The following is a 123,967-nucleotide window of genomic DNA, read 5'->3' on the forward strand; positions in this document are numbered from 1 at the left end:
ACGATCGGAAAATCGGGTTTCCGCCGAATGTTAGAGTAAGTTAGATCTAACGTTACTGCTAATACGTTGTCGGTAATCCTGGGTTTTAGGGGCGTAAAATATCTGTATATATTACCGGCCTCTAACTTCAGCCAAATCATCCCAGCTTAATATGGTCGGCTGAAAGGGCAATATTCAATTATGATTGAGCCGTTTTCATCATTGATGTCTCGCATTATAGCTGAGCGTTGTATTGGGATCTTTTCTTGAAACTTTTGCGTAAATTTAGGGCAATCAAGTTTCACTGAATGAGTTGAAGGTCACATGATCAAGTAATTTCAGATTTTAGAGCAGAGGGGATCAAATTGGCAAAAATATATTACTACTGGGTTTGAGGGGTATAAACTATTTTTTGGCTTGAGGGGGTAAAACCCCCTACATTTTGGAGGGTTGAAGGGGAGGGGGGTCAAAGCGCCTTACATTTTAAAGGAGAAATTATCATTTTGCCCATATAATATATCCTCTCACTGTACCTACTGGGCTTGAGGGGTATAAACTATTTTGGGGGCTTGAGGGGGCGGTACTTTACTACTTCCACGCCTCTTGCATTTTAGAGGAGAAATTATAAACTTTGCCCAAATAATATACATGTATCCCCTTATTGTACCTACATGTATTTAGGGCAATCAAGTTTCACTGAACGAGTTGAAGGTCACATGATCAAGTAATTTTAGATTTTAGAGCAGAGGGGATCAAATTGGCAAAAATATATTACTACTGGGTTTGAGTGGTATAAACTATTTTTTAGGCTTGTGGGGGGGCATTCAAAGCCCCTTATATTTTAGAAATGAAATGATCAACTTTGCCCTTATAATATATCCCCTTATTGTACCTACTGGGTTTGAGGGTATAAACTATTTTTGGGGGCTTGATGGGGGGGGGGGGGTCAAAGCCCCGTACATTCTAGAGAAGAAATTATCAATTTTGCCCATATAATATATCCTTTTATTTGTACCTACTGGGTTTAAGGGGTATAAACTATTTTGGGGGCTTGAGGGGGGCGGTACTTCCAAGCCTCTTGCATTTTAGAGGAAAATTATAAACTTTGCCCATATAATATATCTCCTTATTGTACCTACTGGGTTTGAGGGGAATAAACTATTTTGGGGGCTTGAGGGGGGGGGGGGGTTCAAACCCCTTACATTTTAGAGGAGAAATGATCAACTTTGCCCATATACATGTAATATATCCCCTTATATTATTAAAGTTCCATTTAATCCTCTTGAATGAGATTCATTACACAGGCATGCGATGTTTTGAAATCGGCCGTGAATAAATGTGAGGAAAAAGATACTGGCCCAAAATCACAAATTTTGAGGATAACCAGGGGATGGACACGGAGTGAAATACGGGTGTAGAGTAAGATATTAAGTCATTCATATCCCTCGTTATATTTTTTTTCTTTAATTTTTACGATAACCATGATTGCCATCCCACCTTTGTGACTCGGAATATCCGATCGAGTTCACTGTCCCGATGTTCGGGTAGGTGGAGCATAGTGTAGCGGTAGTGAAGTGGAGTGGAGCCTGCACGAACATCGAACATCACCTGAGGTACTATAATGCGAGACAACAATGATGAAAACGGCGTAATCATATTTGAATGTTGCCCTTTCAGCCGTCCATACTAGCTGGGATGATTTGGCTGAAATTAGAGGCCGGTAATATATACAGATATTTTACACCCCTAAAACCCACTCGTCATCCCCGACCATTTGCCATACAGCAAAAGGTAGGGGATGGGACTAGAGGTATGTGAGGCGTACTCATAGACAAAATTTGTTATAAAAAATGTAAAAGTAAGAGAGTTTGACTTACCAGTCTTTCCCCCCGAACCAAACGTTGATCTTCCTTCCATTGTTGCTGGAATTTATTTTGGACTCAACGATATATTGTCATTTATTCGAGGACCTTTCGGGAAATCGTCGGAATGTATGATGAAATTTGTCATGATCCTCAGCAGGGCATAGACTTCTATGTAGAGGATGTAACACGCCCTCTTGTGCTCAATTAAAGAAAGCTAACGGAAGCGACCACACCAATGTCCTCTACAGAGCTGTATAAAAATGCTTCTCACCACAGATACCTGTTTCCGGTGATGCTTCTATTTCGGATCTCCGAGATCCAGCGATAGTAGTCTCTTTCTCCCCTGACACACAATATTTTTTTTAAATTATTTTATACACAAGAATAATTGTTGTAGCGCCATCAGCTTAGTTTATTCTATAATGAACTGTATCTTGTCGTATGGTGAAAGGAAATATGATGCCTTTTTTTTTTTGGGGGGGGGGTTATTGCTTCTTCTCTCGATCCCCCGATCCCTCTCTTTTATTGAGTACTATCATTGTAAGGGTTAATTATTAATATTATTATTTTGGTTTCCTATTATTTTTCATATTGTTATGGAATATTCATTTTCATCATCATATCACTTTTGTAAGCCCACATTTTGTACCGTCCTGAAATTAATATGGGTAAAGGGTGAAATGTGAAAAGAATGGAAGGGGCAAGAAACTCAAGACAAAGGGATAAAACAGAACATAATTACGTTCCAATTTTTTAAAATGAGTTTCTTTTATTTATCCAGGATGGGGAGCACATCAGGCTCGTGCCCACCCCCTCGAAAGCCATAGAACACATTTATTTTGCATCCATTTTGTTTGATAATTTGTATAAATTGTTAATTTCATTTTATTGTAATCCTTTATGTTTGGATTTGAAATCAATTAAATTTACTTGAAACTTTCCCGCCCTCCCCCTTGAAAATTTTGATCTGCCCCTAAATAGGCCTTTGTGGTAAGAGATTTTTTATTTTATTATTTTTTTAATGAAAATCCTTTAGGTTTGGATTTTAAATCAATGAAAACAAACTTGAAACTTCATACTGTATAGCGAGGAGCTGTTATCATAATTGTGAAATTATTCGTTACATAAATCTCCTTCACGGGGGGGGGGGGGGGGGGGGGGGAGCTTGTTATTTTTTTCTGTAAAAGAAACCACCCCCTCCCCCTTTGGAAAATCCTGGATTCTCCCCTGATTAGAACCACAGTAAAGTTCGTTATTCCGATCTGTTACATTAATAATTCGGAAATTAATGCCTAACTTTGTTAAAAGTATTTCTATCGTCAGGTTCATTTATCAGAAAAGAATAAGGGGCTTCTTCATCAAGAGTCCCATATTAAACAGAAAATTAACAAAATCGAAACAACTGAATTTCTCCTTTATTTTTTTATTTCATACAAAAATGTCTTATTTCATTTCAGTTTCACAACTACTAGTATCACTTTTGACTTTGTATCAATATGAAACAAAATTGCAAATTTGTCTTGATTGAGGCTATCAAGACTTCCTTACCAGAATGCATTACGAGCAAAGTTTCGTCGAAACCTCAACGGTCAGTGGTCCAAACGGGTTGATGAGCCTCTATGGTTTCGTGAGATCTTTTTTCTTTTTTGATTTGTCACTGTCAAACACCATAGACGTAATGGAGGCAGTTGGATGAGGTTCACGTTGAGAAATCGGTGAGTTTTTATTCATTTTTTATATCATATTTATTAATTTAAAGTCATATCCGTCAAAATAACATTTTACATCAATGGATCAGTTCAAGTATGAACTGATTCGCGATGCTTTGGGCAACGGATGGGGGCAAAATGAGCAATGTATATTTTAACAATAGAGAGGTATACAGCCGAGAACGAGGTTATATTATAACCTCGTTCGTAGGATGAGTGCTAAAACCCAGGATTACCACTTTGTCTGTACGTATGGGCCTCCAAGCTCTTCAGTCTATGTATTGGTGAGTGAGCCAACGCAGTTCAGCGGAACAACCAAAATACAGAGACTGAAGCTTTTGGTCTAATCATAACCTTGTTCATAGAATGAGTGGGACAACGGAGTGCAGTGACTTTTTGAAATCCTGACCTGAAGGAATCCCACCAAATAATACTAATAATAATGATGGATATTTAGAGGCGCTAAAACAAAAAGTACCATAGGGGGTAAGCGCGTACGATGACAATGTACTACTAGTACTAGGGTGTCTGAACTTCTGAAGCCACACTGAAAAGTGTCAGCATAAAACAGGCTGATTTAGGGGAAAATATGGCACATTTTTTTGGGAAGTTCAGGCTGCTAGAAAAATGTGATCTGAATTGATTATTAACTTGTGTTTGGCATGTATGGAAAGAGAAAATTCAGGGGCTTCTTTTGACAGTAAGGACAAGATATGATCATTTTAAATAAGGATTTAGTCTCATTTAGAGATAAATTGTTAACCCTTATTTGTGTGTGTGTTGAGATTGCCATTTCCCCATGCGTTTTCTATGGGAAAATGAAATGTCTGTTTTGCACAATTTTTTTCACTTTGTCGCAATTTTTCATTGTGATCTGGTTTAATAAGATCTGGTTTGATAAAAATCATACCATCAGAAAGAGTATAAAAAATCCTATTGGACTCTTTATGGATAAGTTTTTGGCATTAATGATAAATTTATAACAGCTCTTGGAAGCTAAAAAATTTTGAATTGTGTGTGTCCGTTTCTCAACTACACAGTCTATGGCAGAGAAATGCTGAAAAACGACCTAATTTCATTTCCATTCTTCTTTTTTGCAGCCCAATAATTGGATTTTTTTTCAAAAATGTTACATTTCTGTCAGTCTGAAGGTCATTTCTTTCAAATTCACAAAGAAAATGTGATATTTTCTTGAAATAAGAAAAATATTTTTTTTCTCCAGACACCCTAGTACTACAGTGTATGAATAATAATTTAACATTTGCAATTACCACTAACGTTAATTACCACAATATTTTATTAAAGTAGGCACTTCACTCGGGTGAGCGATCGTGCGGACAGAGCACTAGACTTGGATTTTTGCATTGCAGTGAATGGCGAGCGCATGTACATGTCTAACACACACAATACGCTCCGCTCGGCACTCCGGCCGAGTGCTGGAGTTGCATTCAGAATTGCTCAAAAAAACAGAGTCAGTTTCTTCCTTTATTCCACTGATTTTGATTGGTCAAAAATTCCCGCGGTTGCTTCGTACATCTTTGGTAAACATCGGAAATATACAACACAGAGTTTCACCATCATCATCACGGGTACACAGCAACAGAACGAAAGTTCCATGACGCTGTGGTCGGGTGCAGATGCGACATTGATTAGTTTAGACTTAGATCTGTTTTCTCACCGATACCGCACAGGTAAGCAAATTTTATTACTACTTGCTTTTCCGTCAAATTCTTACGAAGTAGCGTCGATATTACATCATGTTCGTGTGTATGTAGAATCTATCGCTACGTGAACAAAGTCAATTGATTTCCGGGTTTAAGAGCATACGAAGCACCAGCCAATCACGTTCTTATTACCATTTTCAGTTTATCATAAACCGAAAATGGTAACACGATTGTGATTGGCTGGCGCATTCGACGCTCAAAACAGGCTCCACTTCACTGCCACTACACTACACTCCACTTACCCGAACATCAAGGTCCAAAATTCGCTCTGATACTCCTAGTGGCAGAGGTGGGATAAAATGCATATTTATTGTGAAAATTATACGTCGAATGGGAATCAAAAAAGAAAAGCTTTATTTCGTACTTTACACCCTAATTTCACTCCAATGACTCCATATCCATCCTCCGGTTAGCCTCAGAATTGGAAATTTAGAACCAACATCGAGTTCCTCACAAATAATTCGCTGCCGATTTCAAAACATTGCATGTGCATGCGCTAAGGTCCGAGCTCGGACATGGGTGACATGTAGCTGTAATAAGCCGTTTTAACATTTTTTTTACCAGCTACATATAGGTGGTTTGAATAAAATGAATAAAACGGCTGTTTTCGACTGGCCGTATGGCCGCCGTAGAGCAAATGTGACCAAGGTATTAGAGGTGAAATTATGTTTTAGCCCATTTACATATTATTAGGGCTAGAAATCTTTAAGAGAAGATCTATTTTTAATTGTGGGAAAAATGATGAGTGGGGCTTACATGTAGTTGTAGATGTAGTATACTGCAGATAAATGCAAGAAAAATGAAATAACAAATATTGAAATTATATGATGCTCATCTAAACTCAAGAGATAATGATTTAGTGAAGTAGAGGATTATACACATTAACAGAAAATATTCTGTATTTTCATGTCAGAGAACCTTTAAGGAGCATTGTAAGGATCTCTGATTATTGACATGATTGACAAAAAAACAGCTGAAAATCATGACAATTCAATAAATCAATGTGTTTCTCTTATTTGTTTAGATATTATGGAAAAGAAGTTGCAAGCATGGCGAGCAAAGAAGGGATTGCCTATCCGAAGTAAAGTACAAGAGGAGAAAGAAAAGAGACGGTTATTATCCGAGCACACAACTCCAAATCATCAGTCAAAGAGGTAATTTAATTCTAAATAAACCTGAAGAAAGTACACATCATGTGCCTGTTTGAAAGAACAAACAACATGTCAGCAGATAATATCAGACCATAAATAGATCAAATGAAAAATTAAGTGTATGGTACCAAAAAATTGTAAAATAGCAAGGAGTTTCAGTCTCTTGTGCTTGCTCGAGGCAGCATACAGTATATCCAGCTAACAGACCCGATTCTGTGCTGCCATAAGGAGTTTGTAAGAACCCTTGCGTTATTCTAGTCGCTTCGCTTCAATTTACTGCTGGTACTAAGCCTAATTGTTTACCTTGGCAGCCAATTAAAGCTCATCGTTTAGCATCCATTGTCTCTTTCGATTCTATTATATGTTGTTTCGCTCTAGCGTTCTAGTCATTCATGCAATTTTACTCCAAAGAACCATCCCAAAAAGCTTCAGTATGTCCTTTTTAAGGCCATTTTTACGAAAAGCAAAGAACTTGTCAGTCTTTTCCTCGTTGTATCCTGTTAGTGTTACGCAATGCTAAATAGTGCCAGAAATTATACCAAATCTCCAAAAGCAAAATATTTACATGGGACCAGTCATACATTGTAGATCAAGTTTAACCCATCTCAAACTCGGACAAACAAGGGTCACTAATCATTTGGTATAAATTTCTAAATTTCAAGTCGTATGATCATAGTTGAAGGTTATTTGAGGTCAATTAACATTATTTGAAACCAACAGTGAAGATTTCAAGCTAATTTTGAAATTCTATGATACTGAGATCAGATACGAATATCAGATATCAGCAAAATAGATGTAGAGGCGCAGATGTTTTTTGACATTCTGCAAGGTTGTTTCAAAGAGACAAAATATTGAAACTGATTTTAACCCTTTGCGTGCGGACCCGCGAATCCCGATACCTCTCCCTGCGGCGGAGCCGTTTTGGTACATTGCTGGTATTTGGATCTGTGGCGGTGTTTTCCCAATCAATTGCTAATTGCGCCAAATTGATGTATTTTCAGGATTTTTAGTAAATGCAAAGATGAAAGATCAGACATTTTTCTTTCTAGAAATACAGGTTTCGTTTCTCAAATCAACAGAATAGTTAAGAAATTTATGAGGAAAAAGTCGTGTTATTTTGTAAAAGCTTCGCTTTTCCCCCAAGTCAATAGGCACTGTGTACAAAAATGCGTAAGGGCAATCAGCACGCGCGGACAGGTCGGGTTCGATCGATACCGCTTTGTTGTCTGCTCTAGTGCTTTTTTTCATTGCCTATTGTCCCACTACTCATGAATTGTCTCTTTACCTCCTTGTAGAGAGATCATTTGCAAAGTGTATAATTACAACGATAATCCGTTTTGGGTGAAATCACAGCATACCATATACCTTTATTTTCCAGAATGAACAAAAAAGCGCGAATTTTCCCTTGCAAGTGCGATGATGATGCCGCGCAACGAAAGTCCGAAACTATTTTGTGATTTTTTGGGGGCTTCAAGACGGTGGCCTCAACGTTTCACTAAATATCGTCTTTGGTATCTTTTCATAAATTAGGGTTTGTATTAAAAAAAAAAATTTTGTTCCTGAAGATTACATACCAGTATTCGATATGTTTTCCGTTGCAATTTCAAAGAGTGAAGGGTGTAAATAAGTTTCAAATTATATAGAGGATCTGAAATCATACCTCCCAACGCTCTCCTCGTCTCGTTCTACGTTTCATTTTTCTTATCTTCTTTTTCCCTCCAAAATAACCATGCTACCGACTACTGTTCGTCACAATGAGAGAAAGTAAATTATTTTCATCTAATGAAATTGTAACATCTAAATTAAAAGTGTTTTATTATGTTCCTCCATTTTATTCATTTTTTAACCGCTCTGGTTTTTTTCACAATCGAAAACAAAATTAATAAATAAATCATGAAAAATTTGTATCATTTTTTGTCTCTTTCTTTTTAATCGTTCAATTAAATTAGTACAGGGGTGTTGGAGTTGGTAGGAGGCGGGAGTCCACCCCCCCCCCCTCCCCTTCAGGAAACGTATACAAAAAGGGGAAGTATTTCTTTTTTTATAAAGTGCTGTCATGCTCAAGAAGAAAACGTTCTTGCCATTTCTTAAGCGCCTGCATGGTTTGTCAATAAACAAGTAGACATTTACATTGTTTAAATGTTACTGTCGTAATATGAAAAGCAGTATTCCTATTAAGAGCTTTTTGTACTGCTAAATACGAAAAGCAGTAGGTCATCCTGACGAAATCACTAATCTTCATTTTATTCAGGGCGTTGGCTATTTGTTCCCTGCTCTTTTTATAAGGGATTTGTTTTAGCGTCCGCCATGACTTTCTTTTGTTTGGGGAGTGCCGAGATCAAGAACTACAAGGACGTTTTCATTTTCGAAAGAGTAGAGGATAAACGGTGTTCTAAATTGCTTTATTCTCTATTTTTTTCCTTTGAAATATAAAGAAGACAAAAATAATAGCAATAAGATGAGAGAATGAAAGAACGCAGGGGGGGGGGGGGGGATGGGATTCAAAGTGCACCAGGGGCACTGGAAAGCTACTGAAATCATTATATGTGACTGGCAGATGATATATAATGTAGTAGTATGTAATATAAAGTGTAGTAGTCTACATGTATTTAAATACATGTATTTTAAAACGGTACCAAGGGATTGTTTTTTCGTTTTCCCTTTCCCTGGTTTCTAACCTGTAACTGAATGTATTATCTACCGCTTTCATTCCCTTTCCTATATCTAATGTATTTATATATCCCCTCCCCTCTTAGTTCTTCTCATTTAAATGATATATGTATCGTCTTCCTTCTCCCCGATTTGGATTACGAGGTATATACCCGCCCCATCCCCCTCTATCCATTCTCTCTGATTTATTTCTTCTCAGTACCTGTCATTTTACATTACTTCTAACTCCCCCCCTCTCTCTCTCTTTCTCTCTCTTCATCGGAAATCGTTCCGAGAGTATGCCTCGATTTTGTATTGATCAGAGATTGTTGCATTTGTGAGCCTCTCATCCTATTGCATCGTGGCCATCATGTCGAAAATTTAGGGGGGTTTTCTCCCAGGTTCTCAAAAAAAGTCCCGAAAAATCTTTTAAAACTACTACAGTATTGTAACTGTCATTTCACAATAAATTTTATATCATCTTCCATTTCCAATAACGTGGGTAGATATCTATCGCAAAAGAAAATGCACGACTAATCTATTTTTTGTGAACTTGGGGCTTAAGGATATGGCAAGACAGAGGCCTCCATCTTTCACTAAAAGTCATTTTTTTAAAGATTTTTTTTCGTAAATTATATGTCTCAATTAATTCAATTTGCCACGCAGCTATTGTAATAGTAAAATAATTTTCTTCCTGAAGTTTGCGCACCAGTATTCGATTTGTAATATCCTGAAATTATTTCAAAGTTACACGAGTACGAGTGACTAAAATTGTAAGTCTGAAATCATACCTCCCGACTCTCTCCTTGTCACTTTCTACGTTTCTTTCTTTATTTTACTTTTCCCTCAAAAAGAGCCATGCTAGCAACTACTAAAAGTAAGAGAAATGATTTTTTCTTGAATAAATTATAACATCTGCAATTAAAAGTGTTTTTTATTTGTTCTTTCGTTTTGTTCTATTTTTTATGTGTCTCCTTGATTTCACAACCAAAAACACATGAAATAATCATGGTAATAAATAAATCATTAAAACAAATCATAATAGTAATAGTATGCAGCGCTTAGAAACATTTGTATTATAATTGCTATATAAATGTTGCATATTATTATTATTATTATTATAATATAATTCACTTTTGCCTCTATCGTTTTAATCGTTCAATCTAATAGTACAGAAGCGGCGGAGTTGGTAGGAAGTTTCAGTCCTCTCCCCTTCAGCAAACATGTACAAAAAATCCGAAGTCTATATAAATTTGTAATTTTTCTTTTAGCCGGTGCACTCCCTCCAACTATCGGCTCAACCCCTCCATTATCAAAAACGCTCAGCGGCCCCTGTTTTTTTATGTAAGAAATAAGATATTTCGGTTTTGATGCTAACCAGGGTAAGCGACCCAAATGTTTGTTTGCAGTAACGGGAACAAAAACGGGTGGGTCGGATTTTTTCTAAATGAATCTTTTCTACCACGCTTTTCGCCGGTTAAAAAAAAAATAAGAAATTGGCGAAAAAAAACCCAGAAAATCGGAGAGAGGAGACAAACAAGCAATATTAGAGTGCAGGTCAGAACATTTCTATCTGGAGGGGGAAGGGGTATGTCAAACAAGAATAATAAAAAAAAAAGTCATCAGTTTGACAAGGGTCTGAAGACCGAGTTGCGACAAACAAACGTTGTGGGATTTTTTTTAGTAATCTATAACCAAAAATAAAGTCATGTTGTTATTCGTTTAAGTGGATATTCATGGATTTTAGCAAAGCGCACTTGTCTATTAACCCTTTTATTCTCTGTCTCTCATTCTCTCTCGTTCTCCGTGACATCTGAACATTTTTTTCTACAATTTCCCTAAATGGTTCTTCTTTCATCCTTATATGCATCATCACCAAGGGGAAGCGCTTTGAATCACTGACGGATGTCATAAGCACCTACGAGTTGTTGGTAAATGAGACAAAGTTTGTTGTTTTTAGTTCCGGTATGTTGGTCGAAATAAAAAAAAGTATTCATAAAAGCTTTTTGTATTGCTAAGTACGAAAAGCATTCAATAAGTCATCCTCTCGATAAACACTAATCTTCCTTTTGTTCGGGGCGTTGACCATCTGTATCCTGCTCTTTTCGGAAGGATTTTGTTTGAGTGGCCGCCCTGACCTTCTTTTGTTCGGGTAGTGCGGATATCATGAAAAACATGGACGTTTTCCTTTTGAAAACAGCATAAGATGAATGGTGCGCTAAACTGCTTTATTTTCTTTTTTTTTTTACAGAATAGTAGACAAAAATAATGAGAAGAAGAGAGATGATTATATTATGGGGAGTGAAAAAGTTCAAAAGTGTACCGAGATCAGCTCAAAGTACTAAGACATTACTCTCGTACAAGCTTTTCTGTTTTTCTGAAAATACAATCGATCGATGAAACCGAGGAGATATCATTCTAGAGTGAAATCTCCTTGATGAAACAAATAATAAGACGGAAATGGTGAATAAACGCGTAGCTTATTACGTGACGATCTTGCAGAAAAGATGTTGGTGTACGATATGGATCAAATCACGTGATCCGAACATGTCACGTGATCAGGCCTTTTGCGCGCGCGTACGTGCTCGTCACCAAATTTATTCGTCCCCGTCTGAATCCAACGAAAAAATCGGGTAAAGTTGAAATGATTTCCTATTTTCGGGATTTTTCCCCACGTAGCTGTATATTTTTTTCATTCTCTTATCGAAATAGGTTTATAAAGGAAATAATGGCAGAGGTTTTAGTACATAACAATTTCGAAAAAGCTGAAAAACTTCATCGAATTAGACCAAAAAAATTTCGGCTTCTGTAGAAGCCCGTCGTAGTGAACAACTCGCTGGGCTTCTGTGGAAGCCCGTCGCACGCAAAGGGTTAATGTGTATGCTAGATGGAAACCGTCCAATATTTTCCATATGGGATGAAATGAATATTTTGCCCCGCCCGCAAGATTATCATTGGGTAATAAATGATTATGCGCATGAAGCTATTGTTACGTCACAATGGAATTGTATTGCGTATTAGTTGGCAGCAGGTGTGGCAAAGGAGCGAGATTGCGTCAATTTATTGAATTCAAATTCAACAAGTATTGTTACTCACTGAAGAATAATATTTTTACTTATCCCACTCAAGGCCATCCAATATTCCCTAAATATTTGAGTATAATTCTAGGTTACTTAGTCCAGGTTATAGGTCATTGAAAAATTATTCATCTGACCTATTTTCATTTTCAATGAAGCTTATGAGTATCAAGTATCAGTTTTATGAGCAAAATCTGTAGGTTGTTGAATGAAGGTCTAAATGCATATTTCATCCGTCAAATGTATTACTCTTGTCAAAATGTCTCGCCCGTATGGCTAGTGACCATTATATTCATACATGTACATCCTTTCAGTGAAATTGACAATTTTCTTATTATTCCTCTATCCAAATATTTCCATCTGACCAAACACGAGGGCAAGACTGTGTATGTGTCACAATTGCTCAGCCAGGATAATCTGAATCTAAAGTGCTGACATTCAAAGATATGCCATAGTAATGATTAAAATATTGACTGACTTTGAGAGGATTATTACAATTTATGCCCTTTTACCATATTGCCATTGTCCAATGACTCAGAATGATATACGATTCTGTTGTGGGCAATATATCATATGCCCCTCAAGGCCAGTCAGTATTTACATGTATTTAGTTTAATTAGTATTCTGCCATTTATAGGTAAGATTGCATCCCACACCTTTCATCTTTGTTTTCTGTCAAGTTTTTATAAAAGTTACTTATCCTTTTAGGAACCCCATTCAGGTGTTTAAATCAGAGAAAAGGTTTGAAAAAAGTGAGGAAAGGAAGAAACAACCCAAGTTTTATACGCCAGGCCCTTCAACCAGTAATAATGCAGCTGTCAATAGCAGACATACATGCAATGGTTCTAAGATCAATAAGCAGCCTGGCAGGCGAAGTCTAGCACCTTCAACCAGGGTGAACACTTTGCAACAAGAGGATGTGAGCAGAAATGATCACAGAAAGCTACCAGCAGACAAGAAAATGTGAGTACTGGTATGAAAAAAAAAATGTAGATTTTATATTAAACAGTGTGTTAAATCAATATCTCTACCTATTTTAAGACAAGTCTAACCAAATTGTAGAGCATTACTGGGTAATGTAAACCTGATATACACGATTACATTGTTAAATGTTACACACACATACATGTGTTTCAGTGACCAATGACCACCCTTCAAATGACATATTGAAGTGTTAACCGAAAACACTTACATGTACATGTACAAAGAAAATCCTTTGTGCATCTACATGTAAACCACGAAAATCATCAAAAACATGCATGACTGTAAGGTACACTCTCCTAACTTGATACTATATTCAGTTTTTATTATTTTTTTTTCATTTTCAATGAACCATTTCATTCAACTGATCTATATACAGGCCATCTCATCCAAACAAAAGTGATAGAACCACAATATTCTTGCCTCAGAAACATCTCATCAGGTCACATGATCTGTCACATCTTCACAAGAATCGGAGATCTGTTCGGTTTACTTCACCAAACTTGTTAGGATCAGGAGAACCACTTGATGAGAACGTTCCTGCAACTGCTGCAACCCTTGTCACACCTGTACAGACTAAGACCAAGCTGGACATGAAGTGAGTCCATTCATTTACTTCCGTATTTCATAAGGATTTACTTACTCTAGAAATATGATTTGTGATCTGTATGGTCAAATGCCAAAATCACGAAAAAATACTGTTAAAAATGATGGTACATGTTTTGTACATGAGGTTCAAATCACAGTCAAATATATTATTTGGCAGATTTTTTGTTGTTTTTTCTGTATAATCTCTGTATTTTCATTTAAAGGACGAGTCCACCTCAACAAAAAGTTGATTTAAATAAAAAGATAAAAATCCAAAAAGCAAAACACAGAAACCTTCATCAAAATCGGATGTAAAATAAGAAAGTTATAACATTTTAAAGTTTTGCTCAATTTAAAAAAACAGTTATACGCACATCCTGGTCAGTATGCAAATGAGGAGACTGATGACGTCATCCACTCACTATTTCTTTTGTATTCTATTACATGAAATATATATTCTAATTTTCTCCCCATTGTCAAGTGAAACAACGCTTGATTCCTCCCTGTGCATGTGGAACTGGCATTGCTTAAAACTATATGATTCAGTCAAGTTGGTCCCTATTGTCAAATCTGTAAAAAATGAAATATTGTATAATTCAAACAATAAAAAACAAAAGAAATAGTGAGTGACGGACATCATTGACCGACTCATTTGCATGTCAATGAGTTGTGCATATCACTGTTTTGTGAAAAATAAGTGAAACTTTAATATGTCATAACTTTCTTATTTTACATCTGATTTTGATGAAATTTTCAGCATTTTGCTAGTTTGATTTTTCTCTATTTATTCAAATCAACATTTTTCTGGGGTGGACTTGACCTTAAAGTAATCAGTATTATCCATTTCTGATCCTCATCCCAATACTCTTCTTTTCCACTTTGAATATTTCAGTATATCCATTTGCTACATTCTAAATTCAAACCTACAACTCTTCCTCCCCCAATTCCTTCCCAATTTCATCCACCATCCTCAGTCCATAAATTCTGCTCTCCTCCAATTTTCCCATTTCTGTACATCCTCCACCTTTGTCAATGCACACTCCATACTCTCCTCCACTTATTTCATTCTCATTTTCCCATCTCAGTACATCCTGCTTAGAACTACATTCTCAACTCAAACCTTCTACTCTTCCTCTCAGCATTCCTCATTGCATCTTCTTCCATCTTCAATTATTGCACATCTGTTCATTAAATGCATGATGATGCTAATTGTTTATTGAATTAACAGAGAAAGGCTGGATCAGTGGCTGATAGCAAAGGGCAAAACACCTTCCAGGTTTCATAACTTCCTGGGCTATGAGTCATCTATGCAACACACCCCTTTAGGCAACTACCAGAGGAGAAGATCCTGTACACCCCATCATGGCAAGGACAGGAGGGACACACCAGGGAAAGGTACACAGAGGACTGATGGAGCTCCAGGACATGATACCATGAAAGAGTGTCTGGAAATGCTAGAGGAGGTGAGAGGGCATACTGATTGCATGTTATTCGGGGGGGGGGGGGGAGACTCACAGAGAGTTAAGTGTGACATAAAATTGATCTAAAAACAATTATAAACCAACCAGATAAAAAAGAAAATAGCGCAAATTAAAACAACTATACTATAAAGTATAGTTGCATGGACAAACTCATGACACCTTATTGTGTCATTATGGCATTATATCAAATGAGTCATGGCATGGTGCTAGAATCATTGTGATATCTGAAAAATGTTGCTGAGTTTGTCTCATAATCCGAATAGTGGGACGTCCTCCCTCAGAGCCTATGTATAGAATGTTTGTCTAGATTCATAGGCCCGAATTCGTAAAGGTGGTTTTGAAAACCCACGGTTGAGTCCATGGTTTATGCAGATTTCCTATATAAATTACGCTTAAGTTACCGTATCGGGCGCTTGTATAAAAAATGTCCAATGCTGATGCGCGCTTTTGTAACAGCGTGCCAAATTGACGCCTGTTACCATGGTTAGATTCGCTATTTTATTAATGAGTCCACTGTTTGAAGAGTAGACTCATTATTCAAAACAGTAGACTCATGAATAAAATAGCATGGATAACCACGGCAACAGGCGTCAATTGGCGCACTCTGACAAAAGCGCCCATCAGCATTGGACATTTTTTAATATATGCGGTAAAATAAGCGTAATTTATACAGGCAATCTGCATAAACCATGGACTCAACTGTGGGTTTTAAAAACCACCTTTGTGAATTCGGGCCATATAGTTTCAACCATTTGGAAATGTGAAATGAATTTTGGTATAAAACGGGTCTTAGAATCTATTTTTATGCAACTAAAAAACAAGTGATATGAGTCAGTGGCGATAAGAATAGAGGCTGTCTAGCCATTTTGACGAGAGGATATAGATTGTGATATTCTGTTTGAAGTTCCATTTGTATTTACTTCAAAAGTAAGTTGGAATGCTCCCCAGGGAGTGGAGAAGGTGCATACATTGTATGCGGGCTTGCAAGGATCCGATGACCGGGGTAATAATATGTCTGTAAAGCGCTTAGAGACGTCGTTCCGATGTATTAAGCGCTATATAAATGCGGAATATTATTATTATTATTAAAAGAAATAGGGCCCTGTTATGTAAATATATCAATGGTATTATTGCTTTTACTTGAAACTGGTTCATAACTAGTTTCAAGATCTAAATTTTGATAGTCACAGAGATGTCAACTCAACCTTTTGGAATATTCAGGTAGTCTCAAGTTATTTTTTTAAAGACTGTTTTGAGAGTGTTTTCAGTCTCTGTGATGTCTCCATCATTTGCGAAGATTATTTCATTTTTGAAACGTCCTTGCGACTACAAGAGATGCATCCATCCATGACTTCCAAGCAAATTGATTCACATCAGTTCTGGAGATGTCTCTGATTTGCCTCCAGGTAGTTTGCGAAAAGCTCTACTTTGTGAACATTGTTTGTTGTAGCGTAGACGTCTCAGGAAACTATTTCCAACAAAATGTGGCGTGACATGTTCTTAGGCTACTCAAATGATTATATTTCATTGGCCAGTAGCAAATTTTGTGTATAGATTACTGCTATTGACGGCTAGTGTTTGATTTGATAATATATTTTTTTCCCTGTGCTTTATATCCTTGTTTAGGGATGTCCATTGGAAGTCATGTCCATTTGGCTTGATGGAGTAGTGACCAAGGCTCCGCTTATCCAACAGAGTGCTGGCTATTGGTTGTGCAGGGCAAAGATTGCTGAGAAAAAAAGTGGAGACCAAGCTGCCACTGAGTGCTTGTTTGAAGCTGCGGAATTCAATCCTGAGGTAAGTAAATAACTAGAGATATCCTGTATTTGAGTCTTATTTACTTTTAAATAGCATAATTATTTTCACGTTCCCATACTAATTCAAGATCTGTCTCTGTCTCCGTATTAAGTAAATGTCGTGAACTCTCTTACATTTTCAACCGCTTCGCAAGACAACTGATCAATCAGCTCTATATTGAATTCTACGCGATATCAAACATCTTCAGAATTGAATGATTACTGTTTGTCAAACTGATGGAAGAAAATACTATATCCAATTGTTATTTCTTTCTCTATCTATTTCTCTCTTATTTTTTTCTCTGTTCTTTGTCTATCTTATTTCTTCCTCTTTCTTTCATTCTTAATATCACATCAGCCCTTAAAAGATATCCTGGACACCCTAGTGACCTACAAACTCAAGCTGAAGATGAGCCTTGAGGAAAAATCTGAAGAGACCAGTTCAACAAACTCCCCTCTCAGACACTCACCATGTCTTGATATCCAGACACCAGTAGCACATCTGGAGTTCGAAGATGAGGATTTGAACCAGTCTTCCAATGGAGAAGGTGGTGAGAGACCAGGAGACTCCCATTTGAGCATCAAGTATAGCCTCAAGGAATCTACACCTTATTTTGCAAGGTACACAAGATATTTGTTATTTAGATGATAAAATAATAATGTGCAGTTCTTGTATAGCGCATATCACATTATGATATAATTTCACTATGCGCTTCCAAAGGACTTGCATAATATCACCCTTGCTCTAGTCCCGCAGCCTTTACAGCACGGTGGCATTTCAAGGAATAAATTCTTGCCAGGAACCCATTTACCTCATCTGGGTTGAGTGCAGCACAATGTATATATATTTTCTTGGTGAAGGAAATCATGCCATGGCTGGGTTTCAAACCCCACGACCCTCTGTTTCAAAGTCAGCCGACTAATCCACTGGGCCACAATGCTCCAAACTACTCTTGTATTTGAGGATCCAGAATAAATGCATCTTATTCTTGGATAACAGTGCCCTTTCAGTTCTTGAATATATCTCAATTTCTGATGTGCTTTGCCCACCCAGTGATTATGTCAATTGAGGTCACTTAACTGAAGACAGTAGTTTGTACTGTTAGTAATGTTCACCAAAACAGCGTAGTAATACTATGGTCAGTGTGTTATATGAAGAGAGTGAGTGACATAAGTATCATTTTGATTGGTCAGATAATTAATGGATAATTGAATTGCTCTCTTCCCTGGGATACGGATGGACTGGTGGGGGGGGGGCTTAAAGGTGGAGTGAACGTACCAATACTGTGGTCACTCAAACCATGTATATAAACAGCCAGTTTGAAAATATACCCTTTAAGATAAGTCTCAGTGTGTGGTTCCCTATACCATGTACATTCAATGCAGTGCTACATGCTTTTTACAGCACCTATATGTTGGCTCAACTACATTGGGGTAGGCCTAATGATAAATTATCATGCAAAGTAGAATATATGCATACATTAGCTGTTCTATATAAATAGACTTATCATTATTATTGTTCCTTATCACTTAATGAGAAACAAAAAAAATAGAGAGAATCAGAACAATGCTGCTATTAAAAAAAAAAAGGCTTGTCTAATTTCTTAGCCAATGGCGCTTATTGTAATTTCTTGTTATGTAACGAGTCATTACCTCCGCAAATTACTACAAGATAAGTCAAACCAATAAAAATAAAATAGAAGAGAATCTGTGATTAATTTCTAAATTTGTGTTTAAAATCTGTTTATTTTTGGCAGGATTCATCAGACCACTGGTGATTTCCCACCGGCATCTTGCCTGCTGGTCACTCCGGTCAGACGGTCAGCCCGTTTGGACAACAAACGACGTTCTGTGGCATGTCTGGGTACCCAGCTCACCCGCACTCCGGCTGTCGAGGACTGCATGGACTCCATGAGTCAGGTAGCGGCTAACTTTCCTTCAGCGCAGCTTATTCTTCGCCCAAACAGAGCTCTTAACGAAGAATTCTCTCAGACTCATTTACAAGACTAATGGAGTGTTGCAAGATACTTGCAATTGATTACAAGTTAATTGCAGGTCCCAAAATCAATTATTATTTTTGAATTGTAAATTTGCATTTGATCGCTTGTCTTCTTCTTGCGCGTTGTGGTCTAGTGGTTCTGACTTTCGCCTTTCAAACAGAGGGTTGTGGGTTCGAATCCTGGCCGTGGCATGTTTTCCTTCAGCAAGAAATTTATCTACACTGTGTTGCACTCAACCCAGGTGAGGTAAATGGGTACCGGCAGGATGTGAATATAACTATTTTGTGAAATTAAGCGAAACTTCCAATTTGGATGAAATTTTCAGTGTTATGCTAGGTGGATTTTTCTCTTTTTATTCAAATCAACTTTTTGTTGAGGTGGCCTTGTCCTTTAATGATATTATTATTATTTATCAACAAAAATAATTGTTTTGTTTTAGTTACAATTGATCTATCACTTTTAAATTTACAACTGAATTTCCAATGAATAGCATATATTTCTTGCAACATCCCCAGGAGAATTAATTCCGCTTTATTGCGTTGTTAATTAACTGCCATGTATACAATGAGGAGTCTGATTGGTATTTTACAATACTTTGACCAAAGTAACAATATAAATCTTTCAAAAGCAAATAGCTATTTATTTTGGAAAACTGTAGATGAACAGTTCTCATTATTTCGTAGAAATCTGTACTGACAAGAAATGCTTGCAGTATGAGAAACAAGTGTATGCAAAGTAATCAACAACTGATTGCATTTATGTGTGTTGAGTACTTGAATTGATTTTGGCAAAAAAAAAATCATTTGTACAAGTATGTAATTGGATCTGGGAGTTGCTGGCTACTAAACGTGGATGATGTATACAGGCTTCTTATCTGTCTCCAATCTTGCATGGTTGTGGGGCTGTGGGCCTACCACAAATTGTGACAGTTTTTAAAGAATGACCCTGCATTATGAAATACCACCCTTTTTCTGCCTACATTTCCACTATTCTCAGAATTTCAGCTCTCAAGTTCTTGCTGAAATGCTTCCCAGGGAGTTGAAAAAGTGCTTAGGTTACACGTTGACAAGCAAGAAGTCATTATTTAATGTTTGGTTTACATAAGTCGCATCAGAACTTGATTGATATAGATCTAAAGTGAAAATTAACTTTGATTTTAAAAGATTTTTTACACAACCTTGCACTCACTGTAGCTACTTGAGTTTTGCTTGCAATGACAAAAGATCTGTTTGATCTAGGCCCGTATTACAAAGAGTTATGATTGATTCAATCAATCATAACTATGGACGGCCAGCAATGTCAACATCTAAAATGCAAATTTATTCAAAATATTTTCTAGATATGATGTATATTCAGGGCTCCACACTAACCCTTTTTTTCTACTGGTCCAACCTGTTCATGTCGGACCAGTAGATACCGAGTTTTTCCATTTTTTACTGGTCTGAACCTGAAATTTACTGTTCCCCCAAAATGAAGGGGGAAAAAATACTTGAGTTTATTTTGCTATCTTGTATTGCTTTTATTGCCCCCCCCCCCAAAAAAAAAAAAACATACATACAGTACACACACACACAACATAATTCATGAGACACATTTCTCAATATTGGAGAGCCATTTATTATGCTTTGTTTTTACTGCTCATGTCGGACCAGTAAATCTGGCTATTTCTTAAAAGTTACTGGCCCAACAGCAATTTCTACTGGTCTGAGACCGTCGGACCAGTACCAGTGTCGCGCGCTGGTACATTCATCCTTCTCTTGAAGATTCAGTGTGACTCTCTTTGCTTACTAAGGAGATTGTGCAAATTTCCTGTAGAAAAAAAAAATTGGATGGATGGATTTCCATACAGTTGAGATTGATTAAATCAATCGTAACTCTTTGTAAGACGGGGCCCTGATGGTCATCCTGTGAATTGATGTTTACATGTGTTCTGGGGCCCGTCTTACAAAGAGTTGAGATTGATCCGATCAATCGCAACTATGGACGGCCAGCAACGTCAACCTCTAAAATGCAAATTTGTTCAAATTTTTTTATAGATATGTATATTCATACATTCGTCATTCTCTTGAAGATTCAGTTGATTCTCTTTTGTTTATTAAGGACACTGTGCATATTTCCTGAAGAAAAATTATGACATTGATGGATTTCCATATACTTGAGATTGATCGGATCAATCGTAACTCTTTGTAAGACGGGGCCCTGATATTAGTCTGGTGAGGGTCAGAAAAGTAACCTTATGGTCTATATGACCACTAAAACTGGATTCATAGAGTGTAAACTATTATGCTTCTCATATATGTACAGTATTTACATATTCATTATTGCAAACATTATAGGCTCAAAATCTCATTTTTCATGGGTTGTGGAAAGAACAAAACGATGACAGGTATCAAAGTCATTCCTGTAAATGTTAGCTTCCATGTAGGTAGATTTCTTATGCTACTTGAATTTAAGAAAAGATATGTTGTAGCACCGACATGTACAGTGTATTTACATGTATGCTTTAACCCTATCCAGGCCGGGAGGGGGGGCCTCGGAGGCCCCTCCCCTCAAATGATTCGCGCAATATGCCGCATGAATTTTTTTGACCGCGCCGCTCGCTGACTTTTTACTTTCAAGTCTTGCGCAACTTTTGAGACCAGTTTTGCGTCACCCGGGTACGCGGTTTCGAAATTACGCAACATTATGTAAGTGCATGTCAGACCAAAAATTGCTCCAAAATGTGATTTCGTGTACAAAGTCAATGCAAATTGTGTTTTCAACCAAAAATCATGAATGTATGATTATTTTTAGTTTTGCAGGTCTAAATGTATGTATTTTATGCCATTTATGATCTCAGAAGAAACCCCAACAAATAACATTGAAAAAACAATGAAAAACAAAAGGTCCAAGAAATTGCAAAAAACAATAAAATATATAAAAAATGATCTAATATCGCAATTCATTTAATGTACACTTGCTAGGAACACCAAAAAGAATTTTTATACCAAAAATTGGAACATTTGGGGCTTTATTTAGGGAGTTATAGGGAAAAGTATGATTTCGCATATGGCCATTTGGCCATATGAACTCCCAAACTACCCCGGCCTAGATAGCCATAGGGTTAAGTTTGTGTTAATGAAATGCTGTCATTTTATTTGTTTACATTGTAAAATTCGAGCAGTTTACTGTTTACCATTCAAAATACATAATGTACACCCCCCCCCCCCCCCCCCCCGTTGTATAGTATGAGTATGTGTATATCCAAACTACTGTTACATAAACACCTGTGAATTCCAAACCATTTAAGGGGTACTCCAAGCTGAAAATAATTGTCTAAATATTAAAATAGAGTACATTTTACCAAGCAGAATGCTGAAAATTTCATCAAATTCTGAAAAAAACAAGGAAGCTATTGAATTTTAAAGTTAAACAATATTTTTTGTGGAAACAGTTATATGCACATCATCATGAATATTCATTACATGGGCTGATGATGTCATATCCCCACTTTCCTTTTTGTTATGTTATTACATAAAATCGTGATTTTTTTTTCATGTGTGTAAGTGATATGTTTTCTTTATTTATACCGGTAATAAAATAAGTTGCACCAACAAATATTGAATGCATTATTCAGCTTGCAATCTATTTGTTTAATTCTTAGAGGACAAAATTTGAATAAACATAATTTCATATAAAATACATCATCAATTTGCTCATTGAATATTGATGAAGACATGCCTATAACTGTTTCACTGAAATAATGCAAATCTTTTAAATGCCACAAAGTTATGGCATAACTTTGTTATCTCTTGCCAGATTTTAATCAAATTTTCTGTGTTTTGTTTGTCTGATTTTTCTTTATCTGTTCAAATCACATTATTTCAACCTGGATTACCCCTTTAAAGTGAGTTCAGTCAAATTTTCACTGGAAGCGTGAAATTAGATTTACTTCTGAAATGGGTGAATTCAAACTGTAATTTCTTCATTATCTGTAATACCCCTTTCATAAACCCAATAAAACATATCCTCCAATTAGCCGCCTAAGAATAATGCGGATAATTCAATAAAAATTGCGTTCACAAACTCCGAAAATCATCCGCATTATTTTTACGAGCGCCCGTCCTGAAAAAGGCGGATAATCGTCATGACAACTGGACACGCCCCCTCCGATGCGGTTGTGTTGGAAAAGGGTGACCTTGTGACCGCACCATGGCAATTATCCGCATTATTTGGAAATACGTTCATAAACTCAAAATCTTGTCCCGATGCCGCTATTATGCGGATAATAGCAGCATCAGAATAATGCGGATAACTCTTGTCCTCCTCTGATTTTACGACCAAATTATGCTGCTATTAGCCGCATAATTGGGTTTTATTGGGTTTATGAAAGGGGTATAAGAGAGGCATTTACTTTGGGACACAATGTAACAGAATTGCAACTTGATGTTTATTTTAAGCTTATTTAATGTAAGTAATAATGAAATACATTTATATATTTATATTTTGATTGAATTGAATTGTAGCTTTATTGAAAAAAGCAGTAATGTAGAATCTTGTTACCCTTTGGAATAATAAAGGGTTGTCAACAACTTGTCTTGAATTGTAACCAAGTTTATTTATTTTCTATGAAAATTTAATTGATTGGTTATTGAATTATGGATGGATAGATAGATGGATTCATGACTGTTGTTTATTGTTGATCTTGATTGGTGGAATCGTGGATGAATGGATTGATAGATAGATTGTTTTGTTTGTTGGTCAACTTGATCAATGGATAATTAATTAATGAAGTTGAATGATTTAGCAGGAGATTAATAGATTGGTGTGTTAAATGATTGAAATAATGATGGTGCTGCATGCACCCCCACAAATCCCCTTCTCCAATAGGTGTGGGTTGATTGACTATTTGAATGATAGCAATGGATCAATGGTTGAGTAATGATTGGATGGATTGATAGTAGGACTGATTGATGGATTGATGAAGGGATGGATTGATTGACTGACTACTTGAATGATAGCGATGGATCAATGGTTGAGTAATGATTGGATAGATTGATAGTAGGACTGATTGATGGATTGATGAAGGGATGGATTGATTGACTGATGGACTAGTTGAATGATAGCAATGGATGGATGGTTGAGTAATGACTAGATGGATTGATAGTAGGACTGATTGATGGATTGATGAAGGGATGGATTGATTGACTGATGGACTAGTTGAATGATAGCGATGGATGGATGGTTGAGTAATGACTAGATGAATTGATAGTAGGACTGATTGATGGATTGATGAAGGGATGGATTGATTGACTGATTGACTAGTTGAATGATAGCAATGGATGGATGGTTGAGTAATGACTGGATGGATAGATAGTAGGACTGATTGATGGATTGATGAAGGGATGGATTGATTGACTGATAGACTAGTTGAATGATAGCAATGGATGGATGGTTGAGTAATGACTAGATGGATTGATAGTAGGACTGATTGATGGATTGATGAAGGGATGGATTGATTGACTGATAGACTAGTTGAATGATAGCAATGGATGGATGGTTGAGTAATGACTGGATGGATAGATAGTAGGACTGATTGATGAAGGGATGGATTGATTGACTGATAGACTAGTTGAATGATAGCAATGGATCGATGGTTGAGTAATGATTGGATAGATTGATAGTAGGACTGATTGATGAAGGGATGGATTGATTGACTGATTGACTAGTTGAATGATAGCAATGGATCGATGGTTGAGTAATGACTGGATGGATTGATAGTAGGACTGATTGATGAAGGGATGGATTGATTGACTAGTTGAATGATAGCAATGGATCGATGGTTGAGTAATGACTAGATGGATTGATAGTAGGACTGATTGATGGATTGATGAAGGGATGGATTGATTGACTGATGGACTAGTTGAATGATAGCAATGGATCGATGGTTGAGTAATGATTGGATAGATTGATAGTAGGACTGATTGATGGATTGATGAAGGGATGGATTGATTGACTGATTGACTAGTTGAATGATAGCAATGGATCGATGGTTGAGTAATGACTGGATGGATTGATAGTAGGACTGATTGATGGACTGATTGATGAAGGGATGGATTGATTGACTAGTTGAATGATAGCAATGGATTGATGGTTGAGTAATGATTGGATAGATTGATAGTAGGACTGATTGATGGATTGATGAAGGGATGAATTGATTGACTGATGGACTAGTTGAATGATAGCGATGGATGGATGGTTGAGTAATGGCTAGATGGATTGATAGTAGGACTGATTGATGAAGGGATGGATTGATTGACTGATAGACTAGTTGAATGATAGCAATGGATGGATGGTTGAGTAATGACTGGATGGATAGATAGTAGGACTGATTGATGGACTAATTGATGAAGGGATGGATTGATTGACTGATTGACTAGTGAATGATAGCAATGGATCGATGGTTGAGTAATGATTGGATAGATTGATAGTAGGACTTATTGATGGATTGATGAAGGGATGGATTGATTGACTGATTGACTAGTTGAATGATAGCAATGGATCGATGGTTGAGTAATGACTGGATGGATTGATAGTAGGACTGATTGATGGACTGATGAAGGGATGGATTGATTGACTGATGGACTAGTTGAATGATAGCGATGGATGGATGGTTGAGTAATGACTAGATGGATTGATAGTAGGACTGATTGATGGATTGATGAAGGGATGGATTGATTGACTGATAGACTAGTTGAATGATAGCAATGGATGGATGGTTGAGTAATGACTGGATGGATAGATAGTAGGACTGATTGATGGACTGATTGATGAAGGGATGGATTGATTGACTGATTGACTAGTTGAATGATAGCAATGGATCGATGGTTGAGTAATGATTGGATAGATTGATAGTAGGACTGATTGATGGATTGATGAAGGGATGGATTGATTGACTGATTGACTAGTTGAATGATAGCAATGGATCGATGGTTGAGTAATGACTGGATGGATTGATAGTAGGACTGATTGATGGACTGATTGATGAAGGGATGGATTGATTGACTAGTTGAATGATAGCAATGGATCGATGGTTGAGTAATGATTGGATAGATTGATAGTAGGACTGATTGATGGATTGATGAAGGGATGGATTGATTGACTGATTGACTAGTTGAATGATAGCAATGGATCGATGGTTGAGTAATGACTGGATGGATTGATAGTAGGACTGATTGATGGACTGATTGATGAAGGGATGGATTGATTGACTAGTTGAATGATAGCAATGGATCGATGGTTGAGTAATGATTGGATAGATTGATAGTAGGACTGATTGATGGATTGATGAAGGGATGGATTGATTGACTGATTGACTAGTTGAATGATAGCAATGGATCGATGGTTGAGTAATGACTGGATGGATTGATAGTAGGACTGATTGATGGATTGATGAAGGGATGGATTGATTGACAAGTTGAATGATAGCAATGGATGGATGGTTGAGTAATGATTGGATGGATTGATAGTAGGACTGATTGATGGATTGATGAAGGGATTGATTGATTGACTGATAGATTAGTTGAATGATAGCAATGGATCGATGGTTGAGTAATGATTGGATGGATTGATAGTAGGACTGATTGATGAAGGGATGGATTGATTGACTGATTGACTAGTTGAATGATAGCAATGGATCGATGGTTGAGTAATGACTGGATGGATTGATAGTAGGACTGATTGATGAAGGGATGGATTGATTGACTAGTTGAATGATAGCAATGGATCGATGGTTGAGTAATGACTAGATGGATTGATAGTAGGACTGATTGATGGATTGATGAAGGGATGGATTGATTGACTGATGGACTATAGTTGAATGATAGCAATGGATCGATGGTTGAGTAATGATTGGATAGATTGATAGTAGGACTGATTGATGGATTGATGAAGGGATGGATTGATTGACTGATTGACTAGTTGAATGATAGCAATGGATCGATGGTTGAGTAATGACTGGATGGATTGATAGTAGGACTGATTGATGAAGGGATGGATTGATTGACTAGTTGAATGATAGCAATGGATTGATGGTTGAGTAATGATTGGATAGATTGATAGTAGGACTGATTGATGGATTGATGAAGGGATGAATTGATTGACTGATGGACTAGTTGAATGATAGCGATGGATGGATGGTTGAGTAATGGCTAGATGGATTGATAGTAGGACTGATTGATGAAGGGATGGATTGATTGACTGATAGACTAGTTGAATGATAGCAATGGATGGATGGTTGAGTAATGACTGGATGGATAGATAGTAGGACTGATTGATGGACTAATTGATGAAGGGATGGATTGATTGACTGATTGACTAGTGAATGATAGCAATGGATCGATGGTTGAGTAATGATTGGATAGATTGATAGTAGGACTTATTGATGGATTGATGAAGGGATGGATTGATTGACTGATTGACTAGTTGAATAATAGCAATGGATCGATGGTTGAGTAATGACTGGATGGATTGATAGTAGGACTGATTGATGGACTGATGAAGGGATGGATTGATTGACTGATGGACTAGTTGAATGATAGCGATGGATGGATGGTTGAGTAATGACTAGATGGATTGATAGTAGGACTGATTGATGGATTGATGAAGGGATGGATTGATTGACTGATAGACTAGTTGAATGATAGCAATGGATGGATGGTTGAGTAATGACTGGATGGATAGATAGTAGGACTGATTGATGGACTGATTGATGAAGGGATGGATTGATTGACTGATTGACTAGTTGAATGATAGCAATGGATCGATGGTTGAGTAATGATTGGATAGATTGATAGTAGGACTGATTGATGGATTGATGAAGGGATGGATTGATTGACTGATTGACTAGTTGAATGATAGCAATGGATCGATGGTTGAGTAATGACTGGATGGATTGATAGTAGGACTGATTGATGGACTGATTGATGAAGGGATGGATTGATTGACTAGTTGAATGATAGCAATGGATCGATGGTTGAGTAATGATTGGATAGATTGATAGTAGGACTGATTGATGGATTGATGAAGGGATGGATTGATTGACTGATTGACTAGTTGAATGATAGCAATGGATCGATGGTTGAGTAATGACTGGATGGATTGATAGTAGGACTGATTGATGGACTGATTGATGAAGGGATGGATTGATTGACTAGTTGAATGATAGCAATGGATCGATGGTTGAGTAATGATTGGATAGATTGATAGTAGGACTGATTGATGGATTGATGAAGGGATGGATTGATTGACTGATTGACTAGTTGAATGATAGCAATGGATCGATGGTTGAGTAATGACTGGATGGATTGATAGTAGGACTGATTGATGGATTGATGAAGGGATGGATTGATTGACAAGTTGAATGATAGCAATGGATGGATGGTTGAGTAATGATTGGATGGATTGATAGTAGGACTGATTGATGGATTGATGAAGGGATGGATTGATTGACTGATAGATTAGTTGAATGATAGCAATGGATCGATGGTTGAGTAATGATTGGATGGATAGATAGTAGGATTGATTGATGGATGGATTGATAACTGATTAATTGATAAGAGTGATGAAGGGATGGTTTGATTGACTCGTTGAATGATAGCAATGGATGGATGGTTGAGTAATGACTGGATAGATTGATATAGTAGGATTGATTGATTACTGATTAATTGATAAGAGTGATGAAGGGATGGTTTGATTGACTAATTGAATGATAGCAATGGATGGATGGTTGAGTAATGATTGGATGGATAGTTGGACTGATTGATAGTAGGATTGATTGATTACTGATTAATTGATAAGAGTGATGAAGGGATGGTTTGATTGACTAGTTGAATGATAGCATTGGATGGATGGTTTGTTAAGAGTAATGATTGAATGGAGTAGCAGTATGACCAATTGATAGATGCATACTGATTATTTTATTGATAGATTGATATAGGAAAGGTTTCATTGGTTGATGGAGCTGACGGGTTGAATGATAGTAGAAGATGGATGGTTTGGTATTTGAATGAATAATAATTGGTAGGACTGAATGATCGATGGATTGATTAATGATTTATTTGATAAGGGATGGTGGATGGTAGACTGCTTGATAGCTAAATGTGCTGTGGAATGATTTGCGAATGAATGAGTAATGGATGTATATATTTGCCTGATTGAGTTCATGATCGCAAGATGATTTGATGTGTAGATAGATTGGTGGGGGGTCACTACCCGCATTGAACAGCATCGGCTAGAATCACCCTGAAAAAACCCACCCTAAATGAAGATTCAAGGGCAGCTCACTAGGACAAAATATACACAGTGAATAATAATAAAAATATATTATTACTGATTTATTAATAATATTATTAATTAATTAAAGGACAAGTCCACCCCAACAATAAGTTGATTTGAATAAATAAAGAAAAATTCAACAAGCATAACACTGAAAATTTCATTAAAATTGGATGTAAAATAAGAAAGTTATGTCATTTTAAAGTTTTGCTTAATTTCACAAAACAATTATATGCACATCCTGGTGGGTATGCAAATGAGGAGACTGATGATGTCATCCACTCACTATTTCTTTTGTACTTTATTATATGAAATAGGGAATATTATATTTTTCTCCTCATTGTCGAGTGAAACAACGATTAATTCCTCCCCGAACATGTGGAATGAGCATTGGTTAATACTATATAATTCAGTCAAGTTGGTCCTTATTTTCAAATCTATAAAAAATGAAATATTGTATAATTCAAACAATAAACAACAAAAGAAATAGTGAGTGAGGGACATCATCGACTGTCTCATTTGAGTTGTACATATCACTGTCTTGTGAAAAATAAGCGAAACTTAAAAGTGTAATAACTTTTTTATTTTACATCCGATTTTGATGAAATTTTCAGCGTTTTGCTAGTTTGATTTTTCTTTATTTATTCAAATCAACATTTCTCTTGGGTGGACTTGACCTTTAATAATGATTTACCATTTATCATTGTTATTTTCATCAATATTCTTATCATTATGAAAAAAGTAAACACCCTAAAAAACGAGGATTCAAGGACAGACCACTAAGACATCTTGTACACAGTATATTACTAATTCATTTATAATAATATATCATTGATATTTATTTTCATTGTTGTGGAAGAACCAGATCCAATGTATTGATAAATGCATGAGGCGGAAAATTTCATGTTCTAATGCTTTTGTACAAATGTTTCATACAACCACACATATTTTATGGAATTGAAGTTTGGGGAAGTAGCTACAGGAGCCACCTAAATATTATATTTGGCGCAGATAATGGCTATGAGAGCAATTACATTTTCGACTTAGAACAAGCTCTAGGCCACTATTCGTCAGTCTGGGGGTATTAGATGTTTATGATTTGCATAAACTTGCAGTATCAACATTTGTTTATGAATTACACAAGGAACATTTACCACATTCTTTACAGCAATAATTTGAGTTGTTAAATCATAGTTACAGAACTATAGGGGTAAAGAACACAGGCGCGTAGCCAGGGGGGGGCGGTGGGGGCGGTCGCCCCCCCCAAAACGTCCCCAAAAAGAAAAAAAAAGAAGAGAAAAAAGAGAGGAGAAAAGGAAAAACGAAGGGAAGAAAGGTAGCTTTGTGGGTTTTTCTTTTTTTTATTCTTTATTTTTTTCTCAAAAGAGAAACTCCTTCACTCTTGCTCTAAATTTATATATATGAATTTTGCTTCCGCGCTGCGCGCGGTTAAATGACAATATTGTAGTTCTCCTTTGTTTCCCTATCCCTTTCTCTAACCCTGTTTTTCGACCTCAGCTATCTGATTCTTGCCAGTTAAAGTTAAATGTATACATTAGGGCATGGAATAAGAGTAAGGTTAGCCCGAAGTATATGAAGTTATCTTTTTTTTTTCAAATTGATCGCGCAACTTCTGGTCGGGTCGACTTCGGGCGGGTAAAATCTTCATATATCAATTTCTGCCGTCACCTCCATATAGGCCACTTCTCCCGCTTTTCAGCACGTTACTAAACAACCATAATTTGGGGGCAAACAGGTTCCTAATTTCAAAAGAGGAAGGTCTAAAATTCGTGTCATATTAAATAGAAAAAAAGTACAATATTTTTTAAATCAAATTCTATTAAAATTTCCCTGCACATTCATCTCCTGTCCTGTTTTGCGCCCTCAGTTTGAAATTTTGAATGACACTTAAGTTTCTTTATCATTCAAAATTAAGCGCTTCAGGATAAATCAAAGAAATTATACATCATCCTTTTTTATAAAATTTCAATAAATCACAGAAGTTTCAACTTTTTGCGCACTATTTTCCTTGTAATGAAGTTCAATAATCTTAGAAAATCAATTGAATTGGAGCCGATGGGGTATAGATATATGCATTTGATGAAATGTCCGCACTTTGAAATTTCAGAGTTTATTGCTCTGCACGGGGAGAAATATCTTCCTCCCGGCATATACCCTTCTTGTTTTGCGAGTTAAATATATGCACTGCCGCTAAATTGTTTGGAATCAAATGTAATCTTTCCAAGGGAAGCATTCAGTATAACTTAGGGAATACCCTTATCTCGGGACCCTTTTCTTTAGAAAAAACTTGATAAAACGCTTTAGCTTTCGCGCTTCGCGCGGGGTAAATATTATTTTAATTTCCTCAATTTTATCCCTTTTTGTGCGTTCACAATCACTTTAAAAAACAAGGTTCAAAATCAAAATATAGTCAACTGAATTGGAGCTGATATAGGTACTAGAGACAGGAGAGACGGCTCCTTTTTATTTTAATTTAAGAAACACCGAAAGCTTCGCGCTTCGCGAGGGAGGGGGAAACTCCCCCTCCCTGCACCCACCCCCTAGGGAGCGCGCTTCGCACGCTCTGTAAGTGTTGGCACGCTTCGCGTGCATTTACCGCCCCCTCCAAAATGAAATCCTGGCTACGCGGATGAAAGAACATCCCATCCATGCTAAGACTCCCTAAATGTAACACGACACATGGCACTTTTTTCTATCTTTTGTTGGAGCGAAGTTGTGGAATAGTTTGCCCCAGAGTATTCGAGAGAAAAGAACCCTGTTTTCATTTCGTAAAAATTTGAAAAATCACTTGATTAATGAAGTTTGATGATTAATATGAGTTTGGAATTTAAAAAATCAAAGAAAGTTGTTTTAGTAGAGTAGATTGCACTTTGATCCTTTTGGGGAACCACTTTCTCGACTAGCACTTGTGCTAACTTTTGGTTCTCCCTTTAATAGCATTTCTTTTGGTACAAAAATCACCCATACCATTTATAATTTATGTTCATGAATACGATCAATTTTTTATGGTGAGATTGCTTCTTGTCAGGTGAAACTGCATCAAGACAAACCACATCGGATGATGCTCTTTCGTATTATATGCTGATATCACATGCGGTATCATTATATGCTTTTATATAGACTATGCTTATGTTATGTTATAAATTGCATTTATATGATTCATGTTATACAAACACATTCTTGTAAATATGTATTATACATTATATTCATTCATGTAAATATGTTAATATTGTTAATAAACTCAACTCATTAATATCCTTATCAATATTATTCTTAGTATCATTATTATTAGTAGTAGTATTATTATCATCGTCATCATCATTATTTATTATTCATAACAGGCCCGACACGTCTGTATAACCCAAACCTCACATCAGGGTCCCGTAACACAAAGCTTAGCAATGATCGTAGAACAAATTTAAACGATTGATTGCTTGACTAGAATGTACAATCAATCGTAAAAATCAAGCGTATGATTGATCGTTATAGCTTAGTGTTAAGGAGCCCAGGTCTGATTTTGCAAACCTAATTAAATTTTTTTTTTTAAACAAGTACACAGTCACCTTGTTACCAATGCATATAGCATTTCCATTTATTTCCAAGCAGGATAAAAGGGCATAGCTGCATGCCGCGGCCGAGGATCGAACCCGGACTTTTTATTATATAGCCAGGCGCCCAACTCGGCCACGGCACCTCCTAAATGTTTTCCCTATGGCTTTCATAAATAGCGCCCCTCTACTTCGCCAATTCGGATGCTTTTGTTCTGCTACGTACGCTGGTTGCGGTCGCTGCTCATTCAGGTTGTTTGCTCGTTGAAATATCTGACATTTTTGGTGAATGATGTCACCAAGGCTACGTACGCTCGAGATGCGGCGCGGCAGGAGCGAGCAGGTGCTCTTTCGCTCTTGCCAAATTTTGCTTGCCGCTAAAATAAAAGAGCGAGCGGCACTCGCGGCCGCAGTTTAGTATACGTATATACGAACTTGCACGCGCGCGCGTGCATATACACACCGCGAGAGCGCGCGCGTTTACAGATAATTTTCTGGTGTAAACAACATGGCGGTGGAATCAGTTTGTGGAGCCAGTAAGAGGAGATAAATCACACCATTTTGTAGATTGTTAGCTCGTAGATACGGAAAGAGGATGCCTAGAACACGTGAAGGAGAGTTACCTCTTCCAGCAGGATGGGAAGAAGCTGATGCTGATGGAAAAGTTTATTTTATCGACCATAGTACGAGAAAGACATCTTGGGTTGATCCTCGCGACAGGTAGGCAGATCGGGATCGCAAGGTGGCCGTGGTGTTAGTCGGTACGGTCTCTGTGCCTGCGGTGCGGCTGTCACATCCACAGGCTGGCATGGCCATGGGCATGGCGAGCGGGGTGTGCGGGGTGCCGTTCTACTCTAACTTCTAGCGCTAGCTTAGCTAGCCAGGAGGTTCCTAGAGAGTAAAAATCATTTACTAACGTATGCTTACTCTCCTTGGAGCCAGGGATTCCATCCCAATCCCATTCATCTGCATGTACCGCCAAAAAACCTGAAACTTTCGCCCCCGGGATTTCTCCTTAATAAAAGTAAAACTAAGTAAAAGTAAAAGTTTAAAAAACTGATGTAGCCCTAAAAATAAAATAAAAAATCATGTACTAGTATGATGTACTAAATGGGATAATTCATTTTCGACATTTCTACGGCTACACTATCGATTTCATTTTTAAACAAGAATTCATCAAACAAATGAGAAAAATTATGAAAAGACGGGGGAGACTTGCCTGATGTTTATGCCGCCATCTTGTTTCTCATTGTTCTTCACCAACGTTACGGACGACGCGTGCATCCGTAACGTAAAACATTAAATTGTTTATTTATTTGGCAAATTGATAACAATTTCACATTTTAAACTAATTTGATTGCTGAGATAATGCTCATTTGAAATGATGGAAAATGTTTCCAATTTCTCTCCATCTTTATATTCCAGAATCTTCTTCTTTTTTTCTTTTTTTTTTTTATATGACTCTGTGTTCCTGACTGACTGAGTGTGATCATTTCATTTTTATTTCTAGTGTGCCAACTTTTAGAATTTTCTTCTCATTCATAGCCAGAATCACCAGGAGAAATTATGTTAATGTGCAAGAAGATATTTGCAAATAAAAACGCAAAAGTTTGCCTTGACAGCTGGCAGCCTTCTGTTTCGAGGAGTTTTTTAAACATTTTTTTCTTCTTTTTTTTTCTCGTACACGGACGGCTCGCTATCGTGCAACCACCATTAGGGGGTTAACAATGCAAAATCCCCCTGACGGGGCTCATCGATTTTTGTCTTTATTTCATAAAAATATATAAAAAGAACTGTACCAAAATAAAGGTTATTATTCCGTTTTGGCCTGAAATGCACCAAAACGGGGAAAAAACAGTGACTTACTTTGGCTGTCGCGCAATTTCACTTCCCTGTTTTATCCGAACTTAATACATAAACATATGGCCATTGAGTCCCTGTACAGCTCGAGCTAGAACTTCTGTCTCTGAATTTGGTGAGTGGAGCCAACGGAGTTCAGCGGAACAGCCAACATAACAGAGACTGAAGCTTTTGGTCTAAAGTTTGCCTAGCCCTATTAAAGCTGATAATGTTAGGCCTAATGTTAGTATAAAGATTTGATAATACATGTACACATGTATATATGCAAAATTACAGTTGGAGATGGAAATTAAGCACATGTGGGATTGTAGCATTTTTTTGTACGGCAATTTGTTTGGAGAAAAAAAAAACAACGTTGCCATCAGTCACTTTCAGCAGTTTGCCTGGTTGGCTAATTTGCATAATTTCTTTTGTGCAATATGCTAGCTGCAGGCACAAAGACCTAATCAGCCTTGTACTGTACATAACAAGGACATTAGGGAACAAAGGGAGACTTCTCAAGATGTGAAAGAAAGAAATAAATTCCACTCTGTAAAAGTAGTTTTCTATCCCTATCAGGCTATTTCCTGTATTTAAAAGATCCTATGCTTGAGCATAAAAATACTGTAGTTTGAAAAAGAGAAATGAAAGTTATCTTTTAGTCAAATTCTTCAATGATCAATTTATAGTGAAGGTCTACTCTACGAGTTTACAAAAAACTTTTTCACTTGATGTGCTTGGCCAAATTATTTATAACTCGCCCCATACAAAGGTGTTTTATGCTTTTTCACCTTCATTTGGGCTCATGAAATAATGACTGGTCAAGGGGTTACAGTGTAATAGCCACCCTACTTTTTCATTTTCAACTGGGTGAGATGTGTTTTGTTCTACATGAATTTTGCTGTTATATTTCTTTGCTGGATGCTAAATGAGCACCATATTGATCTGCAATATAGCCTAGGCCTAGATACAGTTCATATTCAGTACATTTAGTTTGTTTTACATAAATTCTCCTTTGTTATATTATTTAATACTGTAAGTCTACATGTAGTTTGTTGTATATTTCTATTGTAGTCAGTCCAAAAGATGTATTTTTACCAAAATATTACAATGATGTATGCATTAGAGCTATACATGCTTGTTGACAGAGTATGTCATAAAATTTACTGCACCTTTATGGCCTGTTAAATGTTTGAGTATTAAAAAAAATTAATCTTTTTCTGTTTGATTGGAACAACCAAGGAATATATAATGGGGGTTTATCATGATAAAAGGAGGGAAGATTGTCAATATTATTCAAGCTTATTGAAAATCAGCCTCCTCTATCAGGGAAGATAATCAGGGCAAGAATGTCAAATATCTTTCAAATTGGGACCTTATGATCTGGACTTTGTTCCTTAGCTCTGATGCCACTACAATACCCTGTTTAGATGTAAAGTAACTCCCTGATTATACCAGACCATTGATAAACAAGGAGTGACATTCCAACAAGTAGCAGGGCATTTTTTTGTACACTGTAGTACGTCACCTCCTGGCTCCTGCTTAAGTTACATTGTACTAATTCCGGAGGTTGAGTGTACATGTAATAAGGCAAGCCACCACATATATTCACAATTTTTTCAATAGCTTCTGGAATAAAAAAGTGTTATTTTGTATGTTTGTTTGAGGTTAAAAACAATTTCATGTCACATCCATTGGACAAAATTCATGATTTAGCCTGCAGTATTTGTTGGTCCTACATTTAGAGGTACATGTAGGCCTACATGTACATGCATCTTGAATTATGAACTACATATATTGTCGTAGAGGGATGTGCTGAACACTGGTTTGAATAGCTTTTTTCAAAACTTCAATCCTGGTGTAAGATATATATTGGATTTTATGGCGATAAAAACTATCAAAATACAATCACAAGCAGTCAAAGACTGAAATGTGTGACTGTTTAACAAAATATAAAGTAAACATTATGAATAAATATTTATATACAAAACAGATTCATACAGATGCAAAAGAAATGTATCATAAAGTAGATGCCAAAAGCCATAACATAATGTCACCAATGAAGAATAGGTGGAGTAAATGATTAGGAAGAAAGAGGAGAGAGGAGTGGAAAAGGATGAGAAAAGGGAAAGAAATAGGGATAAGTCAAAAGAAAAGGGAAAGAAAGAGGTGGAAACTGGAAAGAGAATAAGAGGCAACCTAAAGAATAAAAACTCATTATACGAGACATTTAACAATGGTTACTAAAATGTAAGTTAAGTATTAATTGAAGCGAGCACAAAAAAGGGAAAGTAGAGATGAGAATGCAGACTCCCTGTAAATCCCCTGAGATTTGTGCACAAAAATGGAGAAGAAGACCATGTATACATGTATGTACCACAAATAGAACATTGACAAATTCTTGAATAGATAGAAGTAACAGCAAACGCTTGTGTGATGCAATCATTCAATACATGTCTGCATTTAGGTTGTGAAAAAAGCCTGGTTGTAGGATTATAATACAATTTTTAACAAGCATACATTACAAAGCATTTAGCAAGAGTTGTACTGTCACAAGTACATGTAGGCCTAAAATACATGTACATGTAGTATGTGCCTCTTTATCATCCATTGTTTTATACATGCAGTCATGCAGACAAGAGTGATCTCAAAGAATTACAGGAGGTATCTGCAGAGGATACAACATAGATCTAGGTCTACCATGTAATAGGCCTACATGTAGGCCTACTGTACTTGTAAACGTTACTTTGTATGTCTATGGCATTCAGGCATTAGGGGGAGGGTCCATAGTTTTCAAAGGTAAATATTTATGTTTTTGTCACATTGATTGCCTGTTGAATAAGTTTTAAATTTGAATGAAATGTGCAAAGTTAGACTTTTAAATTGAAAAAAAAGGATATGAAAATCTTAACATTGATTTGATCTACATGTACATGTACATGTAGATGGTCTACATTATTAAAGCTAAGAAGAATTCACATTACTTTGCATTGACATATTTCTTATCACATTGCTTTTTATCCATAAAATCCATAGAAGTAGGTCTACATACACTGTAACAATTTTGCTTCATTTCAGTTTTTATTGTTGGCCTATGTGAAGTCCAATAGTGTCAACCTGATAGGCGACTTGGCATACTTTTCAAATTACAAGCCCATAGCCTAGGCATAGACCTCCACATAGCTCTACATGCATATTTTTACGTTTTGCCTGAAGCCTCTCTTTTTCCACTAAAAATTAAAATTAGAGTCTCTCCAATTTACATTTATGTAACAATGTAAATGTGAAAGGGGTTCGGTGATGCAGTGAATTTGCAAAACTCAAAATTCTGTAATTGTCAGGGCCCCATATAGAAAGGAATGCGGTGTTTTATTTGTCCGCAAACTATGCTGCCTTGAAATAGTTTTAGGTTTCACAGTAGAATGCGTTTGGGCTATGCTCACTATCTTTGTGGTGACCAGCAAAAGGTGCAGGGGACAGGCTTTATTCACACCTGTCCAATTAGGAAAAATACATGATAAACAAACAGTTGTTCAGGCCCCAAAATGCATGTACATGTACAAGGCAAGCCATTAAGTTTGTCAAAATTATTTTTAAACATTTTTAATCAAAACACACTGGTCTTTATAATTTAAAGCCACATTTTTTTTCAACAGGGGCTGAGTTATAAAATGGGCTAGAGGTACATGTAGGCCTATAATTTTTTAATTTCATCCCTAGACTTGTCTCAGACCCATCAATTACTGATCAAGTTTCCATGGGGGAATGACTAGTCTGCAGGCACAGACCCTGATTGATAAACAAGTGGGTCATCGTCATGTAGCTCAGATACAACTTGGTGGGTGATAGTGCCTTTTGTACACATTCATTGTAGGCTGTTTATTCAAACCACTTCCCTTGAATGTAGGGTTTGTACAGCAGACTTCATGTAGTCTGTGCCTTCAGACTCAAAATACAGTACATGTAGGCCCTACATTTACGTGTACGTTCTACATGTAGGGAAAGGCGGGGTAAGTTGAGCATAGGGGCAAGTTGAGCCACAACCCCAAGGCCAATAATGAATGAGTCAGACATTGTTGTGGTGTCGTGCATGGATGACCCATTACATAACCCTTAATCCCACCACATTGTTTTCAACTTTGAAACAAAAAATACTTTTTTAGAGGGAAAAATACGAATTTCAGCCAAAAAGGTAAAAAAGGGTGTGAAATACATGTACATTAGTGCTTTTTACTCCCACACGTCTTTGAATATAATAAAGAAATAAGAACAATATATTCAGTCCAGGTATGGATTCTCATTCTTGTCATTGTCTTTTACATGATGGATGCATAAGAAATGTGTGGATGTGAAAATACCGCATTAAAATTGGACTGGGGTAATTTGTGCCAGCCAACATGGGGCAAGTTGAGCCACATTGGTAATTGTTATGGTAATGTATAATAATAAAACAAAAAAACCTTAAAAAGCCATTGATATGCAGGCAGAAAGGATCAAATTCACATGACAGTTCTTTTACTTTTAGAGGATGTTAGTATATATAGAGAATTAGCAAGTGAAAAGACTTTAAATAAAAAATTGACATGCTGGTTCTTCCTTCATACATTTTATAGTTTTTGTGGCTCAACTTACCCCAGAAGGTGGCACAACTTACCCCATAGATGGGGCAAGTTGAGCCATTTGACATCTTTTTTTTTCAAAGGTCACAATGAATTTCAGTGTGGTGGTAGAAAGTTATAAATAGGTAATTATAAAAATATTTCCCAAGAATCAAATTTAAAGGCAAGGTACTGTACTTAATAATTAACTACAATATTATTAGTCATATCAATTCTAGCGTGCAAAATGCAAAAAGTGTCACAACTTACCCCGCCTTCCCCTACCTCGAAACTCATTAGCCCATGAACAAATTTCAATGTCTTGCAGACAGTGTATGAGAGATCAGAGAGAGCAAGAAAGGCTTTTTGCTATTCCTACATAAGCTACAGTGAAGGTCCACCTGTTCATTGTATTTGAAGCCTCAACTTAAACTCAAAAGTTTTTTTTCTTTTTCATGCTGCAAATAGTTTCCTGAAACCTTGCAAAAATTGTCCTATTACATGTATTTGAAAGTACAAAATTGACAATTGACAAAAGGCACAGTCTCTGCCAAAATTTTGAAGAATTGATAGAGCAGTTTCTTCCTAGATCTCTTGCATCCATTTTTATGTGATATTACGTATACTAGGCCAGAGACGTAATAATATACCTGTAAAACTAAATATACTCCTCTGCACATCTCTGAATGGTCTGTACGTTGCAGCAGAAATCATGCTGTTGGAAAAATAGGCCTATCCACTAGCGTACCTACATGTACGGGGGGGGGGGGGGCAGTCTGACGAGCCACAACCCATGCAAAGGACGTATCCCTGCCCCCCCTGACGAGCTTGAAGACCCTTTGGTAAATGCATGGACCTATTACGAATGGACATTCAACGAATCCCCTCCTTTGACCCAAAGACCGTCGCCGCTAATCCTTTTATAAACAGAGCGCTGGCAGCTGACACCCATCAAGCCGGTCGTAAAACACGCTCTCACTGATGGACAGCGGAAATCAATTGTACGCTGCTCCTACCCATTGCGATGTTGTTCGTTCACTTTATCAAAAGCAACGCACAGCAGCGAACGTTAGCGCTATGAAAATGATAGCAGAAACAAGAAAACAGGCGTGCATAAACGTATTTTTTACGTACATCGCTAACAACCGGAAATGAAATGCATTGACATCACCTTGCAGATCCGTATATCTGCGGCAAAAGAGCAGTTGAAATTTGACGAAAAAATCTGCGGAAAAACGTTAAAATTTCATCTTTTTCGGACAGTATTGATGTCGATAGTAGCGCTTACCTTCGGTCAGAAGTTGATTTTCATTTGGGCATAAAATTCCACAGGATTGATGAAATTTAACGGGATTTTTTTTTATGGACAGACGACAATCGCACATTATAGACAGCCTAAAATAATGTACTGAAAAACCGGATATGAATTGCGCATTGCATTCTAGGTAATGTAGGGACTTTCCCTATTGGCAATCGGGGCTACAACATGACCGTCTTTGGTCGAAAGAGGGCCAGTGATCGATCGGTGACGATCATCGGCCGAAAGGAGCTTGTGTAAACAATCGCCCCGGGCGGTCGTCGTAAAAACCGCGTAAAGAGAAAGTTAAGGGTTAGACAGCAATTTTGACAGCTGGAAACAGGTGGTGGTCATAAAATGCTCTCGTTGAATGTCCATTCGTAATAGGTCCATGGTAAAGGGTACATGTACATGTAGGCCCTATTACTCTAAACTAATCTCATCTGTAGCATACAGATATTTCAAAAGTTTAGTATAGCCATTTTTCTTTTTCAACCATTTTTTTTTTTTTTTTGGGGGGGGGTGAAGATTTGAATAGAGTATTTCCTGATATCCAGTATCCTCACATGGCAGTGTTTTTACAGTGTTTTTGCAGTGTTTTTACAGCCTAAGTACTGTGTTTTCTGAATTCATGTGGATATCAGAAAGCTACCGACTAATTTCTGTAATGATATGTAACAAAAATAGTTCCAAACGTATTTTCTTGTATCAAATTGATTTTAAAAACTGGGAACCTATAATTTTCATGTCAACTCAATAAAAAATAATAACTATTAATTATAGTTGACATGATACTGTACTAGTAATTGCCATGTAGGTTGAGATTACAAATTTTCCCACTCCCACTCATTATTTACTCAGTGTCATTTCAACTGGAAAAATTGTGGAATACTAGACAGGTTTTGTTGTATGATTTTTAGTATTGAATTACAGTACAATTGATGCTGAAGGAGATATTGTAAACTTTACTAGGGCCTATTAAAGCAGAACCATTGTCTCGTGTGAGAAATGTGAATATTCTGGAATTGCGATATCTGGAAATATTGTGGAAATTGTATTTTAATGCATCTAGCTACATGTAGGCCTGCTTTTCTACATGTAGGGCCTACATATTAAAGCCTACATGTACATTACTATGCAACTACAAGTCAGTGTCAATACACAACCGCCCCCCCCCCCCCCACCACAACAACACTTGAGGTCAAATGTGAAAGTGTCTGAGTGCAAAGTTAGTTTCCAATGAAGACCTTTGTCCAATCATGAAGCTATTTAGAGAAGGAGATCTGACTCTCTCAAACGCTTTGCCCCATGCGCGGCACCGCTAATCCCCTCTCAGCAGGGTCCCTCACGGCGCATTACACAGGCCGCTGGTAAATCAGATAAGGAAAGTTGATCGACGCGGTCGACAGCTCGGGTTTGCGCTTGCGCAGTAGCGTTTTCACCCATAATGCATTTCACATCGGCTTCACGAATTTTATGCAAACATGGCGGCTCACGATTTCGAAGACGAAAATCTGGTTTTGGAACCAGCTGAATACAGGGTGACCAGATTTCACAAATAGAAATACGGGACAATCGACAAAGTACGCTGCATGAGCGGATCGACCGAGCCAGGTCTTAAAAAAAAAAGATCAACAAAGGATGCTACACGGTGTTCGACTTGGGAAAAAATGTACAGAATTGGAAGGGGGGGGGGTGAACGAAAGAATGAAGGAGGGAATGAAAAAGCGAAAGAAAAGAGTTGACTTGAGAACGTAAAGAAAGAAAAAATGAAGGGAAAAAATAATGTTAGAATAAAATGATGAAAGATAGAATAAAAGAAAAAAAAACGTTTCCGTCATTCTTTGAAATTAATTAAGTAAAGAAAAAGAAAAGAAGGAAGGGAAGATGTGTGAAAGAAAACACAAGGGAGAGAAAAAAAAAAAAAAGAAGCAAGAAAAAAGGAGGAGGATAGAAAGAACGAATAAAAGAAAAATGTTTCCTTCATTCTTTGAAAGAAAGAAATAAAAAAAGAAGAAAAACAGGAAGGGAGGGAGGGAAAGAAAGAAAAAAGGATACAGTATAGAAGGGAATAATAAAATAAAGAATGAAAGAAAGAAAGGATGAAAGAGAGGGAGGAAAAAATAAAGGGAGGAAAGAATAAAAAAGAGAAAATAATGGAAGGAGAGAAAGAACGAAAAGAAAAGGGAGAAGGAAGCAAAGAAAAGTTTAAGGAAAGAAAAAAATGAAGGTAAAAAGGAAATTTAAAAATGGAAGGAGAGTAAGACAAAGAAGAAAGAAAAATGAAAAGAGAGAGAAGATCAGGAAAGAAAGATAGGGAATAAAGATAGATGGAATAAAAAAAGGGGGGCAAGAGGAAGGATAGAATGATGAAGAAAAAAGGATATGAAAGAAAAAAGTACAATCTTAAAACAAACAAAAAAATCCCATAATCTGACAAAAATCATAACGATATTTGATGTTTCTAAATATGTTTTTTTAGAATAGAAATAGAATGTTTTAGAAATGAGGGGGGGGGGGGGTCGGGTGTCCGGACACTTTATATTTTGGAAGCTTCCTTTTTTTTTTAGATTAAACTAAAAATATGAATTCAATAGTTGTAATAATCTTTTATTTTGTTCTCTATGATATTTTTAAAATAATAATTATTTTTTTGTACTAAAAATTGTAAAACTTTGCTTGTAAATTTTTCCAAATGACTTTGTAACTTAAAATGAATTGTCCTAACACAGAACTGGGTATACTTCTTTGTGGTCCCAAACATGTTATTTTTAAGTTCTTTATTATGTAGACTAATTTTTTTTTTGTAATTAGTTCTCCTTTTTACTGTTTGTAAATTAAATTTATTCGCTCCGCGGCCCCTGCTATTTTCCAAAAACGATCCAGAGACCCGAGCTGAGCTCGGAGCTCCCGTCATTCATTACACTCACTTTCAACTAACACAAATAGGAGTACGTTGGGCACCGGAGGGTACTTCACGATGCGACAATCGCCAGAGAAATGCCCCGCAGATTCGTCGTTATATTATCAAGGCCATCGTACCCTCACAAATGATTTTTGCATTAAAATTGAGCTCAAAGTCTACCCTTTCACCTTATTATAATTTCTAAAACAGGAACGGGTAGGTGAAGATTTAAATAAGGGAGAAAGTCAGCCAACTTCAGCCATCTCCAACTTCTTCCGTTTGTAATTTTGTCAAATAAAGTCAAATCAGATTGTGACGTATTTGGTATGTATGCAAAGGGGATCATCTCAGAAGTTCAACCATTCATAAAAGACGTACATCAGGAATCCGTACGAAGAGATATAGATGTCAGAAGAACTGCAAGTTGTGTTTCAATTTTGAACAAAAACTGAGCTCGGAGAGAAGTTATGTGGGAGAACGTCGTTTACGGCGGTGCCTCGCATGGTCCTTCAAAAAATCTCTGACCTCAGATTTTACGAGGGGGCTTATCGCGTTATGTAAGCGGGCTCTAACTTTCGCCTGGCGGCTCGCCGATTGATGTTAGATATCGTTCCTTCGCCCGAAGGAAGCGATAACAAAGGATTAGGAGAGAAATTGGAAGATGGTTCTCCTTCTCTTAATAGCTTCATGGTCCAATGTTGGAACTGATGAAACTGATGACCTACAGTATGGTGAAACAAGTCAAAGTTTCTTCTTGGACTCTGGACTGAAAATTTTGCCCATCATTATGATTATTAAGGGAGAAAAAAAGGTACATGTATGTAAAAAATAAATCAACTGTGTTGTGAAGATTAGGAAGAATAAAAGAATGATTACAAAAATGATAATGATGCAGGCATCTTCACAGATAGTGTACATGTAGCTGTAGGCCTACATGTACATCATGTACAATCACATCTTTTTATGCTCATAATGTATTGTAGGCCTACAGAATATTGTACATGGCATCTTTATTTTCTTTTGAAATGATGCAGTTTAAGAAACAATGGAAACAGCAGGAACGATAATAAAAATAAACTTTTATAATGATTATGATCCTAGAAAGTTTAATGTTAAAAGATAAAGTGCACTGTATATTAAAAATGATCAGAAGAACGGTGATGAAGATTTAAAAGAAAATAGTTATATTGAAATTCTAACTACATGTATATGTTTAATAAGAGTCTGTTTCTATAGACTGTGCTGAAACTCTGGGAAATACAAGAAATTTGTAGTATTAAAGGAATGGTATGTGACAATCCTCCATAACACCTTGCGTAAATCATTTCCTCTTTTCCCAAATGGGCTCTGGTTAAGACCACTTGCTGAGCACATAATGGGCTCCTAAAGTTGCTCTCTGTCAGATTTTTTTTTTTAGAGCTCTGTAGCTGGTCTATAGGTGGTTTCAAACCGCCTTGATCACAAGAATCCCCGTTAAATTACGAGAACTTTTTTAGGCTGAAAAATACCCATTAATTATTCCTGAATTCACACCGCCCTGAAACATATCCTTCGGGATAAGTTCCTGAAGTTACGAGCATGCGCAGTATGGTCTGATAAGCAGCAAGGCGCGAAATTCAAAATCACTAGCCCAGCAGCAACCCATGCACGGCGCCGCACCCAACGACACGCTGGGCTAAAAGTTCCCGTAATTTGCTTTCAGACCGCCAAAATACCCACGACCTTGGAAAAATCCCCGTGAAAGTTCTCGTAATTTCGCCAAGTACCTACTATTTATCGGGTATTTTCTTTCGGGGATATTACGCGTAGTTTGCTTTCACACCGCCAAAATACCTGGTATTTTCTGATCGGGGTAAATTTCCCGATCAGAGAATACCTGGAACTGGCGAACTTCGAGGCGGTCTGAAACCACCTTATGATGTCTGTAGTCAAAATGTACAGTTTTTGACAGTTTCTTGCTGGATCAGTCAATTTATGAATTCCATTTCCATATAATACATGTACTGTACTGAAGTACATGTACATTATCATGAGAGGCCTAAAACTAGTACTGGGTCTACAACTTTTTCTGAATTTGATACATGTAGAAGGCATACAGCAAGTGAGAATTAAAAACTTGGAAGAAATATTTCCCATAACAATCAGGCAAAATCCCAAGTCCAAGGAAGAATCCTGTAGAAATGCAACTGAGTTCCCACGAAAACCAGAAGGTGTTTGAAATGAGAAGTCACATTAAATTTATTGAAATAGATATGATGGACCTAGATTAATGCATGGTGTTTAACTCTGATTAACTTGGATTAATTTAGGTCCAGGCTTTATTGGTCCTGGCATGAGTAGGCCTACACATCAGACTTTACATACACGTAGTCCTATGTGTTGATGCCTATAGTATTGAGTAACACGTTAATCTCATGCATAGGCCTACATGTTGGCCTACACCTGTATTGTAGGCTTTTCTACATGTATAGGCCTATAAATTTGGGTGATGTTGGCCAAATAACTATGGGCTGCCTACATGTACATGTAGTTTATTAAACATTACTCTAGAGCTTCAAAATCATGAGATAGATAGGAAAGCCTTGAAGTACATGTAGCTATTGAAATCTCCATTTACATTTCATCTACATTTTATTTTACGAGCAGTCACATGACTATAAAGTATGATGTACTTTCATCTTTAAAAGGCCAAAGTAGCGTTGGCTTCCAAATAGTACTATTAAAAGGCCCAAAAGAAAGGTATTGATCTACATTCCTATCTTTGTGTCATCTATTGATTTGCCTCCATCCCTTTGTTAGCTCTGGTATTAGACACATACTATCAGCTATGTGCATATTTCCTTCTTGCGTTGAGCCTTGTGGGGTTGATGGAAAGCTTTTGTTTGCAGCATGCACTGCTGTGCACAGGCTTTTCGTTAGAAGCCTTTTGTACTGCTTCACAGCCCATTGCTACTTGAAGCGCATGCAAATGACTTAAGCAGAATAAAATCAAATTTTCTATGAAAAGTCTGAAGTGATACACAATATTCTGGTTTAAAAAAGCATATACATGAACTTTTCTATACATGTACACATGGAAGGATTCATATAAATGAGAATCTCCTAGAAATATGCCTACATGTACATGTAGTTGACACCTGTTTTGTATGCACTGTAGTATGATGAAAAAAAAAATTATATTTGCTTCATTCGAATGGTCACTTGGTCTGGTACACACGTTGCAAGAATGTGATGTACTAGGTCTAGGTGTATCAATTATTATATGTTTACTGCTTTAAGTATTTAAATTCTCAATAATCTAGATTACTTTGTACATGAACTTGTAAAGGTCTAGACCCACATTGGTATGCAACAATCTGAAGATAAACTACATGTATAAACCATTTTCTGTCTGCTACATGTGTGATTTTTGTGGAAAAAATGAAAGCACTAAAATTGTGTTGCTAATTTCGGGAGGGGGAGAGGGTAGGGGTTTGTTCATAAGTGATTTGTTCATAAGTGATTAAATCAACACATTGTTTTCTCTCTTTTCATTCCTAGATTGATCAAACCAGTGTCATTTGCAGATTGTGTAGGTGATGGTAAGTAAAGATTTTTATTTTTAGTCCACAAGATTATCTTCAAGACAACAAGACCTTTTTTTTTCTTAAAAGCAGCAATTGAGTAATAACAGCCACAAATGCATGCATATATAAATCTGCATCACATTCTGAAATATAATGGATTGTAAAAAGCTTTATTAATTATTAGTTTTAGTACTCCATATAAGGTTCTTGTATACTATATACATGTGCATGTAACTTTTGTATACTGGTAAGATTGGGAAATATTTGATGACAAATGTTAATAGCTCAAAACAGACCACATTACATGTAGGAAGAATGTTTTATCAAAATTTATAAGCGATACAAAAACTTAGGTGTGTCAGACTGTGACTTCCTTAATTTTCATCTTGCTTTGACTTGTTTCTTTTGTGAAATTTGTAACATTTTATTTCAACATTCAAATGATGCATTTTATAGGATTACAATACTACAAAAAGAAGAAGTGAAGTTTAGGAAATAAGTTAAACATATTCTATATACACTGTACATGTACATATTGTGCGTTGATTTTTTTTTTTTTTTTTTAAACTGAAGATATTGGTTCATAAAAGTTTCCTTTTTTTTCTTTTCATTTAGAGTTGCCATTTGGATGGGAGAAAGTTTTTGATCCGTCAATTGGAGCCTATTACATCAATCATTTAAATCGTAAGTTATTTCACAATGAATTGAGGATGAAATTTGTCTCTCGCATTACCTCTGATTCGATAACATTGTATTTTGAAAGAATACCAGTGATTATACAGTAATTTTTTTGTGAAAGATTTCACATTGTGGATCAGACATTAAAATTGTGATACTTGTGTATTGGCCTTCAAGAAAAAAAAAAACTTTTATTTTCTTTTTCCTTTTTTGTGGATATTTTGTAGGGTAAGTAGTGTCCTTTGCTGCAGTTGACTCTCATAAACTTTGGTTATTTCATTGTCAAGAGATTTTGTCAGTTTGGCCTATAGCAATTCAATGTTCTTTCTTGATATATAGTAGATTTTTTCCCATAAGTTAATACTGATTTTGTTTCTGTTAGAATACTCAGCTCTGCGTTGGAGGGGCATGAACACCCTCTCATCACAGATCAATGATATTAATCCAGACAGGTCCAAATACTGCTAAACTCGTTATCAAGATCGTAAACTGCTCCACCTCACTGTTATTTGGAATAAGTAGCACCCTGTATGAGACTCCGAAAACAAAAAAATCTGTTGAGCAACGTTTTGACTTAATGTTAATGTGCATTGGGCCTACACGTACCTGTTGTGGGAAACGCTCATTCTATATCGTTTTCATGTAACAATCGCAAACCTGTATGTCGGCTTTTTATTCAATTGGCCTATTCTCCATAATAATTTTTCAACATTAAATAAAGTTAATCCATGATTTACAAGAGGAGAGGGTGGATATTTACATTGTATTGACACCTGGGGAAGACGTTAGCATTCCTTGGCTTATGAGATGATGAGCTTAAATCAGGTTGATTTGATATTAGGATGGTACAAGGGTAACAGGTCAGGTCAATCAGGTTTTTTTTCCCACAGGGTCATATGAGGACAATCCACACATATTCATCATCCAATGCAATTCACATCCAGGTTTCATAGTACCTGTAAACTGTATGCGTGTTCACACCCATCCTGATCAGATAATGTCCATTAATACATGTGTACTTTCATACAGGCAAACTGCAAGGTTCTTTCCTGAATGGGGATGTGTGAAAGCACCTTGTGCACCTCAGATCTTTTGTATGTAGGCCTATGTAAATACATGTATGCAATGCTTCACATGCATAATTCAGGAAGGGCAGACCTGTTCATTTCCACATTGGCCTACAATGTATTCCTTCTTAATTTCGGTGGTTTCAGACTGCCTCAAAGTTCGTCAGTTCCAGGTACAGGTATTTTCTGATCGGTAAATTTACCCCGATCAGAAAATACCAGGTAATTTTTGGCAGTGTGGAAGCAAATTAAGCGTAATCTCCCTGAAAGACAATACTTGCTAAATAGTACTTGTCAAAATTGCGAGAACTTCATGTAGAATGCAAACTTGGAATGGGCTGAAAAGCACCATTGTTACATAATCGACTGTGTATTTAAAACTGCTGAAGCGAGACCTATGGAATTTTTTTTTAAAGTTAGGACTCGAGATGAGCTTTCTGTTACCAGATATTTCATTGAGAATAATTTTCAATTTTGGAATTAATTCAGCCGTATATCAGAGCATGGAGTAGGTCCATGATCAGAGGGACATTTTTGGGGGGACGCGCTGTACATGTACCTCCTGTCAAACCCTCAATAATGATCAAACCTCTTTATTTATTTTTTTCCTTCTGACTGTTCTCTGAGACTCTAAGTATTCCTTGCTACTCATTGAATTTCCCTCCAATCTTCTATTTTGGTTGCTCAAGGAGAACTTCCTCCCTTTTTCAAAGATAATTGTGGATTTATAAAAAGAGACAGGCAAGCTAAGTGTATTTTAGTTGACAGTATGAAGGCCATGAGGATGTCTGCAAGACATTCTATTGTTGTGTGGCACTCTAGTAGTTGGAGGAAAAAAAAGACCTTTCCATAATAGTCTGAGACTATTTCCGTTTATACTTAAGGAACAAGTCTGAACATAACAAGGCTGGTAAAGGCTGGCCATCATGCAATGAAAACGAAATGATGATCTTGGCATCACTTGACATCGCTTTCAAACAATGCTGTAAAAGGGTTAATACGATTTCAGAGGATGGAATATAAATGGGTTTACCAGTGGATGCTGATGCTAGCATTTTGAGAAAGTGTAACTCCCACTGCAAAACAATGACTCATCATGGCTAGAAACGATTATCATGTCGTGTTTATGGAAATAAGTTGTAAATAGGGGTACATACTGTATCTTCCATAAAATGAAAATCCCTTCCATAAAAGCCCAAATATTTAAAATATTGAATCGGTCAATTATCAAAGTCACTTTATTAAGAATCTATTTGAAAATCAAAATGAATAGTAAGAATCAGTATTGATATTAAACTTACTAATACTATGCCAGCCCCAGGCACGTTGCCTAGTAGAGGCTAGTCTGCAGGTACAGACCCTTGGTTTTCGCAATTCGCATAGTGCATAATGCAGAGTCTGAAGTAGTGAGAGTGTGAGACTATATTCACTATGACACAGATAGTCTTTGGAGTCTAGTCTTCACTCTAGACCTGTTATTGGTTGAAGTGTCAAATATAAGTCATAGAGGCCTACAAAACATGTACAACTACAAGGGACATCCAATTGCATTGTCAAACACCGAACAATGCTCTTTATGGAAGGAACATCAGATCGAAGCTATATATCAATTAGTCAAGGAGACCAATTAGTGGAGCCGAGCAATTATCAACCCTCAATTATTGTAAAACTAGTTATATTCACATAAAACCTGATGATAAGAAACTGAAACTGTAGATTGCCAGACTATTCAAGTTGAAGTGTCATACTTTGAAGAGCGACAGAGATTGAAATTTCATGATGCTTTGAGATTAAACATGCTTGAAAATGTTGTGAAGCCCTACATGTTATTTCAGTGATAATGTATACTCTTTTTATACTGTTTACTTTTGCACCAATTCCATGCACAACTTTAATGGTTCTATGATTGGCTCCAGCAAAACTCGCTGAACTATAATTCCACACACAAATCGAATACCAACTTCAACCTTGGATTTAACACTAGATGCACTACCCTACATGTACATGTAAATCTAAACATAAAACCCTATTGCAACCCTAATTATAATCTACGTACATCCTCCGAAATAAAACTCAGTCCCAAGCAATTGTTGTAGGACTAGGAGCAAATGTTGTGTCACCTGAAAAATAGACCTTCATCTTCTGTTCGTAAACTGTCGTACAAATTTCAAAGTGTAATGTAATTTCCCTTGTTACCAGTATTTTTAAAACATATTTTACATGTAGGTGAGCGAGGTGGTGAATTTCATTTCTTCTCTTCAAGGTCATGCATTCACAGTCATTTTGTGCGCCTCTGCTAGCTGCTTGCGATTCTATTTTTAGGAAAACGACTGTGAACCAGATCTTTTAAACATGTATTAGGTAAAAAAATAAAATAAAAATAAGTACATATTTGTTGTACCTACATAGTTGTGCTTGAAGAACAGGGAAAACTGTTCTTGCATGGGGAATAAAAAAAGTTTTTTAAATCTGGTACTTGCATAAGCAGCTCTACAAATGCCTGAATTTCTACCCAGTAATTCCCTCATCTGGATAAGTCTCACTCCCCAATCCTACTTATCTTTGGATTAACTCTTCTCATTGGCATTGTTGACATTTTTGTGGCAGTTTATACTTTATACATGTATGTTTGGCAAGAGAGATCAATGACAGAATATAAATGTAAGGTGGTTTCAAACCCTCTATCATAATAATCCCTGTTAAATTACGAGAATTTTTTAAGGCTAAAAAATACCCATTAATTATTCCTGCATTCACACCGCCCCGAAACATACACTTCGGGATAAGTTCCTGAAGTTACGAGCATGCGCAGTATGGTCTGATAAGCAGGCAAGGCGCGAGATTCAAAATCACTAGCTCAGCAGCCACCCACGGCGCCCGCGCCCAACTACACGCTGGGCTAAAAGTTCCTGTAAATTGCTTTCACATTGCCAAAATACCTGCGACCTTGGAAAAATCCCCGCGAAAGTTCTTGTAATTTTGACAAGTACTATTTAGTGGGTATTTTCTTTCGAGGAGATTACGCGTAATTTGCTTTCACATTGCCAATATTACCTGGTATTTTCTGATCGGGGTAAATTTCCCGTTCAGAAAATACCTGGAACTGATGAACTTTGAGGCGGTCTGAAACCACCTGTAGATTGGTCGTGCTATCGGCCTACTTGCTGCATGTATGTTCTCAAAAGACTTTTAAAGTTTAGAATATTTATTAATCCTTTTTCGTCTTTTGCTCAAACTAATTGAGTCAGAACATAAAGATAAATTAAAAAGAATGTAGACCTACCCCCTTGGTCAGAATTCATGTACATCCAGCCTACTAGCGTAATAATTTCTTTGGGGATAGAGTGTGTGCAGAGAAATCTATGTCCTCACAAACTCGGTCGACACTACATGACCGGTGTGTTGGCTCAGTTGGTAGAGCGTCCGTCTCACAACCGGGAGGTCGGGGGTTCAAACCCCGGCCGCGTCAGACCAAAAGACGTTAAAAGATGGGAGTTGCTGCTACCCTGTTTGGCGTTCAATAATTAAAGGGATAGAGCCTCGTCCATCTGGCGCTGCACAGCGGCTGCCGGGCCCACGATCAATTGGGCAAAACAAATTTTCGGAGTATTTCATTTCTGATATTTATTTCGAACAATAAAATATGGATTTTCATTTTTTTCATTTTTTTCATTTTCATTTATTTCCTATACAGCTCACTTAGGGTACTTGTACATGTATAGATCTTTGAATCCATTGATTTTATCATTCGATATATTCCCCTTAATTCTGAAATACCATTCACCCACATTTCAAAGGCAATAATTAAAGCATCAGCCTTGCATTAAATCCTCTTTTAAAACCCAACTGAAATCCAATGTAGCTTATTCTGGGATTGTATCTTGATGCATTGATTATATGTCATGATTGATTAGATGCAGACAGTTTGATGTCTTCTGAGAAAAGTACAGTGTAGCTCTGTAATGGTTGGTTTGCTTTATTGTTCGTCTGTCAGACATTTGAAGTGATAATGAAGCTCTCATACCCCTTTCATAAACCCATCCTCCAATTAGCCGCCTAAGAGTAATGCGGATAATTCAATAAAAATTGCGTTCACAAACTCCGAAAATAATCCGCACTATTTTTACGAGCGCCCGTCCTGAAAAAGGCGGATAATCGTCATGGCAACCGCACTCACCCCCTCCGATGCGGTTGTGTTGGAAAAGGGTGACCTTGTGACCGCACCATGGCAATTATCCGCATTACTTTGAAATGCGTTCATAAAGTCCAAATCTGGTCCCGATGCCGCTATTATGCGGATAATTGCAGCATCAAAATAATGCGGATAACTCTGGTCCTCCTCCGATTTTACGACCAAATTATGCTGCTATTAGCAGCATAATTGGGTTTATGAAAGGGGAATCATTTTAATAAAATTCAAAAGACACCATGGCTGTAAAAACTTACTTAAAGGAGAATGAAACTCTTGGAGCAAGTTAGCTTTTGTGAAAGGCAGAAAAATCAAAGAATAAGATCAACAAAAGTTTGAGTAAAATAGGACTAGCAATAGAAGAGTTATGAGCATTTGAATGTCGAGATCACTAATGCTATGGAGATCCTCCTATTGGCAATGCGACCAAGATCTATGATGTCACAGATGAACAACTCTCCCCTCTTGGACGCTGAAAATATACCCCAAAACATCTCTTTTTGCTCATTCTAATCATATGACAAATGATTCATCAATGATATGTTGTGAAACCTCTGTACTTGTCCTCTCATAAAGAGAACACCTCACCTTGTGATAGGCTCTATAAAAGTGAGAATATAAGTGAAATAAGTACTAAAGTAATGAAGGAGTTGTACGTGTGTGACATCACAGATCTTGGTCGCATTGCCAATGGGAGGATCTACATGGCATTAGTGATCTCAATATTCAAATGCTCATAACTTTCTTATTATTCATTCAATCTTCCTCAAACTTTCAACAATATGTTTCTTTGATTTTTCTCTTTGATATGGATTCAGCTGGTTTCAAGGGTTTCATTCTCCTTTAACTTTACAATTAAATGGTAGCAACATGTGCCACCATAGCAATAATGCTCAACAAAAATCAGAATTTCTACAAGTACTCTGGAGATATAAAGAAAAGGTATGCAATGGACATGCCTAGTGGGACACACAAAATGTTAGAATGTACATGGTAGTACAAGTCAACACTAATCTGTTTTAATACCCTCGCCTCATTCAGATTGGAAAGAAAGTAGGCCCTTTTTATGCAACTTTTGAGCCATATTTACCTTTGTATTTTCAATATCACAATATTCAATACTCAATTCAACTTTGCCTGTGCTGGGGGTGAAAACATTGTGGGGGGCTAGTAGGAGGCTGTCCAGAATTAGACTTCAATTTGCTCTCTATAGATTACGCACACCCTTTGAATGAACATCCCATATTACTGTATATTTGGGATTATGCTTGGTTTCTATGATAGTGATACAGTCATAGCCTCTGGTTTGGGTTTCAATATATTGATGGATACGTAGGATATTCTCTCTACATTACAGAAGATAACTGGCACTATATGTTTTCATAGACATGTACAGTACATGTAAATGTTCTTTTTAAATATGTCAATTTTTTGTGGCCAACATGTTCTCAAATTACGGGCAGGCCTTTATTTTGCAGTTCATTGCATAGACCCATGTAGGCCTATGCACCATAGGCCTAATTGTTATTCAATTGCCTGTATTCATAGAAGTTATGCCCTATTTATTTTTCATCAGTTTTGACATGTTAACAGCATTTTACAGGTTTGTTTTTAAAAGTAACATAAATTGGTACCACCAATGTCACTGCGGTTGAAATTCCAGTTTACCTTTTCGACAATTTCACATATGCATCTGTGCATTTGTGCATGTTGTTTTCCGAAGCTTTACATGCATGTCCTACATACATCTATAATAGTGATGACTGACACTCTAGCAATGTCATTCTTTCTGCCAAACTCAGCTTTACCACACTGGGCACCATTGCCTATGTGTTAAGCATACATGTAACAATTCGTGTGGTTAGTCTATGCCTATTGTTCCCACTTCCTAGCGAGCTATTGTTCCTCACATTCCTTTCTGCTGTGTACCCCAATCCCATCTGAGTGGGTTTTCTTGTTCTCAGAAGCAAGCTAGGAACTCGAAGGGGTATTCAGCTTGGTGAAATTCTGTGAATGGATAAACATCTTGTAGTTTGAAGGTACCAGACAGCCAGTGTCCTTTGTTTTCCTGATCTGTATCTATTATCTAAATAAATTCTGGATCTTATGATAACTGCAGATGTTTTGATGCCCTTTATCATTGCTTTCTATAGTGTCTAGTTATCTGATAATGAAAGCAATATATATTTAGAAGAAGTATCACTTTTAAAGTCATACAGAATGTAAGATCAACAAAAAATCAAGACGAAATGTTAATCTGCAGCACTTCTCAAACAGGGTCTTGACCCTACTTTCTTGTAGCAGCACTGTCCTGTCCACTTTGTAAACAAACTCAACACAAATATTTCATGAATGTTTTCTCAAATAATAGGCCTACCATGCTATAGTTGTATTGTAGGCCTTGGCTTATGTATACCTACAGTGTATGTCACAACTCACAATCATTATCATATGCAATCAATTTTAATTTGCCAATGAAATCAAATGTTAAGACTAGAAAAAAAGGAATATGTTGGTATAGGCCTACATATTTGCCTTGAGTTAACATTTTTATTATATGATTGCATTGCTAACAGTAAGTCGGCGTTTATGCAACATCAAACCAGAATCATGATTTGAATCATGATTCAAAACACAAACATGAATCACAATACCACAGAATCAGCATTTAGACGACCTTCATTCCAATGCTGTTTCTCCTTGGATTTGGGCCGATCCAGTGAGCATCACAGTGCGCAGTTTGACAGCGGAAGTACATGTATAGGTCAACTTTTATAGCACGCGCCTTGAGCTATGCAAGAGTCAAACCGAAAGTAGCCCGACAGAGTGACGTCATAGATTCATGATTCAAATTACGATTGGATTTATACCTGTTTCGTTCATGATTCCACAAAAACGTCTTTCCAAACGCCCCTTTTTCCGTGTTTCATGTTGGTGTTTTGAAAGCCCTTTTTTTCTTCAAATTTGACTAAACGCAATCGTGATCCAGCAGAATCATGATTTTAATCTTGATTCTAGGGTAAAAAAGTGGTGCATAAACGCACCTTACCTTAGTCACATGTGTGAGAGTGTGGTTTATGACAGGGAGGGAAAGGCATTCTAACCACACACACACACACACACAAAACAATCATTGGGAATTGAAGAATTCTCAATATCAGGGGGAAAACAATTTTGTTTTCAAAGTACCTGTATGCAAACTCGATTTTAGGTTTTATATGATTATCGGCTTAGGTATTTCCATTGTTGTAATTCTTACCATTATCTTATCATCACAATGCATAACCCCCCCCCCCCAAAAAAAAAAAAAAAAAAAAGAGAGATTTGTCCTGCTTGCAATATTGTAATATGTGGCTTTCATTATTTATGTCAGTTTTCACTGGTATTTTGCTTCTTTAAAGTTGTTGGGGTCAGCTAGTTACCGTGAAGTACTTTTTAAAAATCTTTATTTATCCATCTGGGTTGTTTTGATGAAGATGATGAAGATTTTACCTTTAAAGTGGGCAATGTCCTTGTAATCATCCTGGAATGTTTATCTGATACAGTCCAAGTTTTGAGACCCCTTTGTATTGTGAGAAAGTCTTGTACTGGAATGCTTGGTCAAGTGTTATTTGCCAGCCAGCATTATTGTCTGTTCTTGACAATGCAGCACAATAGACCTTGAAAGAAAGTGTGGTTTATACAATGTGCATTGTTGCTGATGTCATTTAGAAGTCTTCTTGAACAGCCTAATTGGTGGAGTAAACAACTCTTGACCATGTACATGGAGAAGTGTACCAAGGAGTGTAGACCCTTTTCCATTTTTTTATTGTCACCCCCCCCCTTCAGTTTTAGATTTTTTAATGATTTTGTTGTATTGAAAAAAATCATGAAAAATCACTATTTTCAATTAATTATTGCTTGAGTAGAATACAAAATCACAGAAACAAAGAAATGAAAAAATGAGTGAGCAGTAATTTTATGAGGAAGTCTCGGAATGATTCATTATCATACAAAAATATCTACTAAATCTACTATACTATAGTCCCCACTTTATCTATTTTTTGTTTTGGTTAATGTTTTTTTTTTTGAATTTTTTTCTGAACCTTTTTACCTTATGCTATCATTTGCATTTTCTCCTTGCTTCTGTTGTCTCTTTTTTGTCAAGATGAAGCAGTCATATTTTATTATTAAGTCTTCAATTGCCCAGTTTTTCCTGCATGTAGTCGTGATGCGATTTTTTTTTCCAGCGAAATGAGTAGGCCCACATCTGTATGTTGCCACTTGCCATGAGTTTTTGCTTTGTGACAGTTGTGTTTTCTGTTTGTTTTTTGTTTTTTTATTTGACATGTAACAAGTCTGAAGTTGTGTTCTTTTGTGCTGAAACTACACCACTTTCAAACATTTCAAATGTGTTTTTTTTAATACTCTAGCGGTAAAGATATCCTAGGGCCTAGTAGGAGAAAAGATCTGAGCATCTGCTCATCTGTCATTGCGAACAGTGTGCATTCTTTCCATACTTGCTGGCTGTTGCCCAACCATATGACCTGACCTAGTTTCATCCTTGGTCAACCACTGTTTGGATTGACATAGTATATTTTTGTGATTGATGACAGGTATAGTCTGTATCTATTGAATGAAAACTGATCTGTCTAATCCTGCACAAGGTTCAACTCGTTGAACACATGCTCTGAAGAAATGGACTGTAGGCTATCCAGTATCCTCTAAGTATATGTAGTTTGCAAAATTCCTGGTTTGTTGAAAATTGACAGGGCGTCCTCCTGGGAGTTAGAGATGCAAAGGTCTTGATGGGTGTTTCATAAACCTGTTCGTAAGTTAAGAGCGACTTTAAAAATGACTTGTGAACCTTTCTTACGCGCTAAATAATCACCAATGGTGAATATCATTTACCACAAGAAAGGATCACCCTTCGTTTTAAAAGTTATTCTTAACTAATAATTTACAAACAGCTTTATGAAACGACCCGTCAACTTTTACAAGAGGAAAGGGGATTTTGGACAGTACACATGTATAATGTAGGCTACAAAAATGTGGTTTCCTTTACCAGGAGGTAGAACTTTTACTGACATGTACAGTAGGCTTCTTTCATGTCCCAATGAAAGTATATAAACAGCTGAATGTGGATTTTGGGGGAAGATATACTGTAAATGTACATGTTTGCATTCATCTAGACTAATGTATGTTGATTATCACCCCTTCCAGTTATGGCTACCCAGTGATCTTGTTGCAGCTTTTAATATTTTCAAGTCCATTTTGTTGGGGGACTTTATATCAAGTGCTTAATTACATACTCATGTATGTTCATGTCTGCCCTGGTGAACCTCGAAATAGAAAACGAAGCAAGTACAAATGAAATGTACAGGAAATGGTTCATTTCAAATGTCATTTAATTTTTTTTTTTTTTGTAATTTCAGTCTTATGTCCTCTAATAATTTACTTGTTCTTGAGCTGGGGAGGCAGCTTTTTATTGCAAATTCACTTCTCTTGTAAGAAATCTAAAACTTTCTCCCTTTTGTTGACTCTGTGCCAAGTTCTATACCAGTACTCCTGTCTTCTTCTTCTGATGAAGTTTGTAAACGTGAGACAGAGCAAAGTATGTGAATGTGTGTACCCTTGCAGTGTATCCAGGGCAAAAGATTAGACCTTTGATCTCCTTTCGTCGACCTGGCAACCTTTCCAGGCCCCCCTGACAAGGATCGTCACAAGAAACATGTAGGCCGCACATTCCTCACCAAAATTCCTGGCTAGGATTTCTACACCTTTTCGCCTGTCACAACTGAAACAGAAACAGTAATTGAATACTTCGCTTTGGAAATGTAATGTCTGTCTCCCACAGTGCACAGAGCAAGACATTGTAGGGGGAAAATGTCTTTGAGATATCTTGAGAAATGAAAAATTGCATGGTTTAGGTACATGTATAATGAATTGTAGGTCTACCCAATAATGTATTTTTTTTTCAAAAGCAGGAATGTGAATGGGATGAAACTTATAAATACATCAGTCAACCACTGTTATAAAACATGCCCTTGCCAGAAGGGTGTTGTCTCTATCATGTACAATATTTGCAATCACTATCACTTATCTCATATTATTGGTCCTATATGCCAGTATTATGAAAAGTCTCCAGTGACACCAATGCAGCAGAAACTTGCCAAGAAATTCCATTTTGCCATCAGAATGTAAATTGATCCAATTTCATTTGATTCTTTCTCTTCATTACAAAAGTACATGTACATGTAGCTAGCTCACTCTAGAATTTCACAACATTTGATAATCCAATAATTTTAACCCATTTAACACCCGTTTCATAAATGTACAGAATACCTCTTTTAATTCATATTAAAATAGGATAGATATTTTTTTCTTTATCAAGAGAGAGTCTTCAGCTCTCCAAGAATGCAGCACTAATCTGGATTTACCGAAGCATAATATGCATCTAATTTCAAGGAATGAATCATTAAGTACAACAAAATCAAAAGTCACATTAAATAACAATTATCTCTAACTGTTGCCTCATTTTAGATACCAACCAAGTAGAGGATCCTCGGTTAGTGTGGAGGAAGGAAAAGGAGTTCATGCTAAAGGATTACCTGCAGACCACCGGCCAGGGCTCTCCTCAGGGTATCACCCAGACCGACCTACAGTCACCGCACTTGCTTGGTGACATCCAGGAACATGGATTGCATCTCAGCCAGGAAGAGGTAATGGGTAAACACCATGTTGTGGGGAAAAGGGATGAGGTGGTATAAAAACCTGAAAAGGACAAGTCCACCCAACAAAAATAGAGAATAATCCAACAAGCATAACGCTGAAAATTCAATCAAAATTGGATGTAAATTAAGAAAGTTATGATATTTTGAAGTTTCGGTTAATTTCACAAAACATAACTTTATATATATGCACATCCTGGTCTGTATGCAAATGAGGGAACTGATGATGTCACTCACTATTTCTTTGGTATTTTATTAAATGAAATATGAAATATTCTTATTTTCCCCTCATTGTCATGTGAAAGAAGGTTTTGTTCCTCTCTGAACATGTGGAATTACTATTGTTTTAACATTTGATGGTTCATTCAAGTTGGTCCCTGTTGTCAAATTTGTAAAAAATTGAAATAGTGTATTATTCAAACAATAAAAAATAAAAGAAATAGTGAGTGAGGGACATCATCGACTCTCTCATTTGCACGTCACTGAGTTGTTCATATAACTCTTTTGTAAAAAAATAAGTGAAACTTTCTTAATATTTCATATCCAATTTTTATGAAATTTCAGCGTTATGCATGTGTCTGATTTTTCTCTAATGATTAAAATCAACATTTTTCTGGGGTGGACTTGACCTTTAACAGTCATGACCATGGCTTTACTGTATGCATGGTTTTATAGCAGCTCTCCCATTCCCTGTCTGCTAAGGTTTTTTTTTATAGAATTAATTAGGGTTGGGGAAATGGGGGAGGTGCTGAAATGGACTAAAAGTATCCTCTTCAGGAACCAATAACTACCTGTGCAATGTACTTCATCTTTACCAACCACCAATAAAGACACATTTTAAAACCTATACATAGTCTGCTCTCTGATATTAGGAGAATAATGAATTAACGTTAGGTCCTAGATGTTATCGGGAGACAGTCTTCTGTCTGCCCCAGATCATGGCAGAACTGGGGATGACATTTAGTGTGTCATGTACAGACCACCGGTGAGAGAATTACAGGGAAGTTTCCCCCTGAGCATTGTGCCATTTGATCCTCTCCCACACCGACAAGACTTTCACTTCAGACCAGGGGGATGATCAGGATCCTGTTTCACAATTCCTATAGCAAAATTACCCTCAGCCAATCAGAATGGTGGATTTCAGTAGCATTTACTGTAATGACGAGTTTCATGAAACGGGGCCCCAGACCCAGGCAATGTGATTGATGATGTAGTCTGTTCACTGCCAAAAGGGATGATAAATGTCTGATCTTATCCTAAATCAAATCACGAGTTAAACCATGATTTCTGAGTGAACACATTCATTTGAAATGCAATTAGAATCATGAGTTAAACCATGATTTCTGAGTGAACACATTCATTTGAAATATATTTAGAATCATACAGGCCGTGAAACTTACTCCCATTATTGACCCTACCAAGTAATGTACTGTACCTGTCAAGTGTGCTCCAAGGATTCATAGTGTCCTCGGTGAATTCTGGTCAAACTTCTTTTTATTTTTCAGTGCACTATCACATGTAAAAGGCTTTTATTCAATATTACCCATGCTTCTCATTCTTATTCACCAATCCTCAACCATTTTTGTCTTCAGGGGCCAGCAACACAAAACTTTAAATTACGATTGATTGCATCGACTACAACTCCCTCCCTTCTTCATTCCGTGATATTGACAATATTGAACTCTTCAAATTGCCTCTCAAAACTCACTAATTTCAGCAGATGCGTAGTGATTAGCTTTATGGATGAGCCTGCGCCTATGAATGTTTTTGAACAGAAATATAGTGCAATATAAATGCTGTGGATCATCTTCATCACAATTAATTTAGGCATAATATTAATCGCTGACTTTTGTGTTACAGTCCTCTATACTTCTATTTCTGTTTCAGATACAAAGATCCAATGAGGCTCTTAGTGGATGGCAGTCACATACAAGCTGTAAGTATGATTCATTATTCCCATATCTTTCTATCACATCTTTCCCTTTGACCTTGTGACCATAATAATCTTGTCATCGTGATATCTGGGCCCCATCTACAAAGAGTTACAATTGATCCAATCAATTGTAACTCTATGGAAATCCATCAGTGTCATAATTTTTCTACAGGAAATTTGCAAAATGTCTTTTGTAAACAAAGAGAAGCACAGCGAATTTTCAAGAAAACAATGATTGCACGAATATACATCATAGTTAGAAAATATTTTGAACAAACATGCATAATAGATGTTGATGTTCCTGGCTTTCCATAGTTGCGATTGATCGGAACAATTGCAAGTCTTTGTAAGACGGGCCCCTGATGAGCAATTACTTGAATTAATGGTTCTTTTTAAGTAGAGCAACTTCTGTGCTCTTATCTCTCAGATCTTATTTTTGAGAAATGTTTTTTTTTTTGCATTCCTGTCAAATAATACTATTTGAGATTTACTTTTAATCAATGTACGGTATGTACATTTAGAGCATATGTATGTCTGGAAGTCTGCGGCTTCACATATTTCATTTAAGAATCCCCCCCCCCCCCGATTTTATTCATCAATCGATGCGGTGAAGCTCTTTAATTTTTAGTAGGTCACATTTAGCAAATTATATTATTTGAAGACATAACAATACCCCTTCAAAGTCATTTAAACCCAATGGAAGAAAAAGTCAGAAAATTACAATACTGTTGCAGTTCCGCTTTTCAAATTGCTCACACTATTGTACCCATGAATTAACATGTAGCCGTGATAGATGATTTGTGAGGATAATTTGGAAATATGTAGTAATTCCATGCTCCAAAAATCAGGATAAATGTAATATCCCCATTCTCGCTCTTCACCAGCACAAAGATTGAGGGAGATATTAAGGCTTTGTTACCTTTTGTGAAGGTTCTGCTCTTGCCTTGAGCTATTTGATATGATGAAAATCGGAGTAAAGATTAAAGGGGCTGATATCATATTATTTCCAAGGATGAAGTCATCAATGTCTGACAATTCATTGTGCGATTACAACAGAAATAGTATCATTCTCACAATTGAACAAAGGAATTTATTTTACTGGATTTAAAGAAAAAAGGAAATTTTATTATGTATCAGGAATTCGCCCATGGAAATAAGCCACCTGAATAGATGACCTAGGATTTTTTTTTAAGATCTGATTTTTTCCTACATATTTCCTCTTCTCTTTTTCCTCTTTTTCATATTCTCAGTTGTGTGTGAGGGTGTGTGTGTGTGTGTGTGTGTATGTGATTAAAAAGACAGGCCTGAAAGTTAAAAAGAAATTGGCACTATATCAACAATAGCAAGCCTAGCAGTTTGCAAGGATAACACATTAATAATGCTATTTTCATTCATTTTAAGTTTGGATAAGATCATGTCAGGGACTTCAAAGTTTCATTAGCACATTTTAACCTTCAACCTTCTTCTCTCCCCCCCCCCCCCCCCTCACACAGTTTTGATACCATTTATACCCATATACTGTAGATAAATGCCCTTGAATAACGGGATTTACATTTGTGTCTCTTCTGTATAAATTGATTTTACCCTCATACATTCAAGTTTTAATTGGGTTTACTTAACTGTCATCTATACAATCCATTTCTTTTTGTGTGTTTACTTCCTCAATGAATATTCATTCTTTCTTTTCATTTTTGTTTATAGTAAACTTTTCGTCAATCATGCCAACATTCTGAAATAGTTGAAAATACCCTTAATCATGTGAAACTCTTTCAACCAATCACAGGAGGATAAACGTTTGATCCAAAATATAATAATAAGTAGTAGTAGTTGTAGTGGTAGGGGTAGGGGTAGTGGTAGTTGGGTAGTAGTAGTAGTAGTAGTAGTAGTAGTAGTAGTAGTAGTAGTAGTAGTAGTAGTAGTAGTAGTAGAAGTAGTGACATTGCAATCATAGGAATTGCTATCGACCCCACCTTCTTCTTGCACCCTCCTGAATCCCCAGTGATCCTACCCTCTTTCTTCACTTCACATGAAAATGATACATCATATACATGTATGACTTGATTTCATTATCTAGTGAATTCCAACAGTTCGAGTGGAAGCACCAAGTATGATCCGGATCTCTTGAAGGCCCAGGTTGCCCATGCCAAGGCCAGGGTAGCTCAAATCAAGAACGAGCTATTCCAGGTCCAGGCACAGATCTTTAATAGCCAAGATAGAGGCATGAAGCTGTAAGTACCAGTTTGAAATATGAATTAAATATGATTATGACCAAACAATCTTTATATCAGTACAAATAGGGGTGGGGGCCTATCCATAGTTTGTACATATGTGTGAGTAAATATGCCTTTATAAGGCATCAGTATGGATAATGTCTGCTTTGTATAGTCCATGAACACTGTACTAGTATCCCCATAAACGTGTCTTTACCCCTCATGAGTACTTATTATTAGCATAGTGGAGTCCGTATACAATGTAATCACACTTCATACAACCCTCTAGTTTGACTGAGGGCTACTCCATTGAGAGTCATGTGGGCAAGACCTAAAGTAATTTCATGAAGGTCTTTTGTCATGCGAATTGCAGGCACAAAGGCAGACTGCTTGATTGAATGTTGAGATGCCAACTGTCAACATTTTTAATGTATTTGTAATGGTTTTGTCTGGTTGAAGAACTATTTTTGGTTTCATGGAAGATAACATTTTTCCCCTGAATTTGGAATTACTAAAAGTTTGCATGTATTTTCAAAATTGGTGAAATATTGCTTACCACCAAAAATATGCCTTCCAGCCATCATAACAGTGGCGTACGCAGGGGTGGTTACAGGAGTTCAAACACCCCCTTTCCTGAAATTTTTTTGATACCCAACCCCCCCCCCCAAAAAAAAAAAGAATAGGGGGGGGGGGGTAGGAAACAAACTAGAACTAAAATTGGTGGTGAAGACTTTTTTTTTTGGGGGGGGGGGTTGTCAACATTTCATTCAGCTTGGACCCCCACCCCCTTTAAAAATCCTGCATACGCTACTGCATTATAATATTGCTATAATACATGTTAATGTAACTCTGTGCCTACATGTGCGTAGTTAGTCAAATCTGTTTGCGGACATGTAGAGATTTGTTTTACTTCATATGGCAAATTTTGATTAAGGAGCATCGGTATGTAACAAATGTTTTACATATCTTTGTCCAAAAATGGTAAGCAATTATACAACACACACCACATATTTGGAAGATGGACTTTTATAGTATGTAGACTAAAATAAAATTGTATTTACAAGGTTGACATCTGTTGGTACATATGTATTTGATATGTAGAGCATGTGCCTCAGTTTGTAAGTGGACCTATCTTCCATGGTCTATCCCCCCCCCCTCTCTCTCTCTCCTCCCCTCTCTCTATCTAATATACCTTTACATGTATATGAGACATGAACCCTTCTGCATCTGATTCATTTTATGACAAATGACATTGTTATTTTCTTTCTTATTCATTCTCAGGTCTGACCCCAGTGTTCAGTTGAGCTCTAATTCTTTACAATCTAGTATGCTGAACCTCAAAACGGCGATCAGTGATCAGGAATTGCTTAAGGTAAGACTGTGCTTTTCATACTCTGCATACTTAAAGATTGCCAAGGATTAATAACAAAATTTGTGATTTACAGATGAAAATAAGAAGCTTTAAACCAGGTGGGTGATTCATAAAGCGGTTCGTAGGTTAAGAACGACTTTAAAGGAGAATGAAACCCTTGAAACCAGCTGAATCCATATCAAAGAGAAAAATCAAAGAAACATATTGTTGAAAGTTTGAGGAAGATTGAATGAATAATAAGAAAGTTATGAGCATTTGAATATTGAGATCACTAATGCCATGTAGATCCTCCCATTGGCAATGCGACCAAGATCTGTGATGTCAGACACGTACAACTCCCTCATTACTTTAGTACTTATTTCACTTATATTCTCACTTTTATAGAGTCCATCACAAGGTGAGGTGTTCTCTTTATGAGAGGACAAGTACAGATGTTACACAACGTTATATCATTGATGAATCGTTTGTCATATGATTAGAATGAGCAAAAAGAGATGTTTTGGGGTATATTTTCAGTGTCCAAAAGGGGAGAGTTGTTCATCTGTGACATCATAGATCTTGGTCGCATTGCCAATGGGAGGATCTCCATAGCATTGGTGATCTCGACATTCAAATGCTCATAACTCTTCTATTGCTAGTCCTATTTTACTCAAACTTTTGTTGATCTTATTCTTTGATTTTTCTGCTTTCACAAAAGCTAACTTGATCCAAGAGTTCCATTCGCCTTTAAGAACGACTGGTGATCCTTTCTTGTGGTAAATGGTATATTCATTGGAGATGGTTTATCACCAGTCGTTCTTAAACACCCATCTGGTTTTAACGGCCCCCAGGTGTACAGTAAATGTATACTTATATTTGTAGTTCAGAATACCTCAGCACAGCATCTTTTGGAAAGGCATTCATCTGCATTTCCCACTCTCTACTTGGGTGTATTAAATGGGTACCCAGTCAGAAGGTATTCTTTAAATGCGGCGCTTAGAAATATGGTACTAAGCACTTCAAAACTTTGCATATTATTGATATTAATGTCATTATATATATTTTCTTTCTCTCTCCTTAGTCCATGTCAAGGCTTGGTCACCATATATCATCGACGTCCAGCCTACCGACATCGTCATCCCATCCTCAGTTGATGAGTTCATCCCAGTATGACTTATCTCAGTACAAACAATCTATCAATGCAATGCAGCTGAGACAGTTCAACCAAGATCCTAGCAGAAGGTACACAGTGATTCTAGTCAGAATCATATGCACGTTAGATTCTTTCTTAAACTCTTTGTGACAATCAAGAATTTTGTCAATTTTTATTCTTCGAATCTGTAACATCAGTATTTTTCTTTTTTTAAATTCCATCTATCTGAAATGAATTTACATTGATGGGGGATATGTTTAGAAGTTAGAAACTGGGTAGTTTGGAAAATCAACTTTTGATGATTTCATTGCGTTATCAAATGAAGATTTGAGTGATTGATTCCCTTTAAATATCTTCAACGTGGAATTAATTACACAAATGATGTATAAATGAACAGTGTATTGTCAATCAATATTTACATGTAGGACTTGACATCAAATGTGCCGAGGTCAAACTTCTAAACCTTTCATACATACCTGCAAGCCCCTCATGTCTTTTATATTTTCTTCCTCAGCTTGTCAGTGGGCACTCTCTCGTCAAGCTCCAGTAGAGGATCTCTTGGTCCATCAAGTCGAGGATCATTGGCCTCTAGTAAAGGTTCTTTAAACAGCGCCCTCAGTAATTCCGAACTGACCAGCATCCCAGACATGAATGACATCATTCAGCAGAAGGTGGGTTTTGGTTGCATGCTCGAAATGGTTGGGGGGAGGGGGGTCTTTTGAAAACTGTCAGTTATAGACTAGGCTGTCATTACAGAATATTCTATGATTATTCATGTGGTTTTCATGTCTCACCCATTGAAGGAGATGCTGAATGCATTACTGTTATGTTTTGGGATTGTTCATACATTCCATTCTTGGCTAATGAGCATGAACATGAATGTCAACTTAACTATAAAAACAAAAATACTATGATTTCAGAGGTTTAGATTTTGGCTTCCAAATTACTCATAGATTCCTGCTTTGTGCATGATCATTGATCACAATTTTCAGATGCAATCAGATAGCACTTCAAATCCACAATCAGCTTTTAGATTCTCCCTATGCATCATGAGCCGTTATAAATGAATCGTACCTGCTACTGCAATAACATTTGAAAAAAAGATTTGATCTTGGTAACTTGTTTTACATTTGTGTTTTGAGGATATTTTAAGTTGTTTGAGATACTGTGACCAGCTAGAATTTCTTGATAATAATTGTATATTACAATCTATATTCCTTATCAATTTTCAGGTTGATGCCTTGTTACAGGGTGGCATTGAGGGATTAGATTACCAGAGTTTGTCTTCTACCACTCACAACCCCCACCAGACATCACACCCTCATTACTACAACAACCAGCAACACCCTCCTCATCAACAAATGCAGCACCATCAACAACAACCGCAGCAATATCCCCAGCAGCAACAGCCAAATACCCGACAATGGGAACCCTCCGTGCCTTCTTTATCGCCAAGATCATCTCTTTCGTCTATCTCACCCCCTGCATCGCCTGGCGGAGGCACGGGGAACAAGCCCGGCCCTTCAGGCTCAGCTGGTGATGCATCTCATCAAGGTGGTAATGCCCTTCTCCAGTACGAAGGCCGTCCTCCAACGTATCAACAGCACCTAACAAACTTACACAGACATAGCAATAGGACTGATATCAAACCCCCTCCTGATTTGGATGGGGAACAACTGGCAGCATACCTCTCACAATTGCAGCTGAGCATGCAGGATCCAGGGTCAGGGGTCGGGGGTCAAGGTTCACGGGGAGGGTTTGGTTTAGCGAGACCAGGACTTGATCTTAAGCATGCTACTTCAGAGTACAGTAGTCAGGAAGGTTATCTCAATGCGCAGCTGAGCCCTATTAGTGAAGGTAAGAAAATATGAATAAAGTATATTCTCTTGTAAATAAAAGAAAATCTATGGTTGATAAAGTGACTGATCATTTGTAAAATTGAAAATGAAAGAGAAGGTAGTGATTTGGGACAAAACATTGCTAAAAATTTTGTAATGAAATAGTTTTGAAATTAATTTTTCTTCATTTGCTATTTGTTTCATATTTAGTGTGCATAAATGATTTATTTTACCAAAGTCCCATTGCATAAGGACTCTTATAATTTCCCGTAATGGTAATGACCATAGCAATCTTGGTTTTTGTCTCACCTGCATAGCAGAGTGAGACTATAGGCGCCGCTTTTCCGACGGCGGCGGCGGCGGCGGCGGCGGCGGCGGCGGCGACGGCGGCGGCGGCGGCGGCGTCAACACCAAATCTTAACCTGAGGTTAAGTTTTTGAAATGACAGCATAACTTAGAAAGTATATGGTCCTAGTTCATGAAACTTGGCCATAAGGTTAATCAAGTATTACTGAACATCCTGCCTGAGTTTCATGTCACATGACCATGGTCAATGAACTTAGACCATGTTGGGGGAATCAACATCAAAATCTTAACCTAAGGTTAAGTTTTTGAAATGTCAACATAACTTAGAAAATATATGGACCTAGTTCATAAAACTTATACATAAGGTTAATCAAGTATCACTGAACATCCTGCATGAGTTTCACGTCACATGACCAAGGTCAAAGGTCATTTAGGGTCAATGAACTTTGGCCGAATTGGGGTATTTGTTGAATTACCATCATAACTTTAAAAGTTTATGGATCTGATTCATGAAACTTGGACATAATAGTAATCAAGTATTACTGAACATCCTGTGCAAGTTTCAGGTCACATGATTAAGGTCAAAGGTCATTTAGGGTCAATGAACTTTGGTCAAATTGGGGTATTTGTTGAATTACCGCCATAACTTTGAAAGTGTGTTGGTCTAGTAAATGAAACTTGGACATAAGAGTAATCAAGTATTACTGAACATTCTGTGCGCATTTTAGGTCACATGACCAAGGTCAAAGGTCAATGAACTTTGGCCATAATGGGGGTATCTGTTTAATTACCATTATAACTTGGAAAGTTGTTGGATCTTACTCTTGAAACTTGGACATAAGAGTAATCAAGTATCACTGAACATCCTGTGTGAGTTTCAGGTCACATGATCAAGGTCAAAGGTCATGTAAGGTCAATGAACTTTGGCCACGTTGGGGGTATTTGTTGAATTACCATCATATCTCTATAAGTGTATTGGTCTAGTTTATAAAACGTGGAAATAAGAGTAACCAAGTATCACTGAACATCTTGTGCGAGTTATAGTACTGCTATATGCTGCTATATTGAATCGCGTGATGCAGGTGAGACGGCCAGAGGCATTCATCTTGTTGTATGTTGCAAAGTCATCATGCAGTAGCAATGTTACCAAAGTAGTAGCTTTAGAACGGAAGCCAGATCTTATTTCTACTGGACTCAAAGAAGTTTTTTGTTGTAGAATTTTTATTTTTTAATATTTCCTTCTGGAATACTTTCAGCAGTAATCACTCATAAAGAGTATTATATGTATCCATTTTTATTCACTAGGTGTAGATTTATTAGCAGGGCAGTCCGTAGCAGCTCCACGAATGGTATCAGCAGCTGTGTCTGATGACTCTATGGCAGGAGATAGTGGGGTGTATGAGGCATCAGCTAAAAGGTACAATGACACCACTTAATTATATACTGTATTCCAATTGTAGTAATGAGTATGTCCGTAAGTCAGTTATGATATAATCATTAAATTGACTACCGATCTGCTGTATGTATACCTGAATTTTTTTTTGCAGCTCATGAATAACTAGAATTATTCATGTTGATATTTAAAAAATTTAGGTTTTACATTATTTTGATGGGATATATTTTTCATCAGTCATATAGTCGGAGATGATAATGAAAATGGGCTTATAAAGTGCATGTCTGTTCTGTTTGAGTAAAAATATAGTTACTCCTTTGGTTTAAATATGAATGAAATATATTTCTCACAAAACCAATTGAATTGGGATGCAGGATAACATTTTCTTTAAACAAAAATATCACCTGTCCATTATGTTTCACTTTCTTGCTCTCTCTCACGCCCAGACCCGATGAGGCAGCAGGTGCGGAGGAGGCGTACGACCCAGCAAACTTTGACATGACCCAGATCCTTTTGGGTTGTCAATACGATCCTCAGGATGGTCTCATAGTGATCACCTTAGACAGCCTCAAGAACATCAGGGAACTACTACCATCTCAAAACACTCAGTTGTAAGTCAAAAGCGTCTTGCTTCCTGGGTAATCTTGGCTTGTTTCGCAGAGTTAGTGCTTCTTAGAAGCATGTTTGTTGCAATGACATGATCAACGGCTAAGGCTTTTGTAAGGCAATTCCTTGAAATAACATTTTTGATGTCCCCCACCAATTTCTCTTATTTTATAGACCATTCTGTGAACACCTCTAGTCATTGTAATTTCAGATCATAAAGCCTTATCGTAAAGCAGGGATGTTTCATGACAAATTATTTTAGAAAGTACCCCCAAATTTTGTTCAGACATATACACGTATATATTCTGTATTTTCACACAGATATTGTCATAGCAACTCAATGTGTATTGTTTCCCATACAGTTTTATCAAAGGCAACATCCAGCCGTGCCCACCCAACTCCAACCTGAGCTTCCAGACCCCACCCCTCCAACACATGGGTGCTAGTACCGTCTCCCTGGGCCACAAGGTCACCATACCTATCAAGGACACCGAGCTTCATGCACTCACTCTACAGATCTACATCTGTTTCTGTAACCCGGATGGGCTGGAAGACTGTCTGGTGAGTAGCATGAGAATCCTGCTTCTCTGAAGAGTCTGGGCTTGTTTTTTAATGCAAAGGCTTGACCTGTTTTATTTGTTATATTACGAAATCAAATGAAATCGTTGACTTGGTGATGGCAGTAACCAAGAATGTGATGACCCTGCTCAGAACCCAGGTGGGTGTTTTATAAAGCTGTTCATAAGTTATGAGTGATTTTATGAACGACTGGTGATCCTTTCTTGTGTTAAGTGATACACACAAGATTTCCAATGGCAGTGATTTGGTTCCTAAGAAAGAGTCACCAGTTATTCATAAAGTCGCTTGTAACTTACGAACAGCTTTATGGAAATGCCCAACTGGATAAGTTAACTGAAATGAATTGAAAATTTATTTTACCTATAGTTTTGAAAAGCACATCCACAACCTTAATATCATACATCACAAAGTGGCAAGTTATTGTCCAATGAATAAATTTCAACAAAAAAAAAATGACCATCTTGCCTCATTACTGTGAACCATACCTTGGAACCCTTACGAGTGAGATGTGCAGTCACTTCTCTGTACTAATGTTAATTATAATGAATTGTTACCCTTCTTAAACATTCCTTTGACCAGGCTGGTACTCAGATCAGTCTCCTAGATGCCTGCTTGCTGAATCCTGCTTCTCCTAGATGGTATACCTTACTCAACTTCACCCAGCCAGCTTACCCTCAACATGACATAGATACAAGCAGTGAAGGAACAGCCACATGCACCAGTACTCTAGAGAGATCCAGTCAGGTAAATTAAGCATTGACAGACTTCACAGTATTGCTATCACCCAATCAGATACCAGCTCTTTCCAAGTGATTGCAATAAGGTTAATGCTGATTGGCTGATTTTTTTTTTCAAATGTATTCTAGCTTCACTTTGATGGTCAATTCGAATTAAAGGTTATTGCATGAGGAAAGCTTTGAAGAAATTGTTAGATTTACTTCATTTTTTGGAGTTGGGCAATAAGGTATTATCTTCAAATGAATTACTGCCAGATAATCTGCCATGTTACGTGTTGCATAACTTTCCAGCAAATTACACATTGAAAAATTGAATTTGACTGATTTACAATTTTCTTTTGAGTTCCATTCAATCAAAATGTTTCATGAAAGAGGTGTCCCACTGGGTCAACAACCTGGTTTGATAAATTATTGATCAAATGGGCATCATTAAATTGTTTAGGATGGATTTTCACTGTCCAATAAAATCTGTTTTCCTTTCTACTAAAGACAAAATGATTCCTTGTGTCGGAGAACCTGTTTTTTTCTGCTTACAAAGAGTTACGATTGATCCTATCAATCACAACTATGGACGGCCAGCAACGTCAACATGTGTTATTCATGTTTGTTCAAAATATTTTTAACTATGAAGTATATTCATGCATTCATTGTTTTCTTGAAAATTCATTGTGCTTCTTTTTGTTTACAAAGGACATTGTGCAAATTTCCTATAGAAAAAATTATGACACTGATGGATTTCCATAGAGTTACGTGTGATTGGATCAATCGTAACTCTTTGTAAGACGGGGTCCTGGATGTGATATGCATTTTTCTCCAATATTTTCTTTCATACTTTCAAATAAAAATCTTTTTAGTCTTTCAGTTGTGTATTATGACCTTTATTTTGCAGACTCCGAGTCATATGGCAGACATTTTTGATACAGCGCTTCCAGTTGAAACAAGGTATGTGTAAACGAGATCTTAATTTTCATGTTTTTTAATGCAATTTTTTCTACTTTTTGTTATCACAATAGCTTTAGAAAACAATGAAACTAATGAATGTGTTAATGGTTACATGTGGGGGCGTTGTGGTCTAGTGGTTACGAATCTCGTCTTTCAATAAGAGGGACATGAGTTCTAATCCCAGCCACGGCGTGTTTTCCTTCAGCAAGAAATTTATCCACATTGGGCTGCACTCAACCCAGATGAGGTGAATGGGTACCCGGCAGGATTAATTCCTTGAATGCACCAAGCGCCTTTAGCAGCTGGAGCTACAGCCGGGGTAATATATAGTGTGCCATTAAATAGGAAACTAGATAAATCGGTGCTTAATAAATGCTATATATTATTATTATTAAATAGTGAATGAAACAAAAGAAAGTGGAAATTTCATAGGCATCATTTAAAAACATACGGACATTGTACAAAATTCCTGTTCTGACCAACTAATATTGTGATTACAGTAATTAATTTCATCATTGATAATCCAGCTACTGCTGAAGGGATTTAGTGACTCGTATTTTAAGGAAGACATTCATTCATCTGCTTTTCTATTTTTTTTCTATGTCTATTAGATTACGCTCAACGTCCATGGACAGTTCACTTCTCACCTACCGTCACCCACCACCTGTTACTCAAGTGCCTCCAGACAATGCCCACCCTCCCTCATCTCAGCTATCCTATCACCATACTCCACCCCACCCCACCTCTGTCACAGGCTACATCCCACCCCCTACTTCCACCCCTTTTCACGGCTCCCCTTTGGAGGTTGGGGGTGGTGTAAGGGGAGGCGGGGACCTCGGTGCTACTCAAGATCCTATTTTCATGATGACCAACGGGTACTTGGACTCTGTGACCTCAGACAAGGACCCAGGGGATCAGTTTAGCGATTTCCCTGGACCAAGTATAACCAGGTCCAAGACCTTTGGAGGTGGATCGTCAACAGGGATGTCGAGACCTGCAATGGCAAAGGTAAATTCTACCTTCTGTTTTTCCTCCTTTTGGGGGGGGGGATGTGAATGCTTTGTTCATATATGTTTAAATTGGAAGAGTTTTTATTGTTGAAAGAAATACAGTCAGACCTGTATATTAAGACTACCCAGATAAGAGGCCACTTGACATTTCTATAGACAGGTTCTTTATCACATGTTCCTTTCAAATGGGAGACAATCTTGGTGGCCACAAAAAAAACAGGCTTTCACTTAAGACCGATGGTTGCTAAGATAAGTTTGACTGTATAAGAATTGATTTTTTTTCATACAGCTTTTTTTTTCAATAGATCTACATTCATGCTATTTGAAATATGTTCTCTTTTAATATCAATTTTATCCTGATTACAGTATTCAGTCAGTTTGATTGATTACTTTGATAGTGATATGGTCCAAGGTCTAAAGATGTTTTACATGATTCTGAACAAAAGTCATCTTTATATGATTATTTTGTCGTTTTATCAGCTGAATCGCAGTGAAAGTGATGGTGCTATGGTAACGCCCAGAATGGGTCCATTCAAGAGGAATTCTTTGGAACGCAAGAGCTTACGATTTAAAAAGGTCAGTTTATCTCAATTTTTCCAGGAAATGTGCTGCATAATACCATACCTTTTACACACTCTGAATGTATTCATTGAAATTAAAATCTTGTCTGAAATAGGTTTATCTCACTTATTAGTTAACAAATACTATATCCTTATAAAAAGAAGTGAAGCAAAACTGGGCATCAAAGATGGGTTTTTTTTTTGTACCATGGTTATGTTACTTACGTATGGCCAGAAAATTAGGCAGCTGAAAGTTTATTTCATTCTCTAATGTTTAATGTTATATATTCATTTAGAACGTAAAATAAAATAGTTATTCCATATCTTGAACATTGATTAGATATGTACACTTGGCAAATTTGAAGGTTATTTATATCAGAGGATCAGTGTGGTAAGAATCCAAGAAGGAAATTGGAATTTCAATCTCCCCCAACCCTATACTTTCAACAAACCTGGTGGGAATAACCATGAGTCTGACCAACATTTTTTATTGCTTTGAATTGGATAGATGCAAGGTCAAGGTAGCCGGAGGTCACCTGACTTGAGGTCAACGACCAAGGCAGCTAGGATGGAGATAGAAGCACTCAAGACTCAAGAGGCACAACTCAATGATGATCTATTGAAATATAGGGAGATCAAGAGACAAATGGAAGAAGTACAATTAAAAGGTAAACTTAGATGCTGCATCATCTCCGTCAACATTGCTGAGGCAGCAAAACTGTATGAATGTCTTAATCAACTAGTGAACGTTGAATCTGAGTTTTTGTTTCATTATTCGAAAGTAAAACATGAGCAAAAGTTACAAACAAATGATACAAAACGTGATGACCATGTTGGATTCTGGGTTCATGAGAGAAGGATTCTTTCTCATTATCTGGAGGCATGGTAACCTATTATATGCTGGAATGTACAGGTGTGATGTCTCATGTGACACAATTTTAAGAATTAACCAATTTTGTTTCATTTCTGCTTCCTTAATTAATTGCCACCATAGCACTCAATTAATTCTGTCATTCAATTTCATATACAAAAGCTTAAGAATTTTGTCCTATTTCATCTATCTGTTCTGCGTAGCTTTCCCCACTATATCCCTTTTTTTATCATCCCTACAGGTAATCAGAGATCTCACCCCCGCAAACCTGACAGCGATATCCTCAAGAAACTCCTGGACAGTGCTGAGCAGGAGGCGCTGCGGAAGCAACATCAAAGAGACGCCATAGAGCAGAGGATACCCACTGAGTCTACATCAATACCTGAAGCAGATCTCATGTTGGGACATGGCTCCACGGTGATGCATACAGAGTAAGTGTCTTACGGATTCTGCCTCATGTGTTGGAGGATAATATGTTTATAGAAGCGAGCGATCGTGAGGTCCTTGTGTTTGACAGACCACTGATTTATATTGATTGTTTTGAATATCACTCAAGCTCGCTTTGGTAAAGTAAAAATGCCCTTTATAGCTTCTGAACTTTTAGTCTGCATGGCTATACTTGTTATGAGGTCGACTTCTGCAGCAAGTAGCATGTGCAAGGGTATATCTCTAAAACCAGCCTTTGAGGCTTGGACAGAACATTTCATACCTGATCAGAAAATGAGCATGTGTAATAATGTTTGTAGCAAAAGGGATATCTCGTTGGCCATTGATGGTTTCCCTCTTGTCTTTTACCCGTTGAAAACAAAGATAACTATTTTTAATGCTCTTCTATTAACGTTGGTTTCACAAATACAGGAAAGAAGTCCTGACGTCAGAACTGTGAGCCTGTTATTGAAGGAAGGTCCTCTGTGGAACCTCTAAAGATCTCACACGGAAGCTGTTATCAGCCTTGCCTGTACTGCACAGGAACTCAGATGATGTCACTGTGACAGATGATGCTAGTGCTGATCAGATGGGCTTCCATCTTCTTTGCTGATGAAGGTCGGGTTCTGTATCCGCTGTGGGTACAACTTCCTTCTATCTCATCTGGACCCTGCAAGGTAGTCAAGAAACGACTGGCTTAGGAGACAGCAACTCTGCTGATCCTTGGTAACATTGTCTTTCGTCAGGTGTTGTAAATCAGCTTCTAGAAGAACTGTTCAGTCTAAATCGGCAGCCTTCAGCAACGACATTATGACGCCATCCTGACAGAAGCAAAGTCATGTTGTCCTCACACTACTGTCATGGCACTGCTAAGGAGAGAAGGGACATACGATATGCTTCACCTGCATTGTATGTTTACCGTCTTGGTGAAGTATAGGTCAGCATTGCATTTACCTGGCGAAGTGCAGTATGTCCTTTGAAGATTCAGGTCAACTTCAACTCAACTTCACTCTTTGCATTGCTCTATGTTCAATATTTTATTAATCCCCGGAGCAATTGGAATTTGTTTTTGGAGATTCAAGCGAAGTTAGTATTGTGTACAACTGGTCATCGCTCCTTGAATCCATGCGTACAAGGTGTCAACAAGAATGGATGTGATCTTTATCAAGTCATGTGTGCAGGAATCTAGTGCAAATTGTATTTTGCATATTGATCAAATTGAGATCACATTTCTAAAGTATTCAACATTCACTTCAACCATCATATTACTATAAGTGGAGAGAGATATCGCGAGAGTTGAGTAGGAGAAAAAGATGTTATGATGATGTTGATGATATGAGAACATTTTCCTTTCAAAAAGAAATTCTGCAATACTGGGTTTTGGATTTCAACATTCAGTGCATTCTCAATGCTTCAAATTCCATTATATGTCAACAGAATTTTATGTTTTCCTGGTTAAACTTTCAACTTTCTTTTATTTGATTTCCATTCCATTTGATTGAATTCCATCTGTAACTAACTAAATATTAATTGCCATTGCGGTACACATAAGGGGAAAAGGTGCCATCTCGTTAGCTTGTTTATAATTGTGCACTCTCTTTTGTGACTTCCTGTGTGTGCTTTGCTCATTCAATTCTTTTTGACGGCTTTCTTCAAGCTTCTGCTTTATGTATTCCATGTGATTTAGATATTATATTTTTCTTGTCTATCCAGCAATTCCAATACATTCTCATTCTGTGTTCAGTCTTTCCTATCAAATCTAGTTGGGTCCCCAAATTAATCATATATCTTGCATTTAAAGGTAAAAGAAAGTAATTGCAGCAAACAGTTATTTCATGAGAGTCTTTTTTAAATCAAGGTTAATTGTCACCATATTATCATATATCTAGATCTGATACATTAATGTAAACTTATCTTTGTGAAATCATGAAATCTTAGCCAAAACTCATAATTCTGATGATCACCAACACAGAAAAGCATATGTGGGACAGTCTATTAATATTGCTTGGAAAAATACCCATCATTTCTCGGCAATTACACATTTTTTGTCCAAAGCCATTTGGTACATCTTTTTTATTTATACATACAAACACTTGGGGTAATTTCATTGGATTCTGTTCCAACTGGTATTTATTGTTAATCTGATTTGCCAGTGAACTTGTACACTCATTACATGGCAATATCAATTGACATAAGAATGGTAAAACACTCTCTTTTGTTCAATAACGATTTAAAAAAAAAAACCTTCATTCAAATGTAATAGATATGAAAATTCAACTGTAATGGATGCTTCATCTTAAAAAGGGAACCTCATCTTATTAATGCTCATTTACAACACTCATTCAATACAGTATTCAAGTTATTGAGTGAATTGGATCACTAGATGTGTCTGGTGGAAAATAGAAGATTTGTATTCATCCTAGAATATTTACTCTTATCTATGTAATATCAAACTGGTCATTGAAAATTTATCTATTGTGAATCTTTCCTGGGAAGGTTCCCTTTTTTTGTGCAAAGGGGGAGAGCGGAATATCTGCATCCAAAGGTCAAAGGAAAACAAGAATAGATCCTTCTTAAATTCTACTTTTTATGAGGTTTATGATTGCTCAATATGATAATTCTCCTTTCCATAGAGGGGAGTGGTGAAAGTCTGTGGGTATTTCATCAAAAGTGATGAACTGGTGAATATACTTCCAGGTTGAATATTTTTCAAGATTGCTGCAAAGTGATTCCATTTTCTTTCAGTCAAATAGCAGTTGAGCTTATGCCTGCTGCACTTGGTACTTATTGGCATGTGAATTAACAAAGAATCAAGGATATGCTCCTATGATGTGAATGGCGAGAGAGGTTATTTAATTTCAGCCAAGTGGTTAGCCTTTTTACCTGTCTAGAAGGAATCCTACATTCTTGCATTTCTGTTCAATGATTTTTTTTTTTTTTTGGGGGGGGGGGCAGGGGTGGGGTAGCTTGTTATAGAAAATATATAATATTCAAGCCCCTATATGAATCATATATTCATCCATGCAATCATGGTGATTTTATTATCAATAATTGGGTTAGTACTAGATCACTTTCAGTCAAACCACTTCTGTAGTACAATGTAGTATTGCCTACCATTCTTCGCAGGTTTATACTACATGAAATGCAGTATCTAACAATATGTGTCATATCTTTTTAAACATTTAAATGTTCAGTGAAGTCCATGAAAGTTGTAAATGTTTTTGTATGGTGATGTTTTGTGAATGATGGGGGAAAATGCTGTACTTGGCTTTCAAAATCATTTATATTTTATACAATATATGTGTATATAATGTTGAATAACGAAGAGACTCTGTCTGATTGTGTACAGATATTTATATATAGATATATATCATTCAAACAAATACAAATTTTGTATGTATTTTTTTATCATAAGTCTTTTAATTGATTTTGAAATGTGAAATGTGTAAAGATGTCAGTTGTATTTGGCTTACCCCCATCATTGTATGATGTACCACTCTTTTATAAAGAGAATTGTCTGTAGGAGTAGGGTTTTTTTTTCTTTCTTTCTGAATAAGGACATTTTTTTTTGAATGAGTAAGGATACCATAACTTTTTTTTACAAGAAGTTTGTAACCAAGGGGCATTTCATGATGCTCTTTAAATGGTTTGTTACCCATCAATTTATGCATAAATGGGATATAGTTATTTCATCAGCTGAATTTCAGTTTAGATTATCAATTTCTTGAATAATTCTTTGTCATAGATTAACATAGGAAAAATTGGTTATTTGTATTTATCGCTAACTTCCGAGGCGTTGTACTACATGAATAGCGAATATTCTTATTCGGTGAAAGAGACACTCTATTCAGATCATCTTTCTTTCACCGTTTAATGTGCAAAGTCTCGCACTGTCACACTAATGCCTACATGAAATCATATTTTCATACGTGATAATGGTGGCTACTGATATAGCGCACAGGTCCACCTTTTGGTGCTCATGGCTTCAAGAAAATTGAAAATACACAAACTGAAATGAAAAAGAAAAGAAATTTGAATTTTTCTGAATAAAAACATGCATGTGAGTTTAACATGTCTCCCTTGCATCAAAATAAGTTACAGCAATGATTATCCTACCATTGACTCCAATCTTGTTTTTACATTTTTGATGGAACTTTGAATAATGACAATATCATGTAAAAAATAGGTGGGGAGATTACACAGTTCTCTTATTCCATATTTGTGAAGACATGCACATTACTTTTGTACTATTAATGCAAATTTTAAAATGTCATAATGACCTTGTTGTTCATCCTATTATGATGAAACTGACTATCTTGTTTGTCTGACTTTCCCTTTGTGTTCAAATCATTATTATCATGAGTATATGGAGTACCCTTTTAAAGATGTGTTGATAGAATGTTATTCATTGGTATTGTGATGTATTGAATGTTATAATAATTGACATATGCTGGCAGGACCAAAAAAAAAAAAATTGTTCAATGTCTGTGTGTTCCCATCTTAGTCCAGTTTTGTACAAAAATGACATGCATAATGTATATGTACAGAGTTTAATGTTTCCTTGTACAGAGTTTAATGTTTCCTATGCTGTTTCTAACAGATGTATAACAAAATAAATTGCTGAATAAAAAAAAAAAAAATTGAATTGATTGTCACTCATTCTTTATGGAGTCTGTGTCATATGAGCGTAGCAAGCTTTGACTGTGTGATAGCACAATGTCATATTTTACAATTTATCTTTTGAAATTGCGTGTAATATGTCCATCTATCCTTTTTTCATCTCCATGATTCTATTAGGAGTATGTATGTGACATTTCAGTAAATATTTCATATTATCAACTACATGTGTAAAGAAACATGGGCATTAAAATAATTGAGAACTGATGACACCAATGATAAAGATCCCAGCATGGTGCTTTTGAATTTGATTTAGACTTTTTTTTATCTGTGCTTGTTTTTCAAATTTTGCTTACTTTTTCATTAGTATTTTCAAGGGAACACCAAACTTCTACAAACTTTCATGGAAAGGGAGCATTATTCTAATCCCTGTAATGATGAACATACTCATATCAGTCAAAACCAATATCAGCTACAAGACCAGCAGAGAAAGGTGGTGGTGATGGTGATGATGATGGTGATGGTGGGGCAATGGTGATGGTGGGGATGGTGGTGATGATGGTGATGATGATATGGGGATGGTGATGGCGATGATGGTGATGGTGATAATGACGATGGTGATGATGACGATGGTGATGGTGATGAAGATTATGGTGATGATTATGACGATGATGATAAAGATTATGGTGATGACGATGGTGATGATTGATGGTGGTGGTGATGGTGATTATGATGATGATGAAGATGGTGATGGTAATGATGAAGATGGTGGGTGATGGGTGATGGTGAAGATGGTGATGATGAAGATGGTGATGATGATGATGAAGATGGTGAAGATGGTGAAGATGATGATGAAGATTGTGATGATGCTGATGATGATGGTGATGGTGATGATGAAGGTGGTGATGAAGATGGTAATGACGATGGTGATGATGAAGATGATGATGATGGTGATGGTTTTGGTGATGGTGGTGGTGCTAATGAAGATGGTGATGATGAAGATAGTGATGATGATTGTGATGATGATGAAGATGGTGATGATGAAGATGGTAATAAAGATGGTGATGATGAAGATGATGAAGATAAAGGTGGTGATGATGAAGATGGTGATAGTGATGAAGATGGTGAAGATGATGATGATGTTGATGAAGATTATGGTGATGACGATGGTGATGATGTTGGTGGTGGTGGTGATGATGACGATGGTGATGATGGTGATGATGATGATGGTGATGATGAAGATGGTGATGATGAAGATGGTGATGATGAAGATGATGAAGATAAAGATGGTGATGATGAAGATGGTAATGACATTGGTGATGACGATGGTGATGATGAAGATGGTAATAAAGATGGTGATGATGAAGATGATGAAGATAAAGGTGGTGATGATAGTGATGATAGTGATGAAGATGGTGAAGATGATGATGATGATGATGTTGATGAAGATTATGTTGATGACGATGGTGATGATGTTGGTGGTGGTGGTGATGATGACGATGGTGATGATGGTGATGATGATGATGATGGTGATGATGAAGATGGTGATGATGAAGATGGTGATGATGAAGATGATGAAGATTATGGTGATGACGATGGTGATGATTGATGGTGGTGGTGATGGTGATTATGATGATGATGAAGATGGTGATGGTAATGATGAAGATGGTGGGTGATGGTGGGTGATGGTGGTGATGGTGGTGATGGTGAAGATGGTGATGATGAAGATGGTGATGATGATGATGAAGATGGTGAAGATGATGATGAAGATTGTGATGATGCTGGTGATGATGGTGATGGTGATGATGAAGGTGGTGATGAAGATGGTAATGACGATGGTGATGACGATGGTGATGATGAAGATGATGATGATGGTGATGGTTTTGGTGATGGTGGTGGTGCTAATGAAGATGGTGATGATGATGGTGATGATGATATGGGGATGGTGATGGCGATGATGGTGATAATGACGATGGTGATGATGACGATGGTGATGAAGATTATGGTGATGATTATGACGATGATGATAAAGATTATGGTGATGACGATGGTGATGATTGATGGTGGTGGTGATAGTGATTATGATGATGATGAAGATGGTGATGGTAATGATGAAGATGGTGGGTGATGGTGGGTGATGGTGGGTGATGGTGGTGATGGTGAAGATGGTGATGATGAAGATGGTGATGATGATGATGAAGATGGTGAAGATGATGATGAAGATTGTGATGATGCTGGTGATGATGGTGATGGTGATGATGAAGGTGGTGATGAAGATGGTAATGACGATGGTGATGACGATGGTGATGATGAAGATGATGATGATGGTGATGGTTTTGGTGATGGTGGTGGTGCTAATGAAGATGGTGATGATGATGGTGATGATGAAGATAGTGATGATGATTGTGATGATGATGAAGATGGTGATGATGAAGATGGTAATAAAGATGGTGATGATGAAGATGATGAAGATAAAGGTGGTGATGATGAAGATGGTGATGATAGTGATGATAGTGATGAAGATGGTGAAGATGATGATGATGTTGATGAAGATTATGGTGATGACGATGGTGATGATGTTGGTGGTGGTGGTGATGATGACGATGGTGATGATGGTGATGATGATGATGATGGTGATGATGAAGATGGTGATGATGAAGATGATGATGATGATGGTGATGATGAAGATGGTGATGATGAAGATGGTGATGATGAAGATGGTGATGATGAAGATGATGAAGATAAAGATGGTGATGATGAAGATGGTAATGACATTGGTGATGACGATGGTGATGATGAAGATGATGAAGATGGTGACGATGGTGATGGTTTTGGTAATGATGATGGTGGTGGTGCTAATGAAGATGGTGATGATGATGGTGATGATGAAGATGGTGATGATGAAGATAGTGATGAAGATAGTGATGATGAAGATGATGATGAGGATGGTGATGATAGTGATGAAGATGGTGAAGATGGTGATGATGATGATGTTGATGAAGATTATGGTGATGACGATGGTGATGATGTTGGTGGTGGTGATGATGATGACGATGGTGATGATGATGATGATGGTGATGATGAAGATGGTAATGAAGATGGTGATGATGAAGATGGTGATGATGAAGATAAAGATGGTGATGAAGATGGTAATGAAGATGGTGATGATGAAGATGGTGATGATGCTATGATGGTGGTGGTGGTGGTGATGATGATGATGGTGGTAGTGATGATGATGATGATGATGATGAAGATGGTGATGAAGATGGTGATAATGAAGATGGTGATGATAAAGATAAAGATGGTGATGATGAAGATGGTAATGAAGATGGTGATGATGAAGATGGTGATGATGATGATGATGAAGATGGTGAAGATGGTGATGATGATGATGGTGATGATGATGTTGATGAAGATTATGGTGATGACGATGACGATGTTGGTGGTGGTGGTGATGTTGGTGGTGGTGGTGATGATGATGATGGTGGTAGTGATGGTGATGATCGTGGTGGTGGTGATGATGATGGTGGTAGTGATGGTGATGATGATGATGATGATGAAGATGGTGATGATGAAGATGGTGATGATGAAGATAAAGATGGTGATGATGAAGATGGTGATGATGAAGATAAAGATGGTGATGATGAAGATGGTGATGATGATGATGATGGTGATGAAGATGGTGAAGATGGTGATGATGATGATGGTGGTGATGATGATGTTGATGAAGATTATGGTGATGACGATGTTGATGGTGGTGGTGGTGATGATGACGATGGTGGTAGTGATGGTGATGATGATAATGAAGATTATGGTGATGAAGATGATGAAGATAAAGATGGTGATGATGAAGATGGTAATGAAGGTGAAGATGGTGATGAAGATGGTGATGATGAAGATGGTGATGATGAAGATGGTGATGATGAAGATAGTGAAGATGGTGATGATGATGATGGTGGTAGTGATGGTGAAGATGGTGATGATGATGAAGATGGTGATGATGAAGATGGTGATGAAGATGGTGAAGATGGTGATGATGATGATGAAGATATTAGTGGTAGTGGTTGTGATGACGGTGATAGTGATGATGGTGATAGTGGTGATGGTGGTGGTGATAGTGATGATGGTGATGATGATGGTGGAGATGGTGGTGGTGATGGTGTTGGTGATGGTGGACGTTTATTATGATAATTTTAGATTAGTTGAATTACATTTGCACACAGGATGACAAGCTAGCAAAATACATTGAATCAACCCAAATTTAATAACACACTCAATCCATATTATCAAGCTGATTTCCTCAAAGAGAACATAAATTCTAAAATAAATAAATAATAAAGATAAAAACACAACAATGACTAAGAAATTAAAAATACGAAATGGAATGTAAAATAACTTATTAAAGGGATGATCCAGGCTGGAGTTATTTATATCTCAATAAGTAGAGTAAAATTCACAAAGCAATATGCTAAAAATTTGATCAAAATCGGATGACAAATGACGAAGTTATTGAATTTTAAAGATTTGCATTATTCCGGTGAAACAGTCTATTAAAGTCTTTATGAGTATTTATTAGGTGGGCTGATGATGTCATATCCCCACTTGTTCTTTTGTATTTTATTATATGAAATTAGGTTTATTTAAAAAAATTCTACCAAGAACTGAATCAATTGGATTGACAACTGATTAAGTGCATTAGTTATTTACTGCCGCAACTTATTTCATCATAATGGAGACACATCATTTACACATGTATGAAAAAAATCATTTCATGTAATAACATAAAAAAAGGAAAGTGGGGATGTGACATCATCAGCCCACCTAATGAATATTCATGACGATGTGCATACAACTGTTTTTACAAAATAGTGATAGACTTTAAAATTAAATAACTTCGTTATTTGCTATCCGATTTTGATGAAATTTTTGGCATTTTGCTTTGTGATTTTTACTCTATTTATTTGGATATAAATATTTTCAGCCCGGACCATCCCTTTGAAAACTTAAGTTTTGCTCTAAACAATAATTGTGAGGAGGATCGACAAATGGAATCGACAAGTATGAAATTTTAATCTACTCTTGAAGTGGTTTTCACAAATAAAAGTGTAAGGTCTCAAATCGTTGCAAAGAGATATTATCCCTGATAAGAGACTGGTGTGTGGGGTAGTAGCAAAAATGGCCTACTATATACAAGAGAATATTCAACATGTTTTGTATTATACATAAAGTGGATAGCATTTGAAGAGCATTATTTTTGTTGCAAGAATAGTACGTAGTACACTAATATTTGATAACAAATACAATAAATGCATACGATTAACAAATTCAAATTATAAAACACATGTATTGAAAATGTATGTTAAAAGAAATGCTTATCTATTTCATATCAATTATTTCTTCCATTTTGCGACCAAGCTAAGAAATTGCATATTATTGTATCAAAAGAACATTGTCTCATTTAATACGTAAAGGTCATTTTCCACAGAGGAATTAAATATAATATAATTTCATTTCATTTCCTGCCATTGTAGTACTTAATTTCCCTCTCACTCCTTTTTGTAAATATTAAAAGGAATGTTAAATAATGGACCCTTTGTAAGATCCGTGGGAACGACATGGTGCACAGTTTAAGGTACATAGAAAGGATTGGAAGTTACTTTGAAATAAACTAACATGTCACAACGTAAATTGGCAAAATGTAGCAAAAAATATGAATCATTACCTGAAAATTTACGAAAAATGCAAAGATGCAAAGAAAAAGTGCATGGACATTTCCCTGATAAAGTTCATTAAAATCTTTGGTTTTTTGCAAGTTGTATTCTCCCTTTCATTGTCACAAATGCTCGTAATAAGAAAATATTTTCTAAGTTTTATTGCATTTCCCTTTTTACGATACAGTGTGAAATCAATATAATTACCAAAGTCATGCAAAATGATAAATTTTCAGTGAAAAGTGTAGAACAACAAAGATCGTTACCAGTCTAATCCACTGTACCGATTAGACGTGTCGAAATGTAAGCAATGGCCAGCACGTATAAGTTGACCCGAAGAATCGCCGCTGTAAAATGATTGAGAAGTTATTAGAATGATTAATTGAATTATTTGACCATTCCTGTTTATATATTCATGATTTACAATGGATATGTTTTATTTTATAGAATTGTTCACATTTCAAATGTCACCACCATTTCAAGGAAGAGCTTTTCCTGTATTTGTTCTGACAGAAAAATGTTGATACTGTATATATATATATGCATATATATATATATACATATATATATATATATATGCATATATATATATATACATATATATATTCTTGAAAAGTCCCCTGTGTTCTGTCCATTGTTATATGCGGCATTTATTTATTTTTATTCTGTCCAAGGGAATAATTTTTATTTAAACTTGATACTCACCAGCATTGCATTCAAGAGCTGATGACGTCATGTTGACGAAGAAAGTTGAATGATGGAGGGCTACAGAACCTCTAAATGTAGTAGATGAATTACATAACATGAAATAAAATATGTATTATGAAAATACTTCTTTTGACATAGGACAAGTATTTTATTTTAACCAACAAAATGTTTAGAATTACTAATGGCCCGTATTCTGACGTCAGGTTTAACTTAGACCATGGTCTAACATTGTGCTAACTTTACGGGGAGCCAGAAACTACAAAATTCTACTTATATTGTATATTTCTTATATTTACTATTTTGTTTCCCTTTGCTTTCATAATGAAAAAACAAGTTTTATAGTTTGACAAGAGGCGACACAAGAGGGCAGCAGAGGGTAAACATCCAGTATGATTTTTTTTTTACATGTAGTGAAAAAATAAGGGGGAAAAGCGACGAGGTTCAAAAGGTTGAAAATTTGAGAGGAAAAATGCAAAAGAGCATCACATAGAGATATCTGGGCAGTTTAACTCTACATTGTCCCCTTTATTCAACTGAGAAAGTACTGAAGCGTCACCTTTATGCACACCCTCCCCATCTAACAGACTTAATTTATTTTTTACTACTATACATGATAAATGGGGAAGTTGCTTACATATGACGTAATATATCAAACAATCATTTTTCTATTCACTATTCATTCATTATTCAATTCTATTCACTTCTTTTTTAATACCCCTTTCATATTGCGCCTTTCACCGGCGAAGTTCGCCAGCGAAGGGGAAAGTGTCCAGTATGAAAGATACACAGGAGAACTTCACCGGTGAAGTTCGCCGGTGAACTTCTCCACTGTTTCACCGGCGAAGTTCGCCGGTGAAAAGGCCAGTATGAAAGCAAACCGGAGAACTTCTCCTCTTTAATGACGTCAGAGGTCAATTTTTTTCTCTCCCGAAGTCCCCTGCACCGAGATTCCGCGCGCGATAGTTGCAAGCTCAGCTGAATGCTATGGCCAAGTAGATACCCTCGAACATTTTTTTTTTTTTACTAACAATATTTATTAAAAAGCACTTTTTACATGTATAAAATGCGCTAAGATATAAAAACAAGGTGATATCGTTTGTTTTTATCGTAATACTTCCAAAATATGTTGTAATTAATTTTTTTGATACCTTTTTGTAATAGGTAAGAAGTAATGTTTACAATTTTCTTTCGTTTGTTCTGCAATCGCCCGTTGACTTTCGCCGGGGAAGAAATGTCAGTGCGAAAGGGTACATTTTTTCTTCGCCGGGGAAGTGAGGAATGCGAGGCGGAGAAGTTCGCCGGTGAAAAATGAAGAGGGCAGTATGAAAGGGGTATAAGGCCCCCTCACACCTAACCGAATTGCCTGAAATATGCCTTGCGATGGCTGGTGAAAGGCATTTATTTTAAATTGTTTTCAATGGTAACTGATAGTAAATCATATTTACCCTTCGTGTTTGGGTTCGTACATCTTCTGAACTAACAGCTGCGATTATACAAATTCGCGCGGAAATTTTGAACATGTTTAAAATTTCCCGACGAATTGAAAAATCGTTGGTCATCTGTTTAATTTGCATCTCTTATGCGGTAATCGTTCGTGTGTGTTTGTCGCGCATAGTCCCTCTTCGCGCTTTTGCCAAAGTGGACCGATCTCGAAAGAACCCGTAACGAAGCAACACGATGACACAACGAACAAGATTGCCTGTACTGATCTATTCCCTCGTTTTCGTTACTAATCGCACGCCATATCAAACCATGTTTGCTCACTGTTCCTTCGCCTTATTGGGTTATATCAACCCTTCGCTCGCCTTCGGCAGCAATTTTCTCAAAGAGGTGAACCGAAAAATCGATATCCTTTGCATGTCATATTCATCCTTCGCTTACCGTTCGTTGATAAAATTTGACAATAGTTATACTGATCGCATGATTTGACGGAAATTTTATTTGAATTTGTTGAATTCGCATGCATTTCGTTCATTTTCCCATTCGTCACCCTTCGTCCGCCTACATTCGGTCAGGTGTGAGGGGGCTTTTAAATATTTGATGGATTTCCTCAGACCTTAATTCACATATACTTTTGGTCATTCATTCTACTATTTTTTTCAACAATAAACCTTTTGCCAAGGGGTACTTCCTTTTCATGTCTACTTACATAAATGAGATACTTCCTACGCATTGATTAGGTGCGGTCCATACGAATGATAGCGCCTCTTTGTCATCTGAACTAGTGTGGGTAACCGAATCATCTGATGTCCCAGAGCATCTTACTATCTTGGTAAGGGCTGGTAGGTCAGAGAATACTCCAACTGGGGTTGAGGTATTGATGATCCGAGCCTGAAGAAAAAACCCTCGGAATAGCTCCCCATTCTGACCAGAAATTGACACTGAAACATTAAAAGAGAGACGGCATATGTTGAAACCAGTGCAGTATCAGGGCGATTCCATGCCAAACATTTCCACAACATTTTTAACCTGCTGTTCCAAACAAACGAGGAACTTTAATATAATTTGTGGTAATAATACTGTACTACTGGATATAGTATTGTGAAAAATGACAACCAACAAAAATATGTTGTCCATGGGGTTAATAACGACAAGCAGCAAACTTCGAAATTCATGTAATTCGCTCTACATCATTATGCTTCTTTCATATACCCAGAAAACAATCTTTTCAATCTTTCGCCCCCCCCCCCCCAGTTTTTGGAACAAAATTTCCTCCAGCTCCTTGAAACATCTTCTCTCTTGACCTCTTCAACTGAAAAAGCTTCCTAAAACGTATACCTGAGTAACTAAAAACCTTAACTTTTATGCCTTATTTCAGGCCTGGTCCCACTGGCCGACGGACAAAAATTAACGTACTCATACCGGATACAGCGGACAAGCAAAATTTCGGGGTGGCTCCATCCGTTTTCATCCGCTCCAGTCAATGGTACAAAATGGACGAACAATGAAATCACAGTGGACGGATGCTTGGTGGATATAGGGGCGTATAATGAGACACGTACGCAAAGAGTACACAACGGATATATAACGTTTTCCTACGGATAGCGAGATTCTTTTCCATTTTACATCCTGCATCCGTAAAGGTATGTGCAATGGGACCAAGCCTTTAAAAGCACTTTGTATCCTCTGAAGAAAAAACACCCAGCTATATAAATCCAATAATTAACATCATTGCAATTATTAAGGACTGTTTGTAGTGAAGAGGATACATATCTCACCAATCAAGACATAGTAATGCGAGCGCGAGTTGAAATGTTTTTATATTCTAAGTCTAACATTCATATTGATTTGAAAACGGGGTATTTTAAGCTCCATGATGTCCTTTGAGAAGATTATCATCTCACGCAGCAGGTAATGGGAGCGGGAAGCGCGAGCGAAATTTTTATATATATCTTTTTCCAATCATTTCACTTTCCTTATTTCATTCACTTTTCATCTTCCTTTAATCTTTCTTCTTTTATCTTATCTCTCTTTTTTTTTTGCGCCGCCTGAAGGGGGGGGGGGGGGGGTGTGAGGCTTCGGCCATAAGGATCCGCCTCTGGATGGTCATAATGATAAGGATGGTGGTGGTGGTGATAATGAGGACATCGACGAAGATGATGATGATGAAGATGATGAAGATGATGAAGATGATGAAGATGATGAAGATGATGAAGATGATGAAGATAATGAAGATGGTGATGATGATGAAGATGGTGATGATGATGGTGATGATGGTGATGATGGTGATGATGATGATGATACGATGATGGTGGTAGTGGCGGTGGTGGCCGTTGGTGGTGATTACTAATTATGCTTATGGTGATGAATAGGATGATGGTGATGGCGGCATCACTCACGGTTACGAGCGTTTTGTCTGTATAAGGACCAGCGTCTATACACCACCCTTCCACTTCCTGAATGAGGTCTAAAATATACTGATCATAATCTATTATCATTATGATCATACCTGGAACAAAAACGAAAACAAGAATGAAAACAAAGGACACTCATGATTTATGATCATATGTTTAAAGTTCGTTTCTCATTTAACATGTTTAACTTATCGTGTTTGCGCCATGCTTGTCAATATTGTCTGACACTGACACATTTTATGATTAGTTTATAAATGTTTGTAAAAGATATGGCATGTTTCTCAAAGGTAACGGACTTAATACAAGGAACTGCGTCTGCATTAGCAGCACATGTGGAGCGTTTCATGGAAGGACCTATTTGACATTTTATCTGACAAGTCCTAATTTATCCGACAGTTACCATAGTTAAAGGGAAATGAAAACTTTGGAACAAGTTTGAGAAAAATCGGACAAATAATGAGAAAGTTATGAGCATTTGAATATTGCAATCACTAACGCTTTAATAAAATATCATAATTTTATTACTTTCCATCCGATTTGGGTGACATTTGCACAGTTCCTTGTTTGATAAAGAGAGTTTTCGCATTTACCACGGAGTCACTCTCTACAACGCACCAATTCCTTTGAAAATGCAGGTCAAATCACGATGGAGAGCTGAGAGGCTTTTGTTGAAAGTTGGTGGACCGGGACAGCATCGGAATCTCTTGACTCTGGACAACGACATATTTGCAATTGTTCGTCCGGCGCAAATCTTCGGATGATCTGCTGTCCCGACCCACCAACTTTCGACAAAAGCCTTTCAGCTCTCCAATGTGATTTTAATCTGTTAATTGCATTTTCAAAGGAATCGTTGCGCTGGAGAGAACGGCTCCATGGCAAATGCGAAAAGTCTCTATTGATATATGAGGTGGACTTGCTTTTTAACCCTCAAATAAATGGGCTATTTCAGAGGTATTGAAAAAGTGGGGGGGGGGGGGGAGGGGGCATGATGGTCCATCTTTTTATATACCGTTGTCTGCGCGAAAGTTGACAAACACATTGTGTACACGCCTGACTAGTGAGTAAAATACAAATCATTTTCAAATTATCATGACAAAAATATTTGGATCTATCAATTTCACTTAGGATTTTCATTTATTCTTTGAGATGTCTTTAGTATAATCTTCACAAAGACAAATTACGTCAGTAAACGTTTTACTTATGTATTTCTTTGGTTTTAGAATTTATGTATTTCTATGTTTTTTGTCTTCTGTATTCCCTTTTTTATGTAAATCATTATAGGCCATGTGTGACGCGTATAGTCCTTGTGAAAGTCAATAGATTGAATTCAAGTAAGAAGTAAGTAAGTACTTAGCAAGTAAGCAAATATTAAGTAAAAAGTCGCGTGGAGTCACGATTCTACATAGCTGCACTATACTAAGCTTCCAATAAAGAAGTCGTAAAATTTGGCGTTATTATCTTTACGTGTTCCAGATAAAAAAGAGCGCGAAACGTCGAGGGAGGGTAGTGCATGATGACACCCTCATCCACCACCCCCCCCCCCCCCCGTTAAAGGATGTGTTAAAATGTCTTCTCGATCATGATTGTCAAAGGTGAAGTAAAAAAAGGGGATGAGTTCAGTCGAATCAAAACGAATGTAGCTGCCATGCACTGAACGATAAAATAAGAGTGATCAGACATTGATCCAGTTGATTGGTGCTACATATTTTTTTTCCGACACAATCGGTTCCCTACCCCTTATTACATTTAAAGGAAAAGTCCACCCCAACAAAAAAGTTCAAATAAATAAAATAAAAAAATTCCAACCAGCATAACACTTGAATTTCATCAAAATCGGATGTAAAATAAGAAAGTTATGATATTTTAAAATTTCGCTTAATTTCGCAAAACAGTTATTATGCACATCCTGGTTGGTATGCACATGAGCAGACTGATGACGTCATCCACTCACTTATTTTGTATTTTATTATAAGAAATATTCTAATGTTCCCCTCATTGTCAAGTGAAACAACGATTAGTTCCTCCCTGAACATGTGGAATTGGCATTGTTTAATACTATATGGTTCAGTCAAGTTGGTGCTTATTGTCAAATCTGTAAAAATGAAATATTGTATAATTCGAACAATAAAAAACAAAAGAAATAGTAAGTGAAGGACATCATCGTTTGTCTCATTTGCATGTCACTGAGTTTTGCATATAACTGTTTTATGAAAAATAAGCGAAACTTTAAAATGGCGTAACTTTCTTATTTTACATCTAATTTCGATGAGATTTTCAGCATTATGCTAGTTTGATTTTGCTCTACTTATTCAAATCAACATCTTTCTGAGGTGGATTTGACCATTAAAGATTATAAACATTAAAAACATTACAACATTTCATAGATTTACCAAGATGGCAACGATGACCAATTTGAAAGTCAACTCATCCGACTTACTAAATTCCATTCATTTATGATCTGTTTATCCTAAATCTTGGGGATCTTTTTTATTCGCCAGAGCGTCCCAAAACTGTAATTTTGACCATATTTTTGTAAGGTCATCTTATACTGGACTGGTACAGCAGTTCGGAGATTCCTCATGGGCAAGTTTGTTCAAATGACCATTCCTTTCTTGTGTTATGATAGGAAAATTTCAGAGCAGGGTATATGTGAGCATGCCTGATATAGCATGGTGCAGAAATTGCCTAGACTAGGTGACTAGAATAATCACGTTAAAGAACTCTTATATGAAAGTATTTGTTGTATTTCTACTTTAAATGCATTAGTACATTGCTAATGCACCTGGCCAACTGTTCAGTCGCTAATGGGGCGCGTTGTTGCTTTCCAGAGTAAATAAAAAGCACAATTGAAAATATATTTATCATTATCCAGTCAGAATGGAAGTTAGTTATGGGGTCCGTTTCATAAAGAGTTGCAACTGTTGTAACTTTGCCATTATGGCAACCACCATGACAACCTTGATTCTGATTGGCTACTGAGCCCTGTTACCATGGGAGTTGTCATAATGGCAAAGTTACAACAGTTGTCCTTTATGAAATGGGCCCCAGATCATTATGGCTACTGCCAGTTTCATGCTATTAGAGCCAATGATAATTATGAATAAGACATCAAAGTTGGTGTTTAATCTCATAGATTGTAAACCCAACTTATTTCAGCACACAGGGATCACTAAAGGCGCAGTCACATTTCCCCTACGGCGGCCGTATGGCTAGTCCAAAACAGCCGTTTTTAACATATTTTTTGTGTACCAGCTACATTTAGGGGGTTTGAATAAAAATGCATAAAACGGCTGTTTTCGACTCGCCGTACGGCCACTGGAGGGGAAATGTGACTAGGGAAAATGAGGACGAGGGACTAGGTTGGATGAATGGCAATGATGATGCACTTTGAAAGTCAACTCACCGGTGCACGACCGCGGTGGTGCCGATTAAATGATCAATTCCCCGCCAAGAGACATTTCTGCTCCAGATGAAATCAAATAAGCTTCTGCCATGCACATGAAACTACTTTTTCTACTTCTGCCTCTGCTTTTGTAGTGACATGAGCATGCAGCTTGGTGACGAGAGGAAGAAGAGTTCATTATCAAATGAACTCTGCTCAGCTCAAAGAGCATGATTAAGGAGCATGATCATGCTTCATTTGCATTTTTTACAGCTGAAACCAGGGATTCTCATTAACAATGCACTGCTGAAACTATCGAACAAAAGCATATCCAGTACTCTATAAAACTAGGAATGTCTTATTTCAAAAGCCTCTCTTTGGCTGAAAAAAATAAGGAATCCTTTTCATTTTGCTTTGAAAGACAAGTAGGGAAGCGCAATTTTTATACTGGGGAAAATAAACCTTCGATGTCATACCTCGTCAGAACATAATTTAGTACAATGACGTTCACACTGATGACTTAACCCTCTCTACAAAAAACACATTTATCACTGAACAAAGTGGAGGTTGACAAGAGCCAAGAAAGATGTTTCTCAAAGGCTAATGTTCTACTAAAAGTCGCAAATGAAAGGGGAAGTTCACCTTGGCAACAGGTTGGTTTTAATAAAAACGCAAAAATAAGGAAAACAATGGTGAAGAATCAATGATAATCCATCAAAGAATAAGAAAGTTATGGATTGTCAAAGTTTTGATTTGTGACATCATATGTGAACAGCTCCCCGTATATCTCGTATTACTAATATACATATTCCACTAGTTCATTTTTTTAAAACAGAACATGATGCCTTTAGAAGGGGGTATAAACTAATGTCTCATTTATTTTTTTAATTCAATCTTTATTGCAACCAGACTGCATAATCTGCAAGTTGGATTATGAATGGTTGACAATTGAGTATACCTATATTTTATATTTTATAGAGTGGTAGTTAATAATAAAATGACAAAAAAAGTCTCAAAAAGTTTACATTTATAAAAAATCTAAAGAAAAATCTAATTAAACATATTTAAAACAAAAAGAGAAAAGGAATTACCCCTTGAAAGAAGATTCTTCTCTCTTTATCCTTTCACGGAATTTCATCAAGCTTTCACGGATATGTCTCTCTCATTTTTCTGCTTTTATTAAAACAAACTATCTTCAGGGTGAACTTCCCCTTTAACTCCAGTTGCGTGCAGTACAAAACGCATCCATCGATTTGGTTTGAAATTTTGAGGAGTTTGAAAGTTTATCAATAGAAAATAAAATAAACATATACATCGATAACTAAAACGTTCAATTACAATACCATAACTGGAAATAATAATTAAAAAAAGGGATAACAGCTGTAAGCGATATAATGATAATAATTATGATGATGATAATGTAACTTTGTTGAAATTTTGGAATGAATAAATTCGTTGTCAATCAATCAATAATATTAATAAGAAAGGATGACAATAGTAGTAATTAATCACGCTAAAACTTTGTTGCATTAACTTTTTTTTAATCTTAAAAAAGTGCATAAAGAAATATCACAATGATTACATTTTTACCAATATTAAAAAAAATATAGTGCATTTAGCAATTACTTCGTAGACGCTTTCTATAACGCTGATGATATATTGTCAAAAGCTCAGTCTTCAAAACAAAACAGCCTTTGTCGAAAATCGATGAATCAAAACAGCAGTGTCGTCATGGACTCTGCATGGGCAAACGATATATTATTTTAATTTTTCGTCCGGTCCGAATCTTAAGACGATGTGATCTCCTGGTCCACCAGCTTTCGACAATGACCTCTAATCTGTCCATTCTCAACGTTCCAAAAAGCATCTGTTAAATACATGTAGATGCTAAAATACGATATTAATGACACAGTCGAATCGGCGAGGCCGGCTCCAGACCGACCTAATCAATTACGTTATTTTCCAATTACAAACCATCGGTCGATTCGGAGTCGGTTTCTATGGTATGACTGTAGCATATATATAGTATAGTTACGACTACAATCACACTGGAGAGACCGACTCCAGACCGAACTAAGCAACTATATAGTATAGTTACGACTACAATCACACTGGAGAGACCGACTCCAGACCGAACTAAGCAACTATATAGTATAGTTACGACTACAATCACACTGGAGAGACCGACTCCAGACCGAACTAAGCAACTATATAGTATAGTTACGACTACAATCACACTGGAGAGACCGACTCCAGACCGAACTAAGCTTTTACGTTATTTTCCAATTACAAACCATCGGTCGGTCTCTATGCTGAGACCGTATAGATTAAACCAGTTTACCTCTGTGGCTCTTCCCAGGAGAATATTCGTCAAATTCAGAACGAAAAACGAAAGGATTTGTTTCTGCTGGCTGAGGAGAGTAAAACTCTGTGTAGTTGCTGTGTTTTGATTTGTGTATGGCATTCCCATGAGGACACGTCGACAAAGGAGCCCCACTGCCGTAGCCATCGACTTGGAGGAAGACCAGGACGGCGATCAGGAGAAGAAATAGGGTGGCAGTTGATGGCATCATGGTGATTCTGTTTAGTAAACTTGCTATTTGATGGCACATACACATGACAGGAGCTGAATGTTCCAGTCAAATATTGCATTTTCCGTTATCGAAACCATGTGATCCTGTTCACGATGTTGATGTGTTGGTTGGAACGTGTTCAAACATTGGGAAGTGGTCGATTGCTATGTCAGGGTGGGGTGTAGAGGAAATGCCAAAGGTCGACCCGTGGGTAGTCTACAGACACAGACATTTGATTTTTGCAAAGTGCATAACACAGAGTCTGAAGTAGTGAGACTAGATTAACTTAACTGCGGTTGCTTCAACCATGGGCCTACTACTCTGCTTCTACCGTTGACACAGACACCTCGAGATTGGAGTCTAGTTTTCACTCTAGACATGGAATCATTTGTGAAAGTGTCAAATTTGAGACTGCGCTTGCAGACTAGACGATGCATGGGGTGACATGAATGACATTTCCAATCATTGTTGAATATGAATATACATTGATGAATGTTTCAAGGGAGAAAAATAAACAAATAGATGAATTATATTTAGGGAGTACACTGCAAAACACCGGTGTTGATTTAACACCAGCCCGCAATATATATATGTCCACACCAGAGAAGTGTTTGGTTTTGGTCTAACACCAAATAGGTGTATATATACAACACCAATTAGTATTAAAACAACATCGGTTTGATTCCAAACTGGTGATGTTTCAATACTTCTCTGGTGTGGACATATATAGGCCTATAGATTCCGGGCTGGTGGTAAATCAATACCGGAGTTTTTGCAGTGCAATAGCTCTAATCCCCCTCCTTTCTCTCTCTTTCGCTCTCTCAATTTTTTTTTTTTTTTGGGGGGGGGGGTTAACTTGCTTGCCTTTACTAGGAAGAAAATTTAATCGATTATATATATCACTATCGAACATTCATTATTTTTTTATTTCAACGAGAACAAGATCTTTGAAAAAGTGAGTCCCCCTATAATATAAAAAACTTCATTGTTCGGGAGTGTTATTAGTTATATATTTTTTTCCTCATAGAGCAGGCCTATATATATATATATATATATATATATATATATATATACAATACCCTTTTCGGTGTCTTCTCGCTGTTCACTGCATATAAGCCTATAATAGTATAAATCCTCTTCTTTCCGGACGACCGGATATCTTTCTTGAAGTTTTTAACATGTAATTCGATATGTCCCACTGTTTTTGACAATCTTTGAACTTTGGATTCAATTCACATGTCATACACGCTGACTTGATGCACGTATGTCATCTGCCAATCGTCCGTCTGCTCCCCCCCCCCCCCCCGGCGCTTCCAATTACTAAAGAAATCCCCCAGGTAATGACATCAATAAAAAAAAAAACAGACGCATATCCAGGCAGTGGCGTTATTCTTTTAGCCAAAAAATTGAGGGGGCTAGATAATGGCGTATCGCTTAAAATTTGTAAAAAAAAAAAAAATCTGCGATCGAGCAAAAAATTCGACATTTCTATTACATTAATTAAACTTTGTGATAAATTTTGACATAATGTTAAAGAAATGATATCGTATTTCAGTCTCTATTCCAATTGTTTCCCTTTTTTTTCTTCTTGGTCATGACTTTTTTTTTTGGGGGGGGGGCAAGAGCCCCCCATCTGTACGCCGCTGTATCCTGGGGTGGTATTTTGAGGTCATTTTATCTTTAAAATATTTTAGTTTATCTCTTGAAATGAAATTGGTATTCTGAGATGACATTTTATCTCTCAGATAAAATTTTAGATTTTATCCTGCATATAAATTTTATCTTGCGTATCTACAGATGATACGCAACAGAACAATGCCTGCGTACACATACCCATCGCGTATCTGGCCATTGCAACGCGGGTGATGTGCTTGCGCCCATGTTACTTTGAAGAAAAAATAAAATAAACTTAAAAGAGGGTAGGGGCTATTTTATCTCCGCGACATTGATTTCATCATTATTTCTAAGTGAATTAACTCCAAATGTTGACATGAAAGTTAAGAAAAATTATATATTTATTGAGAATAACACCTTAACGTTATTCCTGTACAATCAGGAAGTAACTCATAAGACTTTTCTTGACTAGTACTGTCTTTGAAATGATGCTTGAAAAGAGGCGATATAGACTTCGAAAAAAAGATTAGAGTATTGTAATTTTTTTTAAAGAAATCTCTGTAAAGACGCGCAAGCGTATAGTGCAAGCGTATTTGAAGTCAATAAATGGACGCAATCTCACTCCTTTGCCACACCTCCTGGCGGAATGGATTTCCATTGGTTGAGTGATTTGAGAGAGCTATAAAAGCGCGCTTCTAATTGGATATTGATTCAAAAATAGATGTGTCTTACTGAGATAAAATGAAGATAAAATTGTTCTCAGAATACGAATTTGGAGAGATTTTAAGGGTATTCTATCTCACTGATTTTAACGGAGATAAAATATTTTATTTTATCTGGGATAAAATGGATCTCAGAATACCACCCCAGGACGCCGGCAGAACTTGGTGGTGCAATGTCGGGTAGACTGAAAATACTTGCAAATCTCTGCCCTCGCCCCGTATCTTAATTGGCCACATACATTAAAAGGCCTTTTGTAAAGTTTTGTAAAAAATTAAATTAATCAGAGTTTCTTATAGCAGTTTTCAGTTAACTAAGCAAAAAAGACAGAATTGAGAATTTTGATATTTTCATGAAGAAGAGCGCGATGAGTGGTTAAGGCAGATGTTTGATAGATAGAATTTGATTTACTCAGACGTATTTTACAATCGTTGTATTTTTTTTTATAGACCCCGCCCACTCTCTCTTTCTCTTACTCGCTCATCTACTTTCTTTATCTCCACACACTTGCAAACAAGAGAAAAAATGGGCCTCTCCCCTCATCTTTTAAAAAATTGAAACACCGACATAGTCTCCACCCCACATGCGCACACAGAAGCTAACATATCCTGCAAAATAAAAGAATATATTTATTGTTTTAAACTAATTGATCCTTCAATAGACGAAATAATGGTGTACAAAGAGACTGAGAATGGGAGTGATAATTTAACTCAGCATTGAGCAGTATGTCAAATTGGCTATAACAGCAGTGAACCCTTTTGTGGGACTAACGTTCGATTTATCAATCCCTTTGCAAGTATAATACCGACAATGTCATATATTTGGAAGGTAAAGGAAAGATTAGTGGTATTCTAAGTTTTCTCACTGTGATGATGTATTCTAAAAATATTGACGCGCGTAATATGGACGGTATGCAAATTACTAAGCTGATGACATTACCTGCTTACTATTCTATTGGTATTCTGTCATATCGAATTTCAGAAACTTTTCATTCCACATGGAACAGGGTTAATCATTTATTGAATTTTACTTTGAAAAAGAAGCAGATTTTGTTCTTCCAAATCAATAAGATATTAAGTATATGACTTTGAATCACAAGGTCCGGGTTCGAATCCCACCGCAACACTCGAGTCCTTTGGCAAGGCGTTTATCTATATTTGCCACTCTCTATATACCCAGGTGCAGTAAATGGGTACCCGGTATATTCCTGGAATGCTCGAGGGCCCGATCAGGTTGCCTTGCTAAAGCCGGGGAAATGGTATACAGCACTTAGAAACATAATTAAGCGCTATATAAATGTTGCATAATGTTATTATCATCATTCCCATGTAATGAAGAACGTAAGAAGAGTGTATTCCAAACCATCTCACTCACACATTTGCATATCGTCCATGTTAGGCATCATAATTGTTGTTCAGTGAAATGAGGGGAAAGACATTTTACCTTTGAAATTTGTATATGCCAAACCTTTTTTTAATGTCTAATTTTCATTAATTACAGTGTTCATATATGTTCACTTTTCTTTATTATTAAAAACCGCTTGTTTTTTCACGGCAGATTTTGCTTACAAAAAAGTTGTTTAGTCGTCAATATCTACGAAAAATAAAATATAATACCTAAAGGATACAATAGGGCCTCTGGTCTAGAGACAAGGACAAAATGCAATTAGATTATTGAAATTCTGAAAGGACAATTACCTGTGTGAGGATATGATATTCATAATAATGTTGAAGGTAAATCCTATATTCATTTTCAACAGATATTCCTGAATATTGTCATTGTTTTTGTCTTTTCATTCTGCCTGCAATGCACATCTTCGGCTTTTGAACTCCTTATTACTGCATTAACACGAAGATGACCATGATGACGGAAAACATTCATATAACAGAGCATGAAACAAAATAAACTAATTTCTATTTGTCAACAATATAGGGCCTACAAGTGTAAATTATAAATAATATATATCTATTTTTTTTACAATACTGAATGACAACAAAGATATACAATCAACATCACCAGGACATGCAGGATCTATACAAAAAGCTAGGATATGCCGAATTTTACGGGTAAATTATCTGTTTTTCCATTACTAAAGGCGATTGTCCATGAATAATCCTCTATGGATGGTAGTTTTGGCAAATCCCCTCGACCACATTCACAAGATTTTGGTTTATTCGTCCAACAAATTCTCGATGACATTGTCCTTATAGGAAAGAATGTACGGTTACGCAGCAGAACCGACGGTTGTCTTACTGCGGTAGATGTACCGACCGTAGGATCACCAGACGAAGATGTTGACGATGACGTCAAAGATGAGGACAATGTAGCCGTTAACGTGACATTTGGCGACTTCACACTAGTTCTTACTGTACTTTCTGTGCTATTTTGAGAAAATGGTTCTGTAGAAACCATTTCATTTGTTGAAATGGTTGACGTACTAAAAAATTGATATTTTGATGAATCTTGATTTGTTACAGATGTAAAAGTTGGGCCAACCGTTGCCATATCTGGAGAATCGATTATCGTAGTTTGAATCGCTATGTCAGTTATATTTGTATAATCAACGGTTGGTTTTGACGATGATGTTGACGATACAGAGGCATTTCCGGCAACCGCGTTCGTGACGCTGTCGACAAACGTTGGATTTATCATAGTAGTAGTCGGAATTCGTGATGAAGTGTTGTTCTTTAGTCGACGATGATCTGTTGGTTTCTTAGTTAACTTTGTTTTCGATCGAGGTGTGGTAAGACTTATTGCACCAGACCTAGTATCAGTTGTAGATTCTTCGACGGTCGTGTCTTTTGTAGGTGTAATCTCTGGGACATGCGTCGAATTAGTAATGTATTCTATATCAGTGACAACACTATACGTGTCTGTCGTTGGATGTGGTCCTATTGTTACACCTTCTACAGAAGAGGAAGATGGATAAGGTGATGACTTGTTTGTCGTCTTTGAATATTCTCTAGATGGGTAGAGTTCAAGCGTTTCAGAGGTTACAATAGCTGTCGTGATATACCTGTCATCAACTGTTGTTGAGGTTTTCAAAGATGTTGTCTCTGAAGAATACTGAGTGCGTTGCAGTGTAGAATTGGCTAAAGGTGTTGTTTGTTCGGTTGTTACAGTTTCCCCAGCACTAGCTTTTTGAGAGTGAAGTTCGGCCGTTGCATACTCTGTGATTAAGGTGCTTGGCTCAAATACCGAAGATACAGACTCAGTTGGAGCAAGTTTGGTAGGTTGCATTGTGGTTAAAGATGTTGTCATTATGGCAATCCTGTTGGTTGATAGTTGTACTTTCATCGTTGCAGTTTCGCTTTTCGGTAACACTGTTTGATCTATTAAGCGTGCGATCGTCGTCATTTTGTCAGATTGCGATATGCTCTTTGTTGTCGGGTTGGGCGTGTACACCGTGGTGTCTGTCCTGATAGATGTACCTACGACGGGCGTGTCTGTTGTAGGAGCATTCGCGTTTGTCAATGAGGAGGGACTATTTGTTTCAAAGGCAGGTGTGTCAGTTATGAAGCCGGGCGTTTGTGATTTCACAGAAGTCTCTTCTTTTGTAAAAGAAGGTGTTTCTGTCGAGTCCTCTGTGGAAATGGGCGTGTCTGCTTCGGATGTAAGTATGGCTACAGTAGAGGTATGTATGTGCGTTGCTGTGGAGGCAATAGGCATGTTAGAGGTAAGTTTGTCAGTTATGGTGATGGGCGTATTCGATTTCAAGGACGTTTCTACGGTAGATGACGGTGTTTGTGAAAGACTCTCTGTGGACATGGTGATTGTGGGTGGAAGTGTATCCATGGATGTTGCCGTGGAGGACGTATCTGTTTTAAGGGTGAATGTGTCAGTTTTGAAGGTGGCCGTTTCCGATGTCAATAGAGACGCATTCATTGTAGATGGACGTGTCTCTGCAGTGGAGGTAGTTACTCGTGGTGTAGAAGACTGACCCTCGGTGGATGTGGGCGTGTATGTTTTGGATGGAATTACTGTTGCTACTGGGGTATGCACGTGTGCTCCTATGGAGAGCATGAGTGTTGTAGATGTTGGTTTGTCAGTTGTTAGGTTTGATGTTTTCATCGTGAAGGATTGTGTGTCTTGTGTGGAGGTAGTCGTTAGTGGTGTACCAGATTTGTCCTCTCTTTCGCTGGGCGTCTCTGTTGTCGAGACATGTTGGACAGTTCTGGAAAGTGATTCGTGTGTTTCCGAAGCATGTATGCTCAAAGTAGAGTTGGGTGTGATCACAGTAGAGATTGGCGTTTCCGTAGTAGTGATGGGTGTTCTCGTAATAGAGGTGGTTGTATCAGAACTAGAGGTTGGCACGCTTGAAGTCGTGGTTGGCGTGCTAATAATAAAGATGTGTGTATCCGTAGAAGAGGTGTGTGTGTTAGGAATGGGCGTCTGGGTGCTCGTAGTAGAGGTGGGTGTGTCCGTTTTAGAGGAGGGTGTGTTCGTAAGAGAGGTGGGCAATTTAGAGGTAGGCGTGTTCGTTGGTGTTTCCACGTTAACCGTAGAAGAAGACATTGTTTCTGTTGATTTACTTGATGCTATCGTCGTGGTGAACCGTGTCTGGGGTACAGGACCTCTCCCGATAGGCCTCCACCACCATGGATAACCTGTCGGCAGAATCTGGAAGAGGAAAAAACAAAATATATCCCATCACGTTATTTGAATGGATAGCATTCCAAAACAACGTTAGAATTAGTATTTCGGGCAGACAGGATCGAGGGTATCCAAGAAAACAAATAGTTTTCCGGGGGGAGTAAATTCGGCCCTCACACGGCCCTGCTTGTAACAATATAAGGAAAAAGTTCTTTGTCGAAAGCGGTTAAAATCAAAAGGTTAAAAGTATACATTTTTTATTTTCAGACAATACTGGTAATATAAGCCTCTATTCCAGTAAACATGTCCGCATGCAGCGTTTTTTCTTTCAAAACCTTATTTTTTTTTACACCAGAGTCTAATTTGCAATAGATCCTTTGCTTTCAACCTTAAAATGCAAATCAATAAGTAAACGTTCTTTCCTGGTAAGCTAGAGCGCTACAATCCCTCGCAGGCTTTATATTTTCGAAAACTTTACATACTTAGTGTTAGACAAATCCTGAACTATGAAATCGGTTAATGTTTCTGAGACGTTTGTAGAAATTTAGGAACTGAATGTGAACGCACCCGTCTTTGGCAGTTGTAACCTGTGTAACCTGGGAGACAAATCATTTGACCCGTATTGGGATCGCAGGTGTACCGGTCATAGAACGTAGGAGCTCGGCAGTACACTTGACACAAGTCACCGTAATAGTCTCGTTGACAGTATACAGAATACCTCAAGCCCAGCCTGAAAGTAAGGAAGCAAAAAAGCAATAATAAGGTGGAAATCGAATCAAACTAAAGAGTGACAGATGTAAGGGGCATCGCCGATTATTCCTAACCTTTCCCACCTCAATCAAGCAGGGAACAAAGAGAGTGACAGATTGAGTTCTTTTGTACAATTAAAGAATAACCCACCTCAAAACATCCATCCTATCATGACAATTCAGTTTCACCAAATTAGGTTGTAAAAGAATTAAAAAAATATATGAAAATATAGGAAAAGTAGATTTCATTAACTTAGTGTTCACCTTGAGTGGGTTCGGTGGTTACTGGAGACAAACACTTCGTTGGCAGGTAAATAGTGGCATTTCATATTATGTTACGTGTTATTAATAAGCAACAACAAATTACAACAATAATGTACAAATTGAAAAATAACAATGGCATGGGGGGACAGCAATTTTTTTTAGTCACTTAGTGAAGCGCGCTCAGTTGCCAGGTATACTGACTTAATAGAGACATTTTAAGGACAGTACCATTAAATGGATCATATATTGCGAGCGCGAAGCCCGAGCTGAAAATTTTCGATATTCAGACCTAAAAAGGGACTTTATAAGCAATTTTTGGTAATCATGATACGTACCTATCTCGCTAAACAAACAATATAAGCGCGAAGCACGAGTTGAAAATTTTGTATATATATTGACCCCAAACAGGGACATTTTAAGGACCATATTTTAGGAATCCATAAAGAGTATACATATCTCCCCATAGTCATCTAACATGTCTAATGCGAGTGCCAAGCGTTTGCTGATTTTGTTACTTTTAAACACATGAAGCACTTGTAGTAATTGTAGTCCTGATAAACATACGCATCTCACTCATCAAATTTTGCGAGCGCGAAGCAAGAGCTGAAAATTTAGGAAATTCAGATCTGAAAAGGGGCATTCTAAGGCTTGTTTAAAATCCAGATCAGAAAAAGGGCAATTTTTAAGGACTGATTTTAGGAATTCGTGAAGAGCAAACATATCTCACCAACCCACTAATGCGAACTTAAGCACGGACAGGAAATGTTTTATATAATATTAATACCTTAAAATGGGGCAATCACTTTAAGTAGCCATGAAAAAAAAGCAAATGTCACTACATAAACAATAATAACTCTAATTGCGAGGAAATATATTTGGTGTGTATTGACTTGAAAACGGGAGGTTTTAGTACAACATGATTATATATTTCGTTAAACAGACAATACAAGCAGGAACAATGAAGACAAAGGCCCTGAGCAATTATGTTTCATAAATTTATGAAAAAATGTTTCTTATGTAATATAACATAATTATAATATAATGTATCATTGTAATGAACAATAATTTCGTCTTTCCCACTACGTTTCTCTTCCTTTTTTCTTCTTTTTCTCCTCCCCTTTTTTGCAAGCCGATTGGAGGGGGGGGCACGTGCCCCCATGACCCCCGTTGTTACGCCACTGACAATAACAATAATAATAACAACAATAATAACAATAATAATAATAACAAAGATAATGATACTAATACTGATGATACTAATATAATTTAAAAAGGATGATGACTTGGACATAATAATTGTTATGATTATAGAATGACCGTATATCAGTGAATCAATTATTCGCGTAGTAATCTACACCATTGATTCTATGGTATATTTTTTGAGAGAATATAAGTGAATAAAATGTCCGTGGAATGGACGTTTTAAAAAATGAATATAAGAATCTGGTTGAAAAATTGAAAATAAATATTTTGAACCTCGATCAAAAAGAAGTCCCATACTATTATGAATCTGGGATATAATATGCAGGGTTGTCACACGGTCAAGCTACGCACACTGCAATCTTCTTAAATCGTTATGTTTTAAAAAAATACAACCTTCTTCATATATATTTTTCTGGTTAAATATTGTTTATACTTTCTTTGTTATTTTGTATTCAAAAAGTTGCGGGAACAATAAATGAAACCAAATATCCTTACCTTACACCGTATCTGACAAGGAACCAATAGTACCATTTAGCGTTTACTTCAATCCTTGCTGGGCTGAACTCCTTAACAACTAGTGTATACTCGATCACCTGATCATTACCGTAGCCCCACTCACCGACGTCTTTCACGCTAATCGTCACTCGAACTCGACCCTGTACGATAAAACATGGCAAACATATTAATTCTATAATGACATGAATGAAGTACCAACATACGTCTGTAGAGTGCTGACGCCCTCTACATTGGTTCAAATCGAGTGCTGAAATCTATTAAAGGTCAAGTCCACCCCAGAAAAATAGCGATTTGAATAAATAGAGAAAAATCAAACTAGCATAATGCTGAAAATTTCATCAAAATCGGATGTAAAATAAGAAAGTTATGACATTTTTAAGTTTCGCTTACTTTTCACAAAACAGTGATGTGCGCAACTTAGTGATATGCAAATGAGACAGTCGATGATGTGTATCACTCACTATTTCTTTTGTTTTTTATTGTTTGAGTTATACAATATTTCATTTTTTACAGATTTGACAATAAGGACCAACTTGACTGAACCATATATTATTAAACAATGCTAATTCCACATGTTCAGTGAGGAATTAATCGTTGATTCACTTGACAATGGGGAGAAAATTAGAATATTTCATATTTCCTAATGATAAAATACAAAAGAAATAGTGAGTGGATGACGTCATCAGTCGTCTCATTTGCATACCGACAGGATGTGCATATAACTGTTTTGTGAAATTAAACGAATCTTTAAAATGTCATAACTTTCTTATTTTACATCCGATTTTGATGACATTTTCAGTGTTATGCTTGATGGATTTTTTCTCTTTTTATTCAAATTACTTTTTGTTGGGGTGGACTTGTCCTTTAAGGTCAAGTCTGCCTCAAAAAATATTGATATGAATCAATAGAGAAAATCAGACAAGCAAAATGCTAAAAAAATCATCAAAATCGGATGTAAAATAAGAAAGTTATGACATTTTAAAGTTTCGCTTATTTTTCACAAAATAGTTATATGCACAATTTAGTCAAATGCAATGAGAGAATCGATGATGGCCCTCACTCACTCATTAATACAAAAAAACTCACTATTTCTTTTGTTTTGTTTGAATTATACAATATTTCAATTTTTTTCAGATTTGACAATAAGGACAAACTTGACTGAACCATACAATGTTAAACAATGGTAATTCCATTTGTTCAGGGAAAAATAAGACTTTGTTTCACAGGAAAATTTTGATAAAATTGGAATATTTCATATTTCATATAATAAAATACCAAAGAAATAGTGAGTGATGTCATCAGTTCCCTCATTTGCATACCGACCGGGATGTGCATATAACTGTTTTGTAAAATGAAGCGTGTTGGATTTTTTCTTTTTATTCAAATCAACTTTTTGTTGGGGTGGACTTGTCCTTTAATGAATATATTTCTAGATGTACAATATCATACCCGAATTAAAAAGGGGATCCTAAATTACCTTGCCAGACGCTCAACGTATAATGAAGAAATGTATAATCATGGAGGTGAAACAATAAAGTATTACAAAATAATAACAAGTGGAACGCCTCTATATACAGTCTCGCCTGCATTGCGCGATTCAATGTAGCAGCAGTGCTGACTTTGAAAACAACTATTGAATAGATATTCACAAGAATACCATTCATATGACAATAAAATACTCTATTCATTGACCCATAATAACATTTGACCTTGATAATGTGACCTAAGACCCTTGCAAGGCAATAAAATATAATTATATGCCCAAGTTTCTCTATAAACTTTCAAAGTTGTGATGGCAATTCAACAATACTCCCAGACATGGCCAAAGTTCATTGACCTTAAATGATCTCTAACCTTGGTCATGTGACCTGAAGCTTGCGCAGGATTTTCGAGGATGCTCGATTACTCTTATGTCTAAGTTTCATGAACTAGATAGGCTACATAAACATTCAAGGTTACGATAGCTCGTGTTTCAACAAATACTCCCAACATAACCAAAGTTTGTTGACCCTAGCTTTGACGTTTGCCATGTGACCTGAAACTCACACAGTATACTTGATTGCTCTATATGTCCAAGTTTCATGAACTAGATACATAAACTCTCAAAGTTACGATGGCAATTCGACAAATACACCCAACATTGCCAAAGTTCGTTGACCCTAAATTACATTTTACCTTTGTCATGTGGTCCGAAATTCGGGCAAAATGTTCAGTGATATGCCATTACCCTTATATGTCCAAGTTTCTTGAACTAGATTCATAAACTTACAAAGTTATGACGACATTTCAATTATTTAACCTTGGTTAAGTTTTCGATGTTGAATACCCCAACATGATCTAAGTCCATTGACCCTAAATGACCTTGACCTTGATCATGTGACCTAAAACTCAGGCAGGATATTTAGGAATACTTGATTACGTTGTTGTTGATGATCTCACCAAGATGGATCTAGTCGAGAAGCGAAAGTGGGCTGTAAGAGTCAAGACCTTGTATAACTCAGGGACTAAGCTACGTTTCTACGCAGGGAAATGGAGAGGTAATGGTGGAGAGCCTTGTAAGTTCGATTGATGCTTTTTTTTTCTTCCAGAAGAATTATCAATTCCGTCCGCAACCTTTTGTTTACTATTTGTCGCAATTTTTGTCTTACAGCTATAAGCGTTCACTATTGAATGGTCCTTCGTATTTACTTCGTTGACCACAACTTTGTGTTACTGTTAGACAACGTACCATGATGTCATAATTTTAGTTTTGAGCGACTACAGCTATATTACATGACAATTGATAAGATCTTTTTTTGTACATTTTTGTCACATACCGATTATGTAGCTGAGTTCGGTTTCGCTGATTACACAACAAAAACACGGTTGCACATAATAAACTGATGCAGCTATTTATGGGATCGTTTCTAATGGAGGAGCGACAACAGCTGGATACTGACTTTGTATGAATATGTAAGATTTTTGTAAAAACCTTATTACTACATACTGCTTTTGGAGATTAGTTAGGTGGTCTGTCTATGACAGATCACCTTTTATGTTTGTCCGAATTTTCTTTCTTTATTAGGTGGTCTGTCTATGACAGATCACCTCTTATGTTTGTCCGAATTTTCTTTCTTTATTATTTTTATTTCTTATTTTTATTTCCTCCATTTCTTGTGGACAGCAAATCTCAGAAAGTTCATATTCAATAATCATCAAAATATCACCACATATCAACATCATTAAGACCTCAATTCTGCAAGAATCTTAATGTCATGACGTCATCATGACGTCATCTAGACGCCATTTTGTAAAATCACATTATCAATCATATCTCCATTATCAATTATCAAAAATAAATCAAATTCACATGACATAAACTTCAGATCAAGGGTCATCAGGTCATGTCATCAAAGGTCACCTGAAGGTCACGACGCGCGCGTACGCGCGCGTCAAAATTTTAAAATGCTAAAAATCACTTTTTGACCAAAACAGAGTACGTTTTAGGTCATTTTAAGCATTTCAAAAAATTGCGCGCGCAAACGTATGCGCGCGCGTTTCCGCGCGTAACGCCTTGAATGCAACTCAGAAACACCGTTTTTTTTATTTCATTGCATTGATCATATAATTTTGAGCAATTTGATACCTTGATCAACCTTCTACGACCATTAATAAGGAAATTAACACCCGTTAAAGTTTGCAGCACGTGTGCGCGCGAGCTCTCACTATAGGCCATATATGGGCAAAAACATGCCTATAGAAAATCCGCTGTAGCTCTTCAGAACGCATGGGGACCCCCAATTTTTTTTTCATATTTTGATAGAGTATGAACTAGAGATATAATTTCATGTCTCATTTGACCCTCAAGTATATTATGACGTCATCAAAATGGCGTCGGAAGTCAAAAAATCCATTTTGCCTATTATGACGTCATTATAATTATGCAAATCTTGCTCTAACTCCGTGAATATTGGTCAATTTTTACCCAATTTTTGATATGTTGTAGCTTAGTTCTTACTCTTTCTGAGTTATTGCCTTTATTTTTCATTTTGATAAACAGATCATCCTCAAAAATTGCAAATAATAATGGCATGTCATTTTTACTCATTTTGCGTGTAATCTCTATGGGACATGCCTTTTTCTCAAAACTAGATTCTACATTCTTCTATTTCGTAAGCCATATCTCCAATTTTTGTTGCTAGTTATCCCTGAGCTTTTAGTATGTTGTAGCTGAGATTCTAAGCTTTCGGTTGCGTCTCCTTCATTTTCCGATCAGATGTCGGGATCATGCCCGTAATTCACTTGCAAGATTGGATTTGAGATTCTGGTGTTTTGCTTACGTGTTAAGTCTATGGGAAATATTCTAGCTCAATCGGTTAGGCGTCAGACTTACTTCTCATTCCATCATGCAGGCAGGGGTTCGAGTCCGCGGGTGAACATGATTTTTTTTTTTTTTTTTTTTTTTTTTTAGCTATCTTGCCCACGATCAATTATAAGAATTCTAACAAATAATAGCTAAAATATTGCAAAATAAAACAGATTATAATTACTTTTTTATATCATATCTATTTATCTGTCTGTCTATCTACCTACATGACATATCTATCTCTCTGTCTAATATATATCTTTCTGTTTGAATACGTCCCTCTCTCTCTATCTATCCATATGTCTGTCTGTCTATCTACCTACATTGTATATCTATCTGTCTGTTTATCTCTCTCTCTCTCTCTCTGTCTAATATATATGTATCTATCTGTTTAGATATGTCTATCTATCTATCCATCCATCTGCCTGTCTCTATCTATCTATCTATCTATATATCTATCTATCTATCTGTCTGTCTGTCTCTCTATCTATCTATCTATCTGTTTATCTATCTATCTATCTATCTATATGTCTGTCTCTCTATTCATCTATATGTCTGTCTCTCTATCTATCTCTGTCTCGATCTCTATCAATCTATATGTCTGTCTCTGTATCTATCTATATGTCTATCTATCTATCTATCTATCTATCTATCTATATATCTATCTATATGTCTGTCTCTCTATCTATCTATATTTCTGTCTCTCTGTCTATCTATATGTTTGTCTATCTATATGTCTGTCTATCTATCCATGAAGCTATCACGAGAAGGAGAACCATCTTCCAATTTCTCTCTTAATCCTTTGTTATCGCTTCCTTCGGGCGAAGGAACGATATCTAACATCAATTGGCGAGCCGCCAGGCGAAAGTTAGAGCCCGCTTACATAACGCGATAGGACCACGCAGCATGAAGCTATTACGAGATAGCTCGTAATAGCTTCATGATATGTCTGTCTCTCTATCTATATATATGTCTGTCTATCTATCTGTCTATCTATCTATCTGTCTGTCTCTCTTTCTATCTATATGTTTATATATGTTTTATTAATATAACCACCAATCATCTCTCTATCTATCTATATATCTATATATCTATCAATCTATCTCTCTATCTATAAGTCTGTCTCTCTATCTATCTATATGTCTGTCTCTCTATCTATATGTCTGTCTCTCTATATCTATCTTTATATGTCTATGTTTTATTAATATAACCACCTATAATTTATCTCTCCATCCATCACTCCATCCATCTAATATAATTATCTTTCTTGTATGTATCTGTTTGATTATGTAAATCTGTTTGTCTATCTATTTTTCAATCTAATATCTGTTTAAATATTTTTTTCCTGTTTATCTATCTATACGACAGACCACCTAATTCGTCCGCATGACGAATTAAAATCTAGTTTATTTATTTATTTATTTATTAGGTGGTCTGTCTATGACAGATCACCTCTTATGTTTGTCCGAATTTTCTTTCTTTCTTTATTTCTTATTTTTATTTCCTCCATTTCTTGTGGACAGCAAATCTCAGAAAGTTCATATTCAATAATCATCAAAATATCACCACATATCAACATCAATAAGACCTCAATTCTGCAAGAATCTTAATGTCATGACGTCATCATGACGTCATCTAGACGCCATTTTGTAAAATCACATTATCAATCATATCTCCATTATCAATTATCAAAAATAAATCAAATTCACATGACATAAACTTCAGATCAAGGGTCATCAGGTCATGTCATCAAAGGTCACCTGAAGGTCACGACGCGCGCGTACGCGCGCGTCAAAATTTTAAAATGCTAAAAATCACTTTTTGACCAAAACAGAGTACGTTTTAGGTCATTTTAAGCATTTCAAAAAATTGCGCGCGCAAACGTATGCGCGCGCGTTTCCGCGCGTAACGCCTTGAATGCAACTCAGAAACACCGTTTTTTTTATTTCATTGCATTGATCATATAATTTTGAGCAATTTGATACCTTGATCAACCTTCTACGACCATTAATAAGGAAATTAACACCCGTTAAAGTTTGCAGCACGTGTGCGCGCGAGCTCTCACTATAGGCCATATATGGGCAAAAACATGCCTATAGAAAATCCGCTGTAGCTCTTCAGAACGCATGGGGACCCCCAATTTTTTTTTCATATTTTGATAGAGTATGAACTAGAGATATAATTTCATGTCTCATTTGACCCTCAAGTATATTATGACGTCATCAAAATGGCGTCGGAATTCAAAAAATCCATTTTGCCTATTATGACGTCATTATAATTATGCAAATCTTGCTCTAACTCCGTGAATATTGGTCAATTTTCACCCAATTTTTGATATGTTGTAGCTTAGTTCTTACTCTTTCTGAGTTATTGCCTTTATTTTTCATTTTGATAGACAAATCATCCTCAAAAATTGCAAATAATAATGGCATGTCATTTTTACTCATTTTGCGTGTAATCTCTATGGGACATGACTTTTTCTCAAAACTAGATTCTACATTCTTCTATTTCGTAAGCCATATCTCCAATTTTTGTTGCTAGTTATCCCTGAGCTTTTAGTATGTTGTAGCTGAGATTCTAAGCTTTCGGTTGCGTTTCCTTCATTTTCCGATCAGATGTCGGGATCATGCCCGTAATTCACTTGCAAGATTGGATTTGAGATTCTGGTGTTTTGCTTACGTGTTAAGTCTATGGGAAATATTCTAGCTCAATCGGTTAGGCGTCAGACTTACTTCTCATTCCATCATGCAGACAGGGGTTCGAGTCCGCGGGTGCACATGATTTTTTTTTTTTTTTTTTTTTTTTTAGCTATCTTGCCCACGATCAATTATAAGAATTCTAACAAATAATAGCTAAAATATTGCAAAATAAAACAGATTATAATTACTTTTTTATATCATATCTATTTATCTGTCTGTCTATCTACCTACATGACATATCTATCTCTCTGTCTAATATATATCTTTCTGTTTGAATACGTCCCTCTCTCTCTATCTATCCATATGTCTGTCTGTCTATCTACCTACATTGTATATCTATCTGTCTGTTTATCTCTCTCTCTCTCTCTCTGTCTAATATATATGTATCTATCTGTTTAGATATGTCTATCTATCTATCCATCCATCTGCCTGTCTCTATCTATCTATCTGTCTGTCTGTCTCTCTATCTATCTATCTATCTGTCTATCTATCTATCTATCTATCTATATGTCTGTCTCTCTATTCATCTATATGTCTGTCTCTCTATCTATCTCTGTCTCGATCTCTATCAATCTATATGTCTGTCTCTGTATCTATCTATATGTCTATCTATCTATCTATCTATCTATCTATCTATCTATCTATCTATATATCTATCTATATGTCTGTCTCTCTATCTATCTATATTTCTGTCTCTCTGTCTATCTATATGTTTGTCTATCTATATGTCTGTCTATCTATCCATGAAGCTATCACGAGAAGGAGAACCATCTTCCAATTTCTCTCTTAATCCTTTGTTATCGCTTCCTTCGGGCGAAGGAACGATATCTAACATCAATTGGCGAGCCGCCAGGCGAAAGTTAGAGCCCGCTTACATAACGCGATAGGACCACGCAGCATGAAGCTATTACGAGATAGCTCGTAATAGCTTCATGATATGTCTGTCTCTCTATCTATATATATGTCTGTCTATCTATCTGTCTATCTATCTATCTGTCTGTCTCTCTTTCTATCTATATGTTTATATATGTTTTATTAATATAACCACCAATCATCTCTCTATCTATCTATATATCTATATATCTATCAATCTATCTCTCTATCTATAAGTCTGTCTCTCTATCTATCTATATGTCTGTCTCTCTATCTATATGTCTGTCTCTCTATATCTATCTTTATATGTCTATGTTTTATTAATATAACCACCTATAATTTATCTCTCCATCCATCACTCCATCCATCTAATATAATTATCTTTCTTGTTTGTATCTGTTTGATTATGTAAATCTGTTTGTCTATCTATTTTTCAATCTAATATCTGTTTAAATATTTTTTTCCTGTTTATCTATCTATAGGACAGACCACCTAATTCGTCCGCATGACGAATTAAAATCTAGTTATTTCTTATTTTTATTTCCTCCATTTCTTGTGGACAGCAAATCTCAGAAAGTCCATATTCAATAATCATCAAAATATCACCACATATCAACATCAATAAGACCTCAATTCTGCAAGAATCTTAATGTCATGACGTCATCATGACGTCATCTAGACGCCATTTTGTAAAATCACATTATCAATCATATCTCCATTATCAATTATCAAAAATAAATCAAATTCACATGACATAAACTTCAGATCAAGGGTCATCAGGTCATGTCATCAAAGGTCACCTGAAGGTCACGACGCGCGCGTACGCGCGCGTCAAAATTTTAAAATACTCAAAATCACTTTTTGACCAAAACAGAGTACGTTTTAGGTCATTTTAAGCATTTCAAAAAATTGCGCGCGCAAACGTATGCGCGCGCGTTTCCGCGCGTAACGCCTCAATGCAACTCAGAAACACCGTTTTTTTTTATTTCATCGCATTGATCATATAATTTTGAGCAATTTGATACCTTGATCAACCTTCTACGACCATTAATAAGGAAATTAACACCCGTTAAAGTTTGCAGCACGTGTGCGCGCGAGCTCTCACTATAGGCCATATATGGGCAAAAACATGCCTATAGAAAATCCGCTGTAGCTCTTCAGAACGCATGGGGACCCCCAATTTTTTTTTCATATTTTGATAGAGTATGAACTAGAGATATAATTTCATGTCTCATTTGACCCTCAATTATATTATGACGTCATCAAAATGGCGTCGGAATTCAAAAAATCCATTTTGCCTATTATGACGTCATTATAATTATGCAAATCTTGCTCTAACTCCGTGAATATTGGTCAATTTTCACCCAATTTTTGATATGTTGTAGCTTAGTTCTTACTCTTTCTGAGGTATTGCCTTTATTTTTCATTTTGATAGACAAATCATCCTCAAAAATTGCAAATAATAATGGCATGTCATTTTTACTCATTTTGCGTGTAATCTCTATGGGACATGACTTTTTCTCAAAACTAGATTCTACATTCTTCTATTTCGTAAGCCATATCTCCAATTTTTGTTGCTAGTTATCCCTGAGCTTTTAGTATGTTGTAGCTGAGATTCTAAGCTTTCGGTTGCGTTTCCTTCATTTTCCGATCAGATGTCGGGATCATGCCCGTAATTCACTTGCAAGATTGGATTTGAGATTCTGGTGTTTTGCTTACGTGTTAAGTCTATGGGAAATATTCTAGCTCAATCGGTTAGGCGTCAGACTTACTTCTCATTCCATCATGCAGGCAGGGGTTCGAGTCCGCGGGTGAACATGATTTTTTTTTTTTTTTTTTTTTTTTTAGCTATCTTGCCCACGATCAATTATAAGAATTCTAACAAATAATAGCTAAAATATTGCAAAATAAAACAGATTATAATTACTTTTTTATATCATATCTATTTATCTGTCTGTCTATCTACCTACATGACATATCTATCTCTCTGTCTAATATATATCTTTCTGTTTGAATACGTCCCTCTCTCTCTATCTATCCATATGTCTGTCTGTCTATCTACCTACATTGTATATCTATCTGTCTGTTTATCTCTCTCTCTCTCTCTCTGTCTAATATATATGTATCTATCTGTTTAGATATGTCTATCTATCTATCCATCCATCTGCCTGTCTGTATCTATCTATCTATCTATATATCTATCTATCTATCTGTCTGTCTGTCTCTCTATCTATCTATCTATCTGTCTATCTATCTATCTATCTATCTATATGTCTGTCTCTCTATTCATCTATATGTCTGTCTCTCTATCTATCTCTGTCTCGATCTCTATCAATCTATATGTCTGTCTCTGTATCTATATATATGTCTATCTATCTATCTATCTATCTATCTATCTATCTATCTATCTATCTATATATCTATCTATATGTCTGTCTCTCTATCTATCTATATTTCTGTCTCTCTGTCTATCTATATGTTTGTCTATCTATATGTCTGTCTATCTATCCATGAAGCTATCACGAGAAGGAGAACCATCTTCCAATTTCTCTCTTAATCCTTTGTTATCGCTTCCTTCGGGCGATGGAACGATATCTAACATCAATTGGCGAGCCGCCAGGCGAAAGTTAGAGCCCGCTTACATAACGCGATAGGACCACGCAGCATGAAGCTATTACGAGATAGCTCGTAATAGCTTCATGATATGTCTGTCTCTCTATCTATATATATGTCTGTCTATCTATCTGTCTATCTATCTATCTGTCTGTCTCTCTTTCTATCTATATGTTTATATATGTTTTATTAATATAACCACCAATCATCTCTCTATCTATCTATATATCTATCAATATATCTCTCTATCTATAAGTCTGTCTCTCTATCTATCTATATGTCTGTCTCTCTATCTATATGTCTGTCTCTCTATATCTATCTTTATATGTCTATGTTTTATTAATATAACCACCTATAATTTATCTCTCCATCCATCACTCCATCCATCTAATATAATTATCTTTCTTGTATGTATCTGTTTGATTATGTAAATCTGTTTGTCTATCTATTTTTCAATCTAATATCTGTTTAAATATTTTTTTCCTGTTTATCTATCTATACGACAGACCACCTAATTCGTCCGCATGACGAATTAAAATCTAGTTTTTGTTTTTATAATTATTTTTGTATTTATAACTATTTTTGTTTTTTGTAATTTTTTGTTTTTAAAAATATTTTTTTTGTTTTTGTTTTTATAATTATTTTTTTTGTTTTTGTAATTAGGTGGTCTGTCTATGACAGATCACCTCTTATGTTTGTCCGAATTTTCTTTCTTTATTATTTTTATTTCTTATTTTTATTTCCTCCATTTCTTGTGGACAGCAAATCTCAGAAAGTTCATATTCAATAATCATCAAAATATCACCACATATCATTATCAATAAGACCTCAATTCTGCAAGAATCCTAATGTCATGACGTCATCATGACGTCATCTAGACGCCATTTTGTAAAATCACATTATCAATCTTATCTCCATTATCAATTATCAAAAATAAATCAAATTCACATGACATAAACTTCAGATCAAGGGTCATCAGGTCATGTCATCAAAGGTCACCTGAAGGTCACGACGCGCGCGTACGCGCGCGTCAAAATTTTAAAATGCTAAAAATCACTTTTTGACCAAAACAGAGTACGTTTTAGGTCATTTTAAGCATTTCAAAAAATTGCGCGCGCAAACGTATGCGCGCGCGTTTCCGCGCGTAACGCCTTCAATGCAACTCAGAAACACCGTTTTTTTTATTTCATTGCATTGATCATATAATTTTGAGCAATTTGATACCTTGATCAACCTTCTACGACCATTAATAAGGAAATTAACACCCGTTAAAGTTTGCAGCACGTGTGCGCGCGAGCTCTCACTATATGCCATATATGGGCAAAAACATGCCTATAGAAAATCCGCTGTAGCTCTTCAGAACGCGTGGGGACCCCCAATTTTTTTTTCATATTTTGATAGAGTATGAACTAGAGATATAATTTCATGTCTCATTTGACCCTCAATTATATTATGACGTCATCAAAATGGCGTCGGAAGTCAAAAAATCCATTTTGCCTATTATGACGTCATTATAATTATGCAAATCTTGCTCTAACTCCGTGAATATCGGTCTATTTTCACCCAATTTTTGATATGTTGTAGCTTAGTTCTTACTCTTTCTGAGTTATTGCCTTTATTTTTCATTTTGATAAACAGATCATCCTCAAAAATTGCAAATAATAATGGCATGTCATTTTTACTCATTTTGCGTGTAATCTCTATGGGACATGACTTTTTCTGAAAACTAGATTCTACATTCTTCTATTTCGTAAGCCATATCTCCAATTTTTGTTGCTAGTTATCCCTGAGCTTTTAGTATGTTGTAGCTGAGATTCTAAGCTTTCGGTTGCGTTTCCTTCATTTTCCGATCAGATGTCGGGATCATGCCCGTAATTCACTTGCAAGATTGGATTTGAGATTCTGGTGTTTTGCTTACGTGTTAAGTCTATGGGAAATATTCTAGCTCAATCGGTTAGGCGTCAGACTTACTTCTCATTCCATCATGCAGGCAGGGGTTCGAGTCCGCGGGTGAACATGATTTTTTTTTTTTTTTTTTTTTTTTTAGCTATCTTGCCCACGATCAATTATAAGAATTCTAACAAATAATAGCTAAAATATTGCAAAATAAAACAGATTATAATTACTTTTTTATATCATATCTATTTATCTGTCTGTCTATCTACCTACATGACATATCTATCTCTCTTCCAAGTGTATGCATTCTGATCATGATTCCTCTTTCATCCTTCGGTCCACCTCATGTATTTTTACATGACTATAACCCGTCTCTCTCTCTCCTTCTCTATATCTATATTTTCATTAGATTTCATTATGATCATGATTTTGATCATAATCATTTCTCAGTATTTTGTTCATCAGTTAAGTTATCACTTCAGTTCAGGTCACAGTTCAATCTATCAGTTCATCAGTAATTCATTCATCAGTTTAGCTCATCAATTCAGTTCATTTCACATCAGTTCAATCTATCAGTTCATCAGTACTTCATTCATCAATTCATATCTTAATACATCATTTTACATTAACATTATATTGGATCATTGAATTGAAAATGAGCATGATCATAAAAATTGAAGACAGACCACCTAATTCGTCCTCATGACGAATTAAATTTCTAGTTCTATTTTGGTTTCACCAATTACATAACCGATACAGCTATTTATAAGATCGTTAATAACAGAAAGCGACAACAGCTGGATACTGACTTTGTATGAATATATCAGATTAAAAAAAATCTTGTTACTACATGTACATACTGCTTTTGGAGATGAGTTCTATTTTGGTTACGCCGATTACATAACGGTTACAATGTAGCATTGTTGCACATATGTTAAAAATATATATACAAGTAACTATTTTAGGATCGTCTTCTCCTAGTACATGTACACTTTGAAAACAAATACTTTTAAATGGAGTGTTTCTTTACTCTTCCGTTTTTCTGAGGTCGAGCAAGTCTATCAAAATATATTCAACCAAAACGATTTGTTTTGTATTGTACTTATGTTTTGGTAATTGTCTTCTTGCACATCGCTGTGCCATATTTTTAGCATGTCATGCTCTTTTTACACTTGATTTGATTGTCAGTCTTGAATCTATTTTCCATAATTTCTACTTTATTAATATGAATGTGAATCAGCAAGAAAGTTCACAAAACCTTCGTACCAGTCGTGTATCGATTTGTAAATTATATCATCGCTATATTTATTTATCAAGAGATGCAAGTAAAGTCGTTATTATCGTAAAACCTACTATCATTATGATATACGAGTATTTTTGGTTCACACGTTTATTATATGATGGATAGTAATATAGATTTGGAACTAAATGAGGTCATTGCAACGTCATCTTGCCAATATTATTTACCCCATGAATTCAAAAATAAGATTACTTACCAAGAAAATCATTTCAGTATTCTTCATGTAAATTCAAGGAGTTTATGTAAGAATTTTGATACTTTTCAAGAATTGCTTTCTTCTGTTGAATATGAATATAGTATTATATGCATGTGTAACTGAAACATGGCTGAATGACAAATCTCCAGATTTATTTAATATCGGTGGTTATTTACTTCTTCATGTTGATAGAAATAATATGAAAGGTGGTGGTGTTGCTATATATATAAAAGAATCTTATCAATTTTTTATCAGGAAAGACTTACAATTTGTGAGTAATAGCGCTGAATCATTATTTGTTGAAGTTGAAAATTGTAATTCCAAAATTTCTGTTATAGGTGTTGTTTATCGACCACCCCACTTAAATACTGAATCCTTCTTTTCTGATATAGATATTATTCTTCATAAACTTACAACCGAAAATAAAGATATATATTTATCTGGTGATTACAATATTGATATTCTAAATATTAATAAACAAAGCCAAACATTTGTCAATGTATTGAATTCGTATGCATTATATCCTTTTATAGATAAACCAACACGTGTTTCTGCTGTAAGTTCTACTTTAATCGATAATATTTTTTCCAACACTGACAAGCGACATATTTCATCTGGTATATTATATTCTGATGTTTCTGACCATCTTCCTATATTTATTATCACTACACTTGGACAAAGTAAAAAGCCTGCTACAAATATTACTTATATTCGAAAGATGTCTCCTGAGAATATGCAAAATTTTATAACCGAACTTGAAGCCGAATCTTGGGTTGATGTTTTATCCTGTAATGACGTTGATATAGCATATAAATTATTTATTGATAAATTGCATTGCTGTTTAAACCATACAATTCCAAAAGTTAGACGAAAAAGGTCATCAAAAACTCCTAGAAAACCATGGATTACTTTTGGGATTGTAAAGTCAATTCGAAAAAGGAACAAACTTTATAAAACTAGTTTGAAGAATCCTTCCTCTGAAAATATTAGTAAATATAAAAGATATAGAAATTTTTTAACATGTATCATCAAAAATGCAAAGAAAACATATTATTCACAAAAATTTGAAAATGGTAAAGGAGATATGTCAGCTACTTGGAAAAATATTAACGAATTATTGGGGAAAGCAAAGGATGCTAATTTAAATCATAAATATTCACATGGTGATTTTGTATATGAATCATTAGATGATATTGTTAACGGTTTTAATGATTATTTTGTTAATGTTGGGCAGGAACAAGCATTAAAAATACCACATACCACAACTAATTTTGCAGATTATTTACGCAATTCATGTCAACATACATTGTTTTTTAATCCAACAAATTCTGAGGAAATATTGAAAATCGTAAACAATCTTAAAAACAGTCGTTCTTTTGGACATGACGAGATTAGTAATTTTCTCCTTAAAAAGATTATATTAAGCATTATAACTCCTTTTGTTCATATATGTAATATTTCAATGTCAACCGGAATTTTTCCACTTCATATGAAAATTGCGAAAATCATTCCAATTTATAAAAAGGACGATCGGACACTCATTGAGAATTATCGCCCTATCTCTATTCTTTCGTCATTTTCTAAAATACTTGAACGTCTTGTTTACAATAGATTAGTTTCATTTTTGTCATTACATAATTTATTAAATCCATCCCAATATGGTTTTCGCAAATTTCATTCTGCTGATCTAGCTCTTGTTGATCTTTATGATAAAATTTCTTCTCTTTTAGCAAAAAAGGAACATGTAATTTGTGTTTTCATGGACTTAAGTAAAGCGTTCGATACCCTGGATCATACTATATTGCTTTACAAATTAAAATATTTTGGTGTTAGAGGTAATACTCTTAATTGGTTTAATAGTTATATTTCAAATAGGCAACAATTTACATGTATAAATTCAGTAAGTTCTAATTCACAGTATATTAATTGTGGTGTGCCTCAAGGCTCAATTCTGGGCCCGCTTTTATTTCTTCTGTATATAAATGACATAGTATATTCTTCACCCTTATTACAATATATTCTTTATGCTGATGACACAACAGTTATTTCTTCAAATTCGAATAAAAGAATGCTTTTTGAAATGTTGAATAATGAATTGCCCGAAATATCCACATGGTTCCAAAGTAATAAATTGTCTTTAAATTTGCAAAAAAAACATATTATATTGATTTCAAGAACTCCAAAACAATAGCTGATCATTATACAGAAGAAATAAAGATAAGTGGGATTTCTATCGGACAAAAAAATAATCTGAGATTTTTAGGTGTCATTCTAGATGAGTTTTTAACATGGGATGACCATGTATCTAAAATATTGACGTCTGTATCAAGATGTATAGGTATAATGTTTAAAGTTAAACACTATTTACCTCCTCAAGCATTACTCTCAATTTATAATTCTATTTTACTTCCACATATCACTTATTGCAATATTGTATGGGGCTCATTCAAATAAAAAAATCACCATATCTTTTTACTTCAAAAGAAAGCTATTCGTTTGTGTGCCGACGCTGGTTTTTATGAAAATACTGGTCCCCTCTTTAACCGTTTCAAGACTTTAAAAATTGATGATATACATAAATTTCAAATTGCTTTGTTTATGTTTAAGTTTCACTGTCGCCAATTACCATTAACATTTGATCATATGTTCCTTTTGAATTCGTTTATTCACAATTATCCTACGAGAACCTCAACAAATTTACATTTATCAAATCCGCTAACTGCCTTAGCCCATAGGTCAATAAGACATACTGGTCCAGATACCTGGAATGATATAGCTTTAACAATACGCGGTGCTCCTACATTGAACAAATTTAAGTTTGAGTTTAAGCATTCCATTATTAGCACTTATTTGAGTTAAGATATTGTTCTATCATCAGTTTCATGACTTTCATCATATTGCATACTTTATTTTTTGTATTATTTTATACGACGTATCTATGTTAAACATAGTAATATTAATCGATACACGGCTGGTGTGTTATTATCATTTGATTTATTCTTGACATGCTTGATGTGTTTTCCTTTTGGCCCTGCTTTTACTGTAATTTTTAAATATGACTTATATTGATTTTATTCAGGGCCGTAGTCTTTCTTGAGGGGCGTCCTTTTCAAGCCTTTGTGCTTATGACTGTTCCCTCCCATGCAATGATTGTTTATTGTCATTTTACCATGAGATATTGTCAATATATTTTCTGTTGTATGATTTATTTTTGCATGGAAATAAAGAATCAATCAATCAATCAATTACCCTTATGTCCAAATTTCATGAACTAGGTCCATTATGCTTTTGTTATTATGACATTTCAAAAACTTAACCTTGGTTAAGATTTCATGTTGACGACGCCGCCGTCAGAAAAGTGGCGCCTATGGTCTCACTCTGCTATGCAGGCAAGACAAAAATGACATGCAGGTCCCGCTGGAAGATAAGCGAATAGCTTGAGTTCCTACTTTGGATAAATAAGAGTTGTTACACATTTCATATTATTATTTCAAATTGCTCGTAAACGATCGTGAATAAATCTAAAATTCTCGTAATTGTGGAAGCACAATTTTCGTGTCACTTGAAAGAGCTTATAAATCTCTCCTTCACTATTGACTGGTATACTAGTAAGTTAATTACTGATTTTTTACAGGGTGCTCTTGCTCCATATTGAAAAAAATATAGGATTTGAAAAGATACGGTAAAATTAAACAAGTAAAACGCTGATGACTTAAAAATCAGTAAGGAATAGCAAAGGTATGTCATTTATTATAAGATATTTACTTTTATTGTTTGGCTCTGGAACAAATAATAACATCGTAAAGATGTTATCAAAATGTTTGATTGCTGTTCTCGGCTGCTTCATACAGGATACGTTATTACAATATTTCAAAATTACGAAAAGCTTACTCT

General features: G+C 36.4%; 4 protein-coding genes across 5 annotated transcripts; 2 read left to right on the forward strand and 2 right to left on the reverse strand.

Moving 5' to 3' along the window:
* The first annotated feature begins 3,836 nt into the window (after window positions 1–3,836).
* On the forward strand, window positions 3,837–23,576 carry LOC129260103 (cytoskeleton-associated protein 2-like). The gene is made up of 7 exons (XM_054898156.2): window positions 3,837–6,431; window positions 12,863–13,117; window positions 13,515–13,733; window positions 14,952–15,186; window positions 16,831–17,001; window positions 17,359–17,621; window positions 18,758–23,576. Exons 1-7 carry the CDS (start codon window positions 6,232–6,234, stop codon window positions 19,008–19,010), a joined length of 1,596 nt encoding a protein of 531 aa, XP_054754131.2. The 5' UTR covers window positions 3,837–6,231; the 3' UTR covers window positions 19,011–23,576.
* Window positions 23,577–33,478: 9,902 nt separating this feature from the next.
* LOC129261092 (protein WWC2-like) lies at window positions 33,479–77,893 on the forward strand. Its single transcript, XM_054899136.2, has 20 exons — window positions 33,479–33,603; window positions 47,063–47,103; window positions 47,704–47,772; window positions 59,545–59,723; window positions 61,620–61,668; window positions 63,740–63,893; window positions 65,157–65,247; window positions 66,308–66,468; window positions 66,894–67,050; window positions 67,612–68,236; window positions 69,829–69,940; window positions 70,363–70,527; window positions 70,885–71,083; window positions 71,681–71,845; window positions 72,728–72,780; window positions 73,392–73,788; window positions 74,271–74,366; window positions 74,859–75,018; window positions 75,463–75,652; window positions 76,080–77,893. The coding sequence occupies exons 1-20, from the start codon at window positions 33,479–33,481 to the stop codon at window positions 76,105–76,107; spliced, it is 3,216 nt and encodes a 1,071-aa protein (XP_054755111.2). The 3' UTR covers window positions 76,108–77,893.
* A 6,616-nt stretch (window positions 77,894–84,509) lies between these two features.
* On the reverse strand, window positions 84,510–97,931 carry LOC129261091 (putative defense protein 3). 2 transcript variants are annotated; one of them, XR_008584605.2, is made up of 4 exons: window positions 93,941–94,126; window positions 88,833–89,064; window positions 86,681–86,751; window positions 84,510–86,322 (listed from the first exon to the last, which is right to left on the reverse strand). XR_008584605.2 is itself a non-coding variant. In XM_054899134.2 (4 exons), the coding sequence occupies exons 1-4, from the start codon at window positions 96,535–96,537 to the stop codon at window positions 86,246–86,248; spliced, it is 657 nt and encodes a 218-aa protein (XP_054755109.1). In that variant the 5' UTR covers window positions 96,538–97,931; the 3' UTR covers window positions 84,510–86,245. The 2 variants fall into 2 exon arrangements, 1 of the variants encoding a protein (XP_054755109.1); XM_054899134.2 differs by lacking the exon at window positions 93,941–94,126 and adding an exon at window positions 96,261–97,931.
* A 1,501-nt stretch (window positions 97,932–99,432) lies between these two features.
* Window positions 99,433–108,335, reverse strand: LOC129261090 (mucin-2-like). The gene is made up of 4 exons (XM_064099552.1): window positions 108,327–108,335; window positions 106,131–106,405; window positions 103,987–104,149; window positions 99,433–103,446 (listed from the first exon to the last, which is right to left on the reverse strand). The coding sequence occupies exons 1-4, from the start codon at window positions 108,333–108,335 to the stop codon at window positions 100,870–100,872; spliced, it is 3,024 nt and encodes a 1,007-aa protein (XP_063955622.1). The 3' UTR covers window positions 99,433–100,869.
* Window positions 108,336–123,967: the final 15,632 nt, after the last annotated feature.

This window comes from Lytechinus pictus, chromosome 5 (genome assembly GCF_037042905.1).
Source record: "Lytechinus pictus isolate F3 Inbred chromosome 5, Lp3.0, whole genome shotgun sequence".
NCBI classification, from domain to species: domain Eukaryota; kingdom Metazoa; phylum Echinodermata; class Echinoidea; order Temnopleuroida; family Toxopneustidae; genus Lytechinus; species Lytechinus pictus.

Coding starts and splice junctions, on each gene's coding strand:
- LOC129260103 (XM_054898156.2), top strand. CDS start 6,232: ATGATTGACAAAAAAACAGCTGAAAATCATGACAATTCAATAAATCAA. Junction 13,118..13,514: donor CTACCAGCAGACAAGAAAAT/GTGAGTACTGGT, acceptor ATCTATATACAG/GCCATCTCATCCAAACAAAA. Junction 17,622..18,757: donor TCTACACCTTATTTTGCAAG/GTACACAAGATA, acceptor TATTTTTGGCAG/GATTCATCAGACCACTGGTG.
- LOC129261092 (XM_054899136.2), top strand. CDS start 33,479: ATGCCTAGAACACGTGAAGGAGAGTTACCTCTTCCAGCAGGATGGGAA. Junction 73,789..74,270: donor CGAGACCTGCAATGGCAAAG/GTAAATTCTACC, acceptor TCGTTTTATCAG/CTGAATCGCAGTGAAAGTGA. Junction 74,367..74,858: donor AGAGCTTACGATTTAAAAAG/GTCAGTTTATCT, acceptor TGAATTGGATAG/ATGCAAGGTCAAGGTAGCCG.
- LOC129261091 (XM_054899134.2), bottom strand. CDS start 96,537: ATGTGTATGTGCCATCAAATAGCAAGTTTACTAAACAGAATCACCATG. Junction 86,752..88,832: donor GTAGGAAGTATCTCATTTAT/GTAAGTAGACAT, acceptor TACTACATTTAG/AGGTTCTGTAGCCCTCCATC. Junction 86,323..86,680: donor AGCTCTTGAATGCAATGCTG/GTGAGTATCAAG, acceptor ATCATTTTACAG/CGGCGATTCTTCGGGTCAAC.
- LOC129261090 (XM_064099552.1), bottom strand. Junction 104,150..106,130: donor CTTGTCAGATACGGTGTAAG/GTAAGGATATTT, acceptor CCTTACTTTCAG/GCTGGGCTTGAGGTATTCTG. Junction 103,447..103,986: donor GTTACAACTGCCAAAGACGG/GTGCGTTCACAT, acceptor TTCCTCTTCCAG/ATTCTGCCGACAGGTTATCC.